Genomic DNA, 144,179 nt, shown 5'->3' with positions numbered 1-144,179 from the left:
TGTGGTGAAGAGTTATGCACCCTTTAACTCTTCGCTACCAATCTCCCACTCTGTACTTTTGTATATTTATTTTTGTTACAAATTTTGCTGACCATGTATTACGTTCTTTACTCCTGTTGTGAAGAAATTTTCACAGCGACAAATGTGTATTGGGTAAGCCGGTGGTATAAAAGTAATTACATTATTGCTCTATAAAGAGCCTAAGGAGACCATAGGTCCGATATATGTAAATACCGAGAAAGTATCCGTGAACAGCCTCCGGAATTTTGTCGCCCTGTGGAAAACCGGCACACTCTTTTGTATACATTAAATTTTTAAGTGAAAATGCGTTAGATAATTAGGAATGATTTTGGTCCTTATTTGCGTAGATAACAGTACTTAAACTGTATTGGGAGGATTGTATAGACAGTAATATAATATGAACACCCATCTGTGACTATACCTGCAAACACTTTACCTATAATGCGCTTAAATAGCTCAATATTAGAATATTAACTTTGGGAGGTAAAATCATCATCATCATCATTATCATCATCATTTAAGAGTAGTTATGCCTTTTAGCGTTGTCTGGAGCATAGTCCTCCGTATAAAATTCCTCCATGATCCCCTATTCAGTGCTAACATTGGTGCCTCTTCTGATGTTAAGCCTATTACTTCAAAATCATTCTTAACCGAATCCAGGTACCTCCTCCTTGGTCTACTCCGACTCCTCCTACCCTCTACTACTGAACCCACGAGTCTCTTGCGTAACGTTGCTTCTCCCAAGCGTGTAACATGACCCCACCATCTAAGCCTGTTCGCCCTGACTGCCACATCTGTTGAGTTCATTCCCAGTTTTTCTTTGATTTCCTCATTGTGAATACCCCCCTGCCATTGTTCCCATCTACTAGTACCTGCAGTCATCCTAGCTACTTTCATATCCGTAACCTCAATCTTATTGATAAGGTAACCTGAATCCACCCAGCTGTCGCTCCCATACAACAAAGTTGGTCGAAAGATTGAACGGTTCACAGATAACTTAGTCTTGGTACTGACTTCCTTCTTGCAGAAGAGAGTAGATCGTAACTGAGCGCTCACTTCATTAGCTTTGCTACACCTCGCTTCCAGTTCTTTCACTATGTTGCCATCCTGTGAGAATATGCATCATAAGCACTTGAAACCGTCCACCTGTTCTTTGTTCCTCCTATTCGGCACTCAATCCGTTTATATCTCTTTCCCACTGTTATTACTTTCGTTTTGGAGATGCGGAGGTAAAATCTAAAAAAAAAAATATCATATTAGAAACTCCTTGACATAGAAAGATATTGGCCAGTAAAGAATTAGTTTTCTGTGGTACGAAAAATAATTTTCTTCCGTTGTTATCCTTATTACGTTACCAGCTCCCACCTCAGCTCCGCACGGATGGCACTGACTATCTACAGATGAACTGTCTGGCATAGTGTTATTTTATCTATGAGTCACTGCGCAGAGTAATTATTAAAGTTCAGAGAACAACATTAGGCAACTGAGCACCATCATTTCCAAATAAGAAACGATTTAAGCAGTGCGATTCAGGAAAGTTCTCGCTGGGCTCAAATGTTATGCTTTCCATATTTAACTGGCGTTCGGAGCAACATGTGGAAGTTATGGGAACTGCGAACTAGCGTGCTGCCTGGCCCACCCTGAATCAGTGTATCTATGAGCGAAATTCGTATTAAAATCTCTCCAGTGTTTCCTGAGGTTAGCATTCACATATAGTTAGAAAAACGTGGCCGAATCGTATTAAAATCTCTCCAGTGTTTCCTGAGGTTAGCATTCACATATAGTTAGAAAAACGTGGCCGAGTACTGTGACTTATGAAAGATTGAGAAGAAGATTGTGCTAATAATAGTTTCGTGTGACTCAAAGGGGTAGTGCAAGTCTTTCAATTACAGGCCGTCTTATGTCCGTACTGGACAACACTGACCTGATACACCAAGATGCGTGGGTAGTAGAAAGTACACAAAAGCATAACGGAAAACGACACTAGATCACACAACCACGAAAACGGTGTCTCGAAGAGAGCGCACAACCGTCGCTGCTGTAAGGAGCGGCGAAGATCAAACAGACGCTCTCGATTACGTTGCAGCAGTTCGCGCTGCGAGTTCTGCCATTTACCGCTAGATGGCAATGGCATCATTGTCACAAGAGTGGTTGACTTTAATTCATGATAGTGTAGCCAATACGCTCGAAATGTTTGTAAGTTATATGCACGAACATTTTTCGTAAATTAGTCTACCTTAACTACCTTAAGCAAAACCATATCAAAATCCCTATGGTAATCCCTGAGCTTATCTAAAGCGAGCAGAGGACTGAGTTCATATACGGAGAGAAGAAGAGTATTAAGTTTACACTGTTCTTACTTACCTTTATTGAACTTGTGTTTGCACAACATTTGTGATTGCCTTTTTAAGAACTGTAAAATGGTCGTCATCACAGTGTTCACAATCTTAGACACTTTAAAAGTAGCTTATCGTTAGTCAGTATTTCGGTATCACGCTTATCCACTTCCTTCCAAATAGATTTTTCCTGGCGATGCTCTTAAACTTCAGTCTACTCTTCATCATTACTAAATAGTCAGTGAGTCTATATCGCTTCCTAGGTTTATCTTGCAGTCCAATATTTGATTTTTTAATCTCTGTCTGAATATGATGAAATCGAGCTGGAATCTTCCACTGTCCGCGAATTTTTGCAATTTTGCTACATCCTTTTGTGATTTTCGAACAGAAAAGAAGTCACCCATTCTGCTCTTTCATTGCTAATACCAAGCCCATAATTCTCCCGTAACCCTCTGTTCTGTTTCTCCCCCTACTAAAGAGTCCCCCCATGACTATTATATCTTCATCCCCATTTACATACTGAATTATTCGCCAAATATGTTCATACTCTTTCTCAATCACTTCATCTTTGCTTATGACGTATGCCGCATAGTTGTTCTCGTTGATTTGCTGTCAATTGTGATAAGAACTATCCCAGTTACACAGTTTTCTGCTGTTGTTGATGTTACCTTATAATAGCCTACCAGAAACAATTATCTTCTTTCCAGCTGACTTTTCACTGATCTCGCTATATCTTGACTCAAGTTCTGCATTTTCCTTCTCCGATTTTCTAGCTTATTTACCGCATTCAGACATCCGAAATTCCAAGCTCAGACTCGTTGTCCCCTCGCTGGTTATTCTGTTCTATGGTAATGGTCATTTCTCCTTGGCAATCACCCCCCGGAGGTCCGAATGTGGAACAAATCCGGAACTTATTGGCAAAGAAGAGATAATCATGATACTTTTTCAGTAACAGGTCATGATACTTTTTCAGTGACAGGTCATAGCTCCTGTAGCTACACTTTGTGTGTAATGGAGTGGTTTTCATTGCTTCTGTATCCATAAGCATTAAAGCAAATAACAGACGTATTTGAAAATAATTACAAGTACAAGAAAGTTACAAGTAAAATTCGTTATATTCCGTCCTTAGCGACTGTAATAAATGTCTTCTTTACGCTGTTCACCCTTTAACTTATTTCATAGCATCTTCAGAGATCACTCTAACAATTTAATTCTTCTTGGAAATCTGTTTATCAAGGTTGTTCTCATGTTTTACATTCTAAAAAGAAATAATATTAAATTACAATGATTATGCACGATTTTTTGCTTCCTATTCCATTCCTAATGTTTTTCCAGCATAGTTTCTCGATTTTTCCAACACTGTACTTCCCTGATACAGGATTTATGTACGTGTTACAGAAGTACAAAGTTCGAAAATCTTGATCAGTGATTGGATATATAAGAGCGAATTTCTACAGCTCCTGTATTGCGGTTTATATCGCGACCATTTCTCATTTCGTTAAACAGCTAACTTATTTTGTGTTTTAGTTTCGTAAACGACCGATCTGTTGAAGGTTTATGTAACGAATGTAGACTAGCGACCATCCCCAGTTTCGCACGATTAGCATTTCATGTCAATAACCGCAAGACTTGCCGGCCGTAGCGGTAGTAAATTATGCACACAAACCTTCCTCATGAGTGAGCCTATCTGTAAATGAAAACCATATCAGCTACAACACTGCTTGAAAATAACGTGAGCATCCAGACAGAGACCACGACGGAGGACTTGAATTTATAATATGTATGGAAGACATGGAAGATCGATGGATAGAAGATACATATGTAGATAAACACTGAAGGAAAATTTCTCGGGTGAATGGTCGTATCGTCGTGTTAGACATGTGCAATATTTTGTCAACAGTATGGGTTGTCATCACCAGGTGTAATAATGAGTGGAGCAGCTACTCACGTACCTGCGATTACCGTCTCGAGGTCAGGCGTTCCGCATTCTGCGACGCAGTGCCGCGCTTGGCTCGTGTCGTCTCGCATCCCCCGACATTGCTCTGCCCACCTCTTTTTTTTCCTATGGAACTGTGGCCAGGAATCAATCATAGATAACATTCACGTGTTATGGGAGCGAGTTTTTCATTATTTGAGAAGGTGGGCTGAGGGCTGGATAAGATTGAGTGATAGTCACACCTAGCAAAGACGGAATATCGTAGAACAAAATGGCCCATATCTGAACAATTTTTTGCTACTGGGCCGGTATTTATGGGACATTTATTTAGTTTCAACAATACTATCTTCAGCAAGAATACGGACCACTAGTATAGCTTTGCTACTTGAAGTTTTCAGGCATACAGAGGTTGAATCAAAATACGTAAAAATCGCGTGAGAGATAGATCTTAAAAATAATCTTTTTGTTATGAAACGTGTTCATTTTACGTTGAACCTCACGCCAAGATGTCATGTGGAGAAAAATCTGCATATTATAACAAAAAGATTTTTAAGTCCAGAAGTTGAGAACAAAGTTCGCCGAAACAAGAAGATGTAAATAAAGAAATATATATACCATCTTGGCTATCGACTGTTTTTAACAAGTAAAACAGACCACTCTATGGACCTTCTCAAAGTGAGAAAATGCAGTTTATTTGCAAGAATTTTCACTGTCGCCTTGTTCTATGTACAAATTCCCAATTTTTTATATACTGGATGTTAATGTCTTACTCGTTGGTGCCTGAATATCGAGAGTCTTTTCGAAGTTTGATGTGGATGTACAGGATACAGACAATAATAAGAACGAAAAAAATTAATTGGAAATCATTTTTAATGGAACTTGTGTTTCCATTCATCTCATTGTTGCATCGTCTACAAGCAAACCTGTCAGTATATCTCATGAAAAATGATTAAAATGCACAAGGATAACAACTACCCTACAATGGAACCTTGTGAGGCACTACACTTAAATGTTGGCATTTGGAAGTTGACTGATTGTTCCTGTCTCTTTGAAATTCTTTGTTTATGTTACAAATGCAACAATTTTCCTTTGTTGTCTGTGAGGCAGTAATGTTCTGATTTGCTTACAGCATTGTCACATTTCTTGCTAGCAGAAAATACCACATTATCATCGAGTGGAATACTGGATAAACCAGAAGTTCTAAGTATTTTGGTACTCCGTAGGTGAGGATAAATGTACGTTAGCGATAGGAGTACACTTCGAGCATTAGATCCCTAACGCAAAAGTGTGTTACTGTGAACAGTTCGTGATAGGGTTGTTCTTATCAGAATCGACACAAACCAACACCGACAACGAAAGCTCAGATATATATGCCGACGTCACAAGCTGAGAATGAAGAGCCTGACAATGTATATGGCGATATTGAAAGGGTGATGCAGAACGTAAAGGGTGATGAAAATATAATAGTCATGGGGGACTCGAATGCAGATGTAGGCGAAGGAGTAGAAGAAAAGGTTACAGGACAATATGAGCCTGTGGCAAGGAGTGAGAGAGGAGAAAGATTAATTGAGTTCTGCTATAAATTTCAACTAGTAATAGCGAATACTTTGAGCAAGAAAGAGGAGGAGGTATTCTAGGAAAAGGTCGGGCTATATGCGATCATTTCAGTCAAAATTACAAAATGATCAGAAAGAGATTCCGAAATCAGATACTGGATTGTAAGATGTACCCAGATTACAATGTAACAGTGATGAAGAGTAGGTTGAAGTTTAAGAGATTAGTCAGGAGGAATCAATATGCAAACAATGGGGATACGGAAGTACTAAGAAATGACGAGATACACTTGAAGTTATCTAAGGCTATAGATACATCAATAAGGATTAGCTCAGTAGGAAGTACAGGAGAAGAGGAATGTGTGTCTCTGAAACGGGCAGTTGCGGAAATAGGAAAAGAAAAAAAGACGCACAAAGAAGTTAACTGTGAAGAAACCATGGGTAACAGAAGAAACACTTCAGTTGATCGATGAAAGAAGGAAGCACAAAAACGTTCAGGGACATTCAGGAATACAGATATACACGTCACTGAGGAATGAAATAAACAGGAAGGGCAGGGAAGCTAAGACGAAATGACTGCATGAAAACTACGAAGAATTCGAAAAAGAAATGATCGTCGGAAGGACTGACTCCATATTATACAGGAATGTCAAAAGAACCTTCAGTGACATTAAAAGCAAAGGTGGTAACATTAAGAGCTAAGCGGGAATTCCACTGCTAAATGCAGAGGAGAGAGCGGATAGATGGAAAGAGAAGAATGAAGGCCTCTATGAGGGGGAAGATTTGTCCAATGTGACAGAAGAAGGAACAGGAGACGATTTAGAAGAGATAGGCAATCCAATATCAGAATCAGAATTTCAGAGAGCTTTGGGGGACTTACGACCCAACAAGGCATCAAGGGGCAGATAATATTCCATTAAATTTCTAAAATCAATTGGGGGAAGTGGCAACAAAACGACTACTCAAGTTGGTGTATAGAATGAATTAGTCTGGCGATATACAATCTGACTTTCTGAAAAAAGTCATCTACACAATTCCAAAGACTGCAAGAGCTGACAAGTGCGAGAATTATCGCACAATCAGTTTCACAGCCCATGCCTCCAAGTTGCTGACAAGAATGATATACAGAAGCATGGGAAAGAAAAGTGAGGAGGTGTTACAAGACGATCATTTTGGCTTTAGGAAAGGTAACGGCACTAGAGAGGCAATTCTGACGTTCCTTGATAATGGAAGCAGGACTGAAGTAAAATCAAGACACGTTCATAGGATTTGACGACTTGGAAAATACGGACAACGTAAAATGGTATAAGACGTTCGGAATTCTGAGAAAAGTAGGGGTAAGCTATAGGTAGAGACGGTAACATACATGTACAACAGCCCAGAGGGAATAATAGAAGTGATCGACAAAGAACGAAATGATCGGATTAAAAAGTGTCTAGCTGTTATCCCCTACTGTTCTATCTGTACATCGGAGAAGCAATGATGGAAATAAAAGGAAGATTCAGGAGTGGAATTAAAATTCAAGGTGAAGGGATATCAATGATAACGATTCGCTGATGACATTGCTATCTTCAGTGAAAGTGAACAATATTTACATGATCTGCTGAAGAGAATGGACAGTCTAATGAGTACAGAATATGGATTAAGAGTAAATATTAGAGGGACGAACTAATGAGAAATAGCAGAAATGAAAACAGCGAGAAACATAACAAAAGATTGATGGTCACGAAGTAGATGAAGTTAAGGAATTCTAATATCTAGGCAGCAAAATAACCAGTGACGTACGGAGAAAGGAGGACATCAAAAGCAGGCTACAACTGGCAAGAAGGGCTTTCCTGGCGAAGAGAAGTCTACTAATATGAAAGATAGGCCTTAATTTGAGGAATAAATTACTGAGAATGTACGATTGGAGTAGAGAATTGTATGTTTGTGAAACATGGGCTGTGGGAAAACCGGAACAGAAGAGAATCGAAGCGTTTGAGACGTGGTGCTACAGAGGAATGTTGAAAATTAGGTGTACTGATAAGGTAAAGCCGCGCGGAGTGACAGCACGGTTTAAGGAGCCATACCACGGATTGCGCGGCCTCTCTCGCCGGAGGTTCGAGTCCTCCTTCGGGCATGGGTGTGCGTGTTCTTCGTAGCATAAGTTAGTTTAAGTGGTGTGTAAGTCTAGGGACCGATGACCTCAACAGTTTAGTCCCATAGGAATTCACACACATTTGTTAAGGTAAGCAATAGGAATTTCTGGGCGAGATAGGAGAGGAAAGGAATATGTGGAAAATATTGGCAAGGAAAGGGATAGTGTGATAGAACATCTCTTAAGACATTAAGGAATGACTTCCATGATACTAGAGGAAGCCGTAGAGTGCAACAACAGTACAGGACGACAGGGACTGGAACACATAGAGCAGATAATTGAGGACTTAGATTGCAAATGCTACTCTGGGTTGAAGAGGTTCAGGAGAGAAATTCGTGGCGGGCCGCATGAAACCAATCAAAAGGCTGATGAATCAAAAAAATGCTCACCATTCTCCCACCAGGCAGCAAATACGACATCATATCCTCGGTTCTGTTCTGGACCCTTGTGGCAGGCGGACGCTTACAACTGGAGAAACTGCGATAAGTCACTTTTGCACGTTTTTTCGATGTAAAATTTGTGTAATTTTGATTGAGTGTTGGGTGAATTCCAGCGTGTTCAAAATTTATATTAACTCGGTAGTGGAACTGACGGCCGGAAGCTTACAATATCCTCCTTGGCCTCCGAGGCTTTACTGTGGTGTGTTATCTGTAGACTTCCGAAAAAGAAAATAGTGTATTGGAATAAAGATCATGTCTGTTGGGGTATAAGTTCACAGTGCGTACTTTCACCCCGAAAAGAAATTATTTGCCAACTTTTACTTCATAACCTTCTAGCATAATGAAGAGTTTTTTGTTGGTGTTTATTTACGTTAGATGCCTTATTATTCACCTTAGGGAACTAAAATAATTTTTTACGTAGATATTCTTTCACTGGGTAGTGGTTTTTCAAATACGCCTCTCTCTCTCAAATACGCTCCGATTATAGTCACGTCTTCCATAGCAACATTTTTTTTCCAGAAACCGACCGAGAACATCAACTCGACACCCATTAACAGAGTTTTTATCCTTATTGAAAATGAGAGCTCAATACGGCAATCATCCGTAACTCTCGGGTTTTCGGAAGGTTCCTTCAGAAAATGTCGTAACACCAGCATAAGTAGTGAAGACCTTGGCCAATTCACAAATAACGTTTTCATTGGCAGAAGAACAAGCAATAGCCACGATACTGCATATATCTCGATAAAAGCTTATTTAGTCTTATTGTCACATGAAAACGACATTTACTTCTTGAATCCAACGGAAAAAAGTGTCAGTCACATGTTTGCAATTAAAAAAGGACTTGCTTGTAGAAACTTCACTAGTGATTTTACGTAAAGAAATAAATTATCCCTCCAAACGGCCCGGAAAACCAGCGTAGCGCCGGTGGTGGATTCTAACCAGTCTCAATTAAACATTTTGACAGCCTAGATGCAGTCTACAAGAAATATGGTTTTCCTCCCGATCGTATTTAGAACGTGAATGAGACTTGCTTTCAAACTGTCCCTAATGAACTCCCTAAATGTGTTGCTCTAAGAGGGAAAAGACAAGTGGAGATATCAGTGGCTCCAGAACTGCGGCAAGCAGTCACTATTGTCTGTTACATGAGTGCCGTGGCTCATTATGTTCCATCCTCCTTTATTTTACGTGGGAGCCACTTCATCCCTTACTCATAAATGAAGAACCAACAGGATGTGATATGGCTATAGCCGATAAAGGTTGCACGACCACACTAACGATTCTTACATGGCTTGATCATTTTAGAATGTTTACAGTTCCCACAGCCAACAAATCACTTTCATTAACCTTGAAGAACCATGTCTCCCACACAAGTCTGGAGGCTATTTTCTTTGCCGAAGATAGCCACACACACATGCTAAGTTTTCGCTCTACATCAACCATAAGACCCACCTTTTACAGGCCTTTTAAGGTATTTTACTACACGGTAGTAGATTCGTGAAATGTGCTCATCCCGGGCAGGTCTTGATTTTGTTTAACGTAGCCGAAGTGGTGAAAATGACATTTAAAGAGGCGGCTATTATGAGAAATGTCGTCGAAGATTTCTGGTACAGGCGAAATTTTTCTCTTAATCGGATCAGATTTTCGGATGCCTATTTTGCTCTGTCAGAAGCTTCCGATCAAGATTCTGACGATGACTGTCTCGATTTCGATGAACAATACTTCGTAGTCACTGGCGGAAATGAAGAGGTTGAATCAACAAGGAATGATGATATCACTGTTGAAGACAGGGAGTACGGGGGCGGGGACCATGCAGAGAAAAATCCACAGTTATTACTTCATCAGGACTCTCAATTGTTTCTTCCATCAAAAGTGAGACGTACGCTCATATTTCTTATTCAAACTCTCCATCTGCTAATTGCCGTGCTAGCCCCTCTTCCAGCACATCCTCCTCCACTGCTGATCCTGCATCCGTTGCGCCCTTGCCGTCTACATCTACATCTACATTTATATTCCGCAAGCCACCCAACGGTGTGTGGCGGAGGGCACTTTACGTGCCACTGTCATTACCCCTCTTTCCTGTTCCAGTCGCGTATGGTTCGCGGGAAGAACGACTGCCGGAAAGACTCCGTGCGCGCTAGAATTTCTCTAATTTTACATTCGTGGTCTCCTCGGGAGGTATAAGTAGGGGGAAGCAATATATTCGATGCCTCATCCAGAAACGCACCCTCTCGAAAGCTGGACAGCAAGCTACACCGCGATGCAGAGCACCTCTCTTGTTGAGTCTGCCACTTGAGTTTGCTAAACATCACCGTAACGCTATTACGCTTACCAAATGACCCTGTGACGAAACGCGCCGCTCTTCTTTCTCTATCTCCTCTGTCAACCCGACCTGGTACGGATCCCACACTGATGAGCAATACTAAAGTATAGGTCGAACGAGTGTTTTTTAAGCCACCTCCTTCGTTGATGGACTAAATTTTCTAAGGACTCTCCCAATGAATCTCAACCTGGTACCCGCCTCACCAAAAATTAATTTTATATGATCATTCCACTTCAAATCGTTCCGTACGCATACTCCCAGATATTTTACAAAAGTAACTGCTACCAGTGTTTGTTCTGCTATCTTATAATCATACAATAAAGAATCCTTCTTTCTATGTATTCGCAATACGCCGTAGGAAATACACTCCTGGAAATTGAAATAAGAACACCGTGAATTCATTGTCCCAGGAAGGGGAAACTTTATTGACACATTCCTGGGGTCAGATACATCACATGATCACACTGACAGAACCACAGGCACATAGACACAGGCAACAGAGCATGCACAATGTCGGCACTAGTGCAGTGTATATCCACCTTTCGCAGCAATGCAGGCTGCTATTCTCCCATGGAGACGATCGTAGAGATGCTGGATGTAGTCCTGTGGAACGGCTTGCCATGCCATTTCCACCTGGCGCCTCAGTTGGACCAGCGTTCGTGCTGGACGTGCAGACCGCGTGAGACGACGCTTCATCCAGTCCCAAACATGCTCAATGGGGGACAGATCCGGAGATCTTGCTGGCCAGGGTAGTTGACTTACACCTTCTAGAGCACGTTGGGTGCCACGGGATACATGCGGATGTGCATTGTCCTGTTGGAACAGCAAGTTCCCTTGCCGGTCTAGGAATGGTAGAACGATGGGTTCGATGACGGTTTGGATGTACCGTGCACTATTCAGTGTCCCCTCGACGATCACCAGTGGTGTACGGCCAGTGTAGGAGATCGCTCCCCACACCATGATGCCGGGTGTTGGCCCTGTGTGCCTCGGTCGTATGCAGTCCTGATTGTGGCGCTCACCTGCACGGCGCCAAACACGCATACGACCATCATTGGCACCAAGGCAGAAGCGACTCTCATCGCTGAAGACGACACGTCTCCATTCGTCCCTCCATTCACGCCTGTCGCGACACCACTGGAGGCGGGCTGCACGATGTTGGGGCGTGAGCGGAAGACGGCCTAACGGTGTGCGGGACCGTAGCCCAGCTTCATGGAGACGGTTGCGAATGGTCCTCGCCGATACCCCAGGAGCAACAGTGTCCCTAATTTGCTGGGAAGTGGCGGTGTGGTCCCCTACGGCACTGCGTAGGATCCTACGGTCTTGGCGTGCATCCGTGCGTCGCTGCGGTCCGGTCCCAGGTCGACGGGCACGTGCACCTTCCGCCGACCACTGGCGACAACATCGATGTACTGTGGAGACCTCACGCCCCACGTGTTGAGCAATTCGGCGGTACATCCACCCGGCCTCCCGCATGCCCACTATACGCCCTCGCTCAAAGTCCGTCAACTGCACATACGGTTCACGTCCACGCTGTCGCGGCATGCTACCAGTGTTAAAGACTGCGATGGAGCTCCGTATGCCACGGCAAACTGGCTGACACTGACGGCGGCGGTGCACAAATGCTGCGCAGCTAGCGCCATTCGACGGCCAACACCGCGGTTCCTGGTGTGTCCGCTGTGCCGTGCGTGTGATCATTGCTTGTACAGCCCTCTCGCAGTGTCCGGAGCAAGTATGGTGGGTCTGACACACCGGTGTCAATGTGTTCTTTTTTCCATTTCCAGGAGTGTACTTCCACTTGCATAACTTGAAACAAAACGGAAACGTAAGAAAGGGTGTTCATCAAAGTGGTTAATTTCGACCCCTCATAAGGCAACCTAGAAGGCGCAATCTGTTGAAAAGAAGACGTTAGATAAGCAGAAGGAATGGAAGCCAATGTTAGACGTAGTAAAAAGTAGCTGAAATGTTGTACTGGAAAAAAAAAATTTTCAAAGGAACCAATTCTATCGTCGTCCTCGTCGGGTACGCAGACAAAGGTCTCTCTGCAGAACAGTAGTTCTGACCTGGACATGAATTTTTCATAAGATGAAACTGATGTAGAAGGTAGTTCTGGTATAAGGGCAAGACAATTAGTAGTTTCAAAAGTCCGCGGAAACACTAAAGCTTTGTTTCGTCTTTGATTATCTAAAATGGTTCATTCTTACAATCACTTCTGCGATAGAAGTTTTTATTTCTCCCCGGAACATCGAGGTTTCAGGAAAAAAATAAGGAATGTTACGTACAAAATAAAGACATTTGTAAATACTATGTAAATTAATTTATAAACGGTGTGGAAGGATGTCAATGCTGTTAGCTTTTTAGAAGGTCCGTACGGCTTATCAGTTACCTCACAGTATCGTTAAAAATATAAGTTCGTGTGGGTAAGCTCTAAGCTTTCAACTTTCCCCATTTCTGTTTAATGTGTTAAGATTCCTTAATTTCAAAACAGCTCTTTTCTGACGATTTCCGTTGTTCCATTAGGGTAATTTGGATTGTGTTTCATTGTCCTTATTAGTTACCTCAACATCCAAAGTTAGTCCCTCTAACTTTTGCTAGGCAGCTAATTTAGTTTTATATGCAAGAGAGTTTGGAAAAAGAAAGGGATGGTATGGGTGGAAATTCCTGACTTCCAGCCGCACACAGCATTGTGGCAATGGAATGGCGGAAGTTGAAAATTTGTGCCTCACCGGGACTCGACACGCGATTTAAAGATTCTCATGACCGGTTGCCTAACCGCTTCGGCTATCCGGACACCATCCCTGACTGACGCAGATTTCCAACTTACCGCATGCCGCGATTCAGCGTCCCTCGTCCATTAACCCCGACTCGAGAATTGTCGATTCCTGTGGGACTTCGGACGATTTTAGTGCACCCGCATCGAAACAAACGTCAAGGAGCCCTCCCGCTTATTCCAAAGTACAATTTAATTGAGTACATGCGATATTTTTTAAAAATTGAGAGCTCCTGATTCGATTTGCCGTTATTTATTTGTAATGCTTTTGTATTCTCCATTCGGGGGAAAAGTACACAATGCCTACTCTTGCCCCAGGCCACGAACGCTTACTTCACACCATCTAATAAGAATATCAAAATTAGTTTTTAGGAAAATGTATTACTTCTCTAATAATAATTAGACAAGAATGAAATGTTACCAAGATGTCAAACTGGGTGTCGCATTTGTAACTGATATAATATAGCTGCAAGTTTTTTTAATGTTTAGCAAAATCAAAAATCTGTACTTTTATCCCTACGTACTGTAAAGGCACCAGGGTCTCTGGAGATTCATTACAGAGTTTTTTCACTTCCTTTGGTTTCTTTTTACATTAGCTTGTAAAACTATTTCATTGAAAATAGTGCTCAACAGTGCAAATATCGACGGCATGCTCTGTGTGTCTTGTGTCAATTCGCTCACGGGGCTTCATCTTCACCACAGTAATCCCCTTCTTAACTCATTGCCCTCAAGTTTACATTCATTACTTATCGGTTCTGTCTAGGGTTTTGCTTTCCGGCAGTATGTTACGCGTGACACACAGCAGTATGAATAGGTTTGCTGATGAATAGTTGGTCGACGTGCTCCTCGCGTGTGGGGTCAGTGAACGCAATGGAAGAGCAGGGGAACGACGCTTTGATGAGCTGTCCCCGCACCGACAGAAACCACATCACAGTACATCTGCCTATGATAGTTGCTGCATTACTCTGTGTTGTACGTTTTGGTTATTGCGCAGTACAGAATTCATTACTGCTGGGAGACTGTTTTCACAGAAACGAGGATGAGTGCTGTAACAAACCGAATAAATCATAATTGACATTTGAAATCTGGTTTCGCAGGACAGAGCGGATCAGTTTGAGGAAAGGGGCCAGAGTCAATTACTGTTAATTATACAAGAACACAAACAACTTTACTGCTCTGGTTCTGGCTCTGAGCACTATGGGACTCAACTGCTGAGGTCATTAGTCCCCTAGAACTTAGAACTAGTTAAACCTAACTAACCTAAGGACATCACAAACATCCATGCCCGAGGCAGGATTCGAACCTGCGACCGTAGCGGTCTTGCGGTTCCAGACTGCAGCGCCTTTAACCGCACGGCCACTTCGGCCGGCTTTACTGCTCAAACCAATGCACAGTTTTCTCCTTATAACAACAAAGATCAATTTGCGGCTGAGGGCCCAAGTAACTTCTCCAGAATAAGTTTGAATGATTAACAACAGGATTTAGAGTAACGGCCAAAGACCTTACTTAAGCAAAATTACAATATCTTCTCGCCTAAAGGCCGAAATAATATTTCAGATCAGCTAAGGCTATTGTGTCTCACTGTTTAGAGGCGCAAAACTCGTGGGTGTTTTCAGCTCGTTACTAAATGCAAATAAGTTGGAGGCCGACTTGATAGGAGCTGAAGTAGTCCAGGTTGCAATAATATTCAGCACGGCACACTGTTAGGGAGAAGGATTATTATTCTAGAAACACATAGTACAATGAAATTACTTATCTTCAGTAGTTTGTAGGACTGCAGCTGCGGCTATGAACTGACAATCTCGTAACATGGAATACCATGAACTAATACAACATATTCTCAGGGACTAAGCCTGATGGGCCCTCCTCAGAGAATCAATGCAAACATTACAGAACTGGCTGAGGGCCGATTATGAAAGTGCGTGTGCCTAGGTTGGAATCTAGCTAAGAAGTGAACGAGGCACACTCCAGTTCCGTCGAGCTGCACAGCCCGCTAGAGTGCGCTGTGCTCGGCAGTCGATGGGCTGCGAACCTTGTGTTGGCGCGGCGTTGCTGTAGTATCTATGGCAATGATACTACAAAGGCAATTCGTTAAAAGCCAAGCATTTACAAATTCCGGCTAAATGCCATATTAAGAAAAATTCAAGTTAATTTTTCGGTTGAAAGTCCAATAAAATTATGTTCTTTACATAATAAAGGAGAGGCTTTAAAGATAAGCTTTTACACAGTACAACAAAGATCATCTTAAGAAAACTTGAAGTATCTTGTCTGCTGAAGGCATAAACAATTACTCAAGAATAATTAAATACAACCTTAAGATAATCATTTGCAGAACACGGCTGAAGGCCGTTTCAAGAATTCAAGATAATTAAGAGTAACCTCACAGACAAGGATTTACGTATTAAAGCCACAGATTCTGAAATAAACGCCGCTGAAGGCCTAAATACAGAGCAACAAGAATTTTAAATGAAACACGGATGAAGGTCTAAGCTTAAACTTGTTATGAAGTTCGGCTGAAGGCCATTTCCTAAAATAAAACAGACAATATTAATACATGGCTGAAGGTCTGGCACAGTACCTGCGACCATATAAAATGACAATCACAAACAACAAACAGTGGTGCTCAGAAGTGTTCCAAGAGTCGGCCTGGGGAGGAAACTCTAACCACAGTTTAGGTGAGACATACAGCCAAGCGTAACACTAAACATTCGGGTTGCAGTACGACGTAGAGACGGCTGACGAACCAACGAACCGCCTAATCAATTCCCTTCCACCCGACCAGCAGCACGACAGCAAAAGTATCAGCGAAAACGAGGATCGCAGCAGGATTATGCCTTTAATAATTGGCGTATAAACATAGTCAAGGCACAATAAACACTGAAAGAAAAGAAGAGAACAACACTAAGCTGTCGAACTACACGCCGTGCCGGGCACCATCAACACAACTAGGAAAACACACTGCCGCAAAACTACACCAACGACCAGGGCAGGTAAATGGAATGTTAACGGCCACAAGGCCGAAGATGCAGCTGGTGCACTTCACTAATAAATTATAATCATTTCAAAGGTTAAACAACATACAAAGAGACGGCTGTAAAATTTTTCCGACTCCAACACACCATCACGTTGCTGTTTGTGGGGACAGCCCAGGTTGCAACAACCAGCCATCAACGAGGAGATGTCACAACGGTTGAGCTTTCATGACAGGTTCACTGATTACTCAACTCCAGTATGCAGGAGCAGTGGGCGACGAACTTAGCAGTTCTCGCAGCTAGGGCCACACAACTCATCCACGCGTGCACGCCGCCAGTGGCCCCGGCCTGATCAAATGCTGCAGAGACTTCTTTGCTGATCCGCCGCAACCGTCTAACTGCCTACTCCAGTACGCAGCCAACATTCATCTGCTCAGCGGAAATCACAGAAGCTAAACACAGTTTCACTTAAACACTTGCACCAAGATCAAGATCTCTGACAATCCTATTACCCCTCAGTGTGGAGCAACAAGGATAAATGACAAGTCACACACACACACACACACACGGTTTCCATAAACGGTCGGCAACCAAATACACGTCGTCCGATGAGACAACCGACCGAACGATCAACCAAGGTCATCCCCACTCAAGTTATGAGAGTCGGCAACGGTCGGGCGAGTCTTGTCTGTCTGGAACTCACTACACTTGCAACCCGACTCAACTCGATGTCCGTTTGGAACTCGGAGACACGGCGACCCGGGCATACTGGCTCGGACCCACCCATGCAGAGGTAATTCTTGCCCAGTGGCCACGACATCTCAGCAGAAGGAAGGAACCGAGCCACGTCTATATCTACATCTACATCCATACTCCGCAAGTCACCTGACCGTGTGTGGCGGAGGGTACCTTGAGTACCTCTATCGGTTCTCCCTTCTATTCCAGTCTCGTATTGTTCGTGGAAAGAAGGATTGTCGGTATGCTTCTGTGTGGGCTCTAATCTCTCTGATTTTAGCCCCATGGTCTCTTCGCGAGATATACGTAGGAGTGAGCAATATACTGCTTGACTCTTATACCTTCACCGAAGAGCTAAGCCCGTACCGAGCTACTGAGCGTCTCTCCTGCAGAGTCTTCCACTGGAGTTTATCTATCATCTCCATAACGCTTTCGCGATTACTAAATGATCCTGTAAGGAAGCGCGCTGCTCTCCGTAGGATCTTCTCTATCTCTTCCATCAACCCTATCTGGTACGGATCCCACACTGCTGAGCAGTATTCAAGCAGTGGGCGAACAAGCGTACTGTAATCTACTTCCTTTGTTTTCGGATTGCATTTCCTTAGAATTCTTCCAGTTAATCTCAGTCTGGCATCCGCTTTAACAACGATCAACTTTATACGATCATTCCATTTTAAATCACTCCTAATGCGTACTCCCAGATAATTTATGGAATTAACTGCTTCCAGTTGCTGACCTGCTATTTTGTAGCTAAATGATAAGGGATCTATCTTTCTATGTATTCGCAGCACATTACACTTGTCTACATTGAGATTGAATTGCCATTCCCTGCACCATGCGTCAATTCGCTGCAGATCCTCCTGCATTTCAGTACAATTTTCCATTGTTACAAACTCTCGATACACCACAGCACCATCCGCAAAAAGCCTCAGTGAACTTCCGATGTCATCCACAAGGTCATTTATGTATATTGTGAATAGCAACGGTCCTTTGACACTCCCCTGCGGCACACCTGAAATCACTCTTCTTCCGAAGACTTCTCTCCATTGAGAATGGCATGCTGCGTTCTGTTATCTAGGAACTCTTCAATCCAATCACACAATTGGTCTGATAGTCCATATGCTCTTACTTTGTTCATTAAACGACTGTGGGAAACTGTATCGAATGCCTTGCGGAAGTCAAGAAACACGGCATCTACCTGGGAACCCGTGTCTATGGCCCTCTGAGTCTCGTGAACGAATAGCGCGAGCTGGGTTTCACACGACCATCTTTTTCGAAACCCATGCTGATTCCTACAGAGTAGATTTCTAGTCTCCAGAAAAGTCATTTTACTCCAACATAATACGTGTTACAAAATTCTACAACTGATCGACGTTAGAGATATAGGTCTATAGTTCTGCACATCTGTTCGACGTCCCTTCTTGAAAACGGGGATGACCTGTGCCCTTTTCCAATCCCTTGGAACGCTGCGCTCTTCTAGAGACCTACGGTACACCGCTGCAAGAAGGGGGCAAGTTCCTTCGCGTACTCTGTGTAAAATCTAACTGGTATCCCATCAGGTCCAGCGGCCTTTCCTCTTTTGAGCGATTTTAATTGTTTCTTTATCCCTCTGTCGTCTATTTCGATATCTACCATTTTGTCATCTGTATGACAATCTAGAGAAGGAACTACAGTGCAGTCTTCCTCTGTGAAACAGCTTTGGAAAAAGACATTTAGTATTTCGGCCTTTAGTCTGTCATCCTCTGTTTCAGTACCATTTTGGTCACAGAGTGTCTGGACATTTTGTTTTGATCCACCTACCGCTTTGACATAAGACCAAAATTTCTTAGGCTTTTCTGCCAAGTCAGTACATAGAACTTTACTTTCGAATTCATTGAATGCCTCTCGCATAGCCCTCATCACACTACATTTCGCTTCGCGTAATTTTTGTTTGTCTGCAAGGCTTTGGCTATGTTTATGTTTGCTGGGAAGTTCCCTTAGCTTCCGCAGCAGTTTTCTATCTCGGTTGTTGTACCATGCTGGCTCTTTTCCATCTCTTACGATCTTGCTTGGCACATACTCACCTAACGCATATTGTACGATGGTTTTGAACTTTGTCCACTGATCCTCAACACTATCTGTACTTGAGACAAAACTTTTGTGTTGAGCCGTCAGGTACTCTGTAATCTGCTTTTTGTCACTTTTGCTAAACAGAAAAATCTTCCTACCTTCTTCTAATATTTCTATTTACGGCTGGAATCATCGATGCAGTGAACGTCTGGCAAGATGACCAGCTGACGAGGCCCCGAAACGGCCAAAAGACCAAATATACGTCGCCGAACGAGATGACCAATCGAACGACCAACCGACGGTCGTTCCCGCTCCAATCTCCTTCCGTCAGACAGTTCATATGTGTGGGAAGCGGTCGGCAACTACTGGCTGGCCGCGCCTCACTGGCACTCCGTCCCCGACTGAACCGCAGACACACGACGACCCGGAAATACTAGCGGTCGCTCCAGAGATGGTACGACAGCACCCTTATGGATAAGCGCTGTTGCTGCCACTCAGGGGTACGCAAACCAGCAATCTAGTGACGTCAGTAAATCGAATTAAAAGAAAAAAGAGGCGACAGAACCACAAAAACAAGATGACGAGCAATAAACGGCATGACTGCGAGCCTCGCATGGCTCAACATTATTACTCTGTAGCAAACCGTCGCAGACCGTAGGTGTCATATAGCAAAAGTAATAAACCACCCAAGAATTCAAAGAATCGAACGCCCTCTTATAAAATAGCTTCAAACGCCTGATTACAAGTCAGTTAATGTGTTAAGTATTTGGCGTTAAGCACGAACGCGAGGCAAAGTCTAGTAAAGTTTATGTTTAAAATTTGTTGGAAGTCGCTGTGTTCTCGTTCTCAACTACAGGACGACTACAGTACGGCTGTTTTTCAGTGCCGTGAGGGACGCTGCATTAAATTAGAGAATAAACACGGTTTTTGACTATTATACTTGCCTTACTGTGTTGAACTTTTAACATTAGATTGTACCGGTTAATGTGTAGATTACAACAACTCTTTAAATTTTTGATTTCGGCCAATAATTATATGAAATGTTCAAAATCAGTTTACTGCTTCCGAAAGCCGTTAGATAGACTTAACTTTAACAGGGACTCTTTGACCATTCCTCCGATAAGCCGTTTAGTAATGCAGAGAAGTAGAAGGTATCTACGATGAGTTTCTAAAAGATTGTAGGTGGAGTTCTGTGTTCAATAAGTTAAACAACACATTTTTTTTCTGGAAACAGGTTGGCTTTACTCAGGATTCCAATACACCAAATTATTTCCCACTCTCTTGACTCTCTCTCCCTTTCTATCTCTCTCTCTCTCTATTTTTTTTTTTTTGAGACATCAGTCGTCTGACTGCTTTGATGTGGCCCGCTACATATTTCTTTCCTTTGCCATCCTTTTCACCTCACGAGCTCAGGGTAGCAATTGCAACCTACATTCTCAATTATTTGCTGGATGTATTCCAATCTTCGTCTTCTTCTACAATTTTTCGCCTCTACACCTCTCTCTAGTACCATGGATATCATTCCCTGATTTCTTAACAGGTGTCCTGTCATCTTGACCCTTCTCCTTCTAAATGCTTCCGATTCTACGGGGAACCTCCTCATTCCTTTTCATATCAGCCCATCTAATTTTCTACATTCGTCTGTTGCACCACATCTCAGATGCTTCGCTACTCCTCTGTTCTGGGTTTATCTCAGGCCATGTTTCACTCCCATACAATGCTGTGCTCCAAACGTACATTTTCAGAAATTTCTTCTTCAAATTAAAGCCTATGTTTGACATTACTAGACTTCTCTTGACCAGGAATGCACCTTTTTCCAGTGCTAGTCTGCTTTTTATTACCACCTTGCTCCATTCGTCATTGGTTATTTAGCTGCCTAAGCTGAAGAATTCTTGAACATCATCTACTTGTTGACCGTCAGTCCTGATGTTAAGTTTCTCACTGTTCTGATTTCTGCAACTTCTTATTAGTTTCGTCTTTTTTGATTCACTCGAGGTCCATATAGTGTACTCATCAGCTGTTCATTCCATTCAGCAGTTCCTGTAATTGTTCACTAGTTTCACTTAGCAATGTCATCTGCGAATGTTATCGTTGATATCCTTTCAGCTAGAATTTCTTCTTCTATCGCATGAGACAAATAGTCCTCTCATAGAGGCCTTCAGTGTACTATTTCCACCTATCCGCCCTCTCCTCTGTATTTAAGAGTGGAATTCCCTTTGTCCCCTTAATGTTACTAATCTTACTTTTAATTTCACCGAAGTCTCATTTGACTTTTCTATATGCTGGTTCAGTCCTTCCGAAAACCATTTCTTTTTCGATTTCTTCCAATTTTTCCATAGCCATTTTGCCTTAGCTTCCCTGCACTTCCAATTTACTTCATTCGTAAGGTTTCATCGCCGTTATTTTCTTTGTAGCCATGCTTTTGTTTCCAACTTCTGTGATTGCCCTTTTCAGGGAGGTCCATTTCTCTTTAACTGAACTGCCTACTAAGCTATTCTTTATCGCATTATCTATAGCTTCAGAGAACTTCAAGCGTGTGTCTTTATTCCTTAGTACTTGCGTAATACACGCCGAAGGGACTGAAGCGGGTGCATTTCACGATGTAACATAGAAAATTTCGCATTTTTTCAACAGAAACTCGGTGAGAAAAAATGTGTTGCATTGATTATTAAACGCCCCTAGTATATTCATCTCATTTTACGTGTTAATGTTCTTCAAATCGTAGAAAATACAAACTGTTCTGAGGTATATGATCCCAGAAATAAAAAAAATTACTTCAATCCTCTGATTCTGACCTAAGTTCCTGGGAGCTTTCTCTTGGCTGTAAGGGAAATGCTGTTACTCGGAAATATATTACTAATGTTTCCACTTGCGGGACTGGACTACAAAGTGCCCGTCTTGGTTTCTGTCACGGAAGAAAAAATGGAAAAAATACGGCCCTTAATTTGGAGAATATAGCCTACCGCCTGGTGAGATGCTTAAGAAGAGGCTTCTACACAGTCCTTTCAAGCAAGGTTCAAAATGGTTCAAATGGCTTTGAGCACTATGGGACTTAACAGCTGAGGTCATCAGTCCCCTAGAATTTAGAACTACTTAAACCTAAGTAACCTAACGACATCACACACATCCATGCCCGAGGCAGGATTCGAACCTGCGACCGTAGCGGTCGCGCGGTTCCAGACTGACGCGTTTCAGGCAAGGGAAAACAGACAAGTTTTGGTACTATCGAGAACACTCTTCCCCACGGCGAATGGTCTTTAACACTTGTCTTTAATATGTGCCACAACAATTCTTTTGTTTCAGAGCCTCATACGTATGCATAATGCAAACGATTCGCCTTTACTGAAACGCTGATCTGTTCCACTGTAACACGTCGATAGACAGTTACATATGGTTCTAACAGTCGTCTTACTCTGTATCCGTGGCAAATGGAGCTTTACAGTTACCCTCACAGTTACAATGGTCCCACTAGTCTGCTCACGACACACGTTGTAGTGTCACAAATTCATCTGCGACACTCATTTTTTCGCGGCCGAAGAACCGATATATTTCCCAAATATTTTGGGTTTTGAAGTAGAAGACTATACTTTACTGTAACTAAAATAATGTTGGTTTCTGTTGCCTTTTCATGTTACGTGCAAGTATCTTGACACCTCCAAAGACTGAACCGTTGCCGAGTACCTGGTCGCTAACTGCCTGTTTTCCGACGGCCATCGCTCCACAGAGAAGCGCTCGTGCTTTTGCTCGAAAAATTATGTGGATTGTAAAACTGTTGTTCTATGACCTTTTCGTTAAAGAATAGTATTATATTGTTTAATGTTAACTAGATGAGGTGTTCATAATTTACGTCGAGATTAGTAAAATAATTAACGTCAAATAGCAGATGGCTTTTCTTATTTCAGCGCAGTGAAGCAATACCTCAGAATAATTTATAACGGATGTCTTATTTTCGCCTGCTTCAAAGTTAGAAGACGGCTTGCGTAATGTTTTGACTAAGCTGAAGCGCGATCGTTTGGCGATCTATCTGATCATATTTTTAATTGAAGAGAAGCTTTTAATATTGAGTATTTTGAGAAGAAGTTGCGTACAAGTATCGGGTGATCAAAAAGTCAGTATAAATTTGAAAACTTAATAAACCAGGGAATAATGTAGACAGAGAGGTAAAAATTGACACACATGCTTGGAATGACATGGGGTTTTATTAGAACCACCCCATATTGCTAGACGCGTGAAAGATCTCTTGCGCGCGTCGGTTGGTGATGATCGTGTGCTCAGACGCCACTTTCGTCATGCTTGGCCTCCCAGGTCCCCAGACCTCAGTCCGGGCGATTATTGGTTTTGGGGTTACCTGATGTCGCAAGTGTATCGTGATCGACCGACATCTCTAGAGATGCTGAAAGACAGCATCCGACGCCAATGCCTCACCATAACTCCGGACATGCTTTACAGTGCTGTTCACAACAATATTCCTCGAATACAGCTATAGTTGAGGAATGATGGTGGACGTATTGAGCATTTCGTGCAGAGAACATCATCTTTGATTTGTCTTCCTTTGTTATGCTAATTATTGCTACTCTGATCAGATGAAACGCCATCTGTCGGACATTTTTTGAACTTTTGTATTTTTTTTTTTTTTTTTTGTTCTAATAAAACCCCATGTCATTCGAAGCATGTGTGTCAATTTGTACCTCTCTATCTACATTATGCCGTGATTTATTCAGTTTTCAAATTTATACTGACTTTTTGATCACCCGGTATATAGTGTGTGGCATCAGTCGTGCATATATGATTTTAATTGACGGCAGAATATGTGGAGGAAGTTAATTCCTGTCACAAAAATATCGGATTCCTCGTAAGATTGGGCACCAATACTGCAACGTTCAGCAGAAAGACTCGATCGGAGAACCGTTTGTACTTTTAGGAGACCTACCCTCCTTGGTGCTAGAGTTTATGACATTTATTTTTATTCTAATCGGAAAAAGCGCCGCATGCCCTCACATCAGTTAGAAAATACGTATGGACAGCTGGTAAGGCGCTGCAGTCATGGAGTGTGCTGCTGGTCACGGCGGAGGTTCGAGTCCTCCCACGGGTATGGGTGTGTGTGTTTGTTCTTAGGATAATTTAGGTTCAGTAGTGTGTAAGCTTATGGACTGATGACCTTAGCAGTTAGGTCCCATAAGATTTCACACACATTTGAACATTTGAACAGCTGTAATTTTTGTTTCAAATTTGTTTTGTTGTAAATCCAGTCATGAACCACAAAAGTTTAATAATCAGGCAGTTTTATTTCGGTCAGCGATCTTCAAACCTGAGAAAATCGAGTTAACTACGTAGTCCGCGTCCTTATTTAGCTTTCCATCGGCGCCAGTCACGTGACTTAATCATTAGAGTCAAGTTAAACAATCGGTGTGAGAGTACATACATCTGTTCCTCCGATAGTTCTTTCTACTTTACGTTGCGGATGGAGCGAAGTCATCCTCTGATGAGTTGGAATCTGGGAGAGGATATGCTACGGTGTCAGAGGCGGCAGCGGAGGCCAATGTGAACAAACAACCCGGGAGACCCGCAGCGCCAGACGGCGACAAAGTTTTCGCTGCCAATTAGCACGCTGCAACGTGCAGGTACCGCAGCTACACCTCGCCTGAATGCTAATCAGGGGCGCCGAACTTCCGCTGCGGCCAGACTTCGGAGTACTTGGCAGCCCTGCACAGCAGCACGGGTCTCCCCTTTACTTATCATACGCTGAGAGTATATCATCTGAGCGAGGTGGTGAGATTTGAGTGTTTGAAGAAACGTTTGACATGCGAACTGCGCTCAACTGAGACTGTTAATGGCATCAAACATAAACTGTAACTAAATGTTAGGTCAAGACTTCACCATTTTATCCCAGTATCCACATGTTTTAACTGATGAACCACCATTACTTCAAACTATTCTTCCCTTGTAATGTAAAACACAAACTTCATTGATTGCAATATTGTGAGCCGAAGGAAGATCCATGTTTCACAGCCAGGTCTTCCCTATTAAATTGTCTAGATATACCTGTCTCTGTTTTCAGTACGCTTCATTGCATTAACAACTCACGGTAGTGACGGTAACAGGAAAGATATTCTTAATAACAGCTTCCATCAGACCAAGATTTTTCTGTGTTGTATCGTCGACAAGTACATGTTAAAACTGTGTGCCGGACAGACTCGAACTCGGGACTTTTGCCTTTCGCGGGCAAGTGATCTACCAACTGAGCTACCCAAGCACGACTCACGCCCCATCCTTACAGCTTTACTTCCGCCAGTACCTCGTCTCCTACCTTCCAAATTTTACAGAAGGTTCGCAGGAGAGCTTCTGTAAAGTTTGGAAGGTAGGAGACGAGGTACTGGCGGAAGTAAAGCTGTGAGGACGGGGCGTGAGTCGTGCTCGGGTAGCTCAGTTGGTAGAGCACTTGCCCGCGAAAGGCAAAGGTCCCGAGTTCGTGTCTCGGTCCGGCAGAAGGTTTTAATCGGCCAGGAAGTTTCATTTCAGCGCACACTCCGCTGCAGAGTGAAAATATCATTCTGGAAACATCCCTTAGGTTTTGGGTAAGCCATGTCTCCGAAATATCCTTTCTTTCAGGAGTGCTAGTTCTGCATGGTTCGCAGGAGAGCTTCTGTAAAGTTTGGAAGGTAGGAGACGAGGTACTGGCGGAAGTAAAGCTGTGAGGACGGGGCGTGAGTAGTGCTTGGGTAGCTCACTTGGTAGAGCACTTGCCCGCGAAAGGCTAAGGTCCCGAGTTCGAGTCTCGGTCCGGCACACAGTTTTAATCTGCGAGGAAGTTTCATATCAGCGCACACTCCGCTGCAGAGTGAAAATCTCATTCTGAACTACATGTTAATAAAACCTCTTGACTGATTATAACTTTTGCCTAATTTACACTACTGGCCACTAAAATTGCTACACCACGAACAAAAGCAGATGATAAGCGGGTGTTCATTGGACAAATATACTAGAACTGACATGTGACTACATTTTCACGCAATTTGGGTGCATAGATCCTGAGAAATCAGTACCCAGAACAACCACCTCTGACCGTAATAACGGCCTTGATACACCTGGGCATTGAGTCAAACAGAGCTTGGATTTGCGTGTACAGGTACAGCTGCCCTTGCAGCTTCAACACGATACCACAGTTCATCAACGGTAGTGACTGGCGTATTGTGACGAGCCAGTTGCTCGGCCACCATTGACCAGACGTTTTGAATTGGTAAGAGATCTGGAGAGTGTGCTGGCCACGGCAGCAGTCGAATATTTTATGTATCCAGAAAGGCCCGTACAGGACCTGCAACATGCGGTCGTGCATTATCGTGCTGAAATATAGGGTTTCGCAGGGATCGAATGAAGGGTAGAGCCACGGGTCGTGACTCATCTGAAATGTAACGTCCACTGCTCAAAGAGCCGTCAATGCAAACAAGAGGTGACCGAGACGTGTAACCAATGGCACCCCATACCATCACGCCAGGTGATACACCAGTATGGCGATGGCGAATACACGCTTCCAGTGTGCGTTCATCGCGATGTCGCCAAACACGGATGCGACCATCATGATGCTGTAAATAGAACCTGCATTCATCCGATAAAATAACGTTTTGCCATTCGTGCACCCAGGTTCGTCATTGAGTACACCATCGCAGGCGCTCCTGTCTTGTGATGCAGCGTCAAGGGCAACCGCAGCCATGGTCTCCGAGCTGATAGTCCATGCTGCTGCAAACGTCATCGAACTGTTCGTGCAGATGTTTGTTGTCTTGCAAACGTCCCCATCTGTTGACTCAGGGATCGAGACGTGGTTGCACGATACGTTACAGCCATGCGGATAAGATGCCTGTCAACTCGACTGCTAGTGATATGAGGCCGTTGGGATCCAGCACGGCGTTTCGTATTACGCTCCTGAACACACCGATTCCATATTCTGCTAACTGTCATTGGATCTCCACCAACGCGAGCAGCAATGTCGCGATACGATAAACCGCAATCGCGATAGGCTACAATCCGACCTTTATCAAAGTCGGAAACGTGATGGTACGCATTTCTCCTCCTTACACGAGGCATCACAACGTCAACGTTTCAAAAGGCAACGCCGATCAACTGCTGTTTGTGTATGAGAAATCCGTTGGAAACTTTCGTCAGGTCAGCACGTTGTAGGTGTCGCCACCGGCGCCAACTTGTGTGAATGCTCTGAAAAGCTAATCATTTGGATATCACAGCATCTTCTTCCTGTCGGTTAAATTTCACGTCTGTAGCACGTCAATCTTCGTGGTGTAACAATTTTATTGGCCAGTAGTGTATTATCCACGACTTCCCCGTACTGTAATAGTTTGGCTTTCGTTTTTCCCTGCTCTTCTCCGATAACTAACTGTACAGTTCGAATTTCCGGAGCACATGATTTATTTAGTTTGAGTCTCTACGGCATTCCAATAACTGAAAAAAATCCAAACATTTCTGTGGTAATAGCTAAAAGGGAAGTTTTCTGTAATCTGTTGTTAGAAGTTATTGTCGGTATAGCATGTGATTATGAAAGTATATTTGCCACCCTTCATAAATGATAGGAATGAGACCAAACCGCCACATTTTCACGCATTTACAAACGATGCCAGTGTAGTGTCCTTGAATGCACTCAAAACCACATTACCAGTAATCAGATTACATTTACTTTTGGTTGCAGTGCCCTCGTTGCTACATGTTAAATATGTTCTCCCTTTAAACGTCTCAGCAAATCGCTTCGTAACAGATAAACTCCAACTTAGCAGAAGCTTTAAATGTTGAACTTTCTTATAAAAAAACAAAAGAAATCACCGTTGCCACATTTATTGACGTGTTTTGTCCGGTTTTGAGGCATGATTCAGTATTAAACACGAAAATTCGTCGTAATTTCTAGGCAATGAGTGGGTGGCGTAGTATATCAAATGTATCACGGGACAAGTCCATAGAAAAAGTTTAGAATAGCCTCCCCATCGCAACTGCCGAGAACAAAATACCTACCTGACACGCATGACGGTAGATAAGCCCACTGATGCTTCCCGATGCACTCTTCTCATTTTATGAAGTGTGTACCACAAATTTCCCGTCACTCAATACGAGTAGCTCACTTGCGTGTTCTTACAATCAATTATAATGGTCACTTGGCTGGTGCGAGGCGTGTCAAAAATATTTACACTTCCGTCATAAAACACAATTAAAATTATTATACTGTCTACTGCATATTTGCGCTTTCAGTTGATCCTATTGCAACCGTATTCGTGACTTTTGACCCGAAGACCCGATTCAGTTTCACTCCGTCAGTGACACAGATGTATTACAATGATTATGTGGTTGTTGTTGTTGTGGTCTTCAGTCCTGAGACTGGTTTGATGCAGCTCTCCATGCTACTCTATCCTGTGCAAGCTTCTTCATCTCCCAGTACCTACTGCAACCTACATCCTTCTGAATCTACTTAGTGTATTGATCTCTTGGTCTCCCTCTACGATTTTTACGCTCCACGCTGCCCTCCAATGCTAAATTTGTGATCCCTTGATGCCTCAAAACATGTCCTACCAACCGATCCCTTCTTCTAGTCAAGTTGAGCCACAAACTTCTCTTCTCCCCAATCCTATTCAATACCTCCACATTAGTTACGTGATCTACCCACCTTATCTTCAGCATTCTTCTGTAGCACCACATTTCGTAAGCTTCTATTCTCTTCTTGTCCAAACTGTTTATCGTCCATGTTTCACTTCCATACATGGCTACACTCCATACAAATATTTCCAGAAACGACTTCCTGACACTTAAATCTATACTCGATGTTAACAAATTTCTCTTCTTCAGAAACGATTTCCTTGCCATTGCCACTCTACATTTTATATCCTCTCTGCTTCGACCATCATCAGTTATTTTGCTCCCTAAATAGCAAAACTCCTTTACTACTTTAAGTGTCTCATTTCCTAATCTAATCCCCTCAGCATCACCCGATTTAATTTGACTACATTCCATTATCCTCGTTTTGCTTTTGTTGATGTTCATCTTATATCCTCCTTTCAAGACACTATCCATTCCGTTCAACTGCTCTTCCAAGTCCTTTGCTGTCTCTGACAGAATTACAATGTCATCGGCGAACCTCAAAGTTTTTACTTCTTCTCCATGAATTTTAATACCTACTCCGAATTTTTCTTTTGTTTCCTTTACTGCTTGCTCAATATACAGATTGAATAACATCGGGGAGAGGCTACAACCCTGTCTCACTCCCTTCCCAACCGCTGCTTCCCTTTCATGCCCCTCGACTCTTATAACTGCCATCTGGTTTCTGTACAAATTGTAAATAGCCTTTCGCTCCCTGTATTTTACCCCTGCCACCTTCAGAATTTGAAAGAGAGTATTCCAGTTAACGTTGTCAAAAGCTTTCTCTAAGTCTACAAATGCTAGAAACGTAGGTTTGCCTTTCCTTAATCTTTCTTCTAAGATAAGTCGTAAGGTTAGTATTGTCTCACGTGTTCCAACATTTCTACGGAATCCAAACTGATCTTCCCCGAGGTCGGCTTCTACCAGTTTTTCCATTCGTCTGTAAAGAATTCGCTTTAGTATTTTGCAGCTGTGACTTATTAAACTGATAGTTCGGTAATTTTCACATCTGTCAACACCTGCTTTCTTTGGTATTGTAATTACTATATTCTTCTTGAAGTCTGTTCGTATTTCGCCTGTCTCATACATCTTGCTCACCAGATGGTAGAGTTTTGTCATGACTGGCTCTCCCAAGGCCATCAGTAGTTCTAGTGGAATGTTGTCTACTCCCGGGGCCTTGTTTCGACTCAGGTCTTTCAGTGCTCTGTCAAACTCTTCACGCAGTATCTTATCTCCCATTTTATCTTCATCTACATCCTCTTCCATTTCCATAATACTGTCCTCAAGTACATCGCCCTTGTATAAACCCTCTATATACTCCTTCCACCTTTCTGCCTTCCCATCTTTGCTTAGAACTGGGTTGCCATCTGAGCTCTTGATATTCATACAAGTGGTTCTCTTCTCTCCAAAGGTCTCTTTAATTTTCCTGTAGGCAGTATCTATCTTACCCCTAGTGAGACAAGCCTCTACATCCTTACATTTGTCCTCTAGCCATCCCTGCTTAGCCATTCTGCACTTTCTGTCGATCTCATTTTTGAGACCTTTGTATTCCCTTTTGCCTGCTTCATTTACTGCATTTTTATATTTTCTCCTTTCATCAATTAAATTCAATATTTCTTCTGTTACCCAAGGATTTCTATTAGCCCTCGTCTTTGTACCTACTTGATCCTCTGCTGCCTTCACTACTTCATCCCTCAGAGCTACCCATTCTTCTTCTACTGTATTTCTTTCCCCCATTCCTGTCAATTGTTCCCTTATGCTCTCCCTGAAACTCTCTACAACCTCTGGTTCTTTCAGTTTATCCAGGTCCCATCTCCTTAAATTCCCACCTTTTTGCAGTTTCTTCAGTTTCAATCTGCAGTTCATAACCAATAGATTGTGGTCAGAATCCACATCTGCCCCTGGAAATGTCTTACAATTTAAAACCTGGTTCCTAAATCTCTGTCTTACCATTATATAATCTATCTGATACCTATTAGTATCTCCAGGATTCTTCCAGGTATACAACCTTCTTTTATGATTCTTGAACCAAGTGTTAGCTATGATTAAGTTATGCTCTGTGCAAAATTCTACAAGGCGGCTTCCTCTTTCATTTCTTCCCCCCAATCCATATTCACCTACTATGTTTCCTTCTCTCCCTTTTCCTACTGACGAATTCCAGTCACCCATGACTATTAAATTTTCGTCTCCCTTCACTACCTGAATAATTTCTTTTATCTCGTCATACATTTCATCAATTTCTTCATCATCTGCAGAGCTAGTTGGCATATAAACTTGTACTATTGTAGTAGGCATGGGCTTTGTGTCTATCTTGGCCACAATAATGCGTTCACTATGCTGTTTGTAGTAGCTAACCCGCACTCCTATGTTTTTATTCATTATTAAACCTACTCCTGCATTACCCCTATTTGATTTTGTATTTATAACCCTGTAATCAACTAACCAAAAGTCTTGTTCCTCCTGCCACCGAACTTCACTAATTCCCACTATATCTAACTTTAACCTATCCATTTCCCTTTTTAAATTTTCTAACCTACCTGCCCGATTAAGGGATCTGACATTCCACGCTCCGATCCGTAGAATGCCAGTTTTCTTTCTCCTGATAACGACGTCCTCTTGAGTAGTCTCCGCCCGGAGATCCGAATGGGGGACTATTTTACCTCCGGAATATTTTACCCAAGAGGACGCCATCATCATTTAATCATACAGTAAAGCTGCATGTCCTCGGGAAAAATTACGGCTGTAGTTTCCCCTTGCTTTCAGCCGTTCTCAGTACCAGCACAGCAAGGCCGTTTTGGTTAATGTTACAAGGCCAGATCAGTCAATCATCCAGACTGTTGCCCCTGCAACTACTGAAAAGGCTGCTGCCCCTCATCAGGAACCACATGTTTGTCTGGCCTCTCAACAGATACCCCTCCGTTGTGGTTGCACCTACGGTACGGCCATCTGTATCGCTGAGGCACGCAAGCCTCCCCACCAACGGCAAGGTCCATGGTTCATGGGGGAAGACAATGATTATAACAATGATTATAACAACCGCAAAACGACATGTTTCGAGAGGTTATCGGAAAGCATACACGCCCTGTTGGAGTAAGGAGGCAGAACGTCTACGTAGAGAATACCAAAAAAATGGACATCTTAATCCTGGGAAACAGGGTCTTACAATATATTTATGATTCGCTCAAGAAAATGTGGAAATTACATTTAGACAATATATTTATGATTCGCTCAAGAAAATGTGGAAATTACATGTAGATTTCGCTAACATTAGTGGGAAAGCATGGTGTCTCTAAGGAAACTGGATGAAGCGACAGCCATCCCGAATCAAGAAACAGGTAATACCTTCACAGTTAGCGTAAAACATAAAGAAAGAAAAGCGCAGCAAAAGTACAGATATGTACATTTTTAGAAAAGCAAATAAATATGAAAACTCAGAGACAATAAAGAAGAATTAGAAGACCATAATCTCTTTCTTGACAGAGGAGGAAGTTGACGTGGTTATCAAATTCATCAAAAACAGGAAATGTGTAGGACTGGATGGTATAGCGTTTTCCCCGAGTTCATAAAAGAACTAGGAAGGAAATTATGACAATGGCTACTACAGTTTTAGAATGCAATACTGGACAGTGGAGAGTGGAAACATCCCTGAGGAATTCAAAATTGCAAAATGCACTGATACATGCAAGCCAAGAAAGCCTAAAGAGTATTTAGGAACTATGGCAAAATGACCATATCAAACAATATAACAAGATGCTGGAAAGAGTTTCATATAATAGAACATATCCAGTAACCGACCTACAGTAAGTGGAATTTCGCGCAAAGTGAGGCGGCTGCGAATAACTTCTTGCCCTAACATCGCTTACAGAAGCAGACATCCAAAACATAAAAAACCTCAGTGGTATTTATGGACGTCACAGTGCGTTTGACAGAATGTGGTAGACGAGATTAATGTATAAGCTACATCAGACCATCCCAAGCTTAATGGGCACTTAACAAACTGGAGAATATGTTTAAAATCTACTATCTTAAAGTTAGCATCGGGGGAACCGCAAGTAAATTCTTTGCCATAAAAACGGACTCCAACAGGATACAGTTTTGGCTACATCAACGTTAGTCACTACGGATTCTGTAAAGTGAAGCGACATTGACGACCTAGAGATAGCAACTCAAAACAGCACATCCGATAAGGTGAACAAACACACAGTAACGATCTAGAAAAGCTTGACCAGTATTACATAATGTGGAGACTTGGTCTGAACAGAAGTCAACTTATCCCAACTAACCAGCAGAGTGGCAGACAAAGAATTGAATTTAATCTTTTGCAACAAAAACTTACGACAGATTGGACACCCCAAATATTTAGGTGAGGCCTTTAGACATCTGACATTCAGATAACACCACGACCTAAAGTCAGGAACTACTGCATTAAGGAAACTGGCTGCTGCTATCTGTGCACCTCATGCAAACACCTTGAGAACTGCAGTACATGTACTTACGTATCCTGTCGCCAAATACTGTTCTCCTGTTTGGGGTAAAAACATACATCTCAGCAAAACAGATATTCACCTAAACGACGCAATGACGATCGTGACAGGAACTCTGATGTCCACACCAATACCACGGCTGTCAGTACTCACCAATATTAGCCCATCAAAACGATAACAGACAGTAAAACATGAATGGACGGAACTCAAAACATGCAGAGACTTACCAGTTCGTAAAACACTGAACAATTTACTGCGCACCCAACTAGATTTTAGAGAACCAGTCTGGGTGAACAATGGGCAACACGTCCTAGAAACCTACGCTCTAAGAGATAAAAGGAGAAATTGATGGACGTCATTCCATGGACGTGGGAAGGTAAGTAAAATAGATTAGACCATCCAGTCCCCGTGAGAGAATCTGTCAAGAAAAATATGAAACTTTCACCACCGTACCAGAACTAGCCATGCCGTGAGCAAAACAACACTACATAAATAGGGAAAGATCAATGGGACTGTTGTTCATCGGAACAAACGTTGGGCCATATTTTCCAAGGCTGAACAAAAAGATATTTTATGGGTACCTTGAAAGACTTTGCAGACGCAACACTTGAAGAAATCAGCTGACTGGGAACTTTAGATACCCAAGTATGACGGGAAATGGCTGTCTCAGCCGGCTTTAGCTACTGCCAGTTCCCCATCTTTCATGATTATATTTATCTGTGTGTATTTACTGTTTCGTATTACCTTATCTTGTATCAGCTTAATGTGTGTACTTACGAACTATAATTCTGTGAAAAATGGTTCAAATGGCTCTGAGCACTATGGGACTTAACATCTATGGTCATCAGTGCCCTAGAACTTAGAACTACTTAAACCTAACTAACCTAAGGACATCACACAACACCCAGTCATCACGAGGCAGAGAAAATCCCTGACCCCGCCGTGAATCGAACCCGGGAACCCGGGCGCGGGAAGCGAGTATAATTCTGTGAGCAACATGCTAAATAAATAAAATAAATTACATTGTCAATATGCCTGCTCTGCTAATAGTTTACATCGTGGAGGAACAACGAGAGTGATTCTATTTCTTTGGTCACAAGTGTCGAAAGGAGCTAAAATTCACTGCAGACTGTCAGCACAATACAAGGACGATCTCGTGTCAAGTTGAAAGTAGCTAGACGAGCATGCTACATGAAGAGGGAGCAGCATGCGCATCAAAGTTCACCACGGTTCAAGTGATTCAGCAAACTCAGTAGGTAGTTGTGGCCGATAGTCAAGTTACTATCGATACGGTAGTGTCTTCGTTAGACGTCAGTAATAACTCTGCCTGTCAATTCACAGACGCTGAATTCGGCTTCCATAATGTTTCGGTACCATGGACACCAGGACATCTTACTGCGGACCTCAAAGTCAAGCATGCTGACCTCTGCCAAAACTTTCTCGACCATTTCAACAGGAAATTTCAATCATTTCTGACCAGGCTAGTTACCAGTTCTGAAAATTTTGTTGACAATAATGGGTCAGATTCAGAGTATGCACTGGAAACATCCAAATCACCAAAAACAAAAACAAAAAGTTCAAAGCTGCCATCGACGGAAGAAGTCACGTTAATCATGTTTTGAAACGTAATTGGCCTTTATTGGAAGAGTATATGACAAAGAGAACAACCACCCACAGAGAGCCATAAAGTGAATCGTAAAACAAGCTAAACCCAACAATTCACAGCAAACGACGCGGCCTGTTGTCAAATGAAGTGTTGCTGTTTCATGACAACGTCCATCCGCACACCTCTCGCCACATCACTGAAACCATCAAGAAATTGAATTTTGTTTGCGAGGTCTTCGATTTTCCTCGGATGTGGAGATACTGAGAACGGTGCAAAAGTAGCATCGAGACGAGCCTAAAAACTTTAGCTTGGCAGGAATATGTAAACTAGTGGACCGATGGATCTAGTGGATTGAAAAGGAAGGAGAGTCTATTGAAAAATGATGCACATGAAGATCCAGTATTTTTCGTAATTATATCGTAGAACGAAAAGTATCGATTAAGAAACTTCCTGGCAGATTAAAACTATGTGCCGGACCGGGACTCCTCGGGACCTTTGCCTTTCGCGGGCAAGTGCTCTACCAACTGAGCTACCGAAGCACGACTCACGCCCCCAATCACAGATTTATTCTGCCAGTACCTCGTCTCCTACCTTCTAGGACACCTGGAAAATATACATTCTAAAAATGCGTTGCTCTTTTTGCCCAGTAATCTTAGCGAGGGACCACATTTGTTATTCTTTTTATGAAGTCCCTGCGTATATACGGCCCATACTTTTTTCAGCATACACACTGAGGGGACAAAAGTCATGGTATACCTTCTAATATCGCATCGGGCCTCCTTTTGTCCGGCTTAGTGCAGCAACTTGACGTGGCACGTGGACTCAAGAAGTCGTTTGAAGTCCCTTGCAGAAATATTGAGGCACGCTGCCTCTATAGCCGTCCTTAATTGCAAAGTGCTGTCGGTGCAGGATTTTGTGCACGAACTACCCTCTCCATTATGGCCCCTAAATGTCTGATGGGATACATGTTGGGCGTTATAGACGGCCAGGTCATTCGCTCGATTTGTCCAGAATGTTCTTCACAGCAGTCGCGAAAAATTGCGGCCCGGTGACAGAGCGCTTTATCATCCATTCCATCGTGGGAACATGATGTCTGTGAATGGGTGCCAACGGCTCTAAGTAGCCGAACACAACTATTTCCAGTCAATCATATATTCAGTTGGATCGGAGGACCCACTCCATGTAAAAACAGCCCGCTTGCACAAGCATTGATGACAATCTGGATCCAAGACTTCGTTGGGTCTGTTCCACACTCGATTCCTACCATCAGCTTTTACCAACTGAAATCTGGTCCCATCTGATTAGGCCAAGGTTTTCCAGTCGTCTGTGGTTCAACCGATATGCTCACGAGCGGAGGCGAGACATTACAGATCAAGTACTGTTAGTAAAGGCACTCGCGTTGATCGTGTGCTGCCATAACCCATTAACGCCAAATTTCGCCGCATGAATACATTCGTCTTACGCCCCAAATTGATTTCTGCGGTTATTTCACACAGTGTTCCATGTATTTCAGCGCTGGTAACTCCACGCAAACGCCGTTGCTGTTGCTCGTTCAGTAAAGCCCATCGGCCACTGCGTTGTCCGCAGTGAGAGGTAATCCCTAAATCCGGTATTCTCGGCACACTCTTGACACCATGGGTACCGGAATATTGAACTCCCTATCGGTTTCCGAATTGGAATGTCCTATGCGTCTGACTCCAACTGCCATTCCGCGTGCAAAGTCTGTTAAATCCTTTGTGCGACCATAATTACGACGGGAACCATTTCATCTGAACAAACTGAGTGCAAATGACAGCTCCTCCAATGCAATATCCTTTATATGTGCAAATCTCCATCCATGAATTTTGTAACTTCAGTGTATACGTTAGCTACATCAATAGTGCAGATGTTGCCAAAAAATAGAAGAGAAATGCGGGAAGACGTGCAGAGAATCGACACCTTGCGAAGCCCACCTGAGCATAAACAAATATAAAGTACTGCGTGGAACTACGAGAAAAGAGAAGATTTTTTTCGGTTATACAATTGGCTATAGGTGACTGGAAACAGTAGCCCCCGTAAAATATTTAGGAGTGTTCTTACAGAGCGACGTGTAAAGCAGCGGTCAAAAAGAGAGCTATATTAATAGCGGATATCAGATAGATATTAAAAGGATCAATCCTCGGGAAATGTCATTCACAAGTAGAAGAGGTAGTGGGGATAGAAGTGTTCATAGATAGGAGTACCGTGAAAGTTTTTGAAAGCATATGTTTCACCAGTCGTTACAGGTTGCTGGACAGCGATGTGTTTACTATTCTTTTTCTGCTTGGGAAATTTAAACATAATCTATACTAGAATGAGATTTTCACTCTGCAGCGGAGTGTGCGCTGATATGAAACTTCCTGGCAGATTAAAACTGTCTGCCGGACCGAGACTCGGGACCTTTGCCTTTCGCGGGCAAGTTCTCCACCAACTGAGCTACCCAAGCACGACTCACTCACGCCCCGTAAGAATAACAAATGTGGTCCCACGCTAAGATTACTGGGCAAAAAACGCATTGTTAGAAGAATGTAGACACATTTCTGCTGCTTGGGTGTGAAATCGCGAGCCAACCTGAGACGCACTCCGGATTTGAAGCACATGGGACAGTACGATTCTAACAGGCGAAACGTCTGAATTGCTCCCAGTTCTACCATTAAATTGGGCGACATATATAACAAGCACAATGTCACGTCCAGCCACATTGAAATGGTCCCAACAATTCGAACAAGTCCGCACGGACTGGGATAATTCTGGTAGGAAAGTCTGGATCCTGCGTCATTCGAGTTCCATCTTTTCGGCACGCTGAAGGAACATCTGGAAGAAAAATCTTTGGCAACGATTTTGACGTTCAAACAGCGATTCTCGAATAGTTCCGTTGCCCAGAAGCAGATATCTGTCGTTAAGAAACTGAACGACTGGCAGAGCGTTCCGATTGTTGTTCACAAAGACTTGTTGAGTCTGAAAAATAGTGCCTTGCATCTGTGACACTTTCTGACGTCCACTCGAGGAACATACTGGGACATCGTACAATGTCAATTTCAATTGTGACCATTTCGCTTGGTTGTATTCTTTGTCTACTCTTCTTCAAAACGGGAATGAACCATACACTTTTCCTTTCGCTTAGAACGATAATTCGTTTCATCGTTTTAGAATACTCTGCCTCCAGAAAGAGGAGATTCCTTTTATGTAATAAATACAGAATCGTATCAGTAACACAGTAAGTTCAATTGTATTGCAAGATTTCAATTTCATTTATTTCATTTTCCTTATTTATGCGCTACTGCTGTGATTGAAAGGAGGAACCGTGTTACATTCTTCCGCTTCATCCGCAGGGAAACAACTTCTGAATATCGGATTCAGTGTTTCTGCCTTCTCTTTGTCATCTCCGTTTCAGTGGCAGTGTGATCACTGTGCGAACGGGTAGAAATTTCGATCCGCTTGCCGACTTTACATAAGATCAAAACTTCTTAGGTATTCTAGTTACGTAGTGTTAACTACCGAATTCCTTAACCGAATCTAGACTTTAATTCCTGTCTTTCATTTTCATTAATTCAGTTTTCATTTGCCGCGAGACTTTTACTTCAGTTATACCTGTCACAAAGTTCTCCTTTCCTCCCCAGTAACCCTCTAAGATGGTTTCTGAAATACAGCGGATCTTCCCCATCCCTTTCACGCTGCCAGACACAAAAATGTCAAAAGCGCGTTATGTAAAGCACTTCAAGTATATCTAGTGATACGCCATATATTTGTCAATAGGTACGAATGTTTGATGCCCTCAGATGAAATAATTCGCAATCTGTTTCCTTTCACTCTTGCTGATGACAAATATCCTGTTTTTTTGAGATTGATTTTAAATCGGTCATACGGTTGATAAGTAATGGCTATCTGCATTCGTCTGTGTCTTCAATGCCCAGATAACAGCAGATGTTTTTTACAAGGGATACCACACATTTGCGCAACTAAATATTAAAGTATGTCTCTCTTTTGACCTCCTTCATAAAAGGGGCATTACGACGGAATTTAGTGGTCCGTGATACATTATAAACCTCTACAGGAACACAGTAAGGTAAATGAAATGTGAATGTGGAAGACATGTATTGCAAGTCGGTGTTGTCTTTCTATCAGTATACACGGCTAACTCTGAGCTATAGCTGAACATATAGACAGCAGGAATGATGAGTGGTCTGTGTATCCTCGAAGTTTTCTAGGGCGACGTGTATACACTATAAACCTTTAAATTGTTAGTCGATAAATGAAATGTTGATATTATACAGCTTACCCTACTGATGCTAGTATATGCTCTACATCCTCTTCATGTCTTCCAGGCATCTGCACACTACATCCATTCGTATGTGCTTCCTAAAATCAAACATTAATTTCTCTCTACAATTATTACTTAATACTCTTCGTTCAGTTACCAAATTGACTATTCCTTGATGCGTCGCGATGCATCCTATTAACCAGTCTCCTTTCTGTCAAGTTGTGCCACACATTCCTGTCCTCCTGAGATCGACTCAGTATTTCTTCATTGTTTATCCGATCTGTCTATTTAATTAAAACTTCTGTAGCAACACTTCTATAACAAAACTTTTCAAAATTACCTATTTTCTTCCTGTCTGAACTGTTGATTGTCCACGTTTCACATCTGTACAATGCTACACCCCGGACAAATACTTTAGGAAAATTATGCCTAACACTTAAATTAAAATTAGATGTTTAAATATTTGTCTTTTTCAGAAACGCTTTTAAAGCTATTCCATACTTACATATTATATCTCCTATACTTCCGTCGTCAGTTATTTTGCTGACCAAACAGTAAAACTCACCTGCTACTCTTTCCCATTCGAATGCTTTAAGCATCGTCTGATTTATTACGGGTACATTCCATTGACCTCGTTTTATTTTTCTTCATCTTAAAATCTCTATACAAGACGCTGTCTATTCCCTTCAAGTGAACTTCCAAGTCTTTTGCCATCCCTAAAAGTATTAAGATGTCTTCGGCAAACTCAAAGTTCACGTTTCTTCTCCCCAAAAGTTATACCCTTTCCAGATATCGTTTTAGTTTCCTTCACAGTTTGCTTAATGTACATATTGAATAACATCGGGACTAGATATTTCTTCTCAATTACGGCTTCTCTCTCGTGACCTTTGACAATTTTAATTCATTTATTCAGCTTCGAACATTATCTTATAAAAACAATCAGATATCTCTACATGTTGATAAAAACCTTTCGTTTTCCATATTTTATACCTACCACATTCAAAATTTAAACGTGTGTTTTCCTATAAACGTTGTCAATAGTTTTCAATAAATCTATACTTCCTTTAAACGTAGGTTTGCCTTTGGCCAGTCGAAGATAAATTGTGGAATCAGTATTATTACCTCGGGTGTGTCTACATTTCTCCTGACTTCAAACTTACCATCCTCGAAATTGGCTTCTCTTTTTATGTTTTTCTGTACAAAAATTAAATAAGTTTATAAACATCCTAAAGGGACGTGACTGTTTCATTAAATGACGCCAGTTTACATTTGTGACAAACAACCATTTTATTCTATAGGGCTGTGTAATGTTGCGAACTTTCCAACTTTCTATAAACCGAAATGAAAGTAATTTCCGAAACAAGACGGCAAGTTCACCGTACAGACTGGCACAAGTAATTCATCGAATCGATAACAGAACTCAGTTGTCTCTTTCTGCTTCTGAGACTAGGCTATTTAAATCCTGCCCTGCAACGTTACAGTTCTAACATTGGTATCTTCTAGTTTTCAACACTAATCAGATTTTTAATTCTTGATTTCGAAGCGTTTTTACATTTACAAAACCTGGTTCTCATGCGTTCAAGATACGATACTAAAGCGTCGAAAAAAATTTAAAGTTTATGGCAACATTGGTGATTCACAATAACAGCACATTTTGAATGCAATTCAGCAGAAACCAAAATCACATGTTCATCACAAAAGTAGCGTTAGTTGTGCTCTGTTTCATCATGAGACTACAAGTGTCTTAGGCGTAACGGCTATCTCATTTCTCAGTTAGTCCCTGTTTCGTATGGAAAAGTCCATAATACTTATTTGCACCTTATTGAGTTTGTGTTGACATTCATCGCGTATTTATCACGATTGTGGATTTTAGTATACTGGACTTATAATCATGCAAAAAAAATTACACAACTATTGCATTTTCGGCACTTTTCGGACAAAATTTAATAAATGCGGGTTGTCCTCTCTCAATGGCATTCGTAATGTGTTCATGAATAATCGTGAAAATACAACGGCAGGTAACTAACAATGTGTAGTTTATTGCAACTCCTCAAAGAACTGACATGTGAAGTAGGTTCCATCGATTAGTTCGTACTTTTGCGAACCTGACAATGACTACCTCGTATAATAGGTTCAATGCGTGGATCCATGTTATTATTTGTTCCCCATAACCTATAAGCTTACGTTACTGAGCAAGTTCCCGCCATTTCCAGCGGACGTCATTAGCCCGTAATTACCTGTCACAGCTATGGGGAAGACCAGGCGGCCTGTAATGCCGGACTCCATTACCTGTGTCGACGGCTCACATCTCTCGCGTCTACGAGGCTAGAGCGTTCTGACACCGCCTGCCAGTTCATCACGAACACTGAACAGAGCCAGCGGGCCCCTTAACGTCACTCCTTAACGTCCACTTTCACCCACAAGCCTTCCGCAATGAAGTTTTCCTGCGTAGTCTGCTTGAAACTTCATGTTCCTCTTCAAGTATGCACAGTTTTTTCCTTTTTTTCCCTCCTGGAAGTGAAGGAAGGAAATTCCATTCGAAAGAGTATTATCAACGGCTACATGTACTTACAGGCGGAAAAGGTTTCAAATAGGATTGTACATGCAGTGGTATAGGAACGAGGTTCGACCAAGAACTTTTGAGACAAACGACTTATGTTGAAAAAACGAAGAGCTCTTGCCCTCTACAATGAACTGTTCCGGGATTTGCCTATTAAACGCAGAAGAATCTTAGTGCATCTAAGTAGGGATGGCTGGACTAAGATTTCTATTGTCAGAAAACTGCCTTGCTTGGCGCAACACTATGTTGATGTATTTAGATTTAGGTTTCTCATAACAACGCGAAATATCAAACTGATAACCTAAAGAGAAGTCTCTGTAATTTAGGATATAAAAATAAATTCTCATCATATTCCTCTCTTGAACATCATTAAGGGGTACGCCGTATCTACTCTGCGTCTACATGTATACTCTGCAAACCACCGTGAGGTACATGGCACAGGGTACGTCTCATTGTAACAGTTATTAACGTTTCTTCCTGTTCCATTTACGGAGCGCGGGAATAATGATTGTTTGAATGTGTTTATGCCTTCAGTAATTATTCTGATCTTTTCTTTACGATCCCTAAGTGAGCGATACGTAGGGGGTGGTGCTATATTCCTAGAGTCATCATTTAAAACCGGTTCTCGAAACTGTGTTAACTAACTTTCTCTGGATAGTGTACGTCTGTCTTCCGGTTCAGTTCCTTCAGTATCTCTGTGAGACTCTCCCACGGACTAAACAAACCTGTGACCATTCGTGCTTCTCTGTATACGGTCAATATCCCATGTTAGTCGTATCTGGTATGGGTCCCACAAAGTTGAGCAATTTTCTAGATCGGTGATTTGTAAGCAGTCTTCTTCATAGTTTGATTGCACTTCCCCAGGATCCTACCAATAAACCGAAGTTTGCCAACTGATTTGCCCATGACTAAACCTGTGTGACCATTCAAAAATGGTTCAAATGGCTCTGAGCACTATGAGACTTAACGTCTGAGATCATCAGTCCCCTAGAACTACTTAAACCTAACTAACCTAAGGACATCACACACATCCATACCCGAGGCGGGATTCGAACCTGCGACCGTAGCGGTCACGCGGTTCCAGACTGAAGCGCGTAGAAGCGCTCGGCCACTCCGGCCGGCTGTGATCATTCGATCTCATATCCTTACCACGGTTACACCCAAGTATTTGTATGAGTTGGCCGATTCCAACAGTGACTCATTGATATTATTGTTACAAGGTACAACGTTTTGTTTTCTTTTTATGATGTGAAACATTTTACATTTCTGAACATTTAAAGCAAGTTGCAATCCCTGCACTAGTATGAAATCTTATAATGATCTGACTGAATATTAACGTTTCTTCTTTCAGATAGTGCTTCAATACATATAACTGCATCATCTGCAAAAGCCTTATTTTACTATTAATATCGTCTGCAAAGTCATTACAGCATGAGCAGCAAGGGTCCCAACACACTTCCCTGCAGCACACGCGAAGTTACTTCTACGTCTGAAGATGATTCTCCATTCAAGATAACATGTTGCGCCGTCCCTACGGAAAGTCCTAATTACAAATTTCACTTGATTTCCCATATGATCTAACTTTTTACAATAGGCGTAGCAGTGGTATTGAGTCAAATGCTTTTCGGAAATCAAGAAATATAATACATAATTGCGTAGGCTTCCGCTTCCAGAGTCAGTTGACATAAAGGTTTTGTGATTATGGTACCGCAGCTTAATGGAAAAAGAAGGAAAAAGCTGTACGGGTGAGAACAAGCTTTTTCTCTTTTTTTACGTTATGGTACGGGAGGATGCTGAGAAAACTTTTATGTTAAGGTACGCCGTGATAAACTGGAATGTTCAGCACTGAGGAGGCCATTTTTTTTCTTTGTGCTACGGCTCTTTATACGCTATGGCTACGACCTGGAGGTCATACTGAATCTGTTCATTTTTCTTTTTGCAAATGATTGATCGTAATTCACCAAGAGCTTGACGCTGCTTTCTCCGGATCTTTTACTCTTCCAGTGTATTGACTAGGTGTAGAGCGTTGATGAAATCTTCTTCTTCATGCCATTGAGAAGTATGTGTCTTAAGCAACTTCTCATAAAAGTAAAGTCTACTAAAGAATATTCTTGCTTCATTAGAAGCAATTTGTTCGATCCTATTTTTAATGATCTTTGCCATTTTATCGATCCCTTCTTGACCACTTACAATATTTTCGTTTGTTGTTTGTGCCTCACTGCTCAATGAATTGACCTCTTTCATTTCTTAATCAGCAGACAGAGCAAGATCCAACAATGTAAATGCGACAGATTCAGGAGGCAGTAACTGTAAATGAAGTCGATATTCGGTGATTTTGTAGTAGATCCGGGTGAGAACCATACTGTATGACACACACTGATAAGTAAAATACAAATATCACGTACATATTCGCTTCTTGTGGTAACAATTGAAAGTCTACAGTGTACACAAATATCATCAACCGAGAAATAGATTTTGGCATCCATCTTGCCTGATGGATAAGTCTTGGAGCATGTAAAACTGCTTCACACAAACTGCGTTGGTGATTGTAGTTAACTCTGGTAATTCAATATACCCTTTCTAAGTTGCAATTCTCTCGAACTATCGTGAACAAAAATCAGGTATGGGAGATACATTTGCTTGATCCAAGTGGTTGTTGACTTCTGCGTACAGAGAGCTAGTTCAAATTTTATTAATGATTCCTGAGAAAATCTTTTGAAATTCCTTAAAGATTGTTGTATATGAACCTGGGCTTCTACAACCTGTATATTTTTAACAAATACATTTGATAACGATTTCGGACATGTCATACCTGCAAGGTAAATACAAGAGGCCTTTTTCTAAATAGCTTTCAGTCAAAATACATGCACCATTAAAAGTTCGTATTTGATGCTGTTGTGTTAAAAAGTAATAATTTAACACAGGGTTGCTAACACAATCTAGCAAGACAGTCGCGACACTCCATCTCGTTTTTCTTACCCACAACGACAGCAGCGCTCCAAGCGGCCAGCAAGTGACACTTGTCAGTACAATATTGGACAAGTGCAAATACTAACGTTCCCAAGCGGCCAGCAAGTGACACTTGTCAGTACAATATTGGACAAGTGCAAATACTAACGTTAACACTGATGTGTAACATAGTTTTTACATTAGAGAGTGTATGTGGTGCCATAAAAATTGACAATAACTAAAAAATGACAGCACGTCATTATTTAGTGTCCTAAGGACCCTGGGAGATACGAAATAGTAGTTTACAGAACAGTTTATTTACGACTCCCTTGTAACGTATAGACATTTACAGAATAATGTTTTTTCCTTTAATAACAAAAAAGTGCCAGTAACCCCAGAGGACCCGACGGTTTTCGTACCTTACTCAACAAAGCGAAGTTTTGTTCGCTACACTTCCAGTCAAATCAGTGAATTTGGAACGTAGGAGACCATGTATAGAATGTAACACCTACACTTTTTAACATACCAAATAAGTCACCACAACTGCAGCTTAAGTGAAAACAGAGAGACATGTAGTAAATCGTCAAAAGCGATAAAACTGTTTCCCCTCACAGAAGAAACAAATTCTACAGTTGTTGCTATATCTGAGTCACAAACGGCAAGAATCTTCAACTTATTCATACACAAAAGTATTCGTGCATTAGAAAGTTGAGTGATGTTTAAGATTGGACGAATCACTGGATACCACAAAAAATTTTCTAAGGGTCAAGGAAAGTGCCTTTGACAATAATAGCACAGAACAACAAATATATACGTCTCTGACGCATCGAGTATGTGTTTATATTCTCTTTCTTTCAGTGGAATGAGCTGCAAATATAAACGTATTTGAAAGTATTTCTTCATGAATAAGTTGTAGCTTATGTCATTGAATCATTGTGATTCGGCTCTTTTTAAATGTATTTCAGTATAATTCATGTCTCTTGGTAATTTTCTAACGCAAAAAACGTAAAACATAAAAACTATTTCTTTACTTAAGTAGAAAAGACATTAATGCTGACATTATTATTCACTATTGAGTAATTTGTTATCATTTACATCTGGCTTACTATTGTTTCCGAGTCCATCTTACCAAATTCGTGATGTAAATTTAAATAAGAGTTACTTGCTTTCGAAGAAGCTCCAAGAACGTCGACTGATAACACTGTATGTGACTGTCTGCTTTGTCACCGCTTGGAGCGCTAGTGTCCCTCTAGCTACCAAACGGTAAGAACTTAATAGAGTGTCATGACTGTGGATACTAGACTGTGCTTATAACCCCCTTTACTGACTTTATTACACACTGCTCTTTTTCAGTTAAAGGTCTCAATGCAGGCAGTACAAGAAGTTGCGTAGAACCACTTTTTGAAGGAATCACACGTAGTCTTTCCACTGTTTGTTACTGGTTAACTTTGGCAGTAATTCACCATCCTTACGAACGGTAGCAGCCAGCAGTATCTCATCATTAAATTGATTCTTAATCAATAGCCTTTTCTCGTGGAGTTAAGGTATAAAATCTTCGATATGTTTAGCTAACCACATCTATTAAGATGTGAAGTCCTTCCCTGCCACTGATGCTACATGTGTCAAGGATAAAAGTAAGTTTGGGAGAAACGACTGCTTGGCATTCCCTTTTCTACATGTGGCGAGAGAATTTTTTGGGACAGTGTTATCAGTCGACGTTCTTGGAGCTTCTTCGAAAGCAAGTAACTCTTATTTAAATTTACATCACGAATTTGGTAAGGTGGACTCGGAAACAATAGTAAGCCAGATGTAAATGATAACAAATTACTCAATAGTGTTTGATATTGTCAGCATTAATGTCTTGTGATATAATTTCATAAATAAATTACTCACGGAAATGTTAAATTTTATAATGGCTTTGCCCTCTCCTCTTCCCAGCTGCACCTCGCTCAGATGCTCTTCTCTCTAAGTCTCGATTCCATACATGAACATTTGCCGGGCTTTCAACCGTTGATCCATGGAAAACTCTTTATCTTCTTCAGTAGTTAAGCACTAACCAGAATGTGTGATATATCAAATATGTCATTAAATTTTTTTAATAATTTTTTTTCTGTTCGCTTATGAACATCCGACGGTTTTATACTACATATCTATTGTTTATAGATAGATTTTACTTTTTGCTTGCAGTTTGTCAGCTCGGCTATCAGCATTTGTGTTTTTTCTAAATAAATCATCAGTTTCTGCAGAACTATTGTGGTACTTTGACGCACAGTGAATTCACACATCCGCTAATCGTAAAAGAAAACCTTTAATGTTTTTATGAAAGATGACAGTTTGATCCCAGTTCTTTCGTTGCTTTGTTACCCAACGAAATAAAATGCTCCCATAAAAGAAGACGAAGAGAAGACGAAGACGTTGTCTCTGCTACGACTGATACCTTCTGTCGAATGTATAATGGTAATACTTTTAAGAAATTTCCGTTATTTTACTGTTAACTGTTGATTTATTATTTACACAGTTATGATATTGCCTGCTTAGTCATCCTCAAGTGCTTGCTGAAACATTAAAATATGGCTGACGTGTCTGTTACATGTCATCATCGCAAAAGCAAATTGCTGGTCTTACATGTTTTTTCGACGACGACATGTCACAGACACGTCAGACATTTTAATATTTGAACATGCACTTCAGAATGACTTTAACGCCGAAATCATGACTGTGGAAAATAAATGACCACTTAATAGTCAAATGGCAGAAATCCTATTAAAAAGTTTTATAGGACTCTAGTACAACACGAAGGAAAGAGCATTACTTTGGTGATCCAGGTTCGGTCGTAATAGGGAATGTCTCGGATCGCTTTGCCAGCTTTCTGTCTTTTTATCACTGACAGGGTAGCATCACCACCTGAATGCGATCTGTGACATGAGACAGTATTCATTTATGAAGCCTGAGTTAAACATACCGTGTACATTGTACTATGAACGAACTTGTCATGTAGAGCTTGGTAGTTTCACGTTTATGGATTTTCCAATTTTGATGGCCCAGGGCCACCTTTACCCCATATCTCACTGAGTCCAAACATCACATTGCTCATTTTTACGTGAAATGGAAGCAAATCGGAGTGGAAGGGGGGAGAGCAGATCAAGAAAGATTACAAATTTTAAAAAGTGCCACATAACAGCCACGTTGGACAACTTCCTAACATTCTGAACAATCAAAGGCAGATAATTACCTTCAGATGCCAGTAGCAAGTATGTAACAATTACTTATACTTAAGCTCGAAACTAACACCTGATCTACAAGACTACTTCAATTTCCTACTAAGGTAAACAGTACGCTTTCCGGAAGAACGTACTATGAAACTTCAAAAGATAACTTACACACGTCTTCCCACACGAAGAACCTTCATTACACAACGAAAGTAGCGCTTTATCAAAATAGAGTACATGTCCTGGTTTCCCTACGGACACAGTTCTGCTTCGGTACGGATAACCTATGGACCACAGTGTGGAACGCAACTGACATGGTAACTGGAAGAATGCTCCAAATATCATGTACGAGGGCTCAGTGCACTTCTCGTAGGCGAAATACCTAACTTTCACATCGGTTCACAGAGAATGTTGTTTGGTACACAGAGGGGTTCAGAAAAATGTAGACACTCTTTGATAGTTAATATCTTTGGAACAAAACGACATATCGTTGCAATTTTGCGCGGTAGCGTAGTCCATCGTTTTCTCAACAGATCTTGAAGCACGTTTTCCAGAAGATAACAACGCAGCATTGAATGAAGTAAGACTATCGTTTGAGCAACGCAAGGCATTATTCAAGTGGGGCTGGATGTTCGAAAACATGACGGAGGTATTACAGCAATGGCGTAAAGGTTCGAAACTCAGCCATCAACACGTACAACAATTTATAGTGCTTGGGATAAATTTAAAGCGGTATTATTCAGGATGCGCATAAGGAAAGGTCTGGCCAGACATCAAGTCCAGCTTCCAGCGCTGCTGTGTTGCAACATTTTAATGGTCGCCTTCAAAATCTGTGAAGCAGGATGCACGTGAAGCAGGGGTAAGTGGATCAAGCGTCCGACAAATTCCGAAGGCTGAAAAATGGGGAGTTACACGTTCCAAAATCGCTCCACGATATGAACGAGGACGATCCGGATCGAAGTATGGAGTATTGCAAGTGGTTTGAAGGCCTGCTTTGCGAGGATAAACGGTTTGCAGGGATGGTTAGCTGGTCGGACGTGGCGCAGTTCAAACTGAACGGTACTGTAAACCGCAACAACTACGTGTATTGGGCTTCTGAAAATTCTCACATTCACGTGGACAAACATGTGATTCTAGAGAGTGTTAATGTTTGATGTAGTCAGTCGTGGTTTCGAACAGTCCATTATTCTTCGAAGATCCGCAACTGGTGACATGTATCTTAATATGCTGCCATTCGAGAGATATTTAGAAATTAAAGACTTTATCAACAACAATATGGCGTTCTGCCTCACTACCATGGAGATGTGAGACGATCGATGGGTCGAAGAGAAGCTGTTGAGGACCCACCACGATCTTCAAACCTTACACCTCTTGACTTCCACGTAAGGGATGCCTCGAAAAATGAAGTTTATCAACAGAAGCCAACTACACTGAATGAACTACGAGAAACCATCGAGGCTACCTGTGCAGTTGTCACACCGGAAACACCGACAGCTGTATTATTTCTACCAACAGCAGCATCGACGTTGTTTGGCTGCTAATGGTGATCGCTTTGAACACGTAAAGCAACGTCCTCCCCCCCCCCCCCCGACCTCCCCCGTGGAATAATTGTAACGGTATGTCTTTTTGTTCCCTTAATACAATGAAAGAGTGGCTACATTTTTCTGGACCCCTCTGTGTGGATTAAATGCAATGTCGCGTCAAGCCGTATTGAAGTGCTAACAACAATCTGACCAAGGCCGCACAGACGTGGGTGCCGCTGATCGCGAAGGGAATAAACCACAGACGACAACGTCAAGTCATTTCTTTGCAGCAATCACGGATTTTCCGACGATGAGGACTTTAAAAGCACATTTGCAGTAACGGCGTAGATATATAGCAAAAACGTAGATATAAGTTCAGAATGTAAGTACAGAATTATGTAAGATATTAATTAGTATAAAATTAGAATAATGATGCAGTTCAGTTGTCTTGCCGACAAGACGGCACCTTTTTTCTTCTGGAACCCGTCCTCACCGGACGCATTTCTGCCATCGCTGCAGATAATTGTTTGGCACACTGCCATCATTCTAGGAAACGCAATCTCACTATGCGTACTCATAATTTCCCATACCAACAGAATTACTGTAAGTGTCTATATGGTTAACTTAACACAATATTTTGTGAATACAGTCCCAATATTTAGCCTAATCTTGTGTTTCATTTATGTTACAAGGTACTGTTCCAATGAAACAACGTCTAGGCAAAGCTAAAGGTTCCGCGTTACAAATTACACTCCTGGAAATTGAAATAAGAACACCGTGAATTCATTGTCCCAGGAAGGGGAAACTTTATTGACACATTCCTGGGGTCAGATACATCACATGATCACACTGACAGAACCACAGTCACATAGACACAGGCAACAGAGCATGCACAATGTCGGCACTAGTACAGTGTATATCCACCTTTCGCAGCAATGCAGGCTGCTATTCTCCCATGGAGACGATCGTAGGGATGCTGGATGTAGTCCTGTGGAACGCCTTGCCATGCCATTTCCACCTGGCGCCTCAGTTGGACCAGCGTTCGTGCTGGACGTGCAGACCGCGTGAGACGACGCTTCATCCAGTCCCAAACATGCTCAATGGGGGACAGATCCGGAGATCTTGCTGGCCAGGGTAGTTGACTTACACCTTCTAGAGCACGTTGGGTGGCACGGGATACATGCGGACGTGCATTGTCCTGTTGGAACAGCAAGTTCCCTTGCCGGTCTAGGAATGGTAGAACGATGGGTTCGATGACGGTTTGGATGTACCGTGCACTATTCAGTGTCCCCTCGACGATCACCAGTGGTATACGGCCAGTGTAGGAGATCGCTCCCCACACCATGATGCCGGGTGTTGGCCCTGTGTGCCTCGATCGTATGCAGTCCTGATTGTGGCGCTCACCTGCACGGCGCCAAACACGCATACGACCATCATTGGCACCAAGGCAGAAGCGACTCTCATCGCTGAAGACGACACGTCTCCATTCGTCCCTCCATTCACGCCTGTCGCGACACCACTGGAGGCGGGCTGCACGATGTAGGGGCGTGAGCGGAAGACGGCCTAACGGTGTGCGGGACCGTAGCCCAGCTTCATGGAGACGGTTGCGAATGGTCCTCGCCGATACCCCAGGAGCAACAGTGTCCCTAAATTGCTGGGAAGTGGCGGTGCGGTCCCCTACGGCACTGCGTACGATCCTACGGTCTTGGCGTGCATCCGTGCGTCGCTGCGGTCCGGTCCCAGGTCGACGGGCACGTGCACCTTCCGCCGACCACTGGCGACAACATCGATGTACTGTGGAGACCTCACGCCCCACGTGTTGAGCAATTCGGCGGTACGTCCACCTGGCCTCCCGCATGCCCACTATACGCCCTCGCTCAAAGTCCGTCAACTGCACATACGGTTCACGTCCACACTGTCGCGGCATGCTACCAGTGTTAAAGACTGCGATGGAGCTCCGTATGCCACGGCAAACTGGCTGACACTGACGGCGGCGGTGCACAAATGCTGCGCAGCCAGCGCCATTCGACGGCCAACACCGCGGTTCCTGGTGTGTCCGCTGTGCCGTGCGTGTAATCATTGCTTGTACAGCCCTCTCGCAGTGTCCGGAGCAAGTATGGTGGGTCTGACACACCGGTGTCAATGTGTTCTTTTTTCCATTTCCAGGAGTGTATATCAAAGGTCCAGTACGAAACGAAGCTTAGGATTTATTCAAACTATGAAGTCCGATATTTTCAGAAAAATCACGGTCAATTTTCAATGAACGGACCTTACGCAAAAGCCATTGTCAAACACACACAGTTGTTATAAACTGATGACATACTGTTACCATTAATTTTTATTTGTTTTTTCTTCGATATACTAAAAACGGGCAGGAAAAGCCACGATAAAACAAAGGAAGTTCACACACCTGTTCTCAATTCGCTCCGTGGCCAAACAGCAGAGTTCCATTGTAGTGGAACTAAACCATTGGTAGAACATTCTGACCGTTATTTAGCGAGAACTGGTGGCTATGTTGCAAAATAGTGTCATTTGTTGCATCCCACCTACTCGTCAAATATCGGGTGCCTAGGACATCCGCTTCTCGGATCCCTAGAAAACAATTCAAGCAAGTCGTATTAATGAATTTTATTACAGAAAGTAAATGACAATACTTAACTTCGAGAAATACAGATGCGTCGCAAGCAAAGGGCGACATGCAAATAAGAAATAGTATAGACAATGCTACATAATAGAAGCGAAATGACTAGTCTTGATGCTAATCTTGAACTCGGTGCTGTAGAACTCGTAGAACTGGGCCGTGGCCAGGCGGCGTGGCGCTTATGTCCTCTTTGTGCAGCGTGTGCTGCAGTCGGTTTGTCGTGCTGGAGAGGGGTCGGTCAGCATGCAATTGTCTCACACTGTCTCACAGCCCTCTCTGCTCTAACGTTGCCGCCTGGCGTGTCAGCGCTTGACTTTACGCCGAAACATTCCTCCCCCCAAAAGCGACGGACCGTCGTCGTATAAGGGACTCGACAAAGGGAGGGGACGAAGCATCGTGGACGCTGCACTGGACCGGGGGCTGTGGCTTCAGTGGACCAGGCTTCCGGTCGTACCTCGCAATCCTGCCTTCGCTCAGGCGGAAACATCCAGAGGGGTACGCGTCCACCTCCTGAGACCCGCAACCAGATGTAGAAGGCGTCATCTGCTGCGGCGTGAGCGGCTCCAGCACCATCGGTAGGACGAGCGGCAGTGGTTGTACTGTCCTTGGGATCCATGAATCTGGGGGAAGAGACACAGACGGATCACCGTGCACATGACCGTGGCGAATTTGACTGTGGTGTCGGCGCTGCAATCCGTATGGGCCTGAAACGAGATACATGCATCCGCGAAGGCGACAAAGGATTTCGCCTCGCGCCCACCGTCTGCTGCCGACAAAAATCCCTGTAAAACACAATATCATGCGGCGCCGAGCGATACTTGCGGCCTTCCTTCGGCGCCAGATGCTGATGGGGGTGGAACAGGTGGATCAGCATCCAATGGCGGCAGCAGTGAAGCAGTTCCGCCGGCGATGGTCTATCTCGTGGATGCGAACGATAGGAGGCGAGAAACAGTTGCAATGCTTGATCCCTGGTGCGTGCGGTGCGAAGTTTGGCCATCTGCTGCTTGAATGTTCTGAGAAAACGTTGCGCTTCGCCGTTTGATTGTGGATGGAACAGTGCGCTAGTTAGATGCTGTATGCCATTGCGTTCATTTGACGTGAACTGAGGGCTGTTGTCCGACACTATGAATTCAGGCAAACCTTCGAGGAAAAAAATAGAGAACAACGCGTGAACTGTGCTCCGTGAGGTTGTCGAGTTCATTGGCACATTTGCTATAAGAGTCTACCACAATCAACAAACGAGCGTTTCCAAAAGGTCCTGCAAAGACTATGTTCACACGTTGCCATGGTGATTGCGACTAAGGCCAAGCACAGTATTTTTGTTTTAGGACGGACTGTTTTTTCGCACATGCGTGACACTGTAACGACATATGTTCTATATCTGGGTGTCTATACCCTGCAAAGGACAATGTCGACGCGCTAACTCTTTCGTACGAACAATTTCCCAGTGTCCTTGGTGAAGTAAGTGCAACACTTCTTTTTGCAAAGCTTTGGGGATCAACACAGGTTGTTAACTTTCCCCTCACTTATCGACCTTAATGACAGTGAAAAATTAAACGGCGTGTACCTAATGGAAATTTGGGACAAAGCAATCGTCACCGATGTTAATCTGTCGGTAAAGAGGGAGGAAAAGGTTACATCTAAACGAAAGGAAAAATGCAAATGAAATTGGTGGAAATTAATTTTGAGAAAAGGGTACAATTAATAAAGAAAGTAAATGTGCGGTCGTCACGTTAACAATTAATTGGCGTTAATTAGATATCTGAGATTTGGCGGAAATTGCGGTCGCCAGTCCTATGGAAAACTACTATAATAACTGAAAAAGAAAGGTTATTGCACATATAATTAGCACTAAAAGCGTGGCAATTGAAGGTTGACACATGTTGTGTGAAAACTGAAAGTTTGTCAGAAGTAATAAATTTCGCTACACTCTGACTTAATTTAGCAAAAGAATTAATAAAACCGGAAAATTGAAAGTTAATTTAGTGACTGAAATTAATAGTGAGCTTTGTTTCTGAAGCACTACGAAATTCAGTAAAATAAAGTTAGTCTTGGGCTACCTCGACAATCATTTCAAAAGCTACTTCAATCTACGCAATTTAGAAATAAGAGATTTAACTTTGAACTTGAATTAAATGATTCTGAACAATTAACAATAGTAACATTTAGTACGTACCAAGCCGAGCTGCAGTCACAGGTAAGCTAAAATATGGTAACAAAACTCGGACTCTAAATTCGTGCTTGTGTAATATAAATATTGTAGCCAGCTATGAATACTTCAACTGAACTTTGAAATTAAAGCAGTGAAAGGGAATGATATTACTTTAATGCTGGCGTTTGAATTTCAACGACACTCGGGTTGATTCCGGAAAAGGAAGGGACCCTGCTCGGTAATGCAATTGGGACAATGAGCAACAAAGGTTCATGCTACGTTGCTGTAATTTTGAAACAGTTTGAAAAGCTGAGGTCTGCCACACAGTTCTAAAACTTTACGTGCTTCCAGTCTTCCTTGTTGGTTGATTGAAGGTTTGAAGTCGTCGTTCGAGGAGGTAGCGACAGTCACTCATTGTCGGCCGTCGCTGTTGCAGAAGCTGGATGTTGGCGCGCCTTCTTCTCGATACGGTCACCAGACGAAACGGGCTCTTGATGTGCGCCAGCTAATGCTTCCCGTCCGCGACACCGTGTCAGAAACTATCATAGCAAGTCGAGCGCAATTACATGCTGCCAAACCCTGAAAGCGTGGCAACTCTCGGGAGCGTCACTCAACACACCAACTCTACCGCCCTACTCCAGCCAGACCCTCTCTGCCCGCGCTCCACGCGGCAGAGTTAACACTACCAAAAATCCTAAACACTTTGGTTCTCCACACGACCTATCGATGTATTCGTTCGATAGCATAGTTTTCGCTAGGCAAGACCCAGCGTAAAAATACAAATAATATTTACAAAACAAACCAATTATACATCGACATAAATGCATAAATATATATGTACAAATAGTAAAACAATTTCAATATATAAAGACACAGAAATGTCATATCTTGAGGTAACAAAACAAGGAAAAAATTATAGAACAATAGATGAAAATAGAAGGATATGCATTTCCGGCGTTACAAGGTGATAGTCCACTGTCATTTTGAGCAAGAAAAACACCTTGCTGTAGAGCGAGGCTATGCCGTCTTGCGAAGTACCGGCGCACCACAGAGGTCTTTATGCTATGCAAATAGCAAGGCCAAGATACGCAAATGTGTTTTAGCAAAATGTTAAAAACGGAATCAGCTTCTGAGGCCTGTGCAATTTTCCTGTAGTTTAGAGGAAAGGATTGAAGCAATTCAGAATCGTGAGCATCGATGTGACAACAACATGCCGCAAAAAAAAAAAAAAAATGGTTCAAATGGCTCTGAGCACTATGGGACTCAACTGCTGAGGTCATTCGTCCCCTAGAACTTAGAACTAGTTAAACCTAACTAACCTAAGGACATCACAAACATCCATGCCCGAGGCAGGATTCGAACCTGCGACCGTAGTGGTCTTGCGGTTCCAGACTGCAGCGCCTTTAACCGTACGGCCACTTCGGCCGGCCATGCCGCAAAAGCGTCAAAGTTCGTATCAGGGCCAATCGGAAGACGTGAAAGTGCGTCCGTATTACCATGTTGTGCTATCGGACGATACACTATCTCGTACTGGTATTGAGAGAACAACAAAGCCCATCTTTGCAATTTTTGGGCAGTTCGTACACGAACTGGCTTCGTCGGATGAAACAAGGACTGCAATGGCTTGTGATCCGTTACTAAGTAGAATTTTCTGCCAAACAAATAGTGGTGGAATTTGGTGACATCATACTCTCTATTTGTGAATAGTTACCCTGAGCTTTGGACAACACGTTTGATGCGAAAGCAATAGGCCTGTCTTTATCACCAGTCCTGTGCAAAAGCACTGCACCGATTCCGTAAGAGGAAGCGTCAGCTTGCAACACAACTGATTTCTCAGGATGAAAGGGAACCAAACATCGATCAGCGAGCAATGCATCTTTAAGTTTTTAAAAAAAGCTTCTTGGCACTCATCTGTCCTAACAAAGGGGACATTCTTGGGACGCAATCGATGCAATGGAGCCGCGATTTATACAGCATTCGGTATGATCCGAATATAATAATTCATTTTCCCTAATACTGATTGCTATTCTGTGACATTGCGAGGAACTGGCAGGTCACGTATGGCTAACAAATGTGACTGAAGAGGATGTACACCTTGACTGTTTATGATATGACCCAGGTACAGGTCATCAGTCCCCTAGACTTAGAACTACTTAAATCTAAGTAACCTAAGGACATCATACTCATCCATGTCCGAGGCAGAGTTAGAACCTGCGACCGTAGCTGCAGCGCGGTTCCGGTTTGAAGTGCCTAGAACCGCTCGGCCACAGCGGCCGGCACCAAATTTGCACTGTGTTCTTCAGGTGCTACGACAATATCGTCCAAATAGTTTGAACAGTTCGTACTTGAGCAGTCAGGTGTTCCAAATACCGTTGGAAAATGGCGGGTGCAGAAGCACTGCCAGTAGGTAAACGCAAATATTTAAACAATCCCAAATGAGTATTCACAACACACACAGCTGTCTTTAGCATTGAATGCCGACACTGACAACACATTGTCCTGAATTTTAAAGCCAAACGAATCAAGCGAATCAAGGCCAAAATGGTTCTCACAATCACTTGATTGCAGCACAGTGAAAGTCACAGTTCGTGTATGTGAGTGATACAAGGCAGGCAAAGTACATCTTCCAAGAATGGGAATGTCTTGTCCATTACAAACCGTCAGGTGCTTGCTACTTTTAGACAGGCGTGGCGGGCCTAACAGGTCGTATGTGTTATGATTCAGCAATGTAACAGAGACACTCGAGTCCAACTGACACTTCAGACGTTTTCCACTAATATGTAAGTGAACAAAAAGTTCGTTGGCCTAGCGTTGCACTGAAGAAACTGTTTGCTTGCTAGTTTTGATGACGCCTGTAGCAGGCTGTGAATACACAGCACAGATTACATGGGCCTTATGACTAGATTTTTGTGAGTGGGGAGAATTCGTACGTTGGCTCTGTTGAAAGCACATGCATTGTCGTCACCCTTTCTTGCACCACAAGGTAACACTCTGCTCGTCTAGACGGGCAGTCCTGCCGTTTGTGCTGTGGGGAACACCAAGGGCATAACTTAATTCTGTTCGCCTGTTTAGAGAGCTGCCTACGCAGTCTTGAGAACTGTTTACGCAGTGTGGCATATGTAAGCTGGCACTGCCCGTTGGGCCGGTTGCTTGCAAGGGGCGAATCGACCAGACAAATTTGTGGCTGCTCAAATTTACCGGCCGACACGGCACCTGAAACGTACTGATCTAGTATTTGCACTACATGCTGAAATGATGGATCGGACTGTTTCAAAATTTGTTCGCTAAGTTAAATACCAGCTACATTGTACACGATCGCATCACGTAACATAACATCTGAACATAAAGCACCACAAGCACATCTGAATTTGCATTTCCTCGTCATACCCTGCAAATCTGTTACCAACTCGTGATAAGTTTTTTCTGACCGTTTCCTGCAATTGAAGAACTGATACCTAGCTCCTACCACATTCACTTGCTGGTCATAATAGCGAATCTACAACCTGGTCATAGGAAAGTTCACTCCAAGTTGCTTTAGGGAACAACTTCTGTATGTGGTGGAACACTACACGTCCTATCATGGACAAAAAATAATGGTGTTTCACAGTACCTGCTTTGTTGTGAGCAATTACATGAGCTTTAAACTGTTGCAACCACTCGAGTCACTCCTCGTCCTTCTCATTAAACTGTCGAAAAGGCGGTATGGCATTCAGAGCTATGGATGGTGCTTGTTGTTCTGTTGGACGTGCAGTGTTGGCCAGCAGCTGCTGCACAGTGTTTAGCAACGTAGATAATTGCCGGATCTGAAACGGAAACATCTGCATTAGCTGCTTTGCATCTATCGCTTGCAGCTGAGCACCTGAGCAGGGGATGAGATAGGTGGGTTGCTCATATTGGGAGAGACAAATTCAATAAACAGACAAGGCCAGGAATAAAAATTACAAAAGCAAAGAAAATGACCGCAACGCCCACCTAAAAACACTGATTAGCAAAAATACTCTAGAGATACTGTTTAAGTAAGTAAACATACACCTGCAAAGAAAAGACAAAATAGAATTAAGGGGCCAGCAAAACACAATAACCCACGACAAACAAACCAGAGACTCAATGGTTTCTGTCGGCTCCCGATTCTTTGCACATCCCGCCGCCAGTGTTGTATCCCACCTACTCATCAAACATGGGGCGCCTAGGAAACCTGCTTCTCGAATCGCTAGACAACAATTCAAGCAAGTCGTATTAATGAATTTTAATCAGTTAATGAATTTTTGGTCATCATTCATCTGACTGGTTTGACGCGTCCTGCCACGAATTCCACTTCTGTGCTAACCTCTTCATCTCAGAGTAGCACTTGCAACATACATTCTCAATTATTTGCTGGATGTATTCCAATCCCTGCCTTCCTCTACAGTTTTTGCCCTCTACAGCTCCATGTAGTACTGTGGAAGTCATTCCTTCAAGTCTTAACAGATGTCCTATCATCCTGTCCCATCTCCTTGTCAATATTTTCCACATATTCCTTTCCTCTCCGATTCTGCGTAAAACCTCCTGATTCCTTATCAGTCCACCTAATTTCCAACGTTCTTCTGTAGCACCACGTCTCAAATGCTTCGAGTCTCTTCTTTCCGGTTTTCCCACAGTCCACGTTTCACTACCATACAATGATGCACTCCAAACGTACGTTCTCAGAAATTTCTTCCTCAAACTAAGGCCGATATTTGATATTAGTAGGTTTCTCTTGGTCAGGAATACCTTTTTTCCCATTGCTAGTCTGCTTTTGATGTCCTCCTTGCTCCGTCCTTCATTGGTTATTTTATTCCTTAACTTCATCTACTTCGTGCCCATCAATCCTGTGTTAAGTTTCTCGTTGTTCGATTGCAATGTCATCAGCGAATAGTGTCATTGAAATCCTTTCACAATGAATTTTAATTCCACCCCTGAAGCTTTATTTTATTTCCATCATTGCTTCCTCGATGTACATATTGATTAGTAGGGGCGAAAGGCTACATCCTTGTCTTACACCCTTTTCAATACGAGCACTTCGTTCTAGGTCGTCCACTCTTATTGTTCCCTCTTGGCTGTTGTACATATTGTACATGATCCGTGTCTCCCTGTAGCTTACCCATTCTTTCTTCAGAATTTCGAACATCTTGCACCATTTTATACTGTCGAAATCTCTTTGCAGGTCGACAAATCCTATAAACGAGTCTTGATTTTCTCTAGTCTTGCTTCCATTATTAACCGCAATGCCAGAATTGTCTCTCTCGTGCCTTTACCTTCCCTAAAGCCAAACTGATCGTCATAGTGCATTCTCAATTTTCTTTTCCATTCTTCTGCATATTATTCCTGTAAGCAACTTGGAATGGGAGTCTATTCCGTAATCTTTTGCCACTGGAGAGATCATCATGACACTTCCTCAGAAACAGTCAGTCCACATGTACTGTGGTTGCATGTTACATGTCTTTAATGCAGTGGTTTTCATTGCCTTCTGCATCCTCATGCCGTTGATCATTGCTGATTCTTCCGCCTTTAGGGGCAGTTTCCCACCCCAAGGACAAGAGAGTGTCCAGAACCTCTGTCCGTTCCTCCGCAGTCTTTGGCAAGACCGTTAGCTGAATGAGGGTGACTTCTTATGGCGGAAGTCTTCGGCCGCCAATGCTAATTATTAATCAAAATTTAATTAACGCGTGATTCTAATCCGGGACCAAAGACGTTTTGATTATGAATCAAAGACTACCCCTATCACAGAAAATAAATGGAAATACTTAACTTCGAGAAATACAGATGTAAATAAGAAATCTCTTCAGTATAGACAATGCAACAAACGGCTCTGATTTTTTTCTTTATTCTGATTTCATTCCCCTGCCCCACATGGCACAATCCGCCGCTCTTCATCCGAGTGACATGACAACTAAAATAAGAAGAAAATGTTACATACATAAGGCGATAAAAAGGGGAACATAAAACAGAGTAAAGGGAAAAAATGGAGGTAAAATTAGACTGACATGGAGACGTTCTTGGCGGACAGTTAAAAAAGTCACCAGAAAGTTAAGAAACACAGTTGGCGATTCTTAAAAGACAGAGAAGACACTGAATGGACATGCACAGGTTAAAAGTTGGCCACAGTATTAAAAACACTCCAGAAAAACGCACTTAAAACCCACTTGTTGCACACACTACGAGGAATAAAACTGCCAGGTGGGACCTGCCAAGGGAAAGGTCAGAGAGGATGGAAAAGGAGGGGAGAGCAAGGGGCAGCAGGGGAAGCGGCAGGATGAAGAGAGTACGGGCGTCAGCGGGTACACGAAGAGGCAGGAGGCACATGGGGCGGGCGATGAAGAAGGAAGACAGGGAAGGAGGGAGTGCAGAGACACTGAAAGGGGGCACAAGAGAGGGAGGGGGAAAGAGGGGGAAGCCGCTCCGGAGGAGGGAGGGGGAGGAGAGGGAGCCCTGAGGAGGAGGCAGGAAGATGGGGTTAGAATTGGTAGGAAGGGTAGATGTCAGGGCGGAGCTCATCATCCGGGAGAGGTAGACGGTGGAAGTTGCGTTGGGAAAGGAGATGGAGGGTGTGGAGATGGAGAGAGGGTGGTACACAACGGTAAAGGCGCGGCAACTGGTTGGGGGTGGAGAGCAAGGGAGACACCTGGGGGTGAGGGGCATCAAGGCGGCGGACCATATATAGTATGCGAATGTGTTCAAGGAAAACGAGAAGGCGGGGGAAGGGGATGAGGTCATAGAGGATGTGCGTGGGGGACGGAAGGCAGATGTGCAAGGCGAGGCGGAGCGCAAGGCGTTCGAGGATTTGTAGGGCTTTATAGAACCGGGGAGGGGCGGAGATCCAAGCTATGCTGGCATAACAGAGGATGGGGCAGATCAAGGATTTGTAGGTGTGGAGGATGGTGGAAGGATGCAGACCCCACGTCTGGCCAGACAGGTGTGCATGTTGTGAACTTTGTTTTGGATGGTAAGGAGATGGGGAGTCCAGGTGAGGTGGCGGTCGATTGTGAGGCCAAGGTATTTAAGGTAGAAATCATAGAGGCAGAAGGAGTGGGTGGTGCGGCCTATGATGATCGCCTGGGTCAACGGCTCTGAGCACTGTGGGACTTACTATCTGAGGTCATCAGTCCCCTAGAACTTAGAACTACATAAACCTGACTAACCTATGGATATCTCACACATCCATTCCCGAGGAGGATTCGAACCTGCGACCATAGCGGTCGCGCGGTCACAGACTGAAGCGCCCAGAACCGCTCTGCCACACCAGCTGGTGACAATGCAACATATTAGAAGCGAAATGACTAGTCTTGACGCTATTCTTGACCTCGTAGAACTGGGCCACAGCCAGGCGGCTTGGCGATAATGTCCTCTTCTTGCAGAGGTCGCTGCCATCGCGTTGTCGTCCTGAAGAGGGGTCGCTCAGTGTGCAATTAGATGGCGCCTGTGCTCCAACATTCCCGCCTGGTGAGCCAGCACTTGACTTTAAGATGAAATATCAGTTACCTGTGTCAGTTTGATGTGTAATGGAGCTTTCCATAATAGTTACTTTCCTTGCGTCGAGTTCCCTCGCCGTTAGTGGGTTTACCTTGTAAGTAGGCTGTTTAGGTTTTTATGTTGGTAACGCCACGTAGCTCTCTATATGAAAATCACTGACTGTGCTGTGTGAGGGCTGTAGTTGGTTTACATTGTTGAATAGTTGCTATTGTAGTGTTGGGCAGTTGGCTGTTAACAGCGCGTAGCGTTGCGCAGTTGGTGGTGAGCTGCCAGCATTGGTGGATGTGGGGAGAAAGATGGCGGAGTTTTGAGAGCGGATGATCTGGACGTGTGTCCATCAGAGACGGTAAATTTGTAAGACTGGATGTCATGAAGTGATATATACTATGACTTTTGAACACTATTAAGGTAAATACATTGATTGTTCTCTGTCAAAATGTTTCATTTGCTAACTATGCCTATCAATAGTCAGTGCCTTCAGTAGTTAGAATCTTTTATTTAGCTGGCGGTATTGGCACTCGCTGTACTGCAGTAGTTCGAGTAATGAAGATTTTTGTGAGGTAAGTGACTCATGAGAGGTATAGGTTATTGTTAGTCAGGGCCATTCTTTTGTAGGGATTATTAAAAGTCAGATTGCGTTGCGCTAAAAATATTGTGTATCAGTTTAAGCAGTCATTTATAATTTTTCTAAGGGGACGTTACATATGATGGCCCACCAATAACATTATTTCTACAAGGACTGTAGTGGGTCTGCACCTCTGGTGGCCCTCCAATACCATAATCTCTACCACGACTACAATGGGTCTGCTCTGTGATGACCTACCTACCAATATTCTTCAAAACTTGGATGGACTCTGCGGCGGGTTTGCTCTGTTGTGGCCCATTACCTGTCTGCATGTCAAGAGTCTGCACTGTCTTTCCGTTGGAAGGACAACACAACTTCTTTGAGCCTGCATGGAAATCCACTACTTCTGTGTGCATTTTCTTATACTACTCAGACTTTGAGAAAAACACTGCAATTTTACTGTGATGAATGATCAGGACTGTCTTTATGGATTGTGAGAAAGTCTTTGCTTTTGACCAAAATTGTGTCAATAAGTGTGTGCATTTGATATCTTTGTTATTATAATTAAGAAAATTTTTAAGAAATATGTATTGGCCCGTGCCCATAACAATTTGCAAAATTTTTTGTGGGGGGCATGGTTTTTTATATTGGTAACGCCACGTAGCGCTCGGTATGAAAATCACTGGCTGTGCTGTGTGCAGTCAGTGGCTGGTTTGCATTGTTGTTGGCGCTCGCTGTATTGCAGTAGTTTGAGTAACGAAGATTTTTGTGAGGTAAGTGGTTCATGAAAGGTATAGGTTATTGTTAGTCAGGGCCATTCTTTTGTAGGGATTTTTGAAAGTCAGATTACGTTGCGCTAAAAATATTGTGTGTCAGTTTAAGCACAGTCATTCATAAATTTTTCTAAGGGGACATTTCAACTTGAAGTGTAAGTCAATAATTTGACCACCAAGAGTCGATACAAGTACGAATGGTGCTCTGAGAGAATCTTTAGATAGCGGATCACGCGAAATGAATGGAATAAAGAATCTGAAACCCTGCTATGCTGTGATTCTGAGTTGGAGAGCAGGTAGTCTTATTAATTTAAATGTCCAGAGAAACTACGTCGTGTTTCAGTAAACATGGATGTTTCTTGCTTGCGTGATCTCCTTCCACTGTCTAGGCTTCATAGAAATTCTATTTCATGAAGTGATGAAGGTAAACAGGCAAACTTTTTCCTATACATGAAGATAGTAACCGTTCTCTAAAGAACAGATACCACTGATGACTGTTCAGCCTCTGCAGAATAAATGATAACTAATTGAAAACCTCAGCTGCCGACAGGTGTTGTTGATATACCTCGATGGGGACGGCTGAAAATTTGTGCCCCTACCGGGACTGGAACCTGGGATATCCTGCTTACAGAGCAGACGCTCTATCCATCTGAACATTTCGTATGGAGATTGTGGACAATTGGGAATGTGGGTCTCACAGGAGGCGTGTAAGTGATACGTCCCTGCAGCCACGCTGTTCATGTGTCTCCTCAGTGGCTCAGGTGGATGGAGCGTGTGCCATGTAAGCAGGATATCCCGCGTTCGAGTCCCGGTAGGTGGTTTCAGCTGTCCCCATTGAGGTATATGAATAACACCCGTCGGCAGCTGAGGGTTTCAATTAATTATCAAAATTTTAGCTGACTACTGGAAAATTTTTAACGTTGTCTTAGAAATAATATGGCTGCTCCAAATATCTCTAGTCACAATGAATGAAATCGTCATTGAAGCTCTTCTCCAATGAAATTGCAGTCTACAGTTTTATGAGAACTGTAATTGACGAGAGTGGTTCATTACGTGATTAATCAACTGTTTGGACATGCAGAGTGAAAACAGGAAGATAATTGCATCCATCAGTGCAGTATGCTCATGAACCTGTGAAATGCAAATCGTTACATCTGTATCGCAGAAAGCTCCATCTGATACGTCATCCACATCGCAGTGCAACGGCGGATAGAGGTTCTCGACCATCTGTGGACACTAAGCTCTTATTTTGTGCTGATCTCTGCTTGCTGTTAAAACAAATAAGTTTTTAAACTTTTCGTTACACACCCTCAGAAAATAGTCTTTTGTCACTATGAGTGCTTCATTTCATTACAAGAAATTACCTTCAGTAGTCTAAAAACAACAATAATTATTATGATCTCCGGATTTTTTTTTCAAACAACTCAGATCTGCTCTCTTCGTAGTGGTATTCTTCAGTGATATAGAACCATAATTATAAAAGTGGAGCATTCTCTCAGAACTTCAAAAACCACAAAAAAATTTAATGTTGCGCTCTAAGATCTGGTGTCAATTCCCTCATAAGAGTTAAGGAAATAACGATATTTTAATTTTAAAAAGTGAAGCGGGATATATTTCAGTCGTTGAAGTAATTGAAGTAGATTTTATTATTGTCCAATAACAAAAAACGTAAATGTACTTATTATTTTTAAGGAAAATGTAAAGGATAAAATTACTGAAGATGGAATTGGAAAAGCCATTATTAGTTTCTGATGTGTGTGAATTCATATGATCATAATCAGATAGTAAATTGCTAGTATGGTCCTAACTATTTCACGTGCTAACTGTAATTCCGACGACAGCTTAAGACAGCTTTTATGCAAGTTCTGCGGGGCCTTGCCACCACGACCACTAGCTGAATGAATAAACTTGATGTGAGGTGACCCTTAGTGAAATAAGCTTCAAAAACTGAAGGAACGTCCTAAGAAATCCTCCGATAGCCAATGTTGAGTCACATACGCAGATACATCCACAGTAACTCAAACTAAACAATATACACAGTGAAGCCCATAAATAGACTAAAAGATACAAATATTATAGACATTTCTGTATTGACTACTCTCAGTAAACTGTTAGCTACAGGATGTAGCTGTGTGGTAGGATAACTCAAAACCTTAATGGAAAATATGGTGGACAGACTAAACGAAAGAATTGCTTTACTAGTGTCTGTCGACAGTTCAGTGTATTAAAAATATGGATCGACCATAACGTCACATGTTAAATAATGTATGTACCAGAAGCATGTAACAGTTTGTAATCTTCATTAGTCCTCAAAGCAAATGTTTGATAATAACACATCTGTGTAAGAATAAAAAGTTCCCGAGTTCCCAATTGCGTAATTAAGTAATTAATTAAGTAATTTTAATTAATTAAGGCGATTGGAAAGCTGAGAACTTTTTATTCAATGTTACAGCCGCGTGGCTCTGCATTCCTACAGTTCTGTGTAAGTTCTCAGATTAATGTAACTGTCAGCAGAAAGCGGTATACTGTTATTGTTTAGCAACAAGCAGACACTACCTTTAAATTCGTAAGTTTAGATAACTTAATGTCGTCTTTGATATTATTTATTAATCACCTGCTGTCGAAATTTTTTTCTGTACGACACAACTATGCGATGGCTGCTGACAGCTGTTCAGTGAATAATAGATGCTCCTACCTCGTGATGAACTGCAATGTGAGTTAACACTCTCTGCCGTCAGCGTGATGATATTGATGACAGCCTGCAGGATCTCATCATGATGCCCAAGTCTGTTTCGCTGATTAAGTGAAAATCCCAATAAATAATATACAGGTGCTACGGTGCACTGGTTCATGGCTGAGCACACAGTAAATATGCTTTAACTGACTGTAAAAGATCTGAGATACGTTGCAGTAGGTCAGTATCGTGAACAAAGAACGGAGTAGCGAGCTGACCTTTTATTGCTGCTTTCAGGTTAATTATTCGAAAGCTACGCTACAACACTATTGAGAAAATTTTTACGAACAAAATAGTTCGCAATTTAGTTACACTCTCCAACAATTAACAAGATACTCTTACTATTTGTCTTCGCTTCCAAGTCCCAACCTGAACGGCTTAAGGCTTGCAACGTGCACATTTACTACTTCCAAACTGTTTGATCTATTCAGGGTTATCAAGAAACGCTTCTTTTTAGAAAATGTATTGCCTTTTCATTCAATAATTTGACACGCCGCACATGACGTATTTACACTGCTCAGTCCCACCATGAACGGCTGTGCCAGTCAATTGTCTGATAAAACATCCGAGAAATTTTTTACATAAATGATATTTTTGTTAATGGACCGAAGCTTCCACATATACAAAAGGGATATACATATTTATTTATATCTTTTACGTGAGAGTTCACTAGACCACAAGTGAAGATGACACCATATATTTACACAACACTCAAAATAACAGAATCAGGTTCACAGGACTAGCGCGAAAAAAAAAAACCACACACACAGAAGCACAGAAGCAAAGGACAAAAGTTACGAAGAATACAATGTAAACAACAGAAACATTGAAAACCAGGCACTGCCGTCTATGTTACTCAGGTCGATATCACACGTTGGAGCACCAGCCCCCCCCCCCCCCCCCCACCACCATTTTGAATTCCGGTGGCACTGAGTATAACGGTCTTTTTTTTTTTTCGTTTTTGGTCGTCAGTCTTCTGAGTGGTTTGATGTGGCCCGGAAGGTCGCTATGGCCGAGCGGTTCTAGGCACTTCAGTCAGGAACCGCGCTGCTGCTACGGTCGCAGGTTCGAATCCTGCCTCGGATAGGGATGTGTGATGCCCTTAGGTTAGTTAGGTTTAAGTAGTTCTAAGTCTAGGGGACTAATGACCTCAGATGTTAAATCCCATAGTGCTTAGAGCCAACTGAACCATCAGAGTAGCACTTGCAACCTAGGTCCTCAATTATTTGCTGGATGTATTCCAATCTCTGTCTTCTTCTACAGTTTTTGCCCTCTACAGCTCCCTCTAGTACTGTGGAAGTCGTTCCCTCATGTTCCCTCATGTCCTTCTCCTTGTCAATGTTTTCCACATATTCCTTTCCTCTCCTATTCTGCTTAGAACCTCCTCATTCCTTACCTTATCATTTACCTAATTTTCAACATTCGTCTGTAGCACCACATTTCAAGTGCCACGATTCTCTTCCCTTTCGGTTTTCCCTCAGTCCATGTTTCACTACCACAAAATGCTGCACTCCAGACGTACGTTCTCAGAAATGTCCTCCTCAAATTAAGCCCGATATTTGATGTTAGTAGACCTCTCTTGGCCAGGTATATCTTTTTGCCATTCTAGTCTGCTTTTGATGTCCTCCTTGCTCCATCCGTCATCAGTTATTGTACTGCCTAGGTATCAGAATTCCTTAACTTCATCTACTTCGTGACCATCAATCCTGATGTTACGTTTCTACTTGTTCTCATTTCTACAACTACTCATTACCTTCGGCTTTCTTCGAACATCTTGCACCATTTTACATTGTCGAACGCTATTTCCAGGTCGACAAATCCGATGAACATGTCTTAATTTTCCTCTAGTCTTGCTGCCACTATTAACCGCAACGTCAGAATTGTCTCTCTCGTGCTTTTGTCTTTCCTAAACATTTTTATACTTCCTTCTTTCATCAATAAATTGAAGTAGTTCTTCTGTTACCTACGGTTTCTTCGCAATTATCTTCGTGGTAACTATGTTTTCCATCCCAACGTCTGTGATGGCCCTTTTTAGAGATGACCATTCATCTTCAACTGTACTGCCTACTGAGCTATTCCTTATTGCTGTATCTATAGCCTTAGAGAACTTCAAGCGTATCTCGTCATTCCTTAGTACTTCCGTATCCCACTTCTTTGCGTATTGATTCTTCCTGACTAATGTCTTAAACTTCAGCCTACTGTTCATCACAACTATATTGTGATCTGAGTCTACATCTGCTCCTAGGTACGCCTTACAATCCAGTATCTGATCTCGAAATCTCTGTCTGATCATGACGTAATCTAACTGTAATCGTCCTGAATCATCCATCCTTTTCCAAAGATACCTCCTCCTCTTGTGATTCAAGAACAGAGTATTCGCTAACACTAGCTGATGTTTATTACAGAACTCAATTAATCTTTATCCACTCTCATTCCTTGTCCAAGTCGATATTCTCCGGTAACCTTTTCTTCTAATCATTCCCTTAGAACTGCATTCCAGTCCCCCATGACTATTAGATTTTCATTCTCCTTTTTCATACTGTCTTACCCTTTCAAGATTCTCATACAATTTCTCTACCTCTTCATCTTCAGCTTGCGACGTCGGCACGTGTACCTGAACTATCGCTGTCGCTGTTGGTTTGCTGTCGATTCTGATAACAACGACCCTGTCACTGGACTGTTCACAGAAACACACCCTCTGACCTACCTTGCTATTCATAGCGAATCCTACTCCTAATACACCATTTTCTGCTGTTGTTGATATTACCCTATACTCATATGACCAGAGATTCTTGCCTTCTTTCCACTTCACTTCACTGATACCTACTATATATAGATTGAGCCTTTGCATTTCTCTTTTCAGATTTTCTAGTTCCTCTATCACATTCAAGCTTCTGACATTCCATGCCCCGACTCGTAGTACGTTATCCTTCCGTTGATTATTTAATGTTTTTCTCATGGTAACCTCCCCCTTGGCAGTCCCCTCCCGGAGATCCGAATGGGGGACTATTCCGGAATCTTTTGCCAATGGAGAGATCATCATGATACTTCTTCAATTACAGGCCACATGTCCTGTGGATACACGTTACGTGTCTTTAATGCAGTGGTTTCCATTGCCTTCTGTATACTCATGCCATTGATCAGGAGGCGAACGTGTTTTCCGGCCCTGGTGACCTGTGGAGCAAATGTTGGAGAGATGTTGGGTACGCTGGTGAGATCCGTAGCTCGACGTCTGGTTGCCACGGGCGGGATGGCTCGACGTCATCTGCAGCGAGGCGACCCGGCTCTAGACCATCTAATGACAACATTCTGGAAACATGACATGACATCATTCTGGAAACATCTCTTGCTTTCCATTCCAGTCTTTCACAAAGGCCTTGGATAATCTCGAAATGGTCCTGTGTGAGGTTGGCGAAGTGGATGGCGAACAGTGTCTTCCCGCAGACAAATGTGCGTCGATGAGCCGAAGTCCTTATGACAAACATTGCTTCGTTGTCGTGTTGTGGTGGGTCAATGCTGACCCGAGGCATTCATTGACTGAGATGCCGACAGAAACGTCAATAAGCAGATCTGCATGGAGGCATACTTGTTCGCGAAAAACTGTGTTGTTGATCGTCTTAGGTCCTCCTTTACTGACGAACGAAGGCCTAGCAGCACGAGAGGCAGTCCATTTTGTATCGAGAGCTATTAATGCTGCCTTGAGTGTTCGATAAGATCTTTAGATTAAACCATTCCTTGCAGGATGTTAATTAGTCGTCCTACTGTGTCGACATCCACACAAATGAAGAAGCTCTTGGCAGAAACATGTCTCAGACAACAGGTGTAACAGACAACCAACCTGTTGCAGTAAATGGTGATTTTCAAATAATCTTTACCATGGTTTCGACAATTTTAAACCCGTCTTCCTCAGAAGAACAACCTGCATACAATACAATATCATAAGTTACAATCAAAACGTCGTAGACGAATACGACATTCTGATTGTAAGTTATGGTATCGCATTGTATGCACGTTTTTCTTCTGAGGAAGACGGGTTTAAATCCGTCGAAATGGTGGTAAAAGTTTTTGACATCTTCAACGTTTTGTGGTCCTGTCCTCCTCAGTTGCGCGTAATACTACGGTATATTGATAATTTTCACTTATGGACCGTCTGACAGCAACTGAATAAAACACGATTTTAGTGCCATACGCGTTTCGCCTTTATTTTCTGCAAGGCATCATCAGTGGCCTGGAATATGTACCTATGTTAGCTATTTTATTTACATTTTTGTCACTGTGCCTATAGGTTATAAACAGTTCTGGTGGTTGGTATTTCCTATTAAGTAGTAATGTTTTGAACTGTACTTACAGGTTGCATAGACAGTTTCTTACATATTACGCTCCTGTTGCATTTTTGGTGTTGTTCTTCTTCCTATGAGCGCCAATTTGCTGTTTTTTCCGCATTCCACAGCACTAAGCACTGAGCGCTTGTTTTAATGCAATGTTTTGGTTTCTGTTGCCGACTGTCAAATGTTTTTGCCAAAGATCGAATATTACTGCCAAACTTATGAGTGTAACTATCGAAGTATCTGTGGTCTGTTCGTGTATGCATTTGTGTGTGTGTGTGTGTTTTTTCGTGTCGTATTAATTTAATTTAATTTTATTTTATTGTATTTATTTATTTATTTTTGTTTTTGTCCTGTGTATGTGTGTGTGCATGTTTTGGTGTAATATATATTTTTTTGTGCTGTGTGTGTGTGTCTGTCTGTATTTTGGTGTTATGCAATTTTTTTTTTTTTGGAGGGGGGCTGTGTGTGTGTGTGTGTATTTTGGTGTTATATATATATATATATATATATATATATATATATATATATATATATATATATATATATATATATATTATGTTATCATTTCCTTTATTAAGTGTAGTAGGGAGCCTGTGTTGATGTGTGTTTGTTCATTTATCACATGTTTGTTTTCTGCTATGGCTTTCTGGATGTGGAAGTTTTCTTGCATTTGTATAAGATGTTTGTCATGGTTGCTTATTCCATAAGTGAAAATTATCAATATACCGGTGGTAAAAGTTATTTGAAAACTACCATTTATTGCAGCTGGTTAGCTGTCTATACCGCTTGCTGTTCTGTAACCACTGCTGTAGTCTAGCCATGTTCGAAACGTTGGAGGTCTCAAACAGTTTTCCTCGAAGGGACATGGTGACATGGGGAACTCCATAACGGGCAAACCATTCTGTGACGGTTGTTATATCTAAAGTTTCGGCCGAAATCCGTAGGACAGAAAATGCCTCTGGCCAATGGGAGAACTATCCACCAGCGTCAGTACGTAGCTGTCATTATCCAAACCTGAAAGTGGTCTCACCATTTCGATGAGTAAATGCAGAAATCGGACAATGGGCTCAACAACTGATCCTAAGGGCACGTGTACAGGTCGTCCAAATTGATTTTTTATTTTAACTGAAAACAACATTTAATCTAGCGTCGGAAATCCTTTCTGATCCCGGGCCATATGACTTATTTTGCCAGAAATTTTGCGGTTGCTCTAATCCAATGATGTGGCAGGTTATGGAAGGCAAGAAGGTCTCGTCTGTGCATCTGTGGAATGTACAGACGGTGCCCTTTTCTGTGATACGTCGCACAATAAAATAACTCCCAATTCGTACACCTGGATTATGCGACTGATCTGCAAATTCTTTCCCAACATATTGCTTTCACACTGGCACAGCAACATATTTTGCCAAACGACACTATTGCGGAAAAATAAATTTGGTGGTTTTGGGGAAAAATGGTTTAGTGAAGCTGCTTACCCAAGAAGGTCTCTCGGAAGAACTGTACCGCGACATGTACGAGACGCATTCTCGTTTGATGGTGCTCCTCTCGCGCTGTGCGTTTGTGAGGACACGAGAAATATATGATAAAAGTTGACAATGGCTCCCGGGTTCCCGGGTTCGATTCCCGGCGGGGTCAGGAATTTTATCTGCCTCGTGATGACTGGGTGTTGTGTGATGTCCTTTTGTTAGTTAGGTTCAAGTAGTTCTACGTTCTAGGGGACTGATGACCATAGATGTTAAGTCCCATAGTGCTCAGAGCCATTTGAACCATTTGACAATGGCTGTGGAGACTGCTGTAAGGCTGCGCCAACTGCCTCCTGACTTGCATCGACCATGACTGAGAATTTGTCGCTATGAATAAGATGATGTAGCAGTACTGCATTGACCATGGCGTCTTTTACCAATGTCTCAGTCCAACGGAGTATTCTGTTTCCTGAGGTGAATATGCCTCTGAGAAGGACTGTCAACGGCATCTGTTTCGCAGCTCCTTGTGGAAGACGTTGTCAGTAAAAATTTGTCGTTCCTAAATCTGCCGTAATTCCTTGAAGGATGCAGGAACAGAAAATTCACAAAATATCTGCACTTTGTCAGGGTTTGGAGACAGATCTTCCGTCAAACGGTGAAAGCCAAAATGTTCACACTATCATTGCTGAAAATACATTTTTTCTTGTTGATCACCACCCAAAAATCCTTAAGTCGCTGGGATAGCAGTCATAGTTCCGCTTCACTTTCTGCAGGGGTAGCTGAGAGAACGAGAACGTCGTCCATGTAACAAAACATAAAAGGCAGGCTTCTCAACACCTGGTGGATAAACCTTTGCCAGGATTGTGCAGCGTTTCTCAGCCCAAACGGCATATAGTTGAAATAGAACAATTCAGAGCAATGAAAGCGGTTTTCTTTCTGTCCCCCTTCGCCACCTGTACACATGCCGCGCTATAGTCTACTACACTGAAAACTTTTTCCCCTGCTACGGCGTTGTTACAGTCCACACCTGGGGCAGTGAATACTTGTCGGGAATAGTGCCGGAGTTAAGAACTCTATAATCCACGTAAATACACTATTTTCCGTCCTTTTTTAAAACTATACGTATAGGCAACGCCCATTGGCTGTCATACGGAGTTACAATACCTTCACCAATGTGTCATTCTATCCCGTAAGTGAGGACGAATAGTTGAATGATGAGCCTGTGCAATATATGATTAATCGTGCGACTCCTTGGAAAACAGCTTGGTAGAGGTGGAGAAAAAGGAAGATGTTGCGCGAATTCTACTTGGACTGCTGTCTACGCCCTTTTGGGGCCGTGAAAAGAGTTGGGCTACGGATTGTTACATTGAAGTGGCTTTTCCCGGAGCCCCAATGGTACCAACACAGTTCGATTCTTCCCACTTAGATGCCATTTCCTTAGTTTCGCGTCTGTACACCTGCTCCCGTCGCAGTGCTGCCACTCTGACATGAAATTCTCTCACACTCGCACTCATTTTTCTACCGCAGGCATATACGTCAAAATACTTGTAACTGCTGCTGATACGTGATTCGTCGTGTACCGCGACGATTGTCAGATATACAATATTGCAACCTGTCCGCTCCTAATATACAGCCATCGCTTCCGATTTTTCAGTCAAAAACCCCCAATGATAGATCAGTATGTGCTGCCAAGACAATGTAACTGTTTGTGGAAACTGTCTATGCCCTAGTAAACACATGGAGATTTCGGGCAACTAAACATTTATCTGCAATTGTCTTTAGTTCCGCCAAAACCTGGTTTGGGTACTTGTCGCCAATAGGGACTACTCGTAACAGTTTATCTAATCTGTTCTCCAGTCTCAAAGGATATTCTTTTATAAATCCTGCTAAAAGGGCTTCGTAATTTGGTGCAGCTAACAATTCTTCCACCTGCATGACTTGAACCTCATCCAAGTGCGCCACAACGTAGTGAAACCTATCCATCGAAGTCGTGACGCCATCTCTCTAGAGGGTGTTCGAAAATTCCCGTTACAAACTTCTAGGACTTGTAGAGGGGAGTCAGTACATAACATTTTGAATAGAGGCCATGTTCGGAAACGTCATCCAATGACGCTACAGAGCATCAGAGTAATAAATGCCAGCGCCTGAAATGTAGCCTATGTATATACAGGACGATTCAGTGATGATGTTACAAACTTTCAGGATTGATGGAGAAGCAATTGAGGTGACGCTCCCTGTACCGGAAAACGAACGAATCGAAAGCTATAAGCGAAAGCCGATCTAGTACCTCTGACGGTGTAATACACGTACTGGTGCTGTTGTTGCTACGACTGTAGGATAGACAATTTTCAGTCTTGGCAGTATGGACTAAAACAAGTAAAAATATTAAGAAAACGTGGCTCTAAAACGCATTCCTTAAGACTTATGAGCTCTTGTCCATTAGAAGCGGTGTGTTTCACAGCAGCGAAGTTGTTCCTGAGGTATACATGTTAGACCCCGAGTTAACTGGACAGTTTTTCCTTGCTTTGGTCCATACTACTACCTCTGAAAGTTGACTGTTTTGCCAGCTTAGAAGAACAGTACCAGTACATAAATTCCACTGTCAGAGGCATACGACCGGTTTTCGTTTGCAACTGTCGACCCCGTTCGTTTCCGGAACAAGAACCCTTAACTCAAATTGATAAATTCATCCTTCTCAATCTTCCTAAAAGCTTTGTAACATTATCACGGATTCACGCGCCGGCGACTATGACTTTGATGCTGTGTAGCGTCTTTGGATGACGTTTCTAAACACAGGTCTCTGTTCAAAAAGTATGTTCTCGGTCGCCTCTACAATTACTAGAAGTTTTTAACGTGGAATTCCGAATATCCTGTATAGGCTGGAATCATGGATGTTATGTTTACTCCAAGAAGTGAGAAGTTTTAAATTACGGAAATTCCTATCTTCAATTGCGGTACTATAGATACCTGTGAACAGCCCCCGACTACATATCGCTGTACTGGCTGTAGTGGATCCGATCTGAGTGGAAAGTTGCCGGTTTTGACATCGATGATTTCTTTCTCACGGCGTTACCACTTTTATTACCTCCTTTAACCGAGTGGGACGTAATAAATTAGTGCACTAGATCATACGTACAAGATGACAATATGTATTTATATAACACTGAAAATAACAGAATCATATTCACAGTACAGCGTCTAGAGCGAAAAAGACATACAAGTAAAGAACAAAGATTACGAAAAAAGCAAAGCAAAGAATAGAAACATTGAAAACCGGTAATCAAGTCGATCTCACACGTCACTACACAAATTATATTACCAGTCAAATAACGGTGTTAGTTAACATACCAATTTCTTGTTACGTATTTATACGGAAAAAATCACAAAATAAAAGAAATAATTTAAAATAAAGAAAATGACAAGAGTGTTTATAATTTTATGATGTTTCCTTCTAGATGCTGGATTAGTGGAGCGTCTGGTATGTAAATACCAATGTGGACTAATATTGCCACACCGTGCAGTGAAAATACTGTGTGTCGACTACACATAAGCACTTTACTATGTTACATTTGTAATAATTTTTCTTTGTTAGATCCTTTCCCACCGAGACTTAAAGGTTCGATGGAACCATCTTAAGACAAAAAACAAGGAAGGAGAAAAAGACTACGTCTATCACTAGAAGTTCATACAATTCTTATCTGCCTTCAAAAAATGTTCAAATTACAGTACCGTATGGAAGAGCCAAGTTGCTTATTTCATTGTCAGATTCGGTTTAGAAATAGTTCTTCACATGAGGATGCAATACAGTATTTCTTCTTACACGAGCAAGTAGGCGATGGTAATAAATATCTTCGATCACTGAGTGTCTACTGTGACATAGCAAAGACATCTGACGCTATAGGGTGAACATTAACAAAACAGACGACTGCAGGGACGGGCCGGCCGCGGTGGCCGAGCGGTTCTAGACGCTTCAGTCCGAAACCACGCGACTGCTACGGTCGCAGGTTAGAATTCCGCCTCTGGTATGTATGTGTGTGATGTCTTTAGGTTAGTTAGATTTAAGTAGTTCTACGTTATAGGGGACTGATGACCTCAGATGTTAAGTCGCATAGTGCTCAGAGCCATTTGAACCATTTGCAGGGACAGATTTCTCAGTGGAAATGGAGGAAGAAAGGTCATATGAACATGTGTCAGAAACTGGATTGGCAGCTCGTGGACTAGTGGCTATCGATTCTGCTTCTGGATCAGGGGGTCCTGGGTAGATTCCTGGCCGGGATGGACACTTTCCTCTGCACAGGGCCTGGGTGTTTGTGTTGTCCTCATCATTTCATCATCATCATTATCATTCGTGACATTGGCTAGATTGGACTGTGTAAAAATTGGGACTTCGTATGGGCTCTGACGACCGCGCAGTTGAGCGTCCCGCAAATCAAACATCTGAAAAAGTACTGTGTGCTTGCAACGACAACAAATCGTCTCAGAACATAGTACAGAACTGCAGCGCTTACATGTCACAATACATGTTCAACGTGGCCTCCACAGGATGCAGTGCACGCGCTCACACGTCGCATCATGGATTGAAGCACTCTTTCGTACTTCCGGACCTCTCTTCGAAAATCGTCATAGGCGTCGTGGTTCAGCACACATGACGCATTTCAGCAGCCTCCTATAGGTAAAAATCCAGGTGGCTTAAGTCCGGTGATCTCGCAAGCCATGCTACAGGACCTCTGCGTCCCATCCAACGTCTGGGGAACTGTAATGCGGAAGTGGATGGTGCTCCGTCATGCAGAAACCACATAATCTGTCGTATTACCAATAGCACATTCTCAAGCAACCCCTGGAAGAGTATTCTGCACTAAGTCCCAGTACGTTCCTCCGTCTAGGCGTTGGGGAACAATAATCGATCCAAGTACGTGCTCGCCTAGAATCCCTCCCAACACATTGACGCTGATAAGACGCCTCAACGATTTCTCAAGGATTGTCGGGAGCCCACAGATAGCGATTAAGAAGACTTATGAAGCGCGTTTTGTTAAATATAGCTCCGTCGGTAAAGAGGACTAATGACAAAATCCAGTAATTGTCATGGTCTGGTGCAAAATAATCGATAAAATTCTTTCCGTAGAGGGAAATTCACTGCTGATAATCCTTGCTCTCGTTGCAGGTGATACGGTTAATGTGACTGCAGTGCAGGATACACATAATCGTACTTTAACGTGCACCATGTCTGCGGGCCACTGGTCTGGAACATTATTAGAGTTCGGTTCAATGTCCTGTGGAACCCAGTCCTCCAAATCTGGTGTACGCACAGTCCGCCACCTCCTTGCAAGTTCGTCTGTCTGAAAGGATCCGTGATCACAGAAGCGCCCAAAATGGGCTTGAAATGTTTAGTGATGTGATTGGTGTCTGTGAAGGTACTTGTTTTGGTACAGACGTGTTCCTCTCCACCGGCTACATCAGGTTTGCCGTACATAAACACCATCTCGGGCTCTTAGCGACATGAATACTGGACCATTCTGCTGCTTACAGTACGCTGCATCACTCACACAGCCTATATCACACAAGGAACACACGGAACGTGATCAGAGGAACATTTATTTGTCGGTACCATTCATTTTCGGACATATGTTCACAGGAAATTTTTTCGTCAATTTCCGGTCAGGAACCCGTCCCTACAGTTTGTCGGTTTTATCACCATGTATAGGCAACGATATATTGCTAACTTACATTAAACTCTTATGTTGAAGAGCCATCAAACGAAGTGTATAGGAATAAGCGTCTGAAAGCCGCTTCCACCTTCAATAGCTTAAAGATAAGCATGGGAGCATGCCTGAAAGTCTCTGTATTGTTCACTACTTATAACACGGTCTAAGAGTAGTGAAGCGACGACAGTGAGCTAGGCAGTGTCACCAGAACGTAGGATGACTACCTTATTTTCCGAATAACGGCAACAGGCGACTGACAGCGGAGCACTGCTACGGATATGGACATGTCGGCGGCGATGGTCCTGTGGCATCTACTGCACGCTGGTGATAAGCTTGCCAGTGCATCGACTTTCACTATTTCTACACTCCTGGAAATTGAAATAAGAACACCGTGAATTCATTGTCCCAGGAAGGGGAAACTTTATTGACACATTCCTGGGGTCAGATACATCACATGATCACACTGACAGAACCACAGGCACATAGACACAGGCAACAGAGCATGCACAATGTCGGCACTAGTACAGTGTATATCCACCTTTCGCAGCAATGCAGGCTGCTATTCTCCCATGGAGACGATCGTAGAGATGCTGGATGTAGTCCTGTGGAACGGCTTGCCATGCCATTTCCACCTGGCGCCTCAGTTGGACCAGCGTTCGTGCCGGACGTGCAGACCGCGTGAGACGACGCTTCATCCAGTCCCAAACATGCTCAATGGGGGACAGATCCGGAGATCTTGCTGGCCAGGGTAGTTGACTTACACCTTCTAGAGCACGTTGGGTGGCACGGGATACATGCGGACGTGCATTGTCCTGTTGGAACAGCAAGTTCCCTTGCCGGTCTAGGAATGGTAGAACGATTGGTTCGATGACGGTTTGGATGTACCGTGCACTATTCAGTGTCCCCTCGACTATCACCAGTGGTGTATGGCCAGTGTAGGAGATCGCTCCCCACACCATGATGCCAGGTGTTGGCCCTGTGTGCCTCGGTCGTATGCAGTCCTGATTGTGGCGCTCACCTGCACGGCGCCAAACACGCATACGACCATCATTGGCACCAAGGCAGAAGCGACTCTCATCGCTGAAGACGACACGTCTCCATTCGTCCCTCCATTCACGCCTGTCGCGACACCACTGGAGGCGGGCTGCACGATGTTGGGGCGTGAGCGGAAGACGGCCTAACGGTGTGCGGGACCGTAGCCCAGCTTCATGGAGACGGTTGCGAATGGTCCTCGCCGATACCCCAGGAGCAGCAGTGTCCCTAATTTGCTGGGAAGTGGCGGTGCGGTCCCCTACGGCACTGCGTAGGATCCTACGGTCTTGGCGTGCATCCGTGCGTCGCTGCGGTCCGGTCCCAGGTCGACGGGCACGTGCACCTTCCGCCGACCACTGGCGACAACATCGATGTACCGTGGAGACCTCACGCCCCACGTGTTGAGCAATTCGGCGGTACGTCCACCCGGCCTCCCGCATGCCCACTATACGCCCTCGCTCAAAGTCCGTCAACTGCACATACGGTTCACGTCCACGCTGTCGCGGCATGCTACCAGTGTTAAAGACTGCGATGGAGCTCCGTATGCCACGGCAAACTGGCTGACACTGACGGCGGCGGTGCACAAATGCTGCGCAGCTAGCGCCATTCGACGGCCAACACCGCGGTTCCTGGTGTGTCCGCTGTGCCGTGCGTGTGATCATTGCTTGTACAGCCCTCTCGCAGTGTCCGGAGCAAGTATGGTGGGTCTGACACACCGGTGTCAATGTGTTCTTTTTTCCATTTCCAGGAGTGTAATATACAGGCTTCTTTGCTAGCACTGGTTACATGGATACTCCCGTTGGAGTCCGACTGGCAAATTGCAGAGTTGGCGGGACCGCTTCTCTGTGATCTACAGCGATGTCCTTACTCGTGTGAAATGTCACCTAGTAGCTGGAAATATTCACGAGCACAGTGGACCAATCACAAGTGTAGTAGTTTTGGGACCACTTAATGCTGCGTCCCAGATCAACTCCTTGATCTTTAGGGTAATCTGTAAAGGTCCATCGATATGTTCCATCACAAGAAACGAGGCTTGTCACAATGCAGCAAGGCTGTCCATGGCCATGTGAGATGTGTACCAACCTCATGCGAATAACGACAGTAACATATGCTGCACTGCTTCGTCACCTTACAGGTCTCACGCCGCTAGTCAATAGGAAACAGATACAAGTCGGTCACGTGGCACCTAAGCTAGACGCGTTGTAGGATCGCCTGAGAGGAACATATCCGGGTTCTGTGTGATTTCATACTAAGGCATTTAGAAGTTCGACTGCAGTTCTTGTGGGATTTACGCCTTGTGGAATTCTCAGTGGCAGGTATACACAAAGCATCTGTCAGCTGTCATGGACTTAATATGCCACATAATATTGTGTGTCGTTCTTGGTATTATAATTTCCGTAAAGGTGATGTAATAACATTCACAGTAAGGAACTAAACATTTCTGGAAACACCAATCAGGCATTATGCCTTAGGCCTCCTCCGACGGACCGTCTACTGCCAACAAGGTAGTACGAGGTTCGTTGTATGATTGTGACAGATGTGATCAGCATGTCGCCAAAACATCAAGCCGTTATTGCCCGCGGATGAAACCGAATGATGTCGCTGCTTCTTTATTCAAACAGCTCCACATCTGAGCTCACGAGGATGGGTGGTCCCTGTTCCTCATCTCCCTATCTCGAAAAAATCCGAGCAGGTACCGGGAATGGGACCCGGATCGTTCCTCATCGATGGCAATGATTTTTCATCTTTTCTTTAAGCGAATTTAACATTACACAAACACATCACAATAATGCAAAACAAAATCAGTTTGCGGCCATGGAGGCAGTCACTACATTTTTCTAAAATTATATGATTCCTGGCAACTTACAAATGGTTCAAATGGCTCTGAGCACTATGGGACTCAACTGCTGTGGTCATCAGTCCCCTAGAACTTAGAACTACTTAAACCGAACTAACCTAAGGACATCACACACATCCATGCCCGAGGCAGGATTCGAACCTGCGACCGTAGCAGTCGCACGGTTCCGGACTGCGCGCCTAGAACCGCGAGACCACCGCGGCCGGCGGCAACTTACAAGCCGTTAATTACAACAAAACATAGTGTGTGGTATTCCTTGCAGAACGTTCCGTTTATCCTGACACAACGATGTCCCGTGGGGAAAGTATAAATGCAATTAAGCTATAACACTCACTACATCAGGCAAGCAGGTGACCGCACTTCGCGTATTGACTACGAGAGACTAGGGTAGATGTATATAAGACACTGACGGAAAAAAAATCGCACAGCTAAAAATAGTTAATGTAGAGTATTGAAATTTTGGGAATGCATTTGTCTAGGCAAATTATGTAATAGATTAATATTGCAAGATCACAGGTTAATGTAAGTGCGTGGTAACCACTTGCCAGCGTGAGATGCTGGAACATTAACAATGGGTGTAACCCCAGAATGTTGAACGCATTAATTAGAAATGATAATTAATCGAAACCCTTGGCTGCCAAAAGGTGTTGTTGATATACCTCAATGGGGACAGCTGAAAATGTGTGCCCCGAACGGGACTCGATCTCCAGCTTACTAGTTCTGACTGAAGTTCTTGTGGGATTTACACCTCGTGGAATTTTCAGTAGCGGTTATTAAGTACAGCACCGTAACATAAAGCCTCTGTGAGGTGTCATGGACTTAACATGCCACAGGTTCTAGTCCCGGTCGGGGCACACATTTTCGGCTGTCCCCATTGAGGTATATCAACAACACATGTCGGCGGCTAAGGGTTTCGATTAATTATCAATTCCATCTAGAGAAGCTGCATGGTCATCATTGGTATCACTTCTTTCGGAATAGTTGCTATCTTCATATGTGCATTAATTGGTTTGTAAAGGAGCCGGATGTAGGTTTGTGGTGTGAAGTTCCATGCCTGTTGCCCTTGGTCGGTCAATACACGAACGGTTAATGTTGTTTGTGTATGGAACTGCAAATGTAGTCCAATGATGATCCATATGTACTCCACTGGAAGTAGATATGGTGATCGAGCAAGTCAAGACAATGTGTCGACACTCTGTAGAGCATGTTGGATTACAACAGTGGTATGTGCGCGAGCGTTATTCTGTTGTAAAACATCCCGCGGAATGCCGTTCATGAATGACAGCACAACAGATCGAAACGCCATTTGTTGTACAAACTTGCAGTCAGAGTGAGTGGGATAATCATGAGAGTGCTCCTGCTGTCATACGAAATCGCACCACAGACCATAATTCCAGTTGTAGGTCCAGTGCCTCTAACAAACAGACAGGTTTGTTTCAGGTCCTCTTTTGGCCTCCTTCTAACACACGACTATTAATGACATCGAGGCAGAACCAACTTTCATCAGGTAGTACGGCAGACCTTCTTCTATCCTGTCCTCCAAAGAGTTCTTGCTTGACACAACTGAAGTCGCAAATGGCGGTGGTTTGGGGTCAGTGGATGCACGCTACAGGGCGTCTGAACCGATTTGTAACAGTTCGTTGTGTCACTGTGGTGCCTACTGCTGCTCAAAGAGTTGCTGCAGACGCAGTACGACGCGATAGTGCCATAGACGAGCACGACGGCCTTCGCTCTCGGGAGTGCCACGTGGCCGTCCGGAGCCCGGTCTTTTGGCGACTCTACATACTTGTCACCACCGCAGGCAACTATCAGGTACAGTGACTGCATTTATGCCAAATCTTCCTGCAGTATCCCAGATATCCCAGAAAGAACTTTCAGCTTCTCGCAGCCGTATTGCAGACCTTGTCCAAACTCCGTCAGGTGCTGATAATGGGGTCTGTCGCCATAATGGTATTCTAAACTAACATCTACTCACCACGTCCAGTCTGAAAGATAACTGACTCTCACAACCGTTACAGCATGTATTTAAAACAAACCTGATTTGCATCCTCATAGTGCCGCTACTAGTGCCACCTTATGCGACTGGCGCGAAACTCGAGTAGATGTCATCTTTCAGGGGTAGAAACACACGTACCAACTTTCGTTTATGTCGCGCAACTCTTTCTTGGTAATGCGATTTTTCTTGCGTGATTGTATATGTATAAAATATCCTACCATCCCGCTGAACGGTGGCTGCCGGAGAACCGATCGTGTTGTGACCTTTTTTTCATCAATCTTCCGACAGGTTTGATGCCGTCCGCCATGAATTTCTCTTGTGTGCCAACATTTTCGTCTCAGAACAATGTTTTCAGCCAATGTCCTTAGTTCTTTTTTGGATATATGATAATCTCTATCTTCCCATATGGCTTTTATCCTTTACATCACTGTACTATGGAAGCAGGTCCTTGATGTCTTAACACATGTTCTTCGTCTTGTCAAAGTTTTCTGTACGTTCATTTCTTCGGCGATTCTATGAGAAACATCCTCATGCCATTCGACCTAATTTTCAACATCCTTCTATAACACCACCTCTTAAAAACTTTGGCTCTCTTCTTTCCCTTTTTCCCCACTATCCATTATTCACTTCCATACTGTGATATGCTCCGGAGGATGAACATTTGCAGAAATTTATTCCTCACATTAAGGTCAATCTTCTAATTTTGTCCAAGAATATCTTTTTTTCGTCTGTACTAATCCGCCTAAAACGTCCGCCTTCCTTTGTCCATCATGTTTTAGTTTGCGTCCGTGGTAGCAGAATTTCTAATTCGTTGTCCCCAATTTTGACGTTACGTTTATCTCGACTCGTATTTCAGATGCTCCTCATTACTTTCGTCTTTGTTCGGTTTACTCTTAACACACAGCGTGCACTCGTTAGACAGTTCATTCCATTCAACTTGCCGAGCAGTTCTCGCTTACTTTCACTGAGGGTAGCAATGCCATCAGCGATTCCCTGTGTATCTGTATCGTGTCATTGGTATGTGACAACGTGTATCGTGACTCTACAGTTTCGGAGGCTTCTGCCTACGCCTCTGCCATCCATGTTCGCCACTGAGTTGTTAGTTCTCACTTGTCCAGCACTGGTTGTAGAGTCATTTGCTGCACTTTGGGACCGTATCCTTTGCTACAATCGACGTCAATGGGCTATGACCCCTCCTATGAATATCGTGTTACCCAAGGTAGCTGACTCTGGCGGCGTGGTACAATAATAACACAGTGACATGTGGAAAGGCCAATACTTGAAAGATCTTTGAGTGTCCTAGGCAACTACGATCGTACTTTTGCGGGGGGGGGGGTATCGACGGTATAGCGTGACATCTCAATCCGTAAGTAGACTGTCGCACTACAGGCTGGTATATGTGGGACGCCATCATATACCATAACGCATTGAAATCTTTCATTCGGTGTGGCGAAGGAACTGTTTTCACTCCAACATAGTAGCAGTCTGCAGGTTATTTCGATGTACATCTGTGTATTTCGACAAATTCATTTCTGTGTTTTCATTTAATGACAGATGTTCCTTGAATGTTTTTACCGAGCGAGGTGATGAAGTGGTGAGCACAGTGAAATCGCATTCGGGACGGCAGTTCAAATCCGCTTCCGGCCATCCAGATTTAGGTTTCCCACGATCTCCCTATATAGCTCCAGGCAAATACCGGGACGGTTTCTTTGAAAGAGCACGGCCGATTCCCTTCCTCATCTTTTCAGAATCAGAGCTTGTGCTCTGTCTCTAATGACCTTCACGCTGACGGGACGTTAAACTCCAATCAGCCATCATTTTTAAATGTTTTCTTGTAAGCAGGCAACAGGTCCGAAACGAGATCTGTCGCGTTAACGCGTAATAGCCGTTGAAGATTTGTCAGATTTATTACAGTATTAATGTTCTGAAACACTCCTGTCGCAAACGAAATTTCGTGTGATTGCACGTCTGTTGTACTAAAAGCGTTGCACTCATAAATACCTTATTTTCACCAGAATAGGTACTCGTGATCAAAAGAGTAAATGGTTCCATTAATGAAATTTTTTCCAAATGTATTGCGTACTAATACTGTACGACACCAGGATATCTGTGACGCAGCCTCGCTTCTTTAAGACTTGAATAAACCCATTTTTGAATTGTATCTACATATTTCTGATTGTATCTTACTTGGACAACAAGGAGTCATTTTACACTGCATCACGTCATGATTTTCTTGGTACGTCGTACACGTTACATACGAAACAGTGACACGTCCAAACTTTTCTTCCTTTGTCAATATTATACTTGTGGTTATCGTTTCAAATTTCACAGTGTTTTCCCTAACACGATAATTATATTAACCTGTCTCCCAAAATCATCCAAATTTCAATTGCTGCTAAAGCTTATCATGTGACGCACACATGAATGAGTCGTTGTCTTATCAAGGTAGCAATCTCTCTCACTGAATTCGAAAACGTGGGAAGAAACTTTCAGCCTTCTTGTTCGGCAAGTGTCATCCTTGCATAATCAGCTAATCAGCACTTTGGCCAGTTCTTAAAACGTTTACACTTTGTACCATAAACTGTCAAACTGTCTTCGTCGCTACTGCTCATCTTCAAACCACTCAGTGCGATAGCGATCTAATGTGGCAACACTTGAACACTGTTACTGGGTCGCGACTCATAAACAACCGTCTTTCTTGGCTAGAAATCAATCAGTTACCTGTCAGTAACGCTTTGTCGATCTAGAAGCATAAGGCTCTCAAAATTCTAAAACTGATGATGTGAGTGTATGAATATACGATGTGATGACTGAAAAACAAAAACTATCGCGTCACGTCAATAATGAGAAGACAAACACTAAACACAACTAATATAAATGAATTGTTTATTCAGCACAAGTTGTTCACTGCTCCGTTTTCATTACGGAACTATCATAATTCTCCGTGAATAATGTTCGAGATGCAACAGACCTTATAAACGCTGTACTCCCTGCAGTTCAGTGTGCAGTAACTCTTACGCCCTTTATGATTTTTGTCTGCGTGGCTTCCTCAGATTCCTACGGTTCACTGCTCACAAATGCCAGATAACATGGAAAGACAAATTTTTCAAATGGTATCATCTGTCGGACGTTACCTCTTTGGAGTTCGTCAAACGCAGACGTTAGCAAATAAGGAACTGTTCGTACTTCTAATGTTGATAGGTTGTTGTAACAATTTCCAACCCCATATTTGACCTCGAGGACGATGCTCTTGGCTTATTGAGCTGTTCCTCTGTCCGTATATCCTAGAGGTACTATCACACATTACTGACTACCGTGAGATTCAATTACTAGCTCGCAAACTTTGGTTTCCGTCACGTGCTCTTCCAATACAAAGAAGAATTCTTTTTTTTCTTGAGGAGGACAGTAACGAAGGATAGGCACAGTAATAAAAATCAGAAATAAATTAGAAATATGAGTTCCATTTCAACACACACACATATTCCTTATCTGTCTCAAGGGTCGTCAGTTGCAGAATCACGTGTGCTTTGGCAAATATATGAAATTTAGTTTTTGCGATATGTGGATGGAGTTAGCCCAAACAATAAATGCACTGCATCTACAGTGAAATAACCAAAAATAACCAGCTGGTAAACGAACTCGTGAAAGGCAAACGACAAAAAGCGGGACAGGAATAAGAAAGATAATCGAATGAAGAAGCAGCTGTAGGACCGCAAAAATGAATAAAGTGAAAGAAATGAGAAACTGGAATGTAAAAAGAAAACCAGAAGAATGAAATTTTTTGAAATGCTTAAAATCCGAGCGCAGAAAATGCAAACGAATGACACCAATAATTTGCTCGAAGTATGATATCAATGTTTAGGAACAAGCAAATGGAATAAATAAAATAATGTTAGAAACTCCATAGACACGCTACATTTTTGTGTCTACGAAGTCTTGCGCGACGGAGTCCTTGCATAACAAGTTCTCGGTTTACTTGCCGCGTCAAATTTGGATAAAATCCCCAGCTTTCGATGACTACCTCTGCCATCTTCGTCAGGGGTAATACTGACTGTCGTGTACCGGCGAGCTTCCGCTTTTATAAGCAGAGGACGGCTTGTCATTGGCTGGATGACGTCACGGCGAAAACGGCGCTTACGGAGGAGGCGGCTTCAATGTCCATAAATTTTGTTTGCGCGCTTTATCCAGCGTTGCTTGCAGCGCCTCCATCGCAACAGCCAGAGAACTGTGAGGAAGGTAAGAAGTCTCCCTCTGCGCTCTTTCTTTATCAACTGCGGGCTTCCATGCATTGCTGAGTGCATATCCGGAGTCTCTGTTGAAATTATTTTCATATAGTCTAATTTCAACTGCTTCCCTGATGATAGAGTCCCAGTAGTTTGAAGCGTGATCTTGTTTCATCGAATAGAATATTACGTTTAACTAACAAATTATGCTCAGCCACGGCGGATTTTCCTAAATACGTGTATTTCAGGTGACGCAGATGATCCACACAGCGATCGATGGCACTTCTTATAGACTGGCCCACATAGTTTTTGACACATTCTCAAGGAATGCTGTAAATTCCTGGTACTCTCAGGACGAGATTATCTTTCACAGGTCGCAACATTTCCTTAATCTTCCTGGGTGGCCGGAAGACTGGTCTGATTCCCTGACGGCTCAGGACTCTACCGATCTTGCTGGTCGTTGCACCGCAGAATGGTAGACATGCGATGTGTTGGTCCTCTTGATGTGTTCGAACAGCATCCTTCCTAGGTTTCTTCGAAAGAGTAGATCTGATATCACGATCAGAACATCCATTTTTTCTGTATGCCTTCATCAGATGGTTAATCTCGGAGCCGAGATGATCCTTTTCCGAAATAGTGTTTGCTCTGCGTACCAAGCTATTCAGCATAGCTCTCTTCTGAGCTGGGTGGTGAAAAGTAGTGCGTTTAGATATCAATCTGTACGCGTCAGTTTTTTTACACAGAATGTCCGAGACGTCCATCTGATTTTCGCTTCAACAGCACATCTAAGAAGGGTAACTTCCAATCCTTCTCCATCTCCAATGTAAATCTTATGTTCTGGTGTATACCATTCAAATGATCCACTAAATAATGCAGTGCCTCATTGCCATGTGACCAGATTAAAAATGTATCATCAACATACCTGAAGAAGCAGGATATACGTAAGGGAGCACTGTTCAACGCTCGTTCTTCGAAATCCTCCATTAAAAAATTTTGCTATGGCTAGAGACAGTGGCGAACCAATGGCTGTTCCGTCAGTCATTTCGTAATATTTTCCACCGTACAAAAAATAGGTGGTCGTCAAAGTGTGTCGAAATAACTTCAGTATTTCAGGAGAGAAATGATCAGCCAAAGAGTTTTAACGTATCTTCTACTGGCACCTTTGCTAACAAAGAGACCACATCTATGCTGATCATGTCATTCGGACCTATGGCCATCTGCTTTATGGTGTTAACGAATATTTTTGAATAATTAATATGATGGCTACAGTGGCCGTCTGTAGGTGCTAATAATTTGGTTAAGTATTTTGCCAACAGATATGTAGGAGACCCAATAGCAATAACAATACGTCTCAACGGGACGTTGGATAGACCATATAACCTGGCTGACCTTGGTGCTCTTGGTCGTAGATTCTTGACTTGTTCTTCTAGGATGCCGGAGTTCTTCAGTAGCTCCCCTGTCTTCCAGCTATACTGCTCTGGGAAGCCGTTTAAGAATCCGGTATGTGGTATCTTCCAATAATAGGGCCCCTTTTTGTTGATAATCGGTAGCATAACTGTGGCATTCCATTTGTCGGCTGGTAGCACAACTACCTCTTCATCCTTCAACAATGATTTCAATGCCAGTTTCTCCACTCTGCTCACATTGGACTTAGACGGCTTGGCTGTTGCTAAAATCTGACTAGTGGTAAGCCTTACCTCATCTGCTGCTGTGAGGTATGAACTGTATGCCAACGCTCGCTCCTTATACAGGGTGTTTCAAAAAGGTACGGCCAAACTTTCAGGAAACATTCCTCACACACAAATAAAGAAAAGATGTTAGGTGGGCATGTGTCCGGAAACGCTTAATTTCCATGTTAGAGCTCATTTTAGTTTCGTCAGTATGTACTGTACTTCCTCGATTCACGTCCATGATTTCATACGGGATACTCTACCTGTCCTGCTAGAACATGTGCCTTTACAAGTACGACACAACATGTGGTCAATGCGCGATGGAGCTCCTGCACATTTCAGTCGAAGTGTTCGTACGCTTCTCAACAACAGATTCGGTGACCGGTGGATTGGTAGAGGCGGACCAATTCCATGGCCTCCACGCTCTCCTGACCTCAAACCTCTTGACTTTCATTTAAGGGGGCATTTGAAAGCTCTTTTCTTCGCAGCTCCGGTACCAAATGTAGAGACTCTGCGTGCTCGTATTGTGGACGGCTGTGATACTATACGCCATTCTCCAGGGCTGCATCAGCGCATCAGGGATTCCATGCGACGGAGGGTGGATGCATGTATCCTCGCCAACGGAGGACATTTAGAACATTTCCTGTAACAAAGTGTTTGAAGTCACGATGGTACGTTCTGTTGCTGTGCGATTCCATTCCATGATTAATGTGATTTGAAGAGAAGTAATAAAATGAGCTCTAACATGGAAAGTAAGCGTTTCCGGACATATGTCCACATAATATATTTTTTTCTTTGTGTGTAAGAAATGTTTCCTGAAAGTTTGGCCGTACCTTTTTGACACCCTGTATAGTTGCCATACGTTTTTGTCTGCAGTTTTATCACCTTGGAACTGGGAATGGGGAGACATGACCTTGGCTGCACATCAGCGAGCTAATTTAAGCAAGACTATGGCAAAACAGACAGACAAATTAGTGCACCTTAACAGTGGGAAAGGAATTTCTGCATGCAGCGACGCACATCGCACTGTTATCAACTTCTCCGAAAAGGACATTGATGACACAACCAGGTCGGTTCTCAGTAAGGGACTGAATTTTTCTCCAACTCCACAAAAGCTACCACTGGCCGAGATTATCAGTGGAGTAGAACAAGCGGTTCGGCACCTTCCTGAAGAGGGCGCCACCTCCGTACTCGCCGTTTTCAGCATAACGTCATCCTGTCAATGAGAAGTCGTCCACCGCCTATATAAAGCCGAAGCCTCCCCGTCAACGACACCATCTTCGGCCGTTGCAGCAGCAGTCGCCGCCTCAGCAGCAGCAACAGTTCCAGCTCCAGCAGGCGCCTTAGCGCCAGCAGTTCCGGCATTGCAGGTACCGGTCCCTGGAGCAGGTCCTCCTGTTTCCTGTAGTGCCGACACTGGTCCAGCAGCAGCAGCCGTCGCCATCCCCGCAGTGCGACGCTTGTTGCCGGTGAAGCCCTTCCAGCATTCGCTTCTCTACCCTGCTTTCCGCCCTCGTCGCTGGCGGGCGCCGTCTTCGCCGTTCGTCGTCGCCTCAACGAGCCTGCAGCCGACGCCCGTCCATCGCCGACGCAGCAACAGGGCGGGGTCCTGGACCACCCCTGGCCTTCGCAGCCCAGCAGCAGCCTTCCTCCGTGGGCTTCTCTTGGACCCTGTCATCGTCTGTGTCTTTGTGTTAGTCTTCATCCACGTCTTCGTGTCTTTCGTCGTTTCAGTCTCTTCTAACATGTCCAGCCCCACCACCTATGTGGTCTACACTTCTCCCTCTGCTTCAGCTACCACCATTACGTGGTGTGCACTGGCTAAACCTCCTGTGTCCATCCCACCCCTCATGTCCATCTCTGCCCCTACTCCGTTCACTCTCTCCTCCACACCTACAGCCACACCTACTCCCTCTACATGGACTGATCCCTTCCCTCCCCTTCCTCCTTCCTCAGCCACTCCTGGTTCCGCATTCCCAGTGCAGGTTGTGGCATGTAGGGCCACAATACATGCTGCAGCTTCTCTGCCACCAACACCACCACCGCTGCCACCACCACCACAACCACATCTCCCTCCTTCTCCCGCACTGTGACTGTCTTTATCAAATCCACCAGCCCTACCCTCCACACTGATATCCTTGCCCATATCCCAATTATCCACTTCGGTCCCAAGGCCACCCTCACCCCTGCCCAACCCGCTTCCTCCTCCCTCCAGCCCCAACCTCCTTGCTGCCCATCGACCCTCACCGCCATGATCACCAAGATCAGCCCATGATCAAGGAGGCTGACGTGTTGGCAGAGCTCAACTCTCATCCTGACCTGGAGATCCGCTCGGTGTGCCCTACCTTCCTGATGTGGGTCTTCAGTGAAATCGCCCCTCCCCCCCCATCCATCGGCCATCTCCTCAAAGAGGGAGCCCTAATCTACCATGGTAGATATAAAGAGAACCCCTCCCATTCCCAGCCCAAATCCTACCTGTTTCAGCGTTGTTTATAATACAACACACACGTCACCCTTGACTGCTGTGATTCTCCCACCTGCCCCCATTGCAAGGGGTCCCATTTCCTCTGCCAGTTCCACAACCTAAATTCCATCCCTTCCTGTAACACGTGCAACCTGCCCCATCCCATGTACTCGCAGAAATGCAAATCCAAACCTCCCCCCGTCTCTTCTGAGCTTACCGTTCCTGTCCATCCTGTCGATGACCCCACCCACCCTGGCAACACCCTTCGTCCACTCCCAATGGCCAATATGACGTTATTCGCTTCATAACCAGCGTCATTCAAAACATCCATCTCTTCCAGCGCCCCATACCCTGCACGAGCTCTCCCTTGCCGCCAGATCCCTCTTTCACCTCAATACCTATGCCACTTTTCCCACAACCTCGCCCACTTTATCTTCTCCCATCTCGACACCATAGTCTAGCCTCCCTACTATGGCGCTACAGCAGTACCATATTCTGTTGTACATCATCCCCTCTGTCCCCACAAAAACATTTGTTACTCCACACCCTCTCCTACTACCACGTGGATGCTTTAATCCTCAATGAAATCTTTCTCCGGCCTACTCACACGAATAGCACCTACCCATATACCCTTCACCACACCGACTATCCCCTCCCAGTTGCATGTGGCGGAGTTGCCATTGGCCACCTCCACCATCGTTTTGTTCGACCTCAACCTCACTTCAATGATCCTACTGAACGCCTGGTCCTCAGTCTGTTCTTCCCTGGCCTTACTGTCACCTGTTGGTTGGTTGTTTTTGGGGAAGGAGACCAGACAGCGAGGTCATCGGTCTCATCGGATTAGGGAAGGACGGGGAAGGAAGTCGGCCGTGCCCTTTGAGAGGAACCATCCCGGCATTTGCCTGGAGCGATTTAGGGAAATCACGGAAAACCTAAATCAGGATGGGCAGACGCGGGATTGAACCGTCATCCTCCCGAATGCGAGTCCAGTGTCTAACCACTGCGCCACCTCGCTCGGTACTGTCACCTGTCACCATTTATATCAACCCCAATATCCCAATCCCATATGATTTCCTCGCCCACATAAACCACACCTCCTCCTACGTGATTGCTGCCAACCTCAACATCCACAGCCGCACACCCACACAGTTACAGTGGTGGCATCGGTTTATTGCCACCCTCCAAGGTGAACTGCACCCTCTCCCTCTACATACCCGCCCAGAATCGAGTACCTCTCCCCATGCAGTCCTTGCCTCCCCAAACCTCGTTAGGCGCATTACTGTGGATGTCCTTGACCCTTTAGGTAGCGATCACCTTCCCATCCTGCTCACCCTATCAGGCGGATCTCACCCTCACTCTGCCAATGACCCAGACCTGCCACCAAGACTCATCCATGATTACTCCCATGCCAACTGGGATGCCTACCAGGTACCATAGATACCCAGGTCGAATGCCACCCTATCACCTACTAGCACCCTGATGACATCACCCATGCCACTTGCTTTCTCCATAGGAATTTGTCAGAGGTCATTGAGGTGCACATCCCCACCAAAGCCATCCACCCTCACTGTCCTACCTTACCACCACAGTCCGTATTCCTCCTCCACTAATCCCATTACATTTACCGCTCCTTCCTCCGTACCCAGGACTGGGACACATTCCTCCACCCCCGGCAACTCCAATGCCATATTAAAACTTGCTCATGGCCAAAAAGCGCCGGGCCTGGTGGCAGACATGCATCCGTCTTAATGCTTCACTGCCTACTATTAACTCCTCCAAGTACTGGTCAGCCTTCCACCGCCTTACTGGCACGAAACCTACATGATGACCATCCTTTCCTGGACAATACCAGTAAGGCCAATTATTTTGATTCCCACCTGTCTGACGTCCTTTCCATCCCTGACGATCCCTGGTTTGATTACTCTTTCTTCCCTTACATCCAGGACCGCACTGAAACCTCTCTCAACTCACTTGCTCCTAGCTTCCACCAATGTCTGATCTCAACAGCCCCATCGTCACACAAGACATCATCACCACACTATGCACCAAACGCAACATAGCTCCTGGTCACAATTGTATTACATACCACCACCTCAAGGAAGCCTCCCTCTCCTTCCTTACAGTCCTAGCCACCCTCTATAATGTTATCCTCTCCACCGACTTCTACCCTGACCTATGGAAGACTTCCCGGATCCTTATGTTTCCCAAACCTGCCAAACCCCCTTCCAACACCTCCTCTTATCGCCATATCAGTCTCACATCGGTCTTCAGCAAGGTCCTGGAGACTATCTCACCCACAGCGTTCACCACCACCTCCACCAGCACCATCTCCTTCCCTTGACCCAATGCGTCTTCCACCCTTCCTTCTCTACCAATGATCTCCTCCTCCACCTGACACAAATCCTTTCCGTTCACATCAATTCCCATCGCTCCACCATCTTTGTGTTCCTACGACGATGTATGGTATCCTGGCCTCCTCTTCAAACTTCAGACTTACAGCCTCCCCATTAACTATGTTCGCCTGATAGCCCCCTTCCTCTCTCAGCGCCCCTCCTAGGTTACAATTCCTTCTACCCCTCTGCAGGCGTGCCCCAAGGCCCCGTCCTTTCCCCTGTCCTCTACCACTTATACATGGCAGACCTGCCACAGCCCCCATCACCCGTCCATCTCCTGCATTGTGCTGATGACACTGCCTTCCTTGCTCTTGCCCCCTCCCTGCAACGTTCCCAGCCCCCCCCCCTCCAGTCCCACCTTGACCTGTTTATCACATGGTGCCACCAATGGCTCCTTAAGATCAATCTCTCCAAGATCCATGCAAGCATCGTGGGCTGCACCACCCTGTCCTTCCACCTCCTAGATTTATACCTTACCATCTATGGCTGCCCCATTGCCCTCACTCCAACCCTCAAGTACCTTAGCATCACCCTCGACCACCACTTTTCCTGGACCCCCCATCTCCTCACAGTCCAAGCCAAGGCATGTAACCATCTCCATCTCCTCAAGCTCTTCTCTGGTGGAACATGGGGATTAGACCCTTCCACTATTCTACATACCTATATGTCCCTCATCCGCCCCATCCTACGTTATACCCACCCTGCTTGGATCTCCACCCCCCCACCTACTACAAATCCCTCCAAATCCTTGAGCACCATGCATTCCCCTTCTATTATCGCATCCATTTCCCATCCCCCATGTGGATCCTTATGATCTGACCCCCTTCTCCCATCTCCTCCTGTTCCTAGAACGAATGTGGATCCTGTATGTCTCCCTCAAACTGGATCAGCCCCATCCTTCGGTTTCCCCCATCCTCTCCCACACTACCCCGCTGCTGCGTCTGTACCACAGTGTCCCACCTGGTCTCCCTCTCCACACACACCATACCCTCGCTCAGAGTGGCTTCTACCAACTTCCCATCCCAGATGATGTGCCTTCCATCTACCCCTCCTACCAGATCTAATCCCTCCTTCTTTCCCCCTCCTCAGGGCTCCCTCTTTCCCTCCCACTTCCCTGCTTCCTCCTTTTCCCCTGCTGAAACCCTTCTTTTTCCTTTTCAGTGCCCCCCCCAGGCTTCCAGCTCCATTCCTTCTCCCCTCCACTGCCCCCCTCCTGCCCTCCCCCTGGTGTCCCCCTAGTGTCCCTCCCCCATTTTCTTCCCTCCTCCTCCCTTCACCTGGTGGTAGGTCTCCTTTGGTGTCGTGATTTTTAACGTTTTTATTGTGGTGTCAGTGTTACTCCAGTGCCGTGTGTAGTGCTACGTTCCACCAGCATCGCCAGCATCATTCTTTTGTGTTCCCACTGCGGTGTTTCTCTGATTTCTTGTCGACTCACAATGTTCATTCTCCGAATGTGTGTGTGGCTTTCGTCTACCATTTATACTCACCTGTTTTTGTACTTGTTTATTTATCACTTTACACCATTCTATGTTATGTGTTGTTTTCTCATTTGACTACGTTTTTTCTGTTACTCTCTTGGCTGAAGAGCGGCGTATTGTGCCGTTGCCAGCCTGCACCATTTTGGGGAGTGAAACAAGAATAAAGAAGAAAACGGTACACGACAGTCCGTTTTACCCCTTTTTACCCCTAACGAAGACGACGAGGTAGTCATCGAAAGCTCGGTATTTCATCCAAATTTGACACGGCAAATAAACTGAGAACTTTTTATGCAAGGACTCCGTCATAATAGACTTTGTTGTCATATTAATTTCCTCTACGGAGAGGATGTAGCGCACAGTATTTGTCGGCTGACAATGCTGAGCTTGAAATAGTCACAACTACTGTGTAATCTGGCTCTTCTACAACGTTGTTGTGACACGGAGGTTGTACCAAATCTTGCAGTTGTCAAACATCACATCCGAACTGCTGCAGTGAATAGAATTTTGTGGAAGACAAGTCATGCGATCTTCAGGGAGAGGATACATCATATGAGGTATGAACTGTATGTCAACGCTCCCTACTGATATAGTTGCTGTATTTGTCTGCAGTTTTGTCACCTTGGGACTGGGAATGGGTAGACATGACCATGGTTGCAGATCAGCGAGCTAATTTAAGAAAGACTACAGCAAAACACACTGATAAATTTGTGCTCCCTAACCGTGTAAACATACAATTTGTACAGAAACCAGATGGCAGTAATAAGAGTCGAGGGGCATGAAAGAGAAGCAGTGGTTGGGAAGGGAGTGAGACAGGGTTGTAGCTTGTCCCCGATGCTATTCAGTCTGTATATTGAGCAAGCAGCAAAGGAAACAAAAGAAAAATTTGGTGTAGGTATTAAAGTTCATGGAGAAGAAATAAAAACGTTGAGGTTCGCCGATGTCATCGCAATTCTGTCAGAGACAGCAAAGGACTTGGAAGAGCAGTTGAACGGAATGGACAGTGTCTTGAAAGGAGGATATTAGATGAACATCAACAAAAGCCAAACGACGATCATGGAATGTAGTCGAAATAAGTCAGTTGATGCTGAGGGGATTAGATTAGCAAATGAGACACAAAGGAATTTTGCTATTTGGGTAGCAAAATAGCTGATGATGGTCGAAGTAGAGAGGATATAAAATGTAGACTGGCAATGGCAAGGAAAGCGTTTCTGAAGAAGAGAAATTTGTTAACATCGAGTATAGATTTAACTGTCAGGAAGTCGTTTCTGAAAGTATTTGTATGGAGTGTAGCCATGTATGGAAGTGAAACATGGACGATAAATAGTTTGGACAAAAAGAGAACAGAAGCCTTCGAAATGTGGTGCTACAGAAGAATGCTGAAGATTAGATGGGTAGACCACATAACTAATGAGGAGGTATTGAATAGAATTGGGGAGAAGAGAAGTTTGCGACACAACTTGACAAGAAGAAGGGACCGGTTGGTAGGACATGTTCTGAGTCATCAAGGGATCACAAATTGAGCGTTGGAGGGCAGCGTGGAGGGTAAAAATCGTAGAGGGAGACCAAGAGATGAATACACTAAGCAGATTCAGATGGCTGTAGGTTGCAGTAAGTACTGGGAGATGAAGAAGATTGCACAGGATAGAGTAGCATGGAGAGCTGCATCAAACCAGTCTCAGGACTGAAGACAACAACAACAACAACAACAGTGTAAGAGAAGTTTCTGGGTCCAGCGACGCACATCGCACTGTTATCAACTTCTCCGACTAGGAAAATTGATGACGCCACCATCTCGGTTATCAGTAAGGGACTGAAATTTTCTGCACCTCCACAAAAGCTACCAGTGGTCGAGATTATCAGTGGAGTAGAACAAGTGGTTTGGCACCTTCCTGAAGAGGAAGCAGATGAGGTTAGGCTTGCCACTAGTAGCATTTTAGCAACAACCAAACCTCCTAAATTCAATGTAAGCAAAGTGGAGAAACTGACATTGAAATCGTTGGGGAATGATGAAGAGTTAGTTGTGGTACCAGCCGACAAATGGAATGCCACACTTATGCTACCGATTATCATAAGAAAGTGGCCCTATTATTTGAAGATACCACATACTGGATTCTTAAACGGATTCCCAGAGCAGCACTTAGCAGGGAGACATGGGAGCTACTGAAGAACTCGGCCTCCCAGAAGAACTAGTCAAGAATCTACGACCAAGAGCACCAAGGCCAGCTAGGTTATATGGTCTACCCATGGTCCATAAGGATGGGGTCATGTTGAACGTATTGGGTCTCCTACATATCGGTTGGCAAAATACATAACCAAATTATTAGCACCTATAGTCGGCCTCTGTAGCCATCATATTAATAATTCAAAAATATTCGTTAACATCTTTAGGCTGATGAGCATAGGTCCGAATGACATCATGACTAGCATAGATGTGGTCTCCTTGTTAACAAAGGTACTGGTAGAAGATACGTTTAAACTGTTGGCTACTCATTTCTCTCCTGAAATACTGAAGTTATTTCAACACACTTTGACGACCACCTATTTTTTGTTTGGTGGAAAATATTACAAACGACTGATGGAACAGCCATGAGTTGGCCACTGTCCCTAGTCATAGCTAACTTTTCCATCGAGGATTTCGAAGACGGAGCGTTGTTCAGTGCTCTCTTACGTCCATCGTGCTTCTTCAGGAATGTTGACGATATATTTTTAATCTGATCACATGGCAATGAGGCACTGCAGCAGTTAGTTGATCATTTTAATGGTATACACCAGAACATAAGACTTACAGTCGGGGTGAAGGATGGGAAGTTAAACTTTTTAGACGTGCTGGCGGAGCGAAAACCAGATGGACGTTTCGGACTTTTCGTGTACAGAAAACCGACGCATACAGATTGATATCTAAACGCACGTACTTTTCACCACCCAGCTCAGAGGAGAGCTATGCTGAATAGCTTGGTACGCAGAGCAAACAATATTTCGGCTCCGAGATTAACCATCTGATGAAGGCATACATGTTCTGATCGTGATATCAGATCTACTCTGGCGAAGAAACCTAGGAAGGATGCTGTTGAAACAGATCAAGAGGACCACCACATCGCGCGTCTACTATTCTGCGGTGCAACGACCAGCCAGATCGGTAGAGTCCTGAGCCGGTAGTGAATCAGACCAGTATTCCGGCCATCCAGGAAGATTAAGGAAGTGTTGCGACCCATGAAAGATAATCTCTTTCTGACAGAACTGGGAATTTACAGCAATCCTTGAGAATGTGTCAAAAACTATGTGGGCCAGTCTATAAGAAGTGCCATCGATCGCTGTGTGGTTCATCTGCGTCACCTGAAATACAGGTATCTAGAAAAATCAGCGGCGGCTGAGCACATGTTGTTATACAAACATAAGATGTTATTCGATGAGACAAGAATACCTGCTCACCCTTCAAACTATTGGGACTCTGTCATAATAGCAGTAGTTGCAATTAGACTATGTGAAAATAATTTCAATAGGGACTCCGGATATGCACTTAGCAATGCATAGAAACGCGCATTTGATAAAGAAAGAGCGCAGAGGGAGACTTGTTACATTTCTCGCAGCTCTCCGGCTGTTGCGATGGATGGTGCTGCAAGCAACGATGGATTAATTGCGCAAACAAAATCTATGGACATAGAGGCCTCCACCTTCGTATGCGCCATTTTCACGGTGATGTCATCCAGCCAATGAGAAGCCGACCACTGTTTATAAAAGCAGTAGCCTCACTGGTCTAAGACTCCTCCAATTTGCTGAAGACACCGCCTTCCTAGCCCTTTATCCTTACCTTTAACGTACCCCCCAAACCCACCTTGACCAATTCACCACTTGGTGCTACAAGTGATTCCTCTGTATCAACCCCTCCAAGACCCAGGCAATCGTCATAGGCCGCACTGCCTGCTCTTTCCATCTCCATGATTTCTACCTCACCATTTATGGCCGTCCTATCCACCTCAGTCCTACCCTCAAATACCTTGGCCTCACTCTCGACCGCCACCTCACCTGGACTCCCCATCTCTTTACCATCCAACACAAAGCTCACAACAGATTCCGCCTCCTGACACTCCTGTCCAGCCGGACATGGGGTCTGCATCCTTCCACCATCCTTCACACCTACAAATCCTTGATCCGCCCCATCCTTTGTCATGCCAGCGTTGCTAGGATTTCCACCACTTCCACGTTCTATAAAGCCCTCCAAATCCTCAAACGCCATGCACTCCATCTCACCTTCCACATCTGCCTTCCGCCCCCCACAGACATTGTATCTCCCCTCGTCTCCATCCCCAGCCCATTGTAGCGCCTATACCATTGTGTCCCACCCTCTCTCCATCTCCACACTCTCCTCCTCCTTTCCCAATGCAACTTCCACCATCTACCCCTCGCAGATGATGAGCTTCGCCATGACATCTACCCTTCCTCCTGCCTCCTCCTTAGGACTCCCACTCCTCCTCCTAGCTTCTCCTGAGCGGCTTACCCCTTCTACACCGCTCCCTCTCCTGTGCTCCCCTTCAGTGTCTCTGTACTCCCTCCTGCTTTGTCTTCCATCTTCATCCCCACCTGTCTCCTGCCTGTTGGTGCACCCGTTGACACCCCTACTCTTTTCATCCTGCCCTCTCCAATATTGCACCTTGCTCCCCCCTGCTTTTCCATCCTCTCAGGCCTCTCCCTCGGCAGGTCCAACCTGGCTGTTTTATTCGTAATTGTGTCTGCTCCAAGTGGGTTTAAAGTGTTGTTCTGTTTTTAATACTTTGCCCAACTTAGAACTTGTGAGTGTGACTTCAGTGTCTTTGCTCTGAGAATAGCCAACTGTGTTTTCTTAACTTTATGGCGCCTTTTTTAATTGTCCTCCCATGAACGTCTCCATGTCAGTGTATTTTTACCTCCATTATCTCCCCTTACTCTATTTTTATGTCCCCCTTTTTTATCGCCATATGGGGCAGGGAAATGAAATCACAATAAAGAAAACAAACGGTTCACGACAGTCAGTTTCACCCCTGACGAAGATGGCGGAGGTAGCCATCGAAAGCTCGGGATGTTATCCAAATCTGACGCGGCAAGTAAACCGAGAACTTTTTATGCACGCTACATTTTTCGGTAGAAATGTAGTAGTATGCAATCTAAGCGATTATTGAAATGTGTTAGAACTCCTATCCTAAAGTTTTGACTGAAAGGTGTAATTGACAGGCAAATAGATAGAAAAAATAAAAAGCTTACTTTAACCCTATTGTGAATTTTTAATGTCATTTCCATCGTCCTTCAGGTGTTACATTTTCTGCTGCTCTAGTGTTAAGGGAGACACATGGAGAGTAGGCAGAGTAACAAGAATCAGAAACTAGATACACCCATTCAGTTTCAACACGTATACCTGGTGTCCGTCCCAAGAGTCGTCAGACGCGGATTGTCTTGTGCTTCGGCAAATATTTGACGTTTAGGTTTTGGAATGTGTAGATGGGGAAACCACAAACAAATACTTTTCTTCACGTGTTTCATGCGAATCTAAATACCAACAGAAACATCAGGTTTCGCCTCATTAGAAACAAGTGCTTCCTAACGTGAAGATCATGATTATACGGTACGGCATTTCCGCTAAGGCGATATTCTGGTCAGCGATATGTCCTAACAGCAACATCTAGCAACATCTAGCTAGGAGCTCTTTGCGGTGTGGGGGAGTAGCCATGTATGTGAAAAACGGTATCCCGTTTGAGTCAATTGATGTTTCAAAGTACTGCACTGAAAAGGTGTTTGAATGTTGTGCAGGTGTGGTTAAATTTAGTGGAGCTAAACTTCTTACTGTTGTTATTTATAGATCCCCAGACTCCGATTTCACAACATTTTTGCTAAAGCTAGAGGAGGTTCTTGGTTCACTTTATAGGAAATACAAAAAGTTAGTTATATGTGGTGACTTCAATATTAATTGTATAAGTGATTGTGCAAGGAAAAGGATGCTGGTAGACCTCCTTAATTCATATAATCTTATGCAAACCGTATTCTTTCCAACGAGAGTGCAAGGGAACAGTAGAACAACCATAGACAATATTTTTGTTCATTCGTCATTATTAGAAGGGCATTCTGTTAGCAAAAAGGTGAATGGCCTTTCAGATCATGATGCACAAATTTTAAGTCTAAAAGATTTTTGTGCTGCAACACATGTTAAATATAGTTACCAACTTTTTAGGAAAGCTGATCCAGTTGCTGTACAGACTTTTGTAAACCTTATCAAGGAACAAGAGTGGCAAGATGTTTATAGTGCTGATACAGTAGACGATAAATATAATGCTTTCCTCAAGACTTTTCTCGTTCTCTTTGAAAGTTGCTTTCCGTTAGAACGTTCAAAACAGGGTACTAGCACAAACAGGCAACCTGGGTGGCTGACTAAAGGGATAAGAATATCTTGTAGAACAAAGTGGCAATTATATCAAAACGTTAGAAACAGTCACAATCTAAATGCAGCAGCCCATTACAAACAGTATTGTAAGCTGCTTAAAAAAGTTATTAGGAAGGCAAAAAGTATGTGGTATGCAGATAGAACAGCTAAGTCTCAGGATAAAATTAAAACCATATGGTCAGTCGTAAAGGAAGTGGCTGGTCTGCAGAGACAGGTCGAGAATATAGAATCAGTGCGTAGTGGGGATGTCCGTGTTACTGATAAGTCGCATATATGTACAGTACTTAATAATCACTTTCGGAAAATAGCAGGTGAACTAAATAGAAACCTAGTCCCAACAGGGAATCATATAGCGCTCTTAGAAAAAAGTGTTCCGAGACTGTTACCTGAAATGCTCCTCCATGATACTGACAAGAGGGAGATTGAGTTAACAATTAAATCACTAAAGACCAAGAACTCTCATGGATATGACGGGGTATCTAGCAGAATACTGAAGTATTGTTCCACATATGTTAGCTCAGTACTTAGCCATATCTGTAACTTTTCCTTTAGGAGTGGTCGGTTTCCTGACCGATTAAAGTACTCGGTAGTGAAACCACTTTATAAAAAGGAAGACAGGGATAATGTTGACAATTATAGACCTATTTCTATGCCATCGGTGTTTGCTAAAGTTATCGAGAGGGTTGTATATACAAGGTTACTGCAGCATTTAAATTCACATAATTTGCTGTCAAATGTACAGTTTGGTTTTAGAAATGGCTTAACAACTGAAAATGCTATAGTCTCTTTTCTCTGTGAGGTTTTGGACGGATTAAATAAAAGGTTACGAACGTTAGGTGTTTTCTTTGATTTAACGAAGGCTTTTGACTGTGTTGACCACAAAATATTACTGCAGAAGTTGGAACATTATGGAGTAAGGGGAGTAGCTTACAATTGGTTCGCCTCCTACTTTAAGAACAGAAAGCAGAAGGTAATCCTCCGCAATATTGAGAGTGGTAATGATGTTCAGTCCCAATGGGGCACTGTTAAATGGGGCGTTCCCCAAGGGTCAGTGCTGGGCCCACTGCTGTTTCTTATTTATATAAATGATATGCCTTCTAGTATTACAGGTGATTCAAAAATATTTCTGTTTGCTGATGACACCACCTTGGTACTGAAGGATCTTGTGTGTAATATTGAAACATTATCAAATAATGTAGTTCATGATATAAGTTCGTGGCTTGTGGAAAATAATTTGATGCTAAATCACAGTAAGACTCAGTTTTTACAGTTTCTAACTCACAATTCAACAAGAAGTGACATTTTAATCAGACAGAATGGGCATGTTATAAGCGAGAAGGAACAGTTCTAGTTCCTAGGCGTACGGATAGATAGTAAGCTGTTGTGGAAAGCCCATGTTCAGGATCTTGTTCAGAAACTAAATGCCGCTTTATTTACCGTTAGAACAGTATCTGAAATAAGTGACATTTCAACACGAAAAGTAGTATACTTCGCATATTTTCATACGCTTATGTCATATGGTATTATTTTTTGGGGTAATTCTTCTAATTCAAAAAGGGTATTTTTGGCTCAAAAACGGGCTGTTCGAGCTATGTATGGTGTAAGTTCGAAAACCTCTTGTCGACCCCTATTCAATAGTCTGGGAATTTTGACATTGTCCTCACAGTATGTATTTTCTTTAATGTCGTTTGTTGTTAGCAATATTAGCTTATTCCCAAGAGTTAGCAGCTTTCACTCAGTTAATACTAGGCAGAAATCAAATCTGCATGTGGAATGCACTTCCTTGACTCTTGTGCAGAAAGGAGTGCAGTATTCTGCTGCATCCATTTTCAATAAGCTACCACAAGAACTCAAAAATCTTAGCAGTAGCCCATACACTTTTAAGTCTAAACTGAAGAGTTTCCTCATGGCTCACTCCTTCTATTCTGTCGAGGAGCTCCTGGAAGAGCTAAAAAATTAAGCAAATTCCAGTGTTACATTCTTGATTTTCTTTATTTAAACTAACGACTTGTCGCCTGAATATGTTTCTTGTATTTCATTTCATCTGTTTCTACAATCGTGTTATAATTTCATGTATTGACTCGTTCCATGACCATGGAGACTTCTCCTAAATGTGGTCCCACGGAACAATAAATAAATAAATAAATAAATAAATAAAAACACGGAGAACTACCAATTCGCTTGCAGCTAGCTTGCGCAGGCCGTTACACGAGAAGAAAGCGGAGCTCTGTTTCGAAACCTACTTAAAGTTGAGAAGCGAAGTTAATTATTACTTGAAGGAATACAGGAACCAGATACTTTTGTGTCGCCTTATTTTAGGTAAATACTTGTTCCAGACATTTACCGAACTTGAACGTTAGTATTTCATTTAGATCTTCATCAATATAACAGTTTTGTCGTCTGCATTTTGAATGCTGCAGATGCCTCTTGATCTGTAACTTGTGGCTGCTTCTGCTGTCTTTGACTCTATGGCATCAGTGAACCTAAATATATTCTGAGATAATATTATAACAGATCGAATTTTCTCCCTGTAATTGGAATTGTACTGCTGTTTAACCCTTTTACAGAGAAAGGGAATTATGTGCCTCCCTGCATACTAAGATGTGCTGGCAACTGTTTTTTTATACTTTCCGTTCACTATTTAGAAAGGGCTGATCGAGTAATGACCCATGGGAGAATCAGAGACATGCCAATCAACTAGCAGTCGTGCTGATAGTGGGGCGGAGGGAGCCTCAGCTGGGTTTACTTGCTAGGTGATTTCCAGAAACAACATTTGTTTGTACAGTCAAGGGAAACCTCTCGAAAGCCTTGCTTAGAATCTTGGAATGAAAACTATTTTATTTAAATCTGGGAAAATATGTCCAGGAAAAAATGAAATGAAAGTCTAGTGTTTGCCTAGGGCTATTTGCTTATGAATGTACGAAGTCGATGACTGGCACGAAATGTGCAGCGTACCTATTTCGCTATCGATTGTGTGTTGACTGGGTCAGAAGAGTAACGTATATCGGAATGCTTGCGTTTGGGCTGAGAGATTAAATTGAATGATGAGCTATTGGGTAACGCACTGCTAAAATGACTGTAGTTTTAATCTGATTGTATTAATTGGAAACCGTGGCTCTGAACAAAGGACGTATAATGCTTCGTCGTGCTCACAAACGTGTTTAAAAATGTGTGTTCAAGTTGAGGGCAATATGTGTACGCAGACGTAAACGTAATAAATGAAAATATCTCAGTGATTAGCTTTTCAGGTATCAAACGACCCAATTTACTTCAGATAAAAAAATGGTTCAAATGGCTCTGAGCACTATGGGACTTAACATCTATAGTCATCAGTCCCCTAGAACTTAGAACTACTTAAACCTAACTAACCCAAGGACATCACACAACACCCAGCCATCACGAGGCAGAGAAAATCCCTGACCACGCCGGGAATCGAACCCGGGAACCCGGGCGTGGGAGCGAGAACGCTACCGCACGACCACGAGATGCGGGCTTACTTCAGATAAAAGCAGTGCAATCGTAAGACCGGAATTCTTATGTCTCTCAATTGAAAATAAGATATTCTGATCTAAACTGTAAATCAGAAAGCTATAAATAGTTCCATTCGTTATTTTACTTAAAATTATGCTGGTCGCAGCTTAAGTCGTACACTCCAAAAAACAACATATAACTCAGATCACCACTCAATGCAAACGTGTTTTGAACTCGACTCTTTCGTTCCGTCGTTCATAAATCGTTTTCTGCAGTAGCACGACTTCTTCTAAAGGGTACTGCAGTTCGACGGAGGACGTTTCTCTTCCATTATACTTTCGTTCAAGATGTTTCCGGAGGATCTTTTCGCAGATTTCCTCCTTAGGCCCTTGCCGTGCAACTAGAATCTTAGTGGCACTGTACATTTAGGGCTGACGTTTAAATCACGTTTACTTTCATGCAAGTATCTTTTTTCGATTACCTCTTGGACAAACTTTGCAAGCAAAAATTATTTTCCCTCTCACGCAGTCGAAAGCAGAGGAATCTATGTCTGATCCACTGAAAATATTTTCCCCTTCACATGGAGTTCTCGGTAATGTTCTGCAAATAAGGACTATTTTTGGTATCAAGGAATAAACCAGTTCTGTCAAGAGTTAAATGTTTGCATTACATTTCGTATTCATTTTTTGTTCCCAGTCATTGTTTCAGTTTTTCTACATTGATGACATTCATAGTTCGTGTGAATTATGCTAACACGCACGACTGTACAGAGATGGTTAGGGAAAAAGCAGATTCAATCTGAATATTGTGTACCATATCCCCGACAAATTACTCGAGCTCCCATCGTTAGGCTAATTGCCAATGATCAAATTAGCAGATGTTTAGAACAGAATACGATATAGATCGCTGTAATCTCTTAAACCCAACTACTGAAATATATCCAGCATTCATGAAAACTAGTTATTCCGTATACATCCTGTGTTGTCGTAACATAACATGTCTCTTCACACCATATACGGTACTGTAATGCTATACAAGACTAGTAACGTATCCACAGGGGTATCAGAACTGTGCGTAACCTGAGTTTGCACCCCTGATAATGGACTCACGTAGCAACTGGCTCGTCTTCCAAAGGAAACTGGAGCCCCCAGTGACAGACAATTATAACATGCTAATTGCGTACTATATATACTGCATTTGGCGTGACTGTAATGTGAATGGTATTCTGAAGTTACGCAGTTACAATCAGAATGATTGTTTCGGTCTGGATCAGATTTTTTTTGTATTTCATATCAGCGCACACTCCGCTGCAGAGTGAAAATCTCATTCTGGAAACATCCCCCAGGCTGTGGCTAAGCCATGTCTCCGCAATATCCTTTCTTTCAGGAGTGCTAGTTCTGCAAGGTTCGCAGGAGAGCTTCTGTAAAGTTTGGAAGGTAGGAGACGAGGTACTGGCAGAAGTAAAGCTGTGAGCACCGGGCGTGAGTCGTGCTTCGGTAGCTCAGATGGTAGAGCAATTGCCGCTAAAGGCAAAGGTCCCGAGTTCGAGTCTCGGTCGGGCACACAGTTTTAATCTGCCCGGAAGTTTCATATCAGCGCACACTCCGCTGCAGAGTGAAAATCTGATTCTGGATTCCAGCATGTACCATTAAACTGACAAACTTCGGCACTGTCTGGCAACAGAAAGCAAAAAAAGTGCAAAAGCTCTTCCAGAAAATCGTCCATACAAAACGACTATGTTACGTAAATCGTTTAAGGAATCTGTGTCACGATTGGTGTATCATTTTCTGCTACGCATTCTAGAAACAAAAACAGAAGGGGAAGTTACAGTTACTTTGGTACTTCAGTAGATAACTGTGTAATATTATTGCGCAAAGAGTAAGAACACTTCTTGTTTCTTCGTCACATTTCGCTTTTACTGCAGTTCTGTAGTTTTCTAGATTGTTCGACACAACGATTTTGGCACGCTGCAGTAACATACTGAATCTCGGTTTCACTGCGCGATTACAATTAAAGCAGCGCAACATAACTGTTTCTTCTCATCACCTGTAAATCTATAATCAGGTTGGACTATTCTTATGATTCTTATCCACTAAAAGCAAATCGTATTGGCGCAACAGTAAACGTTGCATGTTACAATGAAAACAGATAAAAGATTACAGTGGAACTTTAGCACCAATGATCAACAGGTCTCAGAAGGCAGAGCTGTTTCTGTAACAGTTTTCGACAGTAAACACACATTCTTGTGTATTTCTATTCACCACTAAATAATAGTTTTTTCGCGTATATAGTCATTAGCTCAAATGTTATAACACTACTGAAAACACTTTTATCGGCAAAAACCACTTAATATTTATAGAATTTATTGTTATTTACTTAAAAAATAGAAACGTTTCCTGTGATATATCAGCATTTCGTTAAGTTACGAAGGTATTCAGGCAGTATTGTGTCGTGTATATCTCATCTTTTTGACTTTATTTGTCACCGACGCTACATATTTTAGTTATCCTCGTATACCACTAAAGCGAAGACTTGTTTGGAGTTTTGCTGAAGCCTCATAATGGCTTCCAGGATAATAAAGGTGTGCATCTCTCTCTGTAAGTCAGTTATGTCGTTTTCTTTTTGTTTGTTTTTTTCCTGTGCTAACCTCTTCATCTCAGAGTAGCACTTGCAACCTACGTCCTCAATCCCTGCCTTCCTCCACAGTTTTTGCCCTCTACAGCTCCCTCTAGTACCATGGAAGTCATTCCCTCATGTCTTAGCAGATGTCCTATCATCCTGTCCCTTCTCCTTATCAGTCTTTTCCACATATTCCTTTCCTCTCCCATTCCGCGTAGAACCTCCTCATTCCTTACCTTATCAGTCCACCTAATTTTCAACATTCGTCTATAACACCACATCTCAAATGCTTCGATTCTCTTCTGTTCCGGTTTTCCCACAGTCCATGTTTCACTACCATACAATGCTGTACTCCAGACGTACATCCTCAGAAATTTCTTCCTCAAATTAAGGCCGGTATTTGATATTAATAGACTTCTCTTTGCCAGAAATGCCTTTTTTGCCATAGCGAGTCTGCTTTTGATGTCCTCCTTGCTCCGTCCGTCATTGGTTATTTTACTGCCTAGGTAGCACAATTCCTTAACTTCATTGACTTCGTGACCATCAATCCTGATGTTAAGTTTCTCGCTGTTCTCATTTCTACTACTTCTCATTACCTTCGTCTTTCTCCGATTTACTCTCAAACCATACTGTGTACTCATTAGCCTGTTCATTCCGTTCAGCAGATCATTTAATTCTTCTTCACTTTCACTCAGGATAGCAATGTCATCAGCGAATCGTATCATTGATATCTTTTCACCTTGTATTTTTATTCCACTCCTGAACCTTTCTTTTATTTCCATCATTGCTTCCTCGATGTACAGATTGAAGAGTAGGGGCGAAAGGCTACAGCCTTGTCTTACACCCTTCTTAATACGAGCACTTCGTTCTTGATCGTCCACTCTTATTATTCCCTCTTAGTTGTTGTACATATTGTATATGACCCGTCTCTTCCTATAGCTTACCCCTACTTTTTTCAGAATCTCGAACAGCTTGCACCATTTTATATTATCGAACGCTTTTTCCAGGTCGACAAATCCTATGAAAGTGTCTTGATTTTTCTTTAGCCTTGCTTCCATTATTAGCCGTATCGTCAGAATTGCCTCTCTCGTCCCTTTACTTTTCCTAAAGCCAAACTGATCGTCACCTAGAGCATTCTCAATTTTCTTTTCCATTCTTCTGTATATTAGTCTTGTAAGCAGCTTCGATGCATGAGCTGTTAAGCTGATTGTGCGATAATTCTCGCACTTGTCAGCTCTTGCCGAAAGTCATTGGTATATCGCCAGACTCATATATTCTAGACACCAATGTGAATAGTCGTTTTGTTGCCACTTCCCCCAATGATTTTAGAAATTCTGATGGAATGTTATCTATCTCTTCTGCCTTATTTGACCGTAAGTCCTCCAAAGCTCTTTTAAATCCCGATTCTAATACTGGATCCCCTATCTCTTCTTAATCGACTTCTGTTTCTTCTTCTATCGCATCAGACAATTCTTCACCCTCATAGAGGCTTTCAATGTATTCTTTCCGCCTATCTGCTCTCTCCTCTGCATTTAACAGTGCAATTCCCGTTGCACTCTTAATGTTACCTCCGTTGCTTTTATTGTCACCAAAGGTTGTTTTGACTGTCCTGTATGCTAAGTCTGTCCTTCCGACAATCATATCTTTTTCGATGTCTTCATATTTTTCCTGCAGCCATTTCGTCTTAGCTTCCCTGCACTTCCTATTTATTTCATTCCTCAGCGACTTGTATTTCTGTATTCCTGATTTTCCTGGAACATGTTTGTACTTCCTCCTTTCATCAATCAACTGAAGTATTTCTTCTGTTACCCATGGTTTCTTTGCAGCTACCTTCTTTGTACCTATGTTTTCCTTCCCAACTTCTGTGATGGCCCTTTTTAGAGATGTCCATTCCTCTTCAACTGTACTGCCTACTGCACTATTCCTTATTGCTGTATCTATAGCGTTAGAGAACTTCAAACGTATCTCGTCATTCCTTAGTACTTCCGTATCCAACTTCTTTGCGTATTGATTCTTCCTGACTAATGTCTTGAACTTCAGCCTACTCTTCATCACTACTATATTGTAATCTGAGTCTATATCTGGTCCTGGGTACGCCTTACAATCCAGTATCTGATTTCGGAATCTCTGTCTGAGCATGATGTAATCTAATTGAAATCTTCCCGTATCTCCCGGCCTTTTCCAAGTATACCTCCTCCTCTTGTGATTCTTGAACAGGGTATTAACTATTACTAGCTGAAACTTGTTACAGAACTCAATTAGTCTTTCTCCTCTTTCATTCCTTGTCCCAAGCCTATATTCTCCTGTAACATTTTCCTCTACTCCTTCCCCTACAACTGCATTCCAGTCGCCCATGACTATTAGATATTCGTCCCCCTTTACATACTGCATTACCCTTTCAATATCCTCATACACTTTCTCTATCTGTTCGTCTTCAGCTTGCGACGTCGGCATGTATACCTGAACTATCGTTGTCGGTGTTGGTCTGCTGTCGATTCTGATTAGAACAAACCCGGTCACTGAACTGTTCACAGTAACACACCCTCTGCCCTACCTTTCTATTCATAACGAATCCTACACCTGTTATACCATTTTCTGCTGCTGTTGATATTACCCGATACTCATCTGACCAGAAATCATTGTCTTCCTTCCACTTCACTTCACTGACCCCTACTATATCTAGATTGAGCCTTTCCATTTCCCTTTTCAGATTTTCTAGTTTCCCTACCACGTTCAAGCTTCTTACAGTCCACGCCCAGACTCGTAGAACGTTATCCTTTCGTAGATTACTCAGTCTTTTTCTCATGGTAACCTCCCCCTTGGCAGTCCCATCCCGGAGATGGAGTCCCCGAATAGGGGACTATTCCGGAATCTTTTGCCAATGGAGAGATCATCATGACACTTCTTCAATTACAGGCCACATGTCCTGTGGATACACGTTACGTGTCTTTAATGCAGTGGCTTCCATTGCCTTCTGCATCCTCATTTCGTTGATCATTGCTGATTCTTCCGCCTTTAGGGGAATTTCGCACCCCTAGGACAAGAGAGTGCCCTGAACCTCTATCCGCTCCTCCGCCCTCTTTGACAAGGCCGTTGGCAGAATGAGGCTGACTTCTTATGCCGGAAGTCTTCGGCCGCCAATGCTAGTTGTGTCGTATTAGCATAAATAGCAGGGATTTCTGTTAGGGTGTACGGCGCGCTTGCCATGAGCAAATCTCTCAATTGGCGTTTATGCATGGGAAACTCTAAATTATAAGTTTTTCTTATTTTGGAAGTTGGTATACTTTGTTCTGTTCTCTCATTTTGTGGGTCAGGCAGTTTTGTTAGGAGCTACATTAATAATCGGACGTTACAGCGTTGGATCCATTGCTCATCTTGGAAATAACTTTTTCTATCGTCTTTAGACATTACTTGCCCTGTTGCCACAGTGTAGTATATAATACTGAAATGCAAGTTCGATCCTCATTCCTGTTATTTGGTAATTGTGGATATGCAATAAACTAGAACATCCGGATTTCTGATGTATTTTCTTTAGGCTTCGAACTAGTGAATAGTGATAGCAGAGTTGTGTTAGCGATGACTGTTTCTGTGTTGACTCCGTTTCTTTCTTATAAGAAATGTCATTGTCATTCTAATAATTATAGCTTACAATTAATAACACCTGGCTTTATTTCAAATATTACCTATGTATTATGCGAGTGGACGTCGCATACAGATCATGCGTATGTGAGAAGCAGATGGTGCACGGATGCCACGTGATCTGGTGGGCATTGCAGTGCAGATTTGCAAATATGAAGATGCCATGGGATTTCCAGATAAAATCTGACCACAATCACCAGCCGTTGTCATGAACATCATTAAAATTCGCTAAAAGAAAATAATGGTCGTCATTCTGTAATAATTGCATTTTGAGATAGGGTCGAGTTTAAGTGTTGATTGAGAGAACATGTATTTTGGCACGATCGGAAGCTGGTTTTTGGGAGCCGTAGACTTGGCGGAATTGTAATGTATAATTACGTATTCTTATCCAGTAGCTATCCTTGGCAAACCGGGACAGTGAAATAAACGTTGAATTTCATAATAAATTGTAACATCACAGTGCAGTAACTCCCACATGTTCAACATACACAGTTTGCAAAGATGACATTAACTTCGAAAACTGTGTACGTTTAACACATAGTAAATACTTCCTTATGATGTTGAATGCAAATGAAATCGACAAAATTTGCAGGTACTTTTTTTCCGGAGAGTTGAAAATGCAAGCCGGCCGGGAGGGGGGGGGGGGGGGCGGAGCGGTTCTAGGTGCTACAGTCTGGAACCGCGCGACCGCTGCGGTCGCAGGTTCGAATCCTGCCTCGGGCATGGATGTGGGTGATGTCCTTACGTTAGTTAGGTTTAAGTAGTTCTAAGTTCTAGGGGATTGATGACCTCAGAAGTTAAGTCCCATAGTGCTCAGAGCCATTTTTTTTAATGCAATGAAGGTCCTTGGATAACTATCGAAACACTGCTGATGAATCTGTGACTTCGAAACGAATGTGACGGTGATATAAGCTACGAAAAGATATTACATGGATTTTTGTTATTTAGTTTTGCAAAGCACACTTATTATGAATGGGCGCATTTTTATGACTCTACATTCTGACTATGGTAAAATACAATAGCTGTAATGTACACATGAGGGATTGACCAGTAGATTTTTGATGGTAAGAGGCGTTTTCGATTGAGGAATATAGGAACTGTAATTCGTATGATTACCCTACTTGTATCTGAAAGTAAACATTCTCTGGAGACACCTGAAAATCTAATTACAAAAATGTTTCCATTTACTAAGTTTAAGTCTGCATATGAGATTTTGAACTCCTATATTTTATTGATTTATTTTTTATTGATTTATTTATTTAACCTGGCAAGATTAGGGCCATCAGGCCCTCTCTTACATCTAACCAGGCATTCTACTTATTTTACATTCATATGTTTTAGTAGGCATGTTAAACTACATCTAGTACAAAAAGTGAAATAAACAATTTGAAAGGTACACCTGGAAAAATACATACATATAGAGTTTATATTCTTAGATCACAAGTACTGTTATAATTAGACATTATTGAACAGACAGATTTGAGATAGGAGTGCTGGCAGCAGGGAGTATGAGGGAGACTCATGGTGAAGGGAGGAGAAGAATAGAGAGACATGATGAAACATAATTAAGGAAATATAAAGGAAAAGAATATTGCGTGGCTAATAGAGATAGATGAAGAGAAAGGCATCTCAGGAGCAACATAGGAGACGCTAGCTTTGCTATTTGACAGATGAGGGGATTGTCCTTGTACATTAATTTTGTGGAGAACTTTATAAGGATGATAGTAGGAAATGCTTCAACTTCTTCTTAAAAGCAGCAGGAGATTGAATTTTGCGCAAGGTAAGGGGCAGTTTGTTCCAGAGGCGGACAGCGGCAACTGAGAAGGAGTTTGCAAAAGTTTTTGTTTTGTGAGTGGGCACAGTTAGGATACCAAATAAGAGTGACCTCGTGTTTCGATTATGATGACATGACAGGTTTTTAATCTCTGAAGCAAGGTACTGGGGTGTTTGCGCCTCGAGGAGTCGGTGGAGTAGACATAGAGTGTGGTAGTCGCGCAATTTGTCCGGCCGCAGCCACCCTAGCTGGGAGTATGAAGCACTAACATGATCGTATCGGCGAATGTTGCAGGTGTAACGCACACAGGCATTCATGGTTAGCTCTAGCCGTCTTTTGTTTTCACTGCTCATGCCTTGTTGAATCACATCACAATAGTGGAGGTTCGGTAGAACGAGTGCTTGCACGAGCTGGCGTTTCAAGTCCTGTGGAAATATGTTCCGAAACTTTTTGAGAGCATAGAGACAAGCAGACGTCTTTCGGCACACTGCGACTGTATTCTCCGCCCAGTTGAGATGCTCATCCAAAGTTACACCCAAGTTCTTCACTGTTTTCTGATATGGTATTGGAGTACCGTCGAGCAGAATAGGAGGTAGCCGTTCGCGGAAATCTGAACTTATTAATTTCTGATGGGCTATTAAGATTACTTGCGTCTTTTTTGCATTTAGTTTAAGCCCCAGGTTTTTCGCCCATGTCACTACTGAAGACAGATCATCATTCATCTGAGCGATTGCAGTGTTTACATCTTCAGGTCTGACGCTTAGGTAGAGCTGGAGGTCGTCGGCATAGAAATGATATTTACAGGAGGACAGAACCGATGAAATATCGTTGACATATAAAGAAAACAAAAGTGGTCCTAAGACTGATCCTTGTGGCACTCCCGAGGAAACATGTTTCCAGGAAGATTTTTCGTTTACGCAGACAACGCATTGCTGTCTGTCTTTTAAGTAGCTTTCAAACCATCTCATTGCACTTTCAGAGAAATTAAGCTGTTGCATTTTTCTGAGCATTATGTCAAAGTTGACAGTGTCAAAAGCTTTGCTGAAGTCCAGTAGCGTCAATATTGTTGCCTTTCGATTGTCGATGGCATATTTCAGGTCATCAGTTACTTTAATTAGAGCAGTGTTTGTGCTGTGATGTTTACGGAAACCGGATTGAAATTTGTCATATAGGCTGAATTCATGCAAGTGTTCAGTGATTTGGTCATGAACAATATATTCAAGTGCTTTGGAAACAGCAGGCAGTATGCTAATTGGTCGGTAATCACTAGGCAGTTGCGGGTTTTCGATCTTAGGGATGGGTCGAATTAGGCTTCTTTTCCATGCAGTGGGATATATTCCGTTCACGAGGGAAAAATTAAATATGTCAGTTAAGACAGGCACTAAGATATCGGCAACATTCTTAATCATGGTTATACCGATACTGTCGCTGCCTATTGCATCAGAAGAGATTCTCATTATTGCTTTTCTTGCCGTATTTGTTGTTACATGTTTTAGATGGAAGGTATCGTTGTTAGTTATCCTGTTTAGGGATTCTTGTGGACGGTAATTATCAGCTGTGCTGGTATTCAGAGGTGCAGAGAAGAATTCATTTAATTCGTTAGCTGACACATGAAAAGTGGTTTCCGATTTTGCCTTTCCGACCCCCAAGCTACGGAGATTCTTCCATAGAGTCGTGGGCGTCAGATCGCTGCATACAAGGGAGCGAGCGTGCCTGATTTTAGCATTGCGAATGCATTGTTTCACTCTGTTCCGTAGCTTTCTATATTCTTCGAAACGCTCGGGTTTCGGATCTGCCTTGAAACGCCTGTGGGCAGCATCCCTATTAGTAATCATTTGACGTAATTCAGCTGTCAGCCATGGAGCAGGAGATTTTCTTACACGGATTGTGCGCACAGGTGCATGTTTGTCATAGAGGGCAGTGAGTTTATCACCAAGTTCATTAATTTTGCCGTCGATTGTGGGTTTTCTGATTATTTGATGCCATGAGATTTCTGAGCAATCGGCTGTTAGAGCGTCAAGGTCAATACGTTTCATGTTCCTACAAGTTATGTAACGCGATTTGATCCTTGGGGGCTGCACAGAGTAGGCCAGGAATATTACATCATGTGCTGAGAGGCCAGGGGCCGATGTTTGACCAACATCTCTTACTTTGTCAGTCTGTTTCGTTGCGATTACGTCTATAAGAGTATGACTGTGCGCCGTATGGTGTGTAGGTTGTAATGGAAGAATGTTCATGCTATTGCAACTAAACAGTCTTCTTAGGTTTATTGCGGAGGGAGTGTCTCTTAGCAGGTCTATGTTCAGGTCACCCATTACGATGACATGTTCGTATTGACACTGAAGTGAATGTAATTCCGACTGGAAGGAACTCATTGAGCTTATTTTTGGCGGCTTGTACACGACGCCAGTCAAGAATTTCCGACTTTGTATATTTATTTCAATGAACATGAATTCAGCCTCTTTTTCTTCAGCAGGATTTGACGTACATAAGACTTTCGCTTTGAGATCTGTTCGTATATACGCGCCGACGCCGCCACCTCGCTTTTTTGATCTGTCTGCCCTAAGAAATGTGTACCCTGGGAGATGAATAGATGCAGAGGATATGTGTGGTTTCAACCACGTTTCGGATAAGAGGATTACGTGGTAGTTTAGTTGGTTGAAGAGGAGGCTAAGTTCGTCGTAATGTGCAGGTAAAGACTGGATGTTGCAGTGAGCTGCTAAAAGCTCTGACGCGTTCCGCTGGGCAGCCTGAACTAGGGTGGCAGACTGGTTTGTCCCTTTGTTAGGCACTACCTGCCGCGAGGGGCACTGGCCGCTGCTTCCGCCAAGTGACATAACACAGGGGTGTCCGAGATTTTGCGCGCCCTGTGTGTGACACCGCGAGTGCCGAAAGAAAGGCGACTGCTAGAGATTTCCTGAGGTTGCGGGAGTATAGAAAATGGATTAGTGGTATTCGGTGCAAGGAGAATATGACCAAAATAGTGACGGCTGTGTGTCACTGTGTATCCTCTGTCGTACGAGGAGAAATGTAATTAGCGTATTTGAAACAGCTTAGGGTGGAAATAAGGGAAAAGGGAGTGATTTAAGAGGCCGATGCTGCCAGCAGAGAGAAGTAAGCTTAATAATTAATAGATTATCGTAGGAAGCTAGAATAAAATTGAAATTTACTAAAGTGATGCTGGTAGTGATTATCGTAGGAAGCTACAATTGGATTGAAATTTGCTAAAGTGATACTGATAGTGATTTTTGTTATGAACAATTTAAACCGAAGGGATGGGTGATTAATGAACTAAAGGAGAAACTAATAATTGCAATAGAACTAATTCAGAACGGAAGAGAGTAAACTGAGAAAATGAAAAAAGTATTAGCAGTAACTAAAATTAAGTAATGGTTAGAGCTACAGACACAAAAAAATAGTGAAAAGTTAATACAGTTACAAAAACAATTAGTTGAAGGTACAAATATGGGTATAATTAAAAAATTAATAAAATTACAAGACTATATCTGAGTATAGGGCTGTTACAATTTGCAAATGGTGTTAAGTTTGCACTTTTGGCTCGAGTAGCTTCACTTAATACTATTCAGTTCTGTCATGTTTGTGACTGTCTTCTTTCCAGCTGCTGTCTTAATGATTACTCTGCCATCCTGAGTCCACACATTCTGAAGACCGAAATGGGATATGGCACTGTTTAAAATCTTTAGCCGTTCGTGTGTCAGATCTTCCCTTATTGTAAGCCCTGTCCTTGCTAACTTCTTCTTCTGGGTAAAGATCTCTGCCCTTTTTCGGTACGAGATAAATTTAATTATTATTGGACGAGGTTTGGTGGCACCTGGTAGTTTTCGTCCCACCCGATGGCTCCTGTCAATGTCTGCCTTGGTCACTTCTACGCCTAATTTTTCACGCGCAACCTGTATAAGCAGGTTGTCCGTGTCTTCTTCTTTATTTTCTACTACTCCAAACAGTCGTAGACTATTTCGCCTTTGGTACTGTTCTAGTTCGTCAGTTGCGGCAGATAGTTTCACTTCCAACTCTCGTGCCTTTTTCTCGTATTCAGACACAGACTTTTTTAGTGCTGTAATTTCGGCAGTATTGGCCTCAACAGTTTCACGCATTTTGGCCAATACTGCTGCCGTTACAGTATCTGATATAGTGCCTGCTATCAGATCGAGATTGTTTTTATCGCGAAGCGCAGCGTTTACCTCAGAGCGGACCAGCTCCGCTATGCCGGGAGCCGCGGCTGCACCTTCCGCCAAGAGCGGGCCCGCCGCACCTGCTGCTTCCCCGCTGCTGGACGCGCTGCTGTTGACTCTTCTGTATAACAGAAGTTGACGAGCGCAATATTGCTTAAACGTTTGTTGTTTATAAAGAATAATTTCATTTGGAGTATCAGAAAATGACGTTATTTGTGTAGCACCCTGACCAAAAATAACGTCATTTTATTATTGAACTGTATGTATTTTAATTTTTCTCTCTCAGTGCTGCTGCGCCACGAGTAAGTACATGCGTTGATTTGGGGAATACTTGTAAATTTCGCGCAGCTATGGCTGGGAGGTAGTTTTTCAAAAATGGTTCAAATGGCTCTAAGCACTATGGGACTTAACATCTGAGGTCATCAGTCCCCTAGACGTAGAACTACTTAAACCTAAATTAACCTAAGGACATCACACACATCCATGCCCGAGGCAGGATTCGAACCTGCGACCGTAGCAGCAGCGCGGTTCGGCACTGAAGCGCCTAGAACCGCTCTGCCACAACGGCTGGATAGTTTTTAAGGGACCGATTGTCACATTGGATGGAAGAAGCTGGTCATGTTGATATTTAGCAAACGATTCTGCGAGGCAGGTGTACGACACCACGCGCAGGCGAGAATGCAAAGCCGGCCGAAGTGGCCGTGCGGTTAAAGGCGCTGCAGTCTGGAACCGCAAGACCGCTACGGTCGCAGGTTCGAATCCTGCCTCGGGCATGGATGTTTGTGATGTCCTTAGGTTAGTTAGGTTTAACTAGTTCTAAGTTCTAGGGGACTAATGACCTCAGCAGTTGAGTCCCATAGTGCTCAGAGCCATTTGAACCATTTCGAGAATGCAAAGCGCGAGGGGTACTGTGTACAAGTGTGAAGTAATCGGGGTAGCACAGGGCATTGACATGCTGTAAAGAACCCATACGTTGCGGCAGGTACAACAGCGCCTAGTGACCTTTGTGTAGGGGCCGAATCAGGCTGAAGAAAGCTGACGTGGTAATTATTAAAGAGCATTCCACTTGTCTCCTGCAGAGGATCTATGTCAGCAGCGTAAGGATAAGTAGAAATAAGTATGCCCGGAGGCTCAAAGCAGGAAGTCGTGTCGCCATTCTGCACGCATCTAGAAACGGAGAGAATGACGATGGCGCCCAGCGGACTGCAAGCTGCCGTAAGCAGGGGCGGAGCCTGGTCGCGAACTCCGGCCTCCGTGGTGCAGAGCTGTCTGCGGCGACGACCGAGTTGCTCCGCGCGGATGGACAGAGCTGCTAAGGCTCACTACAACGATGGCTGTCGGCTGTTTCTCTTCCGCACTCTATATGGCTTCTGCAAGTTGCGCCTAAGGGAGCAGACATCCATGTCCCGGGCTACTGGCTCAACCAAATGCACCGCGGCCACTTAGCCATGACGTGAGAGGAGCACTACGTCTGCAACCGTGGGCAGCAGATGCCGACATTGCCATTGGCGCTGGCCCAACCACGCACGCCGCACGCATGCAACGAAATCAGTGACACACTTGCCACTGTTTCTCCGCAGGCTTTGGCGTGAGTCTACTCTTTCTCCCAAAGCATACCTCTCGGTCGTTCTGTCCGCATTCCGTGTCTAGTGGCTAGCGTTGCTGCCCCTGGATCACGGGGTCTCGGGTTCGATTCCCGGTCGTGTTGGGAACTTCCTCTGCCAGGGGACTATGTGTTGTCCTCATCATTTTATCACCATTCGTGAACGTAGCGATATTGGACAGTGTAAAGATTGGGACATTGTACGGGCGCTGATAACCGCGCAGTTGAGCTCCCCACAAACCAAACATCATTATCATCATCATCGGCCTTTCTAACATATTACAGCCCCTGAGCTCGAGAGGAAACAGTAATTTCGTGTCAGGGTCGTTTAGCTTCCAAACCCAATACGTTGTATCAGGAAGTGTTTGTTCACGTCCAACACTACATTTGGTGACAGAGTGAGTTTTGGTAAGTAGTGAGTCAGACCGTGGCAATTGACGTAGGTTTCGGTGGTACCAGCTCAGAACAATGTGGTGCGTCTAAGTTTTGTTTATATTATTTTATATGTTTGCTCTCGTTGTCGAAGTTGGTTATGTGAGCTAGAGTACATGATGTTTAGAGTTACTTTTGTGAAGCCACAGGAAACCGTGGACTTAAGTTTCTTTAGAAGTAATTGTGTACATGATAATTTAGTGCCAGTGATGTGTCCTGTTTGCAGTTTGTTTGGACATGAGTTACCGTGTACCAGAGCCGCAGCAGCTGTTTGTTCTAAATGTAGGGTGCTGGTCATTTGTCTAGTACTTGTACTGACTGTAGACCGGCGATGCTTCGCTGGAAGAATTAATCGGTGATTGCATTTTTTGTGTAGGGTTAAATGGGAGTTCGTGTTTTGTCTTTAAATCACTTGACTTATTGTGGAAGTAGAGTACCCAATATGGTGGAAACATGTGCTACTACCTCAGATGGAGCTTCTGCTTTGACTCAGTAAGCGTAAGCGTTAACAGAGCAGTTTGAGGGCATGAAGGAGAGAAATTTCGAACATACTCGTGAGTTAGAGGCTCATAAGGAGAGTCACGATCAGTCGCAATCAGTCACAAGAAAGTAAGTCTGGATTGACAGAGTCCTTTGTTCCGTATGACACAGCATTGATTGCACAGATTAATCCATTCTCGGATTCGGAAGGACGACGGTTCAATCCCGCGTCCGGCCATCCTGATTTAGGTTTTCCATGATTTCCGTAAATCGCTCCAGGCAAGTGCCGGGATGGTTCCTTTGAAAGGGCACGGCCGACTTCCTTCCCCACCCTTCACTAATCCGATGCGACCGATGACCTCGTTGTCTGGTCTCCTTCCCCAAACAACCCAACCCAACCACTAATCCATGCTCGGCCAAGGTAGCAGAGGACGCGACAGTTTTCGATAAGGATGTTACGGACGCTGCGGAAGCACATGAGCTGTCATATGAAGTAACCGTTCATGTTGTTACGTGCGTCTTGTGGGGGAAGGTAAGCAGGAGACAGGCGCTGGATTTAGTCATCAGTGCAAAAAGCAGAACAGTGCGCAATTTTTTAGAAAGAAATTACGTTGTCGATGCAGCGCAATGAGTCTGTGGAAGGATTCTCGGATAGAATCCGTCAGCTAAATGAAAAGACGTATTTACAGGCCCAGAATGCAGAAGCTAATAGGGTACTGTTAAAGGAGACAAAAATAGAGCTGTGCATTTTTTTTTTTTTTTTTTTTTTTTGGCATGATATACCCGCTGAAATGTCAGGAAGGGCACAGACGGACTTACAGTGAGCTCGTAGGATCGCAACACTTATAGAGCAGGTTGATATGGCCACAAACCAAAGAGCAGACCACTGCGTGCTCGCTTCTGGACTCAAGTGTTACAGATGTGGTCGAGAGGGGCATGTAAGGAAGCAGTGTTAGCAATCAGAGTGCTATGCGTTGGGCATAGTGGGCCACCGCGTATTTGAGTGTAGAGGTAGGAAGGTTGGAAAGCACCTCCAAAGGAAGCAGCCGTTAAACGCAATTGAGTTTCCATTCAACCGTTGGCTGGCAGTCCTGATAGACCATAGCACGGCACAAGTTAGTGTGTAACGCAATGCAGCTTCTTGGGCTTAGTGGGTGGCAGGAAATAGAGATTTTTCGTGGACACAGGTGCAAGTGTGTCCGTTATCAGCCTGGACCTCATGGGTAAGAGGAGACTTTGGCCACCACGGTATATGTTACGTTGGGTGACGATAAAATGGTGGAATCATTGGGTACGGCAGTACTGGAGTTTTCGGTCCGGAAAACTCAGTTCAGCGAATGCATGGAGGTGTTGCCACGCGTAGGCTAACGTTACTCGATTATTGTCAGGTTAGATTTCCCGACAAAGGTCACCCTAAGACTGATCTTTTGCAACACATAGTGGAACTCAGTGGGACTCTGTTTCAACTGGGGAAAACAGTTGCAACTGAGACAATGGCGCAAGGTTCACCTAACATGAGGTGAGACCAACTGAACTGCGTGCGTTTTCAGTAAAGATTGATCATCAATATGAAATACCACCAGCTATGAGAAAGACAGTGTGGATTTCAGTGGATACCTATTTGCCGACAGAAAAATATGTGGCTGAACCGCTCTTAAGCAATGAAAGCAGTATAGTTTGCATTGTTTTATCCACAGGAGTTAGGCGCATGCTAGTGACATTAATGAGGCACAAATGGTCCCGGTTAGTGCGGCTGACTTTGACGGAGTGGAGGTGATTCTGTCAGAGGATGCAATAATATCCATTCTAGAAGTCGTGGAAGATGAGGACTTTGATAGATGAAGCCTAGAAGAAAGCCACTAAGCAAACCATTGATATGGAAGTGTTACGTGGGAAAGTAGGTCATTTGAAGGACAATGATTGAATGGCTATGGAGAGCTTGTTGAGGTTTAGTGATTTATTATGTGCAAAGCAGATGCAACCATTTGTTGAAGAATGTTTTCGACAGGTCCTATGGGATGGGATCATAGAAGTGAGTGATAGTCCCTGGAGCACGAATATTGTCGTCGTGCCGAAGAAATAGGCGGACGGGACACGGAAATACAGATTCTACTGTGACTACAGATATCTAGACACTAGTACCATTTCAGATGCCTATCCAATTCCAAACATCAGGAAAACGTTGGATAATCTGGGTCGGTGTCAGTTCTTTACCCATAGGACCTCAGGAGAAGATAACATCAATTGGAGGTGGCGCATCAAAATAGGCTGAAAACATCGTTTACCGTACCAGAAGGATATTTTCATTACAGACACATGCCATTTGAACTAAAGAACGCACCAGCAACTTTCCAGCAGTTGTTAGATTGGGTACTGAGGCAATTAAGACCAAAACCTTGTTTGGTCTACCTTGATGACATCAGAAAGTGCCGTTGCAAAGGTTACCAGAGGTGTCGGACACATTTTCTATGTTAGAGTCCGAAGTCGTTGGATCACTTAATAAAACACCCGCACGAAGTAGGTACGTTCTCACAATCATCGATAATTTTTGGCGATTTTTGACTGGCATCGATGCCTGACGAGGACACGATTTTTTTCTCGTATTTAATGAAACAACTACGCCGCGTGTTGGGTATACAGAAGTTACAGACAAGTCCGTTTCATCAACAGACCAGTGGGGGAACGGTCGCGTGCACAAGAAAATTGCGAAGATGTTACTTAGGTTCCAGTTACGACGATTGGGACGCCTGTTAACCTTATGTACTGTGTGTTATATTTCGAAGGTTCATACTGCAACGGCCTTGTCACAATTTGAGATGGTGTACGGCACGAAAATGCTATCTTCCTTACCTTCCTTTGACGTTTGGATTCCTAAATTAGGACCCGGTGGTGAGTTGGTGGGGAAGTTTACTAGAAGAATTATTGAAGTTTGGAGGAGTGTGCAAAAGGTAGACACGAAGGCGCTAGAACACCAGGAGCAACCGAAAAGACACGTGGGCAAATTGCCGCAATACCGCGTGGGGCAACGGGCAATAGTCACTAGTCCTTGTGCGACAAAGGCGAAAACGAGGAATTTTTAACAAAATACCTGGAATCATACCAGATCATGGAAATGACCTCACCGGTCAACGTGAAGATACAGTTCCCTGCAAAAACGTTTGTTGCACATGTCAGCCGCATAAAACCGTTAAAGGAAGTGGTAGAGGAGACACCACAGTCATCAGTACCATCCAGAAGGTGAAAGATACGAAGGTTAAAAAGAAGGACACTGGAATTGGTGAGCAACATAAGTTGTATGATATGCCGTATAGGTTAAGATTGTGTAAGAAAGCTATTGTTGGTTTTCGTTTTGGTTAGGTGTATGAGGGGACATATATTTTTATTGCCATAGGGACTCTTTGCAGAGTTGTTAGTTCCTCATGACGTTCAGGAATTATATAAGGAGACACAGGGGAGCAATTTGTTTAGGGAATTTAAAGGGAGAGTATGAGTTGCAGTTCAGTTACAGTAAACTAAGGGCGCAGTTGTCACTGTTGGTGGATGAGCTTCAACAAGCTAGGAGTTGGCCGAAGAGGGGGTATTGGTAGTAGAGCTAACCTGGTGTGCTAACGAAACGAGGGAGGTGCTGAACAGCGATTTGGATAAAATAAACACGCTAATGATAGCTTTGGACAACGAAATGAATGTAGCGAGGTTGCTGCTTGGGCTAGAGGACTAATTTGTGGATGCTAGGAGTGAAGTGGCGATATTGCAGGAGGAGATGCATTATGCAGTGAGTGCCCAACTTAGTCCAGTGTTGGTTGCATAGAGGGAATTAATGATGGGATTATACTGGGCAGAAAGGTTGTTTCCCACAGAGTAACAGCATATAGCCAGAGTGTAGCTGGATAAACTGGCACTTTTCTTCCATACAGATAGGGTGGCGGTGGAAACAGATCGAACCAGGATGCAAACAGAAATTCACGTACCTGTTGTGGGGAAAATGTCGGAGTTTCACTGCTACAGCACTCATACGTATCCAGTGAAATGGGGGATGTTGGTCAAGTGGGTGCAGATGAGAAAGTGTGAAGTACTGCTAGTCTGGAAGGACAGGCAGGCTCACGTGGTAATGTCACGGCTAGAGCTGGAAAAATGCTTACAAGGAAGGCTGTGATCTGTCCGGCTGGCCAACTATGGTCTGATACGCGGACATGTGAGACGATTTTGTTTCTGGGGGAACCAAATGGGACGTTTTGTGTGTGGGAAGGTGCTTATACAGGCCCGAACGTACTTCCAGAGAATCGGTACACATTGGTTAAAATCTGTTTTCACACCAGAAACTGTACGGTTGATTTGCTACGAAGGAGGCAGACTGATAGGTTTGAAAAAATCGAGCTTCGGGAAGGCGTTGTGATCATTAATGGCAGGTATTGTGAGGTAGTCTGGACGGATTTTCGTTTTCCGGCTATCCTTACAGGCTAAACTGTTACGACATTGTCGTGGAATACGTTGTATTTGACAGAAGTATCTCTGAGGGTATTACCCATTCAGAATTTAATGTGTTTAAATAACACCCACAGTCCAGAGCTTTTACACCAATTGCGGCGTGTTTCTTGCATTTTTTTGCCTACTGTATTTCTGCTTAAGCCATAAGAGGGCACATGCTGTGCTCCTGCGAACACAAGTTACCAGTAAAACGGTTGACCAGCATTGGTCGGGAAAGCAATTAGTTTTAAGGCCTTATTAGCGTGTAAGCGTATGACAGGGTGATAGTCGTAGAGTGTGAGCGGAAAAATTCTATGGAAAATCGGGAGATCGTCCTCAAAATGTAAATTATTGAAGTTAAGGTAACTGAGTGAGGGCACGATGTTAAAGAATCGATATAAATGTTCTCGGATGGGAGGAGGTATGCTTCACCACGAATAAGTATAGTCGTATATTTGGGGAATTCTTGTAAAATTTCGCGCACTTACGGCTAGTAGGTGGCAGTTAAGGAACCGATTGTCATATGGGGTGGCAGGTGCGGGCCATGTTGTTATTTAGCAAACGATTCTGCGAGGCAGGCTTACGACACTATGCACAGGCACTGTTTGCGAGTGTGAAGTAACCATGGAAGTACAGGGCATCGGTCAACTGTGAAGGTCCCATACGTTGAAATTACAACAGTGCCTAGTGACCTGTGTGCATGGGCCGAAGTTGTTGTAATTATTAAAGAGCATTCCACTTGTCTCCTTCTGAGGAACTATGTCAGAAGCGTAGGGAAACGACGCGTAAATGAGCGAGGCCGGAGGCTCAAAGGAGGCAGTCGTGTCGCCATTCTGTCCACGTCTGGAACCGAAGAGATTGAAGATGGTTTAAGCTGCTGGCCAACCACGACAATATGATGGATATCGGGGGCCAACCGGCTCGAGGAAACTACGGCCAACTTCCGCTACACGGACACCCCGTAGCTGAGGTGGAGCGAGCTGCGCCTTGGGAATACGCGAAGAGCATCCGCTGAACTCAGGGAGTTGTAACAGTGCACAAGCAAATAAATATTTTTTTTTCTTGAAGTTTGAGAATGGAGGTAAGTTTTAATATTTACACTTAGCCATACGTCTCTGATATACAAGAGCATATAGTTATTAACAGCCGCTTTATATCTACATCTACATCTACATGATTAATCTGCAATTCACATTTAAGTGCTTGGCAGAGGGTTAATCGAACCACAATCATTCTATCTCTCTACCATTCCACTGCCGAACAGCGCGCGGGAAAAACGAACACCTAAACCTTTCTGTTCGAGCTCTGATTTCTCTTATTTTATTTTGATGATCATTGCTACCTATGTAGGTTGGGCTCAACAAAATATTTTTGCACTCGGAAGAGAAAGTTGGTGACTGAAATTTCGTAAATAGATCTCGTCGCGACGAAAAACGTCTTTGCTTTAATGACTTCCATCCCACCTCGCGTATCATATCCGCCACACTCTCTCCTCTATTACGTGATAATACAAAACGAGCTGCCCCTTTTTTGCACCCTTTCGATGTCCTCCGTCAGTCCCACCTGGTAAAGATCCCACACCGTGGAGCAATATTCTAACAAAGGACGAACGAGTGTAGTGTAAGTTGTCTCTTTAGTGGACTTGTTGCATCTTCTTAGTGTCCTGCTAATGAAACGCAACCTTTGGCTCGCCTTTCCCACAATATTTTCTATGTGGTCTTTCCAACTGAAGCTGTTCGTAATTTTAACACTCAGGTACTTACTTGAATTGGCAGCCTTGAGAACTGTACTATTTATCGAGTAATCGAATCCCAACGGATTTCTTTCGGAACTCATGTGCATCACCTCACACTTTTCGTTATTTAGCGTCAACTGCCACCTGCCACACCATACAGCAATCTTTTCTAAATCGCTTTGCAACTGATACTGGTCTTCGGATGACCTTACTAGACGGTAAATTACAGCATCATCTGCGAACTACCTAAGAGAACTGCTCAGATTGTCACCCAGGTCATTTATATAGATCAGGAACAGCAGAGGTCCCAGCACGCTTCCCTGGGGAACACCTGATATCACTTCAGTTTTACCCGATGATTTGCCGTCTATTATTACGAACTGCGACCTTCCTGACAGGAAATCACGAATCCAGTCCCACAACTGAGACTATACCCCATAGGCCCGCAGCTTGATTACAAGTCGCTTGTGAGGAACGGTGTCAAAAGCTTTCCGGAAATCTAGGAATACGGAATCAACTTGAGATCCCCTGTCGATAGCGGCCCTTACTTCGTGCGAATAAAGAGCTAGCTGCGTTGCACAAGAATGATGTTTTCTGAAACCATGCTGATTACGTATCAATAGATCGTTCCCTTCGAGGTGACTCATAATGTCTGAATACAATATATGCTCCAAAACCCTACTGCAAACCGACGTCAATGATATAGGTCCGTAGTTCTACCCTTCTTAAACACTGGTGCGACCTGCCCAATTTTCCAATCTGTAGGTACAGATCTATCGGTGAGCGAGCGGTTGTATATGATTGTTAAGTAGGAAGCAATTGTATCAGCATAATCTGAAAGGAACCTAATCGGTATACAATCTGGACCTGAAGACTTGCCCGTATCAAGCGATTTGAGTTACTTCGCAACCCCTAAGGTATCTACTTGTAAGAAACTCATGCTAGCAGCTGTTCGTGTTTCAAATTCTGGAATATTCCATTCGTCTTCCCTGGTGAAGGAATTTCGGAAAACTGCGTTCAGTAACTCCACTTTAGCGGCACAGTCGTCGGTAACAGTACCATCGGCACTGCGCAGCGAAGGTATTGACTGCGTCTTGCCGCTTGTGTACTTTACATACGACCAGAATTTCTTCGGATTTTCTACCAAATTTCGGGACAATGTTTCGTTGTGGAACCTATTACAGGCATCTTGCATTGAAGTCCGTGCCAAATTTCGCGCGTCTGTAAATTTTAGCCAATCTTCGGGATTTTGCGTTCTTCTGAACTTCGCATGCTTTTTCCGTTGCCTCTGCAACAGCGTTCGGACCTGTTTTGTGTACCATGGGGGGATCAATTCCGTCTCTTACCAATTTATGAAGTATGAATCTCTCAATTGCTGTTGCTACCATATCTTTGAATTTGAGCCACATCTCGTCTACATTTGCATAGTCAATTCGGAAGGAATGCAGATTATCTCTTAGGAAGACTTCTAGTGACACTTTATCCGCTTTTTTAAATAAAATTATTTTGCATTTGTTTCTGGTAAATTTGGAAGAAATGGTATTGAGCCTAGCTACAACGACCTTGTGATCACTAATCCCTGTATCAGTCATGATGCTCTCTATTAGCTCTGGATTGTTTGTGGCTAAGAGGTCAAGTGTGTTTTCGCAACCATTTACAATTCGCGTGGGTTTGTGGACTAACTGCTCGAGATAATTTTCGGAGGAAGCATTTAGGACAATCTCGGAAGATGTTTTCTACCTACCACCGGTTTTGAACAAATATTTTTGCTAACATATCGAGGGAAGGTTGAAGTCCCCACCAATTATAACCGTATGAGTAGGGTATTTATTTGTTACGAGACTCAAATTTTCTCTGAACTGTTCTAATATTCCATACATTGCTACATTTATTCGCAGAGAATTCGGTATTTTGTAGGGTTATCTCTGAACATACAATACTGTAAAGTTGAGCAACGAAAAGACATTGTATAAACTAATTTTCATCATCATCTGAATTATCCTGACATTAATGTTATGGGACAGGCATATTTCAGCCCCTTCAATGATTTTGCGGCAGACGCCCAATCTATTTCATGTTTCATAGGAATGTGTGATAAAATAGTATAATTTTTTAAAAAATTTTTCCTTTTATCTATTGCGTGAAGAAAATTGTTACCTGAGCTGTAATATCATTTTCCATTGCAATCACGTGTAACATCTGTGTATTTCTGGAAGCTTCGGACCAGCAAGAAATATTTCATCTATATAACACATTCGTGAGTGAGAAAGTAACAGTTGATGGGCGATTCAGTTCAACGGTAGGACTCGCAAGTGTTACAGTGGACAATCAGGGTTTTCGTAGTTACTGGAGGAAGCAATTGCGTTTTGCAAGGAGAAGCTGTGTTGTAATAGTAAAAAGTGGAGGGTAGAATTTGGAAGAAGAAAATGTGCAAGGAAGTTTCTTTGCAGTTTGGTAGTTCACAGTAGGATGCAAAGGTGTTGAGACTATCAGTTGCGAGTGGAGAATCATTTTGCGAGCTTTGTTTGTGGAAAGAAGAACGTTTACAATAGTGGAAGGAGGAGAAGCTTCGGAGATCTCAGCGACAGTGTTTTGAGACTGAGAACCCTGTAATTTCACTGATGAGAAGATTACAAGAACCTTCTTCGAAACGACTGCTTCGTTATTGTTAATATAGTTTATTAATATTTCGGGGAAAAGATTTTATTTCGGAGATCCACGCAGAAGAGGAAAGCGCATGTGGCGAACACCATGGACAAGAACCAAGAACCACGAGAGAGAAGATATTTGAAGATCTTAGTAGAAGGTGACGGGAAGTAGCAGCCGAAGTTTGTCATACAGTCAATAAACCGAAGCAATTAAGATAGCGCTATTACACAGTGATTTATTCGAGCAGCAACATGAATAATCTGTTATATTTAGTGCAAAAAAGAAACTGAAAATGTTTGCGGTTCCCTAGATTTGAGAGTGGAGATAGACCAATACTGTTCTGTGACTCGAGAACTGTTAAATGTTATAAGGTTAGACAAAACAATGTGAGTAGGCTTCTGACTTCTGAGCGGAGTAATAAAAGGTCGATCTCCAAATTAACACATGCAGACACCATTGTTGAAAGTGCAAAATCAGTCTCTCCCAAACATATTAATCCCGTCCCACAACCTTTTTAGAATCATATTAATGTTTTAACTGTATACTTTACTGCCAAATCGCACAATGTACCAGCTACGAAGTTTTATTTCAGTTTCAGTAACTAATTTTCTAATTAATGAGATAGCTTCCATCATCTATGTGAGGTCCAGCGGTCTCTAAAGAATACCAACATCATGCCAGCAAGAATGAGTCAACAATAATTCAGTTCATCACAACGTAGGAGATATCAATGATTCATAAATTACTCTCATTCTTTATCTTTGTTGCTGCATCAAGGAAATACAGATTCTTCGAACTTTTATAAGTGCATACACACAGCGTAGCACTGCTAACGTTGCTTTAAGAGATAATTAACAGAATTTTAAATCATAGCGTTTACATTAACAGTGACTCTCACGCAACTGTAATTTGTGGTCATATAATTTAACTCCACCCCCATGAACCATGCATGGAACTTGCCCCTGGTGGGGAGGAAAAGGGGCAGCAGCCTTTTCAGTAGTTGCAAGGGCAATGCAGCTTTACTGTATGATTAAATGATGATGGCGCCCTCTTGGGTAACATATTCCGGAGGTAAAATAGTCCCCCATTCGGATCTCCGGGCGCCGACTACTCAAGAGGACGTTGTTATCAGGAGAAAGAAAACTGGCGTTCTACGGATCGGAGCGTGGAATGTCAGATCCCTTAATCAGCCAGGTAGGTTAGAAAACTTAAAAAGGAAAAAGGATAGGTTAAAGTTAGATATAGTGGGAATTACTGAAGTTCGGTGGCAGGAGAAACAAGACTTCTGGTCAGGTGACTACAGGGTTGTAAACACAAAATCAAATAGAGGTAATGCAGGAGTAGGTTTAATAATGAATAGGAAAATAGGAATTCAGGTAAGCTATTATAAACAGCATAGTGAACGCATTATTGTGGCCAAGAAGATACGAAACCCATGCCTACTACAGTAGTACAAGTTTGCCAACTAGCTCTGCAGATGACAAAGAAATTGAAGAAATGTATGATGAAATAAAAGAAATTATTCAGATAGTGAAGGGAGATGAAAATTTAATAGTCATGGGTAACTGGACTTCGGTAGTAGGAAAAGAGAGAGACGGAAACATAGTAGATGAATATGGATTGGGGCTAAGAAATGAAAGAGGAAGCCGCCTAGTAGAGTTTTGCACACACCATAACTTAATCATAGCTAACACTTGGTTCAAGAATCATGAAAGAAGCTTGTATACATGGAAGAATCCTGGAGATACTAAAAGGTATCAGATAGATTATATAATGGTAAAACAGAGATTTAGGAACCAGGTTCCAAACTGTAAGACATTTCCAGGGGCAGATGTGGACTCTGACCACAATCTATTGGTTATGACCTGTAGATGAAAACTGAAGAAACTTCAAAAAGGTGGGAATTAAAGGATATGGGACCTGCATAAACTGACAAAACCAGAGGTTGTACAGAGTTTCAGGGAGAGCATAAGGGAACAATTGACAGGAATGGGGGAAAGAAATACAGTAGAAGAAGAATGGGTAGCTTTGAGGGATGAAGTAGTGAAGGCAGCAGAGGATCAAGTAGGTAAATAGACGAGGGCTAATAGAAATCCTTGGGTAACAGATGAAATATTGAATTTATTTGATGAAAGGAGAAAATATAAAAATGCAGTAAATGAAGCAGGCGAAAAGGAATACAAACGTCTCAAAAATAAGATCGACAAGAAGTGCAAAATGGTTAAGCAGGGATGGCTAGAGGTCAAATGTAAGGATGTAGAGGCTTATCTCACTAGGGGTAAGATAGATACTTCCTACAGGAAAATTAAAGAGACCTTTGGAGGAACGAGAACCATTTGTATGAATATCAAGAGCTCAGATGGAAAACCAGTTCTAAGCAAAGAAGGGAAAGCAGAAAGGTGGAAGCAGTATATAGAGGGTCTATACAAGGGCGATGTACTTGAGGACAATATTATGGAAATGGAAGAGGATGTAGATGAAGATGAAATGGGAGATATGATACTGCGTGAAGAGTTTGACAGAGCACTGAAAGACCTGAGTCTAAACAAGGCCACCGGAGTAGACAACATTCCATTAAAACTACTGACGGTCTTGGGAGAGCCAGTCCTGACAAAACTCTACCATCTGGTGAGCAAGATGTATGAAACAGGCGAAATACCCTCAGACTTCAAGAAGAATATAATAATTCCAATCCCAAAGAAATCAGGTGTTAACAGAAGTGAAAATTACCGCAGTATCAGTTTAATAAGTCACAGCTGTAAAATACTAACGCGAATTCTTTACAGACGAATGGAAAATCTAGTAGAAGCCGACCTCGGGGAAGATCAGTTTGGATTCTGTAGAAATGTTGGAACACGTGAGGCAATACTGACCCTACGACTTATCGTAGAAACTAGATTAAGGAAGGGCCAACCTACGTTTGTAGCATTTGTAGACTTAGAGAAAGCTTTTGACAATGTTGACTGGATTACTCTCTTTCAAATTCTGAAGGTGGCAGGGGTAAAATACAGGGAGCGAAAGCTTATTTATAATTTGTACAGAAACCAGATGGCAGTTATAAGGGTCGAGGGACAGGAAAGGGAAGCAGTGGTTGCGAAGGGAGTGAGCCAGGGTTTTAGTCTCTCCCCGATGCTATTCAATCTGTATATTGAGCAAGCAGAGAAGGAAACAAAAGAAAAATTCGGAGTAGGTACTAAAATCCATGGAGAAGAAATAAAAACTTTGAGGTTCGCCGATGACATTGGAATTCTGTCAGAGACAGCAAAGGACTTGGTAGAGCAGTGGAACGGAATGGACAGTGTCTTGAAAGGAGGATATAAGATGAACATCAACAAACGCAAAACGAGGATAATGGATTGTAGTCGAATTAAGTCGGGTGATGCTGAGGGAATTAGATTAGGAAATGAGACACTTAAAGTAGTAAAGGAGTTTTGCTATTTGGGGAGCAAAATAACTGATGATGGTCGAAGTAGAGAGGATATAAAATGTAGACTGGCAATGGCAAGGAAAGCGTTTCTGAAGAAGAGAAATTTGTTAACATCGTGTATAGATTTAAGTGTCAGGAAGTCATTTCTGAAAGTATTTGTATGGAGTGTAGCCATGTATGGAAGTGAAACATGGACGACAAATAGTTTTGACATGAAGAGAATAGAAGCTTTTGAAATGTGGTGCTACAGAAGAATGCTGAAGATTAGATGGGTAGATCACATAACTAATGAGTAGGTATTGAATAGAACTGGCGAGAAGAAGAGTTTGTGGCACAACTTGACAAGAAGAAGGGACCGGTTGGTATGACATGTTCTTAGGCATCAAGGGATCACCAACTTAGTATTGGAGGGGAGCGTGGAGGGTAAAAATCGTAGAGGGAGACCAAGAGATGAATACACTAAACAGATTCAGAAGGATGTTGGTTGCGGTAGGTACTGGGAGATGATGAAGCTTGCACAGGGTAGAGTAGCATGGAGAGCTGCATCAAACCAGTCTCAGGACTGAAGACCACAACAACAACAACATAATTTAACTTCGACGTGGCAACAGTATGAACTACTCGTATCCTCGTCGGTACTCTAAATTTAATAATTGCTGGTATAATGCAGTTGAACATACGTAGTTGTTACGACAAGGACTCTGGTTAGTGATTCTGGGTGGCCGCGCACTCCACTGATTCTACGCCGAAGACTGGGAATACCCTGTCCGTGAGCTTTCAGTATGGTTTAGTCGGCTCACTGTATAGATATGCTTCTAAGTAAAGTACTGTGACTGTGAGAAGAGAAAAATAAGTTCCTGTTTTAAAAGAAAAGGTACATTTAGCGGGAATCAATCGAATATTTTAAATATTGGTTGAAACCTGTTGCAACCAGTGACAACAAAACTCATTAACTTTACTGTCATGTTCAATTTTACGCCAGGTTAAGTGGTATCAGAAGATATAGTGCTACTAAAAAACATACTCTGAAATTTTGGCCTCAATTATTCCTAAGTCGCAAAAGCTGTAAGATTTTAAGTCACGTAATGATGGAAAATTAGAATCTGCGCACAAGGCAGGAGGAACACTCTCCTTGTTAATTGCAGAACATCGTCCATTGTTACATGCGATCATCTTAATGAACTGTGTAAAGGGACATTTTGTGATTCAAAATATGCCGTCCGTTTGGAATTGTATCCTACAAAGTTCAAAGAAATAACAATGACTGATTTTGAACTACGCTCTGCAGATGAACTGCGTAAATAAATGGTTCAAATGGCTCTGAGCACTATGGGACTTAACTTCTGTGGTGATCAGTCCCCTATAACGTAGAACTACTTAAACCTAACTAACCTAAGGACATCACACACATCCATGCCCGAGGCAGGATTCGAACCTGCGACCGTAGCGGTCACGCAGTTCCAGACTGAAGCGCCTAGAACCGCAAGGCCACACCGGCCGGCGACTGCGTAAATATATTGGAGAAAAAATTCTAGTGCTATTCCGGATGAGTCTGCAGATATCAGTATCCATAAACTTTTAGGGGTTGTAGAGTGCTATTTCAGCGAAAAATGAAATTGCATTGTATCAGCATTTCTTGGATTAATTAGTTTCAAAAACGCAAATGGAAGGGGCATTGACGATGCGTTAGTTGTGCTAATTGAGAAGAAAGGACTTAAGATAGCCAATGTTAATGGTGTTGGCACAGAAAATGCATCAATGATGTGCGGTATCAATAACGATCTCTTTGAAGTTCCAAAACATGAGTATGGGCTACCATATTTAATACTTATTCGCTTTGTATGTCATTCCCCCCAGTTACGTGCATCACATGCATCTCAGGAAAGTCTTCTGCTACGTATTAAATTCCTGACAAGGGAGACTTATAACATGGTCCTGCCAATCCTCGAATAGACAAGAAGAATGCCAGAGAATCTACGAGGCAATTGATTTTGGAGAGGCCCCTTTAAAAGTTTCACAACTGCGTGCAACAGGATGTTCTTCAATCGAGCCTGCTGTGATTAGAATATTACAACAATGAGCTTAACTTGAGCTGCAGTTCTCGCTCTCAAAATCAAAACTCAGCTGCTACACTGTTGATCTTCTACACCTAATGTATGCTGATGAAAAAAAAAAAAGAGTATTTAATATGTACGAAAGCTCTCTTAGGACAGGTGCAAGCAGCTGTTAAACAGTTCCTGCGCGACAAAGTAGATCCAGTCAAACTCCTTGCAATTCTGCTAGACCTTCTGATGTCTACATGCTAAAAAGCGCTGATGCCTGGATGAAGAATAGACCTTCTGTGATACTGAAGGACATCTCGACCATTCGCCATATCTTGGATACAACTTTGAAAAGAAAATAAAGGAACTGAAACTAGGTACAGAAGAAGAACGACTTAGGAAAAGGTGCGCAGATGTTACTGTTCAGCTTTACAAATAGTTACAGCAGCATCTTCCTGATAATATGAAAACACTGGCGATAATGTCTCAGATAAGTGTCCAAGAAACACTGAAAGCACACATGTGCATGAAAATTACGGAACCGGCAGAAGCTTTTGGGTTTCAACCAGATGACATTGACAGACTCGTTGACCAGCGGAGAAATATCTTTCACCAAATTTGAAATAACAAAGAAGATACAGTGGCATTTTGGGCTGAAGTATTAAAGTATATGCAGCAGACTTAATTCCATTGTGAAATCTGGCTTCCGAAGTGGAAAGGGTGTTCAGTGCAATTAACGTACTGAAAACCAAATTGCGGAATCGAATGGGTATTGGCACTCTAAATGACTTGTTGACAGTAAGGCATGGGTTAAAGAGAAAAAACAAAAACTGCTACGATTATGAACGTCCAGAAGATTTAGTGAAAAAATTAATGTTAATGCTATATACAACTTCAAAAGCAACCAGTTTTCAACTAGCGCGACAATAAAAGAAGAAGAAATAGAAACATTTTCTAACTACATGTAGGTGAGTGTTAGTTGCATGATAGTGTAAAAAATAGCTATGTCAGATAGCATGTATACTGATAGACTTTATGGGGAACAGAAAGAAATTAATGAAGAAAATTTTTGATAATTAAGAAACTTAATGATCGTTCACTAGGTACAGGGCTAAATAAAGTACTAGGCCAGAAGCTGGGCGGAAGATTTACCTTACGTCCTCTCACTCTTTTCTCTTACTTCAAGCTCATATTTGTAGATGATAGTGATGTACTATTGGACAGCTGCTTTATTCATTACAGTTCATTCTGTTTAATTTCTATTTGATTCTTAATTTTTAAAAAAACATGGTTCCCATTTTGCACGAGAATTTTTGTTTGTTGGCGTAACGTGATAGACGCGCTCTCCTCTGAAATAATAAGGGCGCATTCAACTTCGGTCGAGGTGGGTGTCCAGCACATCAATGAGGCAAAAATGTTTTACCACTTAGGTATGTGTTATGTAGAATGTGAGTGAATTGTGCGTCCTCTGCAGAAAAATTATTACAGTGCTCGACAATAGCTTATTTCGAAAACGTTTTCCACGGCAGCACTCATTTTTTTTTGTTTGCTTCAGGGTGAGTACTATTGTAAAATTATTCTGACGCCTTTTTTAGCGCGTACGTGTTCAGATTTGGCGCTTTTCTAGCGTCTCTTAGGTTCACTTTTAGCGCTAAATTGTGTCATTGAGTTGGGAACACTGAGTGTACAAAGGCTCATTTGGATTACTGTTCTAAGAACTCATACATCCCAAACGGCTACCATTTGCATGAACCATTTACGCAACATCGAACTGTTAATACACGTCAGCATAGCGTTTCTTACTCCGTGCGTAACAATTACACCAAATGTAATCGAAATACTTGTCCACATATCCGCTTTCAATGGCAAACAGTTAACCGTCAGTAGTTATAATCCAATAGAACATCTGACTCAAACATATTTATGTTTGTTATGTGTATATTTGTATTCGAAGCTTTTTTTGCTCATCTCATTCAGGCATAAGAGAAAAAGTAGCCGCTGGACAGACTGAGAGATCTATTTAGTTGTATTTAAAGCATGTTGTGTTATTCTGATTCTTTCAAACGGGTGACGTACTTCTAGTTTATTTTAGTCAGTAAGGTGACGTTATGACCACGTTCTGAGTTGATGTGTCAACTGTTTTTGACAGCATGGCGTACTGTTGTTGGCAGAGCATTATAGTTACTGAGGGGAGGGTATTAACTTCACTCTTAATTCTCAGTCACAGCTGGAGATACTGTGGTTTTCTTCAAAGAATTTTATACTTGTTTAAATTCTGTGAAACAGTTCTAACTAACCCAGTAACAAGTTGAAGGATCTTAAGTTAAGTCAGCAGTCCACAACCTATACTAACGTTTGTAAATCTGCCTTAAAAAATCAAGGAGCCGTAAACATACGGTCAGTCAGTCACAGAAGGTCGTTTTCACTAGCAATGCATATGGCAATAATTTTAATATTGCCTTAACAAGTCTGTTTCTAATAGCGCAGAAAAACAGCACACAATGAATTACGCTTTTGCTACGTGGGTAGATACCCAAGAATATTTTGTGAGTTTTCTTGGGTGCATTAGCAGAAATTGATGAGGACGAAAGTGCTAAGAGGCAAATATTTATTATACACTGATGAACCAGAACATTATGACCTCCGACCTACTATTGATATAAACCCGTCTACTTGAAAGCAGCGTCGCCTGGCGAGGAACGACTTCTAGTCAGACACACGCACGGTGCATGTAATATCACTGAGCGTGCTGTCCGCGAGTGGAATGGGGAAGGCGCGCGATCTGTCTGAGTCTAGCCGAGGGCAGATTGTCATGGCCCGGAGGCTCAGCACGAGCGTTTCGGAAACTGCACGACTTATAGGGTGTTGCGAGAAGTGCTGCGATGAGTATCTTCAGCACGTGCCAAAGCCAAGGTGAAACCACGTCCAAACGTCGTGGGGTTGGGCCGCCACCCCTCATTACAGATGTCGAACTTCGTAGGCTGCAGAGACTAGTAAAACAAGACAGGTGGCGAACTGTGGCGAAACTAACATCAAACTTTAATGATGGGCAGTGTTCAAATGTGTCTGAACACACAGTGCACCGAACAGTCCTAACGATGGGCCTCCGCAGTTGACGACACCTGCATGTGGCAATGTTAACACCGCGACATCGGCAACTATGACTGAATGTTACGTGACCATCGGCAATGGATTTTGGCGCAGTGACAGAGAGTTGCATGGCCTGATGAAGGCCGATGGGAGGGCGCTAATCCAGCATCATCCAGGGGAACAGCTGCTTGACACCTGTACGGTGACAAGTTGGCGGAGGCTCCATTATGATCTGAGAAATATTCACATTGGCACCCACGGGTACAGTGCAGCTCGTGCACGACCAAGGAGTATTTTACGCTGGTTGCAGACCACGTACACCCCTTCATGACGTTCATGTTTCCTGACGGCAATGGCATTCTGAATTTGATAATGCGCCATATCAAAAGGTCAATAGTGTGACCGAGTGGTGAGTTCCAATTGATGTGCTGCCCCCCAACTCTCCAGATCTGAAACCGATCGAATACCTGGGATGTGACTGAACGTGCAGTATGGGCTCAATGTGTCCTTTCCCCTCCCCTCCTCTTCCCCGTAATTTACCGAAATCAGGTGACTTGTGTGTGCAGATTTGGTGTCAATTCCCTCCAGCAACCTACCAGTACCTCATTGTTCCATGTCACGACTCGTCGCCGCTGTTATCCGTGCCAAAGGTAGGTGGTCATAATGTTCTGGCTGTTCAGTATTTCCTTTCAGCATTTGCAACGTTCCTATAATGTTAGGTTAAGACAACCAAAGTACGTTTTAGTGCATTATCCTGTCTTATTACGACATAAATACATCAGGCTGTTTAGGACGTAACAAAATGTCTCAACAAGCTAGTCTTGTGTGAGGATTAGGCTTAAAATTAAGATTAATGCTTGAATATAATTTTTCATAATTTTTGTAATGTTAATACTAATTTTGTACATTTGTTTTATTTCTGTCTCCCTTTTTTATTAAAGTTTTCGTTATTTGCCAGGTTTAGAAGCTGTACAAAAGCTGAGGCAATCAGTCTTCTTTCCAGGTTGTCATGCGTTCTTTATACAACTGTAACACCCGACAGAAGTTTAATTAGAAGCCTTTCCATCCCTTGTACTTCATCCCGTCAATAGAATTAGTGCACTGAACTAGCTAGTTAATGTAACAGTTGAGAATATTTGATCTTCCATTCTCCATGTAGCAACAAACTTATGCACTGAATGACACGTGGAAAACAAAACAGGTAAGCAATTTAAGTCACCTGCAATTTATAAATACCGCTAGGAAAAACAAACTGTACAGAATGAAAAATTTGCACCACCTGCGCTGCCGACAGTTTCTGAAATATTCACTTGTGCTTCATTTTCTCGGCACACAAAATTAAAAATTTAACGCTTTCCGCTACAGCAACAAAAGAATTATGCTACTGCTTTCATTTACAATTTATTAAAGCTGACTGAAGGCACTCGTATATGGTAGAGTCTGAGCTCAAACTCACTTATAACTGCGGTGATGTTCAACTTTTTCGATTCACATGATGAAAGAAGAATTAGTCTGCAGTATCAGGTCAACAACGTCGAGTTAATGAAGTAATTCGGCCGTGTACTTTTTCACAGGATCCATAGCAGTACTTTACTAAACCGATTTGGAAAACGCTGGGAAAGTAATTTGCAATGACCCTCGGGGATTCGAATCGACTTCCTCTCAAATACGAGTCCAGTGTGTTACCGCAGCGTGACCTCGTTCGTTGCGCCTCACACTGGTCTACCATATTTCATATTTTCTTTATTTAAGGAACTGATGGAAACATGAGTACGTAAAGTACTCCTGAGTTCATTGTACGAGAAGCTGTCTTACTCTAGTACGACATAATGGTTTGTTACGAGTTAATTTATAGGGGAATTGATCAGCGGCCGAGGGGTGATTGCGATAGCCTGTCATGCGGGGAAGCCAGGATCGGTTCCCCGTACAGCCAGGGATTCTTCCTTGGTGGGAGGACCGGACCGGAGTGCACTCTGGCTCGTGAGTTGATGAGCTACCCGAAAATGAGGTAGCGGCTCCAAGGTCGGAACGTCGACAACGGCGGGGAGTGTCGTATGCTGACCCGATGCCCATCCATTCCGCATTCCATGACGAATGCCTGAGGATGATACGGCCTTCGGTCGACTACTGCGTGATCTTCATGGCCTGATCGTGGGGTTTACTTTTTCCTTTACATACAAGGCGGTCATAAACAGTCTGAATAGCTTGTAAGTGTGTTGCCGGGTAGGTTCGCTAAGAAATAATTCTTAAGAAAAAATCCAACTCATTGCGTCGTTTTCGAGTTAGTTGGCATTAAAGTTAGCCAGTCAATCCGCGGATTCAAGCTGCCCGCCACGTACAATCAGTGTCGGTTGTTGTCATCACGTAGATGATAACGAACGAGATGGATCAGACTTGGCTCGGATTCCATCCTTGCTACCGTCCCACGTCCAATTTTTGTATCGCTCTCTTGTTCGGCTTTAGGAAGCCAAGCGAAGAACACGTTTGTTGACACCGTCTCTGACGAACCGCTTGAATGTGCTTGCGCAACGGCCGGAATGCTGATTAACTCGGGAAGGGTGCAACGTTTCGAATTTTTTTTCTCAACAATTATTTCTTTGCGCAACATATCCTGCAATCCCATTACAAGCTTTTCTAAGTGTTTTGACAACAGTGTACACGTATATCACTAAGAAATACTTTGTGTTAACTGATTCTTCCGTCGCTCTTTGGCAAAAAAACATAATAACGAATGAAACGCAGATTATCCTCTATGTTCTAAAGGAGCAATTTATTTAGTTAATCGATTTTCAGCTTACAAGGTAATCATGTAACCATAAATTAATCCTCTGGAATATACTCAATACTTTGTTTTTATTTATTATGCTTATTGTGGAAACAAACGTAAATATTTGTTTCTCTTGCACTACTTTAGTTAAAAATTTGTAACTAAAAGTACCTCTGTGGGGTAGGGTAGTTATCCGTAACGAACTCATCAGCTTATTTTCGACAATTTTTAAGCTCTGTGTTTCATTAGGTAAGTTGCCAATTACTTTTGAAGTTAATATTAATGACCATTATGTGAGCCGGAGTCAGATGAAACGAAAAGATGTTCCTCTCTCCCTCTTGTAGTATTTTAATTACAGATATCACTGTTCAGTATGATCTTAGGATAGTAGGTCAAGTTGTAGTTACAATGCAAGACTCAAGAAAAACGCTTCGGCATAGTGGTCTTATGTGACCACAGCATTCTATTCTCACGGCATGCTTGTATGATTGTAAGCATGAACTTAAGTGAAGAACAGACAGGCAATAACGACTCACGCATGAATATTTGCACTCCTTTAATTCCAAGAAACAAGTTACAGATGATGCATCAATGTATGCATTCTAGGACAAATTCAGTATTTTTTCCTTCTGTTACAGATTGTAACTGGGTAACGTATAAGTACTGTAGAAGTGTTTCATGTTTGTAGATGTCATAAAGATATAGTTTAATGATCTGCTCCTGCAGCTACGACTCGTGCAGGTTGAAAATTAATAGTACTCTGTTTAAAACAATAGTTCTAACGATCAGTTGCATTTAGCTATAGGTAAGATCTTGCTATTCACTTTTATTCAGTTGCAAACTGTGGAATACAAACCTCGTTTGGCTACCGTCTATTATATCATTGTTATTTTTCCTTCCTGGTCACTGTATTGGTACTTCTTGACTGTACTGGCACTTCCAGCGCTACACTTTTACATCGTTGACAAAGACGAAGGTTATATCGTCAATAACTGGACTCTGGTGGGCGCCCAGCGATGCTGTGCAAGCTGTTACGTATCCAATATATCGGTCACGCTGCTCGGCGTTCAATGGGCTCTCCGAGCACAAAAGTGGGGAGCGCGACGTAGCAGACGGCTCTTAATGCCTCGCTCTTCCGTGCGCGCTTCGTGCCCTCCTAGAACTGGCTGCATCTTCTTTCTCCGGCTACACGTGCACGCTGACCGGGCTTCGCTCGTCTGCGACATCTCAAAGGACATTCGGTTTCCATATCCGAGGGTACCATATTGCGACTGAGTTTTGATCGCGAGGTCCCCAAGTTTCCACGATTGAAATACGGTGCGCCATCGCTGTCTCTATTCGGCTGCAGACACTGTTAGACAGCCCTTTTCGTTAACATACGTAAACGGTGACACGTTCAGCGTTAAGGAATGTATCTCCGCAAGTGCAGTGAAAAATTTAGCATCACATTTTCGTATTAGAGAGCTATGACAGGAAATCACGAACCTGGTGTCACAAATGCAGTGATACACAATTTGAGTAGAAGTCACTTGTGAGGAACGGCGTCAAAAGCCTACTGGAAATCTGGAAATATGGAACTAACTTCAGGTCCACAGTCGGTAGCACTCACTACCTCGCGTGAATATAGAGAAAAAAAAATTACTCACATTGACAGTTTCTCTTGCTCATAAATGATAAATGTATTGCTTCCATGTAAACGTAGAGGCCGCAGACTAAATAAATTCTATACATCACGTGATATATGGGATGGGTCACATAAGGCGTGAAACCCATTTTGTTATATAACGGTGAAAGATACAGAAACTAGGTCTTCGGTCAATGACAGCCCACAGAGAAATGCATTGTTTTACTCTGCTTTTAATCTTCTTAAGCCTTGTATCAACCGAGGAACCGCCGCAAGTTTTTTTCAAAGCAATGGTATTCTTTCTAACAGTCCTGGAAAGATCTTGAGAGTACAAGTCCAATGATATAACAACTGTAAATGTTACTCTTGAAACTTTTCGCAGAACTATTCGCGAAATACACTAAATTGAAAAGGCAAGTTGCCCGGAGTGGACTACTGTGGTGTAAACACCACCAAGTGCGGCCCGCATTCCAGGTTCGGTCGTTATATGCCGAATAAATACAGACTTGTTTTTTCGAGTCATCAATCTTCTGGAAGGTACGATCGCGCCGCCACAAACTCCTTTCATGCTCTAATCTCCTCACCTCAGAGTAGCATTTGCACCCTAAGTCCTCAATTAATTGTTGAGTGTAATCAAATCTCTGGTTTTCCCTACATATTTTACCCTCTACAGTTCCCTCAAGTACTATGGAAGTTATTCTCTGATGGTTCAAATGGCTCTGAGCACTATGGGACTTAACTTCTGAGGCCATCAGTCCCATATAACTTAGAACTACTTAAACCTAACTAACCTAAGGACATCACACACATCTATGCCCGAGGCAGGATTCGAACCTGCGACCTTAGCGGTCGCGCGGTTCCAGACTGAAGCGCCTAGAACCGCTCGGCCACAGCGGTCGGATATTCTCTGATGTTTTAACACATCTTCTCCCTTCTTATTGTCAGTGTTCTCAATATATTCATTACTTCACCAATTGTGAGAAGAACCTCCTCATTCCCTACCGTATCACCTCATCAAATTTTCAACATTCCTATGTTACACCATATCTCAAACGATTCGACTCTCTTCTATTTCGGTTTTCCCAATGTCCTTGATTCACTGTCACACTATGCTGCGCTGCAAAACGCACAATCTTGAGGCCTATATTTGATATTAGCAGTCTTCGCTTGGCCAGGAAAGCCAGCTTTGCCTGTGATAATCTGATTTTTAGCTCCTACTTGCTTCACCCAGCATGGGATATTATGCTTCCAAGGTAGCATAATTGCTTAACGTCGTCTGTTTCGTGGTCACCAAGTTCATCTCTGTTCTCATTTCTGTAACTTCTCATTATGTTCGTCTCTCTTCAGTATATTCTTAATCCACTTTCTGTACTTCTTGGATTGTTGTTCATTCCATTCAACACATCCTGTAATATTCCATTTTCACAATGTCATCAGCGAATCTTATCACTGATATTCTTTCTCCCTGAATTTTAATCCCACTCTTGAATCTTACTTTTATCTCCATCATTGTGTCTTCGATGTATAGATTGATCTGTAAGGCAGAAAGACTAGATCCTCGTCTTATACACTTTCTATCCGAGCGCTTCGTTTTTGGTCTTCCAGTGATGTAGTTCCCTCTTGGTTTTTGTACACGTTGTACGTTTATTACATGTCTTTCTCTCTGGGTTACTCCTATTTTTCTAGGAATGTCTAACATCTTGCACTATTTTACATTGTCGAACCCTATTACCGTGTACTGATTTTTCATCCGTCTTGCTTCCATTAAGCCCAACGTCAGCGCTGCCTCTCTAGTGCCCTTACCTTTCCTAAAGCCGAACTGATCGTCATCCGGCTGATCCTCGAATTTCTTTCCTTTTCTTCTGTATACTACTCTTCTCAGCAGCTGGAGTGCATGAGTTAATTGTGCAATAGTGCAATAGTAATAATTGTACAATAGTACTCTCAATTTCCTGTCCTTGCTGTCTTTGGAATAACGTGGATGATATTTTTTTTGAAAGGTTGATGGTACGTCGCGTTTCTCACAGTTCCTACACACAACTTGAATAGTCGTTTTGTTGCCACTTCCCCCAGTGATTTTACAAATTCCGATGGAATGTTATCTATACCTTTTGGCTTATTTGATCCCATGTCTTTCAGAGCTCTTTCAAATTTTGCCTCTAATACTGATCCCACTGCGTCCTTTCTTCTTTTATCAAGTCGTCAGACAAGACATCCCCCTCCTAGTGGTGGTCATTGTACTGTTTCCACTCTCTGTTCTGCGTTTAACAGTGAGAGTCCAATTGCGCTCTTAACGTTACCATCCTTACTTGTAATTTCATCGAATGTCGTTTTGACTTTTCTGCATACTCTGTCAGCTCGACGATCATTTTTTTTCTTTTTTTGCGTCTTTACTGCAGCCTTATCGACTTGGCTGCCATGCACTCGCTATTTATTTCACTCCTGCGTGACTGATGTCGCTTAGTTGCTGTCTTTCCCTGAACATTTTTGTACGTTCATCTTTCGTCGATCAGACAGTATTTCTTATCTTACGCAAGTTTTCTTTGGAATTACCCTCGTTGTGGCTATGTTTGTCTATCTAACACCTGTGATTGCCCTTTCGCTACTCTTTTTTTTTCTTAGTCACCTCTCTTCTCACCCGTAAGATGTTGTCCGCCATGATTTCCTCTCCTGTTCCACCCTCTTCATCACGAACATCAGCCACCACCAGCTCGACTGAAGTCCCGGAAGAACTTTCTACAGTCTTCTGTTCCAATTGACAAACACCAAAGTATAGCCAGGGTTGAACTGTTGAAAAAAGACATCCTGTCCATCCAGAGCGAGACGTAATTGGAGAAACTCTGCCATCTGGTCACAATGAAGGATGGTGCACATGGAAGTCGTTGAACAGACTGTGCTCCGGCGTTGCAAGAACGAAGGACAACTTGAAGAAATGGGGTATCGCACAGGGCGGAGACACATAGTGTGAGCGTGGAGATGAACCAACTACAAGCCGTCTCCTGAAGGGTAGCCTGCGCCCATACTCTTTTACACGACTGGAACGGGCCTTGGATTATAGGAACGCAGTCAGTGTTGCCGAATACTGGACACAACTAGTATAAATGTGTTTTTTATGTAAAAACTGAATTCTTATTCCTGTGCGTATTATGTAAATATTGAGTTCTTACTATTGTGTGTAATATGTAAATATATACTTCTTATTCTTTTTTCCTTATGTGTTCATTTTATTACGGTTATATACCTTTGAATTACTCATGTATACAAATATGTATATTTTTAAAGCAGCACAGTCTGTGTCCTGGTA

The sequence above is a fragment of the Schistocerca nitens genome, chromosome 1 (assembly GCF_023898315.1).
Source record: "Schistocerca nitens isolate TAMUIC-IGC-003100 chromosome 1, iqSchNite1.1, whole genome shotgun sequence".
Taxonomy (NCBI): Eukaryota; Metazoa; Arthropoda; class Insecta; order Orthoptera; family Acrididae; genus Schistocerca; species Schistocerca nitens.
The sequence above is the reverse complement of the archived record's forward strand: the minus strand, read 5'-3'. Positions refer to the sequence as shown.